The 121,896-nt window shown below is 35.2% G+C and overlaps 3 protein-coding genes across 5 annotated transcripts; 2 read left to right on the top strand and 1 right to left on the bottom strand.

Moving 5' to 3' along the window:
- Positions 1 to 6,309: 6,309 nt before the first annotated feature.
- On the bottom strand, positions 6,310 to 30,055 carry LOC123551222 (pre-mRNA-splicing regulator WTAP-like). Its single transcript, XM_045339984.2, has 8 exons — positions 29,967 to 30,055; positions 27,998 to 28,042; positions 27,649 to 27,704; positions 26,817 to 26,878; positions 26,114 to 26,232; positions 25,485 to 25,663; positions 16,580 to 16,734; positions 6,310 to 12,202 (listed from the first exon to the last, which is right to left on the bottom strand). Exons 2-8 carry the CDS (start codon positions 28,025 to 28,027, stop codon positions 11,067 to 11,069), a joined length of 1,737 nt encoding a protein of 578 aa, XP_045195919.2. The 5' UTR covers positions 28,028 to 28,042; positions 29,967 to 30,055; the 3' UTR covers positions 6,310 to 11,066.
- Positions 30,056 to 42,328: 12,273 nt separating this feature from the next.
- LOC123551223 (titin-like) lies at positions 42,329 to 79,949 on the top strand. 3 transcript variants are annotated; one of them, XM_045339985.2, is made up of 11 exons: positions 42,329 to 42,418; positions 53,533 to 53,788; positions 54,216 to 54,316; positions 55,163 to 57,380; positions 65,513 to 65,645; positions 66,093 to 66,266; positions 66,707 to 66,736; positions 71,011 to 71,199; positions 72,837 to 72,917; positions 74,261 to 74,470; positions 78,553 to 79,949. In XM_045339985.2, the coding sequence occupies exons 2-10, from the start codon at positions 53,568 to 53,570 to the stop codon at positions 74,459 to 74,461; spliced, it is 3,348 nt and encodes a 1,115-aa protein (XP_045195920.2). In that variant the 5' UTR covers positions 42,329 to 42,418; positions 53,533 to 53,567; the 3' UTR covers positions 74,462 to 74,470; positions 78,553 to 79,949. The 3 variants fall into 3 exon arrangements, with proteins under 3 accessions (XP_045195920.2, XP_045195923.2, XP_045195922.2); XM_045339987.2 differs by lacking the exon at positions 42,329 to 42,418 and adding an exon at positions 42,470 to 42,491; XM_045339988.2 differs by lacking the exon at positions 66,707 to 66,736.
- A 28,318-nt stretch (positions 79,950 to 108,267) lies between these two features.
- LOC123551228 (baculoviral IAP repeat-containing protein 3-like) lies at positions 108,268 to 114,012 on the top strand. Its single transcript, XM_045339994.2, has 6 exons — positions 108,268 to 108,447; positions 109,117 to 110,137; positions 110,382 to 110,575; positions 110,875 to 111,073; positions 111,603 to 111,830; positions 112,273 to 114,012. The coding sequence occupies exons 2-6, from the start codon at positions 109,150 to 109,152 to the stop codon at positions 112,467 to 112,469; spliced, it is 1,806 nt and encodes a 601-aa protein (XP_045195929.2). The 5' UTR covers positions 108,268 to 108,447; positions 109,117 to 109,149; the 3' UTR covers positions 112,470 to 114,012.
- Positions 114,013 to 121,896: the final 7,884 nt, after the last annotated feature.

Below are 121,896 nucleotides of genomic sequence, written 5' to 3'. Positions count from 1 at the left end.
TTATGAAGCTTAAAAATTGTCAAAATAAGCTAGTTTTATATTTCTTTTTAGATAATCTGAGTCAGCTCTGCAAAAGTTTAAGCATATCTATTTCATTTTCAAAATTCCTTATGTTTATTGAGATATATGAGTATAGATATTAAACATAAATTTTCTGACTTACCACAAAAAGGAATATATTCCTATCAACCTCTAAGAATCACTAATGAAAACTGTCTGTAATGCACACAGATTTCCTTCTAAACATGTCCAGAATATCTGGTTGTAATTAAATTATCAGACTCATACTGTGACCTTACAGATAATGTTACAAATAAATTGATCTGCAATTACCTGCTCTTATAAAAGCTCTTCATTAACAGTTTACCAAAAGATTATAATCTTCTAAGTTCTTCTCGCGAACATGCCGCGATCAAATAGTCTTCGTGCCAATATCCCGCGAACTAGTATCAAATCAATCGCGGCATGATCGCGGTAGCAGCGAATATCCCGCGAATACTTCCTGCGAATAGGTATGTTCGCGGCATGTTCGTGGCATGTTTTTTGACCATTTCGTAAGGGTTGAACGGTTATCAAGCTATGCTCTGGACACAAAATATAACGGACAAAACTGACCAGCCCTGGTTCATGTACTCTGCACATTGTCTCATTGTCACCTACCTATATGACAAGATTAAAGTCGAAACTTTGAATGGCTCTGCACACGAAAATTGAAGGACAAATTTGACATTCGAGCTCCATTTGTGGCATGATCTTTGACCTACTGGCCTAGTTTCTGCGCTCTGCCAATCGCAACCTACCTATATGCCAAATCTAAAGTCAATACATTGCACACAGACACGGAATATGAGTGTCAAATGTGACCTTTGAGCTTCATTTGTGACTTTCACTTTTGAACCTACCGACCTGGTGTGTGCCCCTACTGGTATATTTGTCAGAAATAAGGGGCAATAGTTCAGAGGTTTGAAGTCTAAAGTGGGTATAGCCTCAACAAACATTCTATATAAAAGATTCATTATTCTAGGCCATTACTTTTTGAGCTATGAGCATCACAAACAAGAAATCCACAATTTTGACTATTCAGGCCTTTCAGCATGGCCTTGCAAAAAAGTAGGTAAAAAGTAGGAGGTCCCTATACAAAAAAGTAGGAAAAATCAGGAGATTTGCGGACAAAAAAGTAGGAAAAGCAGGAGGTTATAAACATAAAATTTGCAATGCTTACCTTAATAGCCGTTAATACTACACATATACCAAAATCTTTGACTGGGGGCACCAGTCTAGAACGAAGATGTCACCGCCAAAGCGCATAGCGACCGCTGAGAGCAGGTAGGTATTGGAGGGGTTGTTTTGCCCATGTTAGGGGAGTCAGGGGGTCTCCCCTTGTATTTTTTTTAAATACAGATAAGAAATGGTGGCCTCTGGCACATTTACTGGTGGCTGTACTCCCTCATTTTAGTGGGGTCAGGGGACTCAGGGGGCTCTCCCCCTGGAAAATTTTGAAATACAGGCATGAAATGGTGGCCTCTGGTGCATTTCTGGGTCTAAATTATTCCTTTGCCAAAACAGTATGGTGCATCTTTGATGAGTATAGGTCACTTCTCAGCCAACTTGGGGACACAAGCCCCCGCTGCTGGCCCTGGATTCTGGCCTGCACACTGGCAACCAAATGATGAGCCAAGATGTCTTGACTGGCAGTTTCTGTCCTTGAATCAGTGTGCACATATGATTTGGTAGGATTATAGGTACCTTGAAATGAGGCATTTTATTGCAGGAGGCACCAAATGGCTCCAGAAACTGCCAGCAACACATCAAGAGTCCATCATCTGCAAATATAACTATGAAAAGACTGTTTATTTTTTTTCCTTTTTATGTCAAGCAAAAAAGTAGAAGAAGGAGGTTTTCATCAAAAAGTAGGAAAAATTAAACTAGAGGGCCATGAAGGTCCTGTATCGCTCACCTGACCTATTGACCTAAAGACCATCAAGATGAACATTCTGACCAAATTTCATTAAGATATGGTCATAAATGTGGCCTCTAAAGTGTAAACTAGCTTTTCTTTTAATTTAACCTAGTGACCTAGTTTTTGACCCGACATGACCCAGATTCAAACTGGACCTTGAGATCATCAAGATTACCATTCTCACCAAGTTTTATGAAGATAAGTCATAAATGTGGCCTCTACAGTGTTAACAAGCTTTTTCTTTGATTTGACCTAGTGACCTAGTTTTTGACCCCACCTGATCCAGATTTGAACTTGACCTATAGACCATCAAGATTAACATTCTGACCAAGTTCCATTAAGATACGGTCATAAATGTGGCCTCTACAGTGTAAACAAGCTTTTCTTTTGATTTGATTTGGTGATCTAGTTTTTGATCCTACATGACCCAGATTCAAACTGGACCTTGAGATCAAGATTACCATTCTGACTCAGTTTCATGAAGATACAGTCATAAATGTGGCCTCTACAGTGTTAACAAACTTTACCTTTGATTTGACCTGGTGACATAGTTCTTGACCTGACATGACCCAGGTTCGAACTTGACCTAAAGATTATCAAGATTAACATTCTAAGTTTCATGAAGATACAGTCTTAAATGTGGCCTCTACAGTGTTAACAAACTTTACCTTTGATTTGACCTGGTGACCTAGTTCTTGACCTGACATGACCCAGGTTCGAACTTGACCTAAAGATTATCAAGATTAACATTCTGACTAAGTTTCATGAAGATACAGTCATAAATGTGGCCTCTAGAGTGTTAACAAGCTTTTCCTTTGATTTGACCTAGTGATCTAGTTTTTGACCCACCTGGCCTCAAGACTAACATTCTGACCAAGTTTCATTAAGATTGGGCCAAAAATGTATCCTCTAGAGTGTTAACAAGCTTTTCCTTTGATTTGACCTGGTGACCTAGTTTTTGACCCGAGATGACCCAATACGAAACTCGTCCAAGATTTTATTGAGGGTAACATTCTGATCAAGTTTCATTAAGACTGGGCCAAAAATGTATCTTCTAGTGTTAACAAGTTTTTCCTTTGATTTGACCTGGTGACCTAGGTTTTGACCCCAGATGACCCAATATCGAACTCATCCAAGATTTTCTCAAATTTGTGACATCTCGAGTGTTAACAGTCAAAATTGTTGATGACGACGACGGACGACGGTAGGAAAAAGTAGGAACGCCTGACTATTTTAACGGCCGTAACTGTGTAATTAGCATTAAAATCTCAAGAATGCCAAGAGTGCAAGGTCATATCATGATAAAGACTCATGCAAGGTTTCTTGAATTTACATCGAATATTTTTTGAGCTAGGCACGTCATTAGGTGAAAATGTGCATTTTTGACTATTTCAGGGGTCATAACTTTGGAAACGGGATGGAGCCAAATGAAAAATAAGAAGTATTTAAGTTTAGATCATGATAAGTTTTAATCAATTTTTATCAAATACTTCACAAGGCGCATTTTTGACTATTTCTGGGGCCATAACCCTGGAAAAAGGGGGAGGAACAAAACAAATAATAGGAGGTGCACAAGTTCATATCATGATAAAGATTCATGCAAGGTTTGATCAATTTATTTGAAATACTTGAGCTAGGCGCATCACAAAGTAAAAAATATGCATTTTCGACTATTTCAGGGGCCATAACTCTGGAAGCAGGGGGCGGAGCCAGACGAAAATTCATGATAAAGACTCATACAAGGTTTCATCAATTTATATGAAATACTTTTTGAGCTAGGTGTGTCACAAGATGAAAATGTGCATTTTTGACTATTTCAGGGGCCGTAACTCTGGAAATAGGGGGTGGAGCAAAACGAAAAATAGGAGATGTGCAAGTTCATATTATGATTAAGACTCATACAAGGTTTCATCAATTTATATGAAATACTTTTTGAGCTAGGCACGTCACAAACTTCGGACAGACGAGCAGATGCATGGACAAGACCAAATCTATATGCCCCCTCCACTCTGTTGTGGGGGCACAATAAAAAAAGATATCGTTGTGTGCTGGATTTTTTTGCTAGACTGCTTTGAAAAACAAGAGCACCGCCTTGCGGGTGCTGACGCTCATCTGATTTTTTTTGTATAATAGAAATATTGTCCTACCCATGATTTTCTAAGTCTAAAAAGGGCCATCACTCTTGCAAAAAGCAGGATAGAGTTATGTTTCTTGATGTACAGTGTCCACTTATGATGGTGAAAAACTGTTGCAAGTTTTAAAGCAATAGCTTTGAAAGTTTATGAGAAAAGTTGTTTTAAACATAATATTCAACCAAGAAAATGATTTTTCTAAGTCAAAAGGGGCAATAATTATTGCAAAAAGCAGGATGGAGTTTGTTGCTTGCTGTACTGGGGTCAGCTTATGATGGTGAACAAGAGTTGCAAGTTTTAAGCAATAGCTTTGATAGTTTAAGAGAAAAAGTAGACCTAAACATAAAACTTAACCAAGAAATCTGATATTTTCTAAGTCCAAAAGGGGCCATAAATCTTGCAAAAAGCAGGATGGAGTTATGTTTCTTGCTGTACAGGGTCAGCTTATGATGGTGAACAAGTGTTGCAAGTTTTAAGGAATAGCTTGATAGTTTAGGATAAAAGCTGACCTAAACATAAAACTTAAACCAAGAAAACTGATTTCTAAGTCCAAAAGGGGCAATAATTCTTGCAAAAAGCAAGATGGAGTTATGTTTCTTGACGTAACAGGGTCCTGCTTAAGATGGTGAACAAGTATTCCAAGTTTCAAAGCAAAAGCTTTGATAGTTTAGGAGAAAAGTTGCCCTAAACATAAAACTTAACAAGAAATCTGATATTTTCTAAGTACAAAAGGGGCCATAAATCTTGCAAAAAGCAAGATGGAGTTATGTTTCTTGCTATACAGGGTCAGCTTATGATGGGAACAAGTATTCCAAGTTTCAAAGCATAGCTTTGATAGTTTAGGAGAAAAGTGACCTAAACATAAACTTAACAGGCAACGCCGACGCCGACGCCGACAACCGCTCAAGTGATGACAATAACTCATCATTTTTTTTCAAAAAATCAGATGAGCTAAAAATGACCTCACACGTACGAGTGTTAATGCTGGAATAACATTTTCGCTGGTACAATTTTTGTACAGTAGGTTTCAATAGGCTTCTCACAAAAGTAAACTAGAAGGAATGCATTTGTAGAAAGCGCATGTCTCCCTCAATGCTTAGTCATATAGGCAAGAAGTCAATAGGGACAGAAGTAAAAGTCAAAGAGACACTGATGGTTGGCTGAAATAGGTAAGTCCAATCATCCCACTAAGTTTCAACATTCTGGGTCTAGTGGTTCTCAAGTTATGACTTGAAATTGTTTTTCATGTTCAGGCCCCTGTGACCTTAACCTTTGATTGAGTGACCCCAAAATCAGTAGGGTCATCTACTCTGCAGGTCTAATCAGCCTTTAAAGTTTCAACATTCTGGGTAAAGTGGTTCTCAAATTATTGACCGTAAAGTGTTTTCCACGTTCAGCCCCCTGTGACCTTGACCTTTGATGGAGTGATCCCAAAAACAATAGGAGTCATCTACCCTGCATGACCAATCATCCTAAAAAGTTTCAACATTCTGGGTCAAGTAGTTCTCAAGTTATTGATCGGAAACGGTTTTCAATGTTCAGGCCCCTGTAACCTTTAGCTTTGATGGAGTGACCCCAAAAACAATAGGGGTTGTCTACTCCACAAGCCCAGTCACCCTATGAAATTTGAAGGTTCTAAGTAAAATGGCTTTCAGTTATTGATTGGAAATGAAGTATGACGGATGGACAGGACAAAAACATCGTCTCCCGCGTGCGCGCAGGGGGTAACAAAGATAGCCTATATGGTGAAATAAAATGTATAGGCTCATGTGACTGTTTTTGAGATATTTGAATATGATGAAGAGATCTGCACATCTGAGCTGATTTTAAGTCAAAAACGTGTCAGATGTTTAAATAAATATAATATTTCAATATTAGGAGACAGTGACTGCAATTTTAATATATTGTCTCACTGGTTGCCATTAGTTCATAAAATAATTTTCATTTCTATACACCGATTCCAGGCTTTATTTTATGTTTTCTGGATAAATGATGTTGTTACTTCCGGGTTATCAAACGTGCAGAACTACCTTAACCGTAACGCAGAAAGACAGTTTATGGAGTCAAGTTGTACACCGTTTTTCCTAAGTGTATCAGTTTCTTTAATCTTCAAATAATCTTTTGTTAGATTCACCATGTTATCTTCATCTTAAAAGCACGCAGCATACTTAATTTTTTTTCCGAAGGATATAAATACTACACAGTGAAAAAGTACCATTCATTTTTTTATTTATTTATTAGCAAGTAATGCACTGTTTAAATGACACATCTGCCGTCAATAGCCAATAACAGATACGACCACTAAAACAAATTACAATGAAATCATTGTTCAACCATACATTTACAATTCTCTCTTACTTTATACAATTTTTTGTATTAATTGAACATAGGCTAATTAATCATGTGTTTTAGCACAGCAGTTCTACAGAAAATATACTAGTTTAAGTCTTTACACAAAAAAAGAAATGATGCTGCTATATGGTTAATTATTTCAATAAAAAAATTTATTATGCTTATACTTCAAGGCGAGGAAAAAAACTCGAACCTAACTCTAAAAAAAAATATCTTTTTAAATTTTACTGCACAAGAACAAGCTGAAGAACAAGGCTTAACCTTTACCCTGTTCAAATTTCTAAAATGGACTGGTCCATCATTCAATTTGGGCAGCACCACTTATTATTCAAAGGGGTGTTCACTGAAAATCTACTGACTTAATAGCGAACAGTGCAGACCATGATCAGACTGCACGGATGTGCAGGCTGATCTTGGTCTGCACTGGTCGCAAAGGCAAAATCACTTGCCGCCAGCAGGCTAAAGGTTAAAGATGCTGTTATTTGCTATAAAAATAAAACTCTTATTGTATTTTTGCTGTTCAACTTAAGAGAACAAAGTCAAACATTTTGAGATTAAAAATAAGACTTCAAAGTGTAGAATTCCAGGTACTTTAAAACCCTAGGAATTATGTAATCTCATGTATCTAAAATACTGTGCCACTCTTCATAGATATAGTGAAAAGTTTACTATTTGATTTTGTCTACAATCAAAACCCTATCATAATTATACAGGCCATAGATTGTCTACAAAATCAAATTTCATCAAGTTTCAACTTTAAACAGTACGACCATATTAAACAAATAAATATCTATCTAAATCAAAATTATATACAGAAAACATTCTAAAACGCTCAACAATAACAATATGGCTTATTTTTGCACCATCAGATGGCCCTAATTTTAAAAATAATTGAAAATAACAAATGAAGTTTCTTCTCAACTGCAAGAAAAAATGTCACAAACTTCAAACACACTGAACTTCATTAATATTCAAAGATTGTGAGCTAAAATTCAAATATTTAGCAAAAGAACTGAGTTCTGAATATTCCTACTTGGCAAAAATAACTTTAGATGGATAAACCAAAGTATCTGAACACATCAAAACAATTTTTTACTACTTCTAGCCCAAAAAAACCCACAAAACTTCTTTACAAAAAGAGTAACCTGTATTTCACCCAGTTAAGATATGAATTAAAGCAGTTAGAAAAACAAGGAAAAGTAGTATCTGCTTGTGTAAACAAATACACATGTTCCCTACATAACACACATATCTTCTTACAACATTTCTACTGCACACTTTATTCATCTAATGTGCCAAATTAAATTTAAAAATGAAACAATTTTCCCCATAGACATACAAACTGTTCGCCTTTTTCTGTACTACTGCAGTTTATATATTTCACCAGCATTCAAAAAATGCATACATACAGAAAGCTATACAATTTGTATCTTTAGATTTCAATTAAATAAATTTGTACACAACATAAAAGTTTATCTATTGAATTTTCCAAAATACCATCAACTTTAATAAAATGGTATATAATTTTCAATTTTGGTAACATCTTAATTAAAGCACTGTGTTTTAAATATGAACAGCATATAATTTTGAGAAAAACATATAAAATGGTCCAATATACGACTGGTTTTTTAAAGGTGGCAATCAATGCAAGGTTATGGGACAGATTATTTTGTGAGCATTAATTTGGCACCGACCTGTAGATAGGAGGTAGAAGATATTTAGATATGTTTCTGTTGGGTCTGACATTACACCAACATAGATATAGGTCATATGGCAACATTACAGCTTTTCATGGCAGAGGGTGACCCCAGATGACGCTCCATTCTTTCAGACTCTGGTGAGCACCCAAGGTTGAACCACAGACCTGTAAGCCAGCTGGATGACATCCTCATATGAAAGAGTTTTACATCCCAAGCATGATTTCGAACCTACAGCAGTGAGCGGCAAGTAATCTGAAGTCAGGGACCATAACCACTAGGTCATGGAGGTTCCTACAAGGTATTCTAAAGAACAGCAATTGAACAAAGTCTGTAACAAACAAATTTTCAGAAAACCCACTCCCTCAATGCTTTAATTCACAAAACTTTTATGCAAAACTTCACAACTATGTAACACTGTTCTTTGAAAGATTCCATAATGTAAAGTTATTTAAGGGAGGTAATATTTCAAGTCAATATTGAACAAGGGGCTAATCTGAATAATATGCCTTTTTTTGTTTTTGGAAAATAATTATATTTAACAGTGTCTCTGAAAAGTGAGTGCCTTGAAATTGAAACAGTACTGAACCTAATAAATGCTTTAACTTTTTTTCGCTTTTCAGTAATAACACATTCATGTACTGTAATTGGTTTAAATACATTGCCTTCTACGAAAATCTGTATATATAAAATGTGCATAAAAATTATAACATGATAATGTGTGTTAACAATTAGTTTGCATATAAGAACATATAGGTTTATAAGGGCATGACAAAGTAAAGAATTCAGGTTTCTTACACGAGATACTGCTTGCTACGTCTAATGGGAAAACACAGATATTGATCAAATTTCCCTCATGTTTAATAAGAGAACTAAACAAGAGTTCTATTTATCTTCTTATGTTTAACATGCTTCTACATGAACCTTTAAAACACCAATAAAAGGTAAACAATAACTTAAGTAACCAGATTTTTTTTAAAAAGACAAATCAATCTGACCAACATTAAAAATAAAACTGACTTCTGATATTTAATTTTTGGGTTTAACATCACAATTACTGGTCATATGGTGCCCTTCCAGCTCCTGGTGGTGAAGAAAGACCCCTTTCATGCATTATTTCTGACATTTTAGGGCATCTGGTTAGAACAACCAACCTTCCACCATCCAGCTGAATGAAAAACTTGCATGAAAAAACTCGGTATCGTGAGTTTTTGAACTCACAGCAGAAATATGAACTGATGACTGGAGGTCTGATGATCTCAAAACTAGACTAAACCAACAGTCTCATGTCTTCTGGAGATATGCTAGTGTTGACAGTTGAAAAGCACAGAGACGATCTCAGCAACACTCAGTGATCTAATTGTTTAGTTTAGTTATTCCAATTTATTTTAGCTTGGTTGTGATGAAAGCTTAAAGCTTATTTGAACCACTTCTGAGTCCCCTTCCTGGAAAAACCAGTACTGGTGTCATATGAGAAGTAATCTTTACAAATACAAAGCAGAAAATGCAAAAGCTATCAATAGAGAAAAAATCCACAAAGATAACCCAGAACAATTTTACCTTTACATGAGAGAAGTGAGCCCCAAAATCATTTGGCAATATCAAAATTATAAAACTGATTTTGTTTCTACATTCCACTACTATCAGTCCCACAATGATATCTGAATACAAACTACACATATACACAGAACAGCACATTTCTAACAAACTGCATTTATCCAGTATTTTACTTACCTATAAAGATAAAGAGATCACCACTTTACAAGAAATAACAAGGTCAATGTGTACAATCAAACATACTGACACCTAGATGCAATAAAACAGACCTATCGGGTAATAAGACATTTATTTTTCAAAGTTTCTCAAACAAACAAGTGTCAAACTATTACAATGTACGTCTGCCACAGTAATTTACTTTTGATTTTTAAAGTACTTCACTAACTGAGCAGACTGGTTGTCAATTTGAACTTTTCAAGGGTCATAATTATAGAGCTACAAAGACTATGCCTTAAGTTATTTAACTTGGCCAAGATAATATGCCCATACACATTCTTAGTTTGGGGAACTTTGGATAACAGATGCTTAAGTTTTCAAGTAGGAGTCAATTTTTGTAATTTTAAGTAATTCAAGGGCAACAACTCAAAAAGTGACTGGGACTATTTTGCTCGTTACATAACTAATCCGAGATACTGTGTCCATAAACATCATGACCAGGTATGATGAACACAGGAGAGAAACTACTGAAGTGAAAAAGCAGACACTATCAACTTTGCAATCATGAAAACCTTGGAGGAACCAGCTACTTATTGATCTTTGCAAAGATATCACGACCAGAAACCTGTGACCAAGCTTGGTGAACTGCTTGAGAGCGAACTACTTTTGTGGATGTTGACCAGTCCTGTAGTTGCTCCAATAGTGAATACTATGTCCAATTTTCATAATGTCAACTATTCTGCATTACATTTAGAGTATTTTTTTATCTTATATTTCTATTTATCCTTACACAATATGAATTAGTAAAATTATGAAAACATTATTCACACCTACCTAAAAACGAAAAAAAAAAAAAAGGAACAAAAAGGTATTGCTATGTCTTCTCTTTTCCAATTAATGAAAAGATGATACTAATTCCAAAATAAATGACTATATACTTTGCCTTTTTTGAAGTTGGAAAATTGCTCAAAATAACTTTTTTTATCCTGAATTCAATATAACCTTCTGCTCTTTTAACTTGACAAGTTTTTCCTTTTATCTTTCTTATCAATAGCCTCTTGAACTACCTGATGCCGACAATGAAACTTGACCAAAACAGGAAACATTTCCCTAGGGTATGCATGACAATATATATGATTTCTAACCACAAATACTGTATTAAGCATCTAGATGACAATCAATTACTTGCTAACCATGATAAAAACGACAACATTATAAATCTTCAATATCGTCAACAGTCGAGGTGACCCCGTTCATAAATTTCTGTAACACTGGCTCCCGTTCTTTTAAACTTCCCGCAGAACCAGGACTTCTGTCATTCGGGGACCTACTTTGTGTATGTGAAACGTCTGTCCGTTCCTTAACATCGACTGTCAACTGCTTTGAATATTTACTATTAGGACTGTGGTCTTTAGGTGGGCTACCGTTTGTAGTCTCAGTCATATGATTACCTTCACTCCCTGAAGTCTTGGATTTTGAAGCAGCTTTTTTATTTGGACTAACTTTTGATGGCCTTGGACTCGGAATTCTTGATTTCTCAGGAGTTCTTTCTCTATCTGTTCTATTTCCTTTTCCACATTCTGTCCTTAAAGCATCTTTTCTGCCATTTTCAACGTCTCTCAAGTCTTGTTCGGTAACTGTTAATTTTTCTTGGAAATCTGCTGGTTTATCGTCTTTTAGCTGCCTAGCAGAGTCCGAGGACTTTGGCGATCTACTATGGGATGTATTTTGGACTGATGAATTTGTGACGTCTTGTGTAGTCTCATTTGACACAGACTGATTGTGTTGATTATTTGACTTATCACCGTCTGACGGTCGAGTCCTTTCTTTTGATATTTCTTGATGAGTATCGTCAGTTTCCATTGCTTCTTGCTCCGTTTCTGTTTCCATGTAGGAACTTTTATAATCTTGTGAATCATAGTCTTCATCGTAGTTTTTATAGCCATTTTCCTCGTATTCGTATTGCTCAGCTTCCACACTTTGTTGACGTTCTAGTTCTTCTTGGTATTTGTCGTCATTTTCATACATACCTTCATAATTATACTCTGCTTCGAGATCACTATCAGTCTTCTCTTGATAATACCTTGTTTCCATAGCAGTATAGTCTGTATCACTCGAATACGCATTCTGATTTGAATTCTCTATTTTCACTGGTCTTTCTTCTATTTTATCTGGTTTTTTAGGTAACGTCTTACTGACTGACATGTCGCCTGATCGGAGGCGTGCATTTTCCTCCTCGAGAGCAGTGATTTGTTCCTTAGACTCGCGTAGCTGTTGTTGTAGTACATAGATCATGGTTTGCATTCCTTCCACATCTTCCTCCAAATCACCCAAGAACTCGTCCAGCTCTGTAAAGCAGTGAACAAAATGTTGAAAAACAAGGACCTATGGAACAGCACTATTTTTTTTATGTTTCTTCACTTCTATTATATACTATTATACCTCTATTAAAGTTAATCCTTCCTAATGTTATTTACTTGGTGTTTTTTTTTTTTACAAGATAATTAAGTTTTAACATTTTTGCTCTTACGCTACTATTGCATACGTAATAGACACAAATACTGAAAATTTACAAAAGTAAACAAGAGGACCATGATGGTCCTGAATCGCTCACCTATCCCCACATGACCCAGTGTTGAACTGAGTATGACATCGTTATTTCTATTACTTGACAAAGTGACCTAGTTTTTCAGCACATGTGACATAGATATCATCAAGATAAAAAATTCTGACCAATTTTCATGAAGATCCATTGAAAAATATGGCCTCTAGAGAGGTCACAAGGTTTTTCTATTATTTGACCTAATGACCTAGTTTTTGAAGGCACGTGACCCACTTTTAAACTTGACCTAGATATCATCAAGGTGAACATTCTCACCAATTTTCATGAAGATCTCGTGAAAAATATGGCCTCCAGAGAGGTCACAAGGTTTTTCTATTTTTCGACCTACTGACCTAGTTTTTGACGGCAAATGAACCAGTTACGAACCTGACCTAGATATCATCAAGCTGAACAGTCTCACCAATTTTCATGAAGATCCATAGAGAAATATGGCCTCTAGAGAGGTCACAAGGTTTTTCTATTTTTAGACCTACTGACCTAGTTTTTGATCCCACATGACCCAGTATCGAACTTGACCTAGATATCATCAAGGTGAACATTCTGACCAATAATCATGAAGATCTCATGAAAAATATGGCCTCTAGAGAGGTCACAAGGTTTTTCTATTTTTAGATCTACTGACCTAGTTTTTACCCCCACGTGACCCAGTTTCGAACTTGACCTAGATATCATCAAGCTGAACATTCTGACCAATTTTCATGACGATCCATTGAGAAATATGGCCTCTAGAGAGGTCAAAAGGTTTTTCTATTTTTAGACCTAATGACCTAGTTTTTGATGGCACGTGACCCAGTTTCAAACTTTACCTAGATATCATCAAGGTGAACATTCTGACCAATATTCATGAAGATCTCATGAAAAATATGGCCTCTAGAGAGGTCACAAGGTTTTTCTATTTTTAGACCTACTGACCTAGTTTTTGACCCCACGTGACCCAGTTTCGAACTTGACCTAGATATCATCAAGATGAACATTCTGACCAATATTCATGAAGATCTCATGAAAAATATGGCCTCTAGAGAGGTCACAAGGTTTTTCTATTTTTAGACCTAATGACCTAGTTTTTGACCCCACATGACCCAGTTTCGAACTTGACCTAGATATCATCAAGGTGAACATTCTGACCAATTTTCATGAAGATCTTGTGAAATATATGGCCTCTAGAGAGGTCACAAGGTTTTTCTATTTTTAGACCTACTGACCTAGTTTTTGAAGGCACGTCACCCAGTTTCGAACTTGACCTAGATATCATCAAGGTGAACATTCTGACCAATTTTCATAAAGATCCCATGAAAAATGTGACCTCTAGAGTGGTCACAAGCAAAAGTTTACGGACGCACGCACGCACAGACGGACGACGGACGCCGCGCGATCACAAAAGCTCACCTTGTCACTTTGTGACAGGTGAGCTAAAAACACTTTAGAAACCTGTAATCAAATGATCTACCATCAAATATTAATTAATCTATCTGATGTTTTGTGCAACATCAAACACACCTGAAAATTAACATCAACCACATCCCAGAAACATTGATGAAACAAAGCTGTAAGTGTCCCCTCCCATTTGACACATTTGCGGCCACAGGAAACAACGGTTTTCAGACTGAACTTAAATGAACAATCTGCATACTCCCCAAATAACCTACCATCTGTAAGTCAGGTTTCATGACAAAAATTCCTTGTACTTCGAAGTTAAAAAAGGAGATTTATTTTGTTTTTGTTTTGGGTTTAACACCCTTTTTCAACAGTATTTCAGTCATGTAATGGCGGGCAGTTAACCTAACCAGTGTTCCTAGATTCTGTACCAGTACAAATATGTTCTCAGCATGTAACTGCCAATTTCTTCACATAAATCAGGGGTGGAGGACAAATGATTTGCCTTTTATCAAATCGTCACGGAGAACACGCCTCGCCCAGGGCTTAAGTAGCGACCCGGTGATCCATAGATCTGCGCTTTCCCTATTGAGCTAAGCAAGCTGCTTTATTTCTTTTGTGAAAGACTAACAGACCGATAAACCAATGGATGGCTAACAAGACCGACAAAATGACCTGAATATTCATGATACTATATCCTATCTATGTCCCAGGGTTCACAAAAAATTCTTAACTTTTGAAGTGAAGGAAGAATCCACCATTTGTGACTGTCAATAGGACAAATGCGTGAATGGATGGACAAATGTAAAAAATAAATTAATGTGTATGTTCTCCACACTGTCAAGTGTATTCAAAATTGCATGAAAAATCTCTTTTGCTTAATTGCTATTATAGTTATGGTAGAATCCACATTTTTTGTCTTATTCTTTTTTTATTTATTGCCATAGCATCCATTTTTTTTTTAACATAGCTACCAAATAAAATGACTTGCATACTCTCCATATTGCCATCTATTCATGTATCAAGTTGCATGAAAAAATATTTTGTTGTTTTAAAGTTATCACACAAGTAGACTTTGTGTGATGGACCGACAGATGGAATCAAACCAGGAGACAAAAAAGTCCTGTCTAACTTCAGTTTGAATATACCGATATTCAGAGTAACTCAGTCAGTCAACAAAGATACTATCAAACTGAAATGTCTGATCATTTAATTTTATTGGCAGTCATCTTTTAATTAAATTACATTGCAATAAAATAACTTCAGTACTCAGTATTGGTTGGTTCATGAAATTTCTGGCAACTTTTAAGCCTTACTATCTTACCTTACATTAAACTAGAGCTATCACTAAAGGTGATGAATGTACCCCCCGCATGCACGGACACAGTACATTGCAATTTGACGCACACAAGATTGCATAATTATGTGGACTGTATGTACATAGACTGTATGTATACGGAATAGTAACAAAAAACAAAGTCCCATAACTATGCAGAATATTTATCTAAAGGAAGGTAACATGCACCATGCACAACTAGGGTTGGTACTGATCACTTGTGTGAAGTTTCATTAAATTGTGTGCAAGGGTTCGGAAGATAAGGCGCGCACAAGATTGCATATGCAGACTGTATGTACATAGTATGTTAACAAGAAACAAAGTCCCATAACTCTGCAATTTTTGTCGTTGAAAGAACCTAACATGCCCCATGCACAACTACTGTTGTTACTGATCACTTGTGTGAAGTTTCATTAAATTGTGTCAAGGGGATGAGGAGAGATGGTGCGCACAAGATTGTTTCTATGTATATAGTATAGTAACAAAAAACAAAATCCCATAACTCTGCAAATTTTTTTCTGAAAGAACCTAACATGTCCCATGCACAACTACTGTTGTTACTGAACACTTGTGTGAAGTTTCATTAAATTGTGTCAAGGGGATGAGGAGAGATGGTGCGCACAAGATTGTGTCTATGTATATAGTATAGTAACAAAAAAACAAAGTCCCATAACTCTGCAAATTTTTTTCTGAAAGAACCTAACATGTCCCATGCACAACTACTGTTGTTACTGATCACTTGTGTAAAGTTTCATTAAATTGTGTCAAGGGGATGAGGAGAGATGGTGCGCACAAGATTGTGTCTATGTATATAGTATAGTAACAAAAAACAAAGTCCCATAACTCTGCAAAAATTTTTTCTGAAAGAACCTAACATGTCCCATGCACAACTACTGTTGTTACTGATCACTTGTGTAAAGTTTCATTAAATTGTGTCAAGGGAATGAGGAGAGATGGTGCGCACAAGATTGTGTCTATGTTTATAGTATAGTAACAAAAAACAAAGTCCCATAACTCTGCAAATTTTTTTTCTGAAAGAACCTAACATGTCCCATGCACAACTACTGTTCTTACTGATCACTTGTATAAAGTTTCATTAAATTGTGTCAAGGGAATGAGGAGAGATGGTGCGCACAAGATTGTGTCTACAGACGGACAGACAGACAGACAGACAACCTGAAACCAGTATACCCCCCTTACAACTTTGTTGTCGGGGGGTACAAAAATCTGCAGTTTTGTTGTTTTTAGTCATTAAGAAAGACCTGCTGGTAAGCTATCTTAAATTTTATCAAAAATTCTTCTCTCATTCAAGATTTAACTATATTGAGAAGTTGAAATGATTATGGCCTAAATATTATGTGGTACAAGATTTTAAAAAAACTGTTTCATTACCCGACTGGTTGTTCTTCATTTCTGTGACAAGTGTTTTCTGCAATGCAATCTCTCCCTCGAGTTTAGCTGTTTTACCAGAGGCAATAGTCTTACCCAATTCCTCATTCTCTTGTAGTAACATCTGACATCTTGCCATTAACCGTTTCCCAGTTTGGCTGTAAATATATTTTGAAGGCATGCATTTACATATTAAAAAACTTAAAACTGTACCTGCCTTTAGTCGACGAGAAAACTCTAGCCACTAGGCACCAAATCCCATCCAAGAAAGGTCGTCTCAAAGAGTCTTTCTTAATAATACATTAATGCATAAACTAAATTTACGAAAACCCCCATTCCCAAAGTTTTGGTGTTGTTCAGTCAAAAACGATACTACAAACCAGACTTATTTGAATAAGCACACCAAACTGGAAGTATGACACTCCTTTCTGCTGTTGAAAACCTGCCCTATTAAACTTCTTGTGAACTACTAGGTCTCCACAAATCCTAATCACTCTATTAGAAAGAACACTAAACCACTTTTTTGCACTCAAAACCAGACACAATGTGTGTAAAAGGCAAATTTCTCTGATGAACACAATTAAACTCCATCTTACATCTAGAAGAATGCAATACTGTGAAATCATTTAATTTTATGAGCATGGAATTTCATGGTTTTGGCCCAAACAGTTACTTCATGAAAGAATGAATTCAAGGATTTTCAAATTCTGAATGTAAAAGAATGGGAACAGTTCTTGTCTGGATTTGATTTCATGGATTCACCCAAGAAAAGTAGTTCCCCCATGTAAATTAATGATTTTACAGTAATCTAATTGGTGTTTATTCAAATAAATGAAGTACTGAGCCTGTTAGCATTAACCTTTAATATACCCACCCTCGACTCCCAACATTGCAGGGCTAAACATCCTTGGTTGTGTTTTTTTTTTCATTGTTGAGCTGGCCATGATTACTTAAGAATTTGAGTTAAGCGTGTGTACAACACCCAGGTAAAGTTACTCAGAACACAAAATTAAAAGACTGCCTTTCTTAAATGGGACCCTATGCATAGGTACATTCACAACAATGTTAAGGCATTTAAAATGTCAACATATCTCAATTCAGCATCCTTCTATCTTGTAAAAACACTTCCAAGGGTAAATGCAACCAGGAGCATACATTGGTTCAAGTTGAAACTAAACATTATGAATATTGCAAATCTTTGGTGAAGAATATCAAAATGAGAGGCCATCCAAAGCTCTATGCTACTCACCTTAATATAGCTATTTAGGTAATGTTAATAAAAGATTTACACAAGGATACAAGAATCTTACTTTTATGAAAATGTATACAGCCTATCAAATTTAATAAAGTTGTGCATCATAGTGCAGAATCATTTGAACAATTCTGTCATGGCGGCCCTATATTGTTCATTGGAATACAAGTTACTTCCTTAGATTTGTTTGCTTGTTTTGTGTTTAATGCCATCTTTCTACAGTATTTGAGCCGTGCCATGGGAAAACCAACATAGTGGGTATGCGACCAGCATGGATCCAGACCAGCCTGCGCATCCGCGCAGTCTGGTCTGGATCCATGCTGGTCGCATACCCACTATGTTGGTTTTCCCATGGCACGGCTCATTTCATTTATGTAACAGCGAGCAGTTAACCTAACCAGTGTTCTCGGATTCTGTACCAGTACAAACCTGTTCTCCTCAATTAACTGCCAATTTCCCCACATGAATATATTATGTACTCTGTGAAAGAGTAAAATGTAACTCTTTTTTTTTATCAAACCAAGGGCAATAACTCTTATGTTACTACAGTAATCCTGTCCATTACAGAGCATGTCTGTGACATGGCAGCAATATCCAATGTTCCAGTTTTTGGAAAATTGTTTACAAGCAGACTTTTTGTTTGTTATCAAACATCCATCCTTCCCTAGAACTTTTGAAGCAATACTTACTTACATCTCCACACAATCAGAAATGGAGGACAAACGACTTCAGACAGCATGTCTTTTGTTAAATCTATCAGATTACATGCCCTGCCAAAATATCTTACACACTATTTATTCCTGGCCCATTTTTTTTTTTTTGTTGGATTTAACGTCGCACATGATAGGTCATATGGTGACTTTCCAGCTTTAATAGTGGAGGAAGACCCCAGGTGCCCCTCCGTGCATTATTTCATCACGAGCGGGCACCTGGGTAGAACCACTGGCCCACAGTTCTACCTCCTTAGCCAACTTGGCAGGCAACACATGCTATCAATGATTTTAGTGATACACTAATGTTGATACAGGATATTAAAAGAGTGCTGGATTATACACATATACCGCAGCAATATCCCTTTTGTTTAAGCCAAGTAACATTGCAATTACTTACCCAGTGTTGAACCTTACAGAATTTCACATTTTTCAGTATTATGTCTTGGTAAAAATGTTTCCACACAAAAAGTACCAATATTTACACGTGATGACATTAAAACATGACTCTGACCAACTATATGAAGATGTTATTCGTGAGCAACTGAAGAGCATAACTGGATCATCTCTCACTGCTATCCCGTACCTGCAAGGCATCCTACTGAAGTTGTTTATATCCTGCTGAAAATGAAGATAACCTATCTACTGTTCAATGAACAGTAAGAGTATTTAATACTTGCATTCTCCAAAAATTTGGTGTTCAGATAAACAACGCATCAACAAGAGAAAATCAATATATGAGCCACACCATGAGTAAACCAACATAGTGTGTTTGTGACCAGCATGGATCCAGATAAGCCTGCACATCCGCGCAGTCTTGTCAGGATCCTTGCTGTTCGCTTTCAAGGCCTAGTGCAATTAGAGAATTAGCTGGTCTGGATCCATGCTGGTCTCAAACGCACTATGTTGGTTTTCTCATGGTGCGGCTCATATCCCGTCTCCTTTGTAGAGGAGCATAGATATGTATTTCCGCCATGAAAGTCTTGCTATTTAACTAGACATCTGGTTCCTGAATGGTAGTGTTTTTAACCAACCTATGAAATTTGTAAGTCACCAGAGACCTAGTGACTTGTTTGTTTTGGCTTTAGCACAGTTTTTAGAAAAGTATTTATGTTACAGTATGACCAATTTTGTACCAATAGTTATCTGTTTCCTCACAAGTAACCTCCAACTTCTCCACATAGATCAGAGGTGGAGGACAAAATAGAGGATAAAATGACCAATTACAATATCTCTTATCAAATACTCACTGTCACGGGCTTTCAACTTGGAACATAATCATTATCATTAATATTTTCTAATGTCTAGTTTTGGAAACATAAAAGATTACTCCACAGCATCTGGATGAATCAAAAACAACAGGTAACTTCCATCAAGAATATTTCTACAGGTATATATATGAACCTGTAGTGATCAACTGTTTTTCACTATCCTAGGGAAAATACGGCCAAAACTTCACAAATTTACGTAGAACTGCCCTTGTTTTCACAGAACAAATGGCTACAGCTCCTTCACAATTTTGGTAAAAAAGCCTTACAAGTGACTGAAGTATTGCCATGCAATACACAGTTCCCAAAGCATATTTTAAATGCTGGGCACTTGTCAAAAATGTATATAAATGTTATATACACAATAATTATGTTACTGGTTTGACTTTGCATAGCTGAAAATCTATACCTGTTAATGGCTTTTAAATAAATATCAATGTAAAAGTATATATAATAACATTACACTTTAAACTGGTGGAAAAATAGAGAAAATACATCTAAAAATTGGATGTACCATCCATGTTGTACCCCAGAAAAGTGGTCTCGGTTTTTCCCTACTGCCAATAATAAAGTTTCAAAATAAGCTATTTATAGTAACAAAAAAGGGAAGTAATCCAAAAAAAAAAAAAATTACTGTAACAGTGTACGAAATTCAGATTTGATTCCAATAGCCCGTTCGGGCTACCAGATTAAAAATTTTCCAAGCCCGACACCAATTTCACTAGCCCGAACTTTAACACCTTAAAATACATAATTTTTGCACCATATAACATTTTGTTTCACAGACATCTCTATGCATGTTTGAAGTAATAAAAAAGACATAAAGTACATGTTTGCCATGTTTTTAAAAAAATTTAACTCGAAATACTCCAGTCCAGATCAGCATCGTCAGAGTCCAAAAGCATCGGCCATGACACTCCTTGCCAAAACGAAATCTAAACTGTTATGCCCGATTTTTTAGGATCCGCACTCGCCAATTACTGCAACTCAGACTGTTGACAATTTCTAAGATGTGATATCGAGTGCTGAATACACATTACACACACGCTGATAGCATAATTTAAGCTCCACCTACTGCAGGTACTTGTGAGATTTTCGCGAGAAGTGTGAAAGCTAATCAAATTATCCGTTACGCTAGAGGTGATTGTATTCAGCCAATTAGAGCTGCGGTTACGTCTTTGACACTGTGTTTGATTGTCAACACGTAAGAGTGCAAAAACCAATAATTCCATAAGCGTTTCTCAGTCTGGAAAATCACGATGCAGTACTCGTTTAATTAGCATGTTTTTTTTTAAACAAATGAGGAAAATTCGGTAGCCCAGTCGGGCTTGTACCTGTGGAAAATCGGTAGCCCGAGCTGAAATTTGGTAGCCACGGGCTGTCGGACTACCGTGAATTTCAAACACTGCTGTAAGAGAACAAAAAGGGATCTGCCAAATAAAAACAAGAGCACTGCAATGCATAGCAATATACACAAAGCAGTCATATATGACCTTTGACCCCTAAGTGAGACCTTGACCTTGAAGCGAGTCATCCAAAACATGCGCTCTGCACATCGCCTCAGTGTGGTGAACAATTGTGCCAAGTTTCTTTGAAATCCTTCAAGCAGTTCAAGAGCTACAGAGCGGACATGAAACACACTCATATGACCTTTGACCCCTAAGTGTGACCTTGACCTTGAAATGAGACATCCAAAACATGCCCTCTGCACGTCATCTCAGTAGGATGAACATTTGTGCCAAGTTTCTTTGAAATCCTCCAAGCAGTTCAAGAGTTACAGAGCGGACACGAAACAAACTGACATGACCTTTGACCCCTAAGTGTGACCTTGACCTTGAAGGGAGACATCCAAAACATGCGCTCTGCATGTCGTCTTGGTGTGATGAACATTTGTGTCAACTTTCTTTGAAATCCTTCAAGGGGTTCAAGAGTTATAGAGAGGACACTAAATTGCTAACAGATGGACAGACGGACGGACACCAGGGGTATAACATAATACATTCCTTTTGGGCGTATAGAAAGTGTCATATTAAATTTTAACACAAGAGCACCGCCTTGCGGGTGCTGACGCTCATCTGATTTTTTTTGTATAATAGAAATATTGTCCTACCCATGATTTTCTAAGTCTAAAAAGGGCCATCATTCTTGCAAAAAGCAGGATAGAGTTATGTTTCTTGATGTACAGTGTCCACTTATGATGGTGAAAAACTGTTGCAAGTTTTAAAGCAATAGCTTTGATAGTTAATGAGAAAAGTTGACTTAAACATAATATTCAACCAAGAAAATGATTTTTCTAAGTCCAAAAGGGGCAATAATTATTGCAAAAAGCAGGATGGAGTTATGTTGCTTGCTTTACAGGGTCAGCTTATGATGGTGAACAACAGTTGCAAGTTTTAAAGCAATAGTTTTGATGGTTTAAGAGAAAAAGTTGACCTAAACATAAAACTTAACCAAGAAATCTGATATTTTCTAAGTCCAAAAGGGGCCATCATTCTTGCAAAAAAGCAGGATGGAGTTATGTTTCTTGCTGTACAGGGTCCACTTATGATGGTGAAAAACTGTTACAAGTTTTAAACCAATAGCTTTGATAGTTTAGGATAAAAGTTGACCTAAACATAAAATTTAACCAAGAAAACTGATTTTCTAAGTCCAAAAGGGGCAATAATTCTTGCAAAAAGCAAGATGGAGTTATGTTTCTTGATGTACAGGGTCTGCTTATGATGGTGAACAAGTATTCCAAGTTTCAAAGCAATAGCTTTGATAGTTTAGGAGAAAAGTTGACCTAAACATAAAACTTAACCAAGAAATCTGATATTTTCTAAGTACAAAAGGGGCCATAAATCTTGCAAAATGCAAGATGGAGTTATGTTTCTTGCTATACAGGGTCAGCTTATGATGGTGAACAAGTATTCCAAGTTTCAAAGCAAAAGCTTTGATAGTTTAAGAGAAAAGCTGACCTAAACATAAAACTTAACCAAGCAACGCCGACGCAGACGCCGACGCCGACGCCGACAACCGCTCAAGTGATGACAATAACTCATCTTTTTTTTTCAAAAAATCAGATGAGCTAAAAATAAAAGCTAAAGTTATGCAACTTGTCTTGTAGGGTAATCTCATAATGTCAAATACATATGTGAAGTTTGAGAGCAAAACATGCCAAACTTTTGAGATGCAGATGCTGACGAAAGGGTGACAACAATAGCATAACTACTTGAAAAATTTCAATTAGCTGGGCTAAAATGTATAATGTTTAAACACAGTAAACATGCATAAATAGATCATGTTGTGCTGACTGTGAATAAACAAAATTTAGAAGTCCCCCCCAATTCACCTATATACTTAGAACATAATTCTAGTAAGGTTACAAAAAAATTCTTTCACAAGTCCAAAATTAACTGCAATTTAACACTAGGCAGAAATTCACGCATGTAATCTGTGTGCACAATGTCTTGCTTTAAACCTGTAGAATAACTTTCTGTCTTATCTAAGATCATTACCTGTAAATTGTCGTTCAAATACACATCTAGTTCAAAACTTCATTTTCTTAATCATTCCTTTTGGGTCAACTTTTTATCGTAACAACTGTTTATTTTATATGCAGCCCATGTTTAAACTACACAAGGTGAGATGCTGCCTTTTAAGCACTGTACCTCATACAATTCCAGACTGTAGTTTGCTTCAACAACTTAAGTCCTTCACTCTGCATGTATATATATTTTCACATTATTTCGATGTTGATGATATCTTCTCGACTGCATGACATTCCCTCCATCATTGTCCATCTGTTATCAGTAGGCATTACAACAGGTATAACGCTTCCGCAACACACTTTTTTACACAGCTCTCCTTTAAACACCTTCACTTCGCAAATTCTCGATGTTGCTAAACTTTTCTCCACATTTTGGATTTCGTATGCAACATGTGTTAACTTTTTTTTGCACAAAACAAAAAGAGCATTTTCTGCTGAAATATTCTGCCAAACTTTTGTTCCAATTCTGACACAAACAAAAGGAACGATCTGAATGATCACTACACATACGAAAGTGGCTATTGTAAAATATTGTGTATAGTTGACTGAACATAACCTTCATGATCCTGGTTGCATTTACCCTCTGATACTATTAACTTACATTGTAAGACTTTGCTTCCTGTTTAAAAGGACATGTTCCAGACGTATATCAAACACAAATTTACTAAAACAGCAACACTAGTAAAATCATAAATCAGCATGATCAAAGCTGATAATTTACGAGTATACATTTATAATTCCTTTTAAGTTTACTACATGACTAATTTTCCAGTTTTTTTCCACAATTTTTAGCTATTATGTATATGAAATCTCACTTGTAACTTGTGACATAAATCTAGAGGCATGCCCCTTTAAAGTTAGAAACTCTGCATCAAGTTGAAGTATATATAACTGATAAGATGTGCATATATAATGACTGTAGAGCATTTTTTTCTTATCACCATCCTCAAAAATATCAAAATTATAGGTTTCCTCAAACTCTAACTGTGACATCATGAATATGCATTACAAACTTTATAGATGCACTTGTTCAGAGCTGCCACTGACTGAAACAATATTAATATCCTTAACACCTAGGACTCCACATGTAATTGTTGCCAATTTGTATCTGTGTACGTATATGTATGATAATCCTACAAAGCATATCCCACCTTTATTCATTCTTTACTTAGGTGTCAAAATTCAGAACATAACATTTTACACATAGATTCACATGTAGCTGGCAACTTAGGAAAATTTGTAGCACATGCTTACCAATATGTACTGTGTTACTTTATGTAATGAATTGATACATAGCTATAAATTATTCTTGAAAGGGGTTCATATCAACACAAGCTTCTCAATGACAGCTGAATTTCCTTATCTTGTTACCATATACTTCTATCTTGAAACTGATTCACTATGATAAAAGCATGTGATAGAAGAAATGTACAACATGAAAAAAGAACTTACAACTAATGAAATAAATACATTACCCCTTGCTTTCCTTCAAAGACATCCAGCCAAACTACTAAATGTCAAATGTCGCACTCTTCCATAGCAATTTTAAGAGTCAACTTACTGCGTAGGATTTTACAAATGTTTCAGTTTATATATATAATAAGTCTGATAAGCCGGAAAATATTTGGTGTAAAAGTTGTAAGCAGGAATTATATGTCAAGCTGGATTGGTGCTTTGCGATACGAGATATCTAAAGTATTGTCAAACCTTTTAATCAGGAAATGTTAAAGCATTTATGTGTCTGTAAGTAAGAGTATTTCAGGCAATTGCTGTTTTTTTTCAAAACTAGATTCGTAAAGTGACACATGAAGAAGTTAAAAATTGTTTCCTACTGCGAAAAAAGGGTCATCATCACAACAATGATAGTTTACCACCATGTTTTCCCCAGTGTTTGATAGTATTGTTACAGTTACCGAGCGACCAGGCTCACTTGTCTATAGAGGGGGATGGGCCTGCCATGAATACTGTGACGTGATTGGCCAGCAACTCGGGAAAGAGTCAGCTTGCGATTAACGCCACTTAGTGTTCAATGTCTGGCTGGCATACGCATCTTGTTCCCTTCAACTGACAACAAGCCGCCGATTTCAGTCATATTTCCCGTAGCGGTGATTCCTAAGTTACAAAAGTTACCATATCGAGAGATAAGCACCTGTCGGGTGTGAACTTCCAAGCACTTAGTTCGTTTTGGGTTTGTTTAAGTTTTTCTTGTGCTTCTTCCATCTCTTTAGCCATTCTCTGGAACACGATGTTGACTGCCGGATCGAGTAACATTGATTTCAGCTGTGTTGTTCCTTGCGTCTGTGCATGTTTCAATTCAGCTATCTGGTTCTGGGAAATAGAAACATGGTAATTTTTACACATTGTTACAGAACTTGAACATGTTTCTTTTGGGTAAAAATGGAGATTGATTAGAACTCGTAAATTAAGTACGACATTCAAAATGAAAACATTCCCAACTTTAAGACAAATTATAATCCAGTAGTCATAGTAGTAGTTATAAAGTTCCTCTAATGCTACCAGTCAGACTGAGTCTTTACTTGCACTCACTTCTATCAACAAAACTTAAAGAACTAGCTAATGACCGGTAATAAAAATCCCCTTCTAACAAGTATTTTGTTTACAGAAAAGCTTGGATGACAAGGACAAACTTTCCACATTTTCTGTTTCAGGAAAGTAAAACTTATGGAAACTGATTTTCCACCTTGCTTTGTCTTCAACTGTCAATATGAAATAAAATAATGCATGTGATCCCTCAAGTACAGGAAAATATAAACATACCACATAGTCCTGTAATTCCTGTTCCTTTGTAGTCAGTCTGTGTACGAGAGTGTTTTCACGACGAGCAGCATCTTTCTGTTGCTGCTTCAGGCGATCATTGACCTCGGGATCATCTTCCACTACAAAACATCAAATTTAGTTTTCATTGCAACGTTCCATAACTATGCTTGTTTTAACACCCTTAACAGACTTACATCATTTTTACTTGAGTAATATACTAAATCTTGTCTTAAAAACCTATCTTACCAACTGGTTGAAAATCTGAAAAATCGTTTGACAATGGCAAATATACATGTATGTACCATTAACAGCATTTGTATAATGTATATTGTCAAACATATCTACTAGTAATTTCAAAAGCATTTCCATATTTTTGAATTGAAAATGATCTTCAGAGAATTGTAAACACTTGTACATTTTCTTTATGAAGTTTTAAACTATATATTTTTTAAGCTTCCACCCTAGTATTCCTTGTACATTTAAATACATCAAAGCTAGACATCTTTTTTGTTAATTTATTGTTGGATGACTTAATATTTTAACCAGAAGCTGTATTTGGAAGACATGGATATTCCACACAGACAAAAAACAGGTTTTTCAGACATTCAGTATTAAACAGTACCCTTGACTCAACAATGACCTTGGCCATAGTCACTACAAAAAACATTCCTCCAACCTTTTGTAAAGTAAGAAACAAAAATACCTTTATCAAGCTTCATACGTTTTGACTCCAGCTGTTTGATATACTGCTCTTGCTCTTTCAGTCTGAAATATTTACAAAATACAATATTACACAAACTGTCCATAAGAAGATAATTCACAATATTAACCCTCACTCTGATAAAATTTCAATTTCTATAATGAACTTGTCCATCTTTCAATTTGGACAGTACCATTAACTGTTAAAAGGGGTGGATACCTAAAGATACTGACTGAATGGCAAACAGGGCAGATCATGATCAGGCTGCACAGATGTGTAGGCTGATCATGATCTACACTGGTTGCAAAGGCAGAATCAATGGTGTCCAGCATGGTAAGGGTTAACCAAATAACAGTAATTCAGATTTCAACACTGTTTCAGGGAACAGTATTAAAACAGTTTTACCTTTCAGACTGTTTCATATTACCTACACTGGGTTGTATTCCCATCTGTATCTAACTGAAATTTCTTAATAACCAATTTAAGTGTTAAAATTTTCTTATTTTAAAGGAAACCCAATCTGACTATTACTCAAATCATTAAAACATCACTAAAACCCCATCTCTACAGCGGCAAGGAACAGGAGAGAGAGAGAACTACAGAACCTCAGATGTAAAATGACTTTTGTCCCTGCTATTACTTAGAATCTTTTGAAACAGGCAATTCATCTGAAGTATCAATTCAGTTTAAAAGCATCTTGAAAGCCTTGAATAAACAGCATTATTATAACTCAATTTCCATCTGTTAAAAACATTTTTGTAACAAGGAAAAAAACAACTTCTGAATCAGTATTACATGCAATTTTCTACTATTTATATTTATTATATACATGTACCTGGCAATAAGATCCATCTTAGAAAGTCCCTCTAGGTCTTCAGCATCCGAATGCACCTGAAAGTGAAATATTTCAAACAATTAAAAACATACTCATGAATCTGAAAGTGGTGACATGTAAACAAGTGAAACACTGGTATCTAATACATACACTAATGTGCTATTTGTGGTAAGCTTTCCTTGGAATTATAGTCAATAATGTTCTTGATATACTTGAAACTTCCAAGGACTTGAAATTAATTTGTCAGTAAGAGTACTGTAAGACACTGATATAAAATCTAAGCAAATTAAATTAAAAATTGTATGTCATAAATTGTATATAACTAAACATAAACAATAAAGTAGTCAACCTTTTTTGGTGTTGGAGATCTGTCCGCCATGTCCTTATGTTTTACCTGTAAAAGAAATCATTCTAAACAAACAATAGTTCTCAAATTTGCATTCTTCTCTTATAACTAAATATAAAGCATTGATTACAGACTATCAATGAAGGAAGATTCAAATTCTTTTACTTTCCTACAAATGTTTCAACATAAATTCAAAGTTCATCTACAAACCAGTTTAATGTAGCTTCAAATTTAACCATTTATGAGACAATTAGATACTGAACTTTTTTTTGTGCAACGTATGTACTAATTTTAAACAACGTCTGTCTAATGACAGCATACTAAAATATTTGAAGCCCTTCCAACTAATACTTAAATCCTAAACCTGTGTCACAGGGTGAGAAAAATGTGCAGTTAGTCCGGGGCTCGATCTTACAGGCGATTGATCTACCGTCCGGGCTAACCGGCTGCCCGACACATATTCTCTCGTCATGTGACAAAGTCCGTACTGTGACATATATTCCCCCAAATTGGAAACTCGTCCTCGAGTTCCGGAGGTATATATATATTGCTTGTGTCGCAAGACTGACCAAACAAGCATGCCCCAGGCCCACGTTTGGCGCTAAATTACACAGTGATTGCTCTTTCGACCCAACTAACCGGCTGCCCGATACATAATCAGGTCGGTGATTTCCCCTGGATTGAGAGACGGTCTCTCAATCTAAACACTCTCTCGTTTGAAAGATAAAATGTCTTTCGATCAAAAGACTATATTTAGCTTAAGTGTTGAAAAAACATCGAATCATTATTAACACAATCATTTTTCATTACAGTCGCATTATTTATGTATTGAAACAACTTGTTACTTCAAGTAAACTTTAAAGAAACACATTGTCATAGTGTCACAGAAGTTTGCTTAAGCATTATAATGCTTAGACAAAATTCCTTGATTTTGAGAATGTGATAAAAGAAAGATTATTTTCTTTAATTATTTTCTTTATAAATTTATATAAATTTGCACATTATAAAGAGAGTTTTAATTACTGTTTCACTGATTTTCATTTTCCATTGCTTAAGCTAGTTCGAGTCTTTTCTTATCAGACAAGGATAAATACTGATCAGTACTCATTTTTCCCAAGGACAGTGATTAGTTGGAACCTCCTACCGATCTCCTGTGTTATTTCTTTTAGCCTGGAGGCATTTAAATCCTCCGTACAGCTTGTACCATTCTCAGTGTAAGGAAACTGAAAACTGTACAGTGTAAAAACAAGTTTGATCTTCAGATCGTCTTTTAAAGTGTAGTGTGAAAAGTTACTTTAAAGCAGATGCTGTCGTCGTACAACACAGAAATTAAATGTTTATAGTTTTATCTTCCGGAGCACTTTACACTGCACAACTGTAAAGTTACCCTTGGCGTAAATGTCTTTGTTGTGATGTTGCCAAGTACCACTGTTGAGGTTTAGACAATGTTTAGATCGAGAGAATGTCTCTCAATCCAGGGGAAATCTCCGACCTGATAATCTCTTCTTAAGTGACAAATCTCCCCTTAAACGACACCTGATAAAAGTGAAATGATTTGATCAGATTCAATACCCTACATCAAATTCCTGACAACTAAAACACAGGCTTGGCATGAGGTAACTAGACGCTGTCTGAGACAGCTAGCACTTCCTCAACAAGGCAGTGGGTGGGGTTAAAAAAGATTAAACTATTTTCCCCAAGATTTTGCTATAAAAGATGACACTTAATAATATTTATACATTTACACTTGACTAAGGATTAATCATAATACAAATGCCACAGTTTTAAAAGCAATTCAGTAGTTTCAAACAAGTGCAAACATTCAAAAACGAAAGGAGCTGTGGGAATAAAAATGGCGGACATATCACGGATCGATAAATGTAAACATTTTGTGATTTTCACTTGAAATACATCTGCATTTGAATAGCTTCATGGCTAGCAGTATATCCTGTTACTTCTATTTGCAATTTACCTTAATTATCTATGATTTAACAATATATATATTTGCATTTTAATTCAAACAACTTTTCGTTTCCAAATCGTGTGGGGGATTGTTTAGACTGGTTACTTTTCTACTCGAAGAGTCTGTAGAACCAGTCACTTAAAAATAGTTAAAATTTATGCCATGTATTGAAATTAATTACTTTATTAAAATAATTTGGTATAAAAGTCTTACCAAAGACTTCTTTCAAACAATGTTTAAAAAAAAAAGTGAATAAAAAAACACGTGGTTGATTTCGAGTGGCAACTCGAGAAATGTGGCGGTTGAACAGAACTAAATCGCAATACAATACAGTATCTAACGCTGATAAATGCGCAATGTGGGAATACGTTTACAATGGGTTGCACGACGTCTGGTGCTGGTGTAACTGTTGCGTGTCAGAAAGGACGAGAGTAAGGTAGACGTCTTTAGTTTTTGTTAATTATAACACATATAAGAATGTTATCGAAAAATGCTATTTAACAAAAATATGATTAAGGATTTTTATATAAAATATCTACTTTTTTTAAGATTCGACCATTTCACTGCAAAACCTCGACCGGCACAAAACGTCAACAAGTATGAAATGATTAAAAAAATGCCCATTTCTGATCACACGTGCATACTTTGAGGACATCTATCGCATCCAATGATAAAACGCATAGTGTAGTATACGGACAGATATCTTATTCTTTTAAGCCAAAATCGTTATCACTGATTTTTTTCTGTTAGGTGACGACACAACAGGTAATTTAATGAAATAACATCTCCCAAACACAAGTGTTGTCCACGACCCTCGAGATTTCTATGTGTTCTTTTCCTCGCACATCCATAAATCCATTTAAGATTTTTATAACATTTTAATATTTATATATAATACTGTAATCATATTTTTTCATATCCAGTTGCCTTTTTATCAATTACATGATTTACAAATGAGTAAAGTTGCAAGGAGAACATATATGTGTAGCCAGTTTCCAAAGCATTTAATGGTAAACAGCAGGCTGAAAGAACATTTAAGCACACTGAGGAATGGCAAAGGTGTTGATGCAATGTCTGCTTTGCTGGATTCTGCAACAAGACTCAATAAATCAGACATTGGTATGCTAACGTATGTGATACTTGCAGCAAATGCCTTACCCAACATAAGAGCATGCATCTTGATGCAGGTGTTTTATCAAAACAGATCAACAAAAACACATATTGATTCCTGCAACAATAAACAAGATAGTAGCAACACTTGTAATTATGGCCTACAAAACTTTAACTGACAGTCTTTTTTGACTTGTAATGATAATAGATAAACGTGCACTTGTGTACTCAATGCTGATTGAAAGATTAAAGTCTCTTAATTCATTTTAATTCATTGCTGATTTGTGTTTCAAGACGGATATTTTTAAGTCAGTTCGTATATTTTCTGATTAAAGAAATCTTTTAATGTTGTCTGAAGTATTCAAGCGATTAACTTATATTCAATTTATAATTTCCGTCCTATTCACTGAAAGGTGTAATTAAAAGTCAAGGTTTCTCGCCCGCTAAATCCAAAGTCAAATAAAAGAAGCTGAGATATGAATGAACACCACTGAAATAGTGCAGAGAAATACCACTTCGAGACAATGCAACTAAATGTCTTTTTTTTCTCTGCAATTACTTGACAGAAAGCGGTTTAAGGCAATTTGACCGGTAGAAAATAATATAAGCACTGTATAAGCTGCATACATTTTATCTTGAGACAAAATGACATGAAAGGAGATGTTGGTTTTGTTTCAGGCAGCCATTTTAGTTGTGATGTAATCAAGACAGGAAAACGATAGGACAATAAATTTTACACGACTAACTAAATTCCCGGGGTTGCAACTCCACTGCCAAGGATATTTTGTTACTTTTACCAGTCAGCAGCATATTGAAAATAATGCGAAACTTGTTACTCTATTACATGGGTTTTATCATTAGAAGCATTACATAATCACAAAGTTGTCACAACAGGACAAATAATGACATTGAGCCGTGCCATGAGAAAACCAACATAGTAGGTTTGCGACCAGCATGGATCCAGACCAGCCTGCGCATCTGCGCAATCTGGTCAGGATCCATGCTGTTTGCTTTCAAAGCCTATAGTAATTAGAGAAACTGTTAGCGAACAGCATGGATCCTGACCAGACTGCGCGGATGCGCAGGCTGGTCTGGATCCATGCTGGTCGCAAAGTCACTATGTTGGTTTTCTCATGGCATGGCTCACATTAATGATTTAGTACGTGCTTGACGTTTCGTGTTGGTCGAGTTTTTAGAACAGGGCCAACTTTTCAAAACAGAAAACAGATATTTCATACATATGATCTTTAACCATATTTGTGTCAATAGTGTTTTGCTTTCTTGATTACTTCCGTAATTGTGTCGTTATAAGCAGAAACAAAAATCCATCTACCTCCATGCCATCATTTCTCACGCGCAGTACCAGCATTAGACTTTGCGCAACCCATTTTAAGCGTATTCCCAGTGGGAATTGTATTGCACGTTTACCATACAAGTATTAAAAATACCGAAAGTCTTCATCTATATCTACACAATACCCTACACAATCAATGCTTGTTATATGACAGAAGCCCAAAAACGCAAAGACAAATATCAAACAGGGAATGCCACGTACCAAAAACGTTGCCTCCCCAAAACGAAATCCACAGCACGCAGACGTGCACACGCGCGCGCACACACACATGCACACGCACACACACACGCACACACACACGCACACACACACGCACACACACACTAGGACAAAAGGAACAAACAAAGGAACACAGTGGGGCATCGCCTTGGAACAGTCAGTGGCAAAAACTCCACTGGGGAGCTTTAACCGGTTTATGGTGCGCACCCAACCTCACTCTTACCCCCACCATGTTCCAAAGACACGGGACAGTGTAAATAAAAGTAATCCCTTCCAGGTGAATCTTTAACACACGTAATGGAAACAAAAAGGCATGGCAAGTAAAACACAAAAATGCTCGTGTATAAATATATAAAAAGCAAATCTTAAAAACCAAAAACGTATGTACTCAATGCTTTTGCAGAAGACAGACCAACAAGAAAAACACCCTTAAGAGCCCGACGAAACAGAGCAGAAGACAGATATCAAAATAGAGAAAAGCGGAAACTCCACAGGTCGCTCAACACGACAAAAACGAAAAAGTTGTAGGCTCGGTTTGATTGAGCCTGTTCATGGACGGTAGTGGAAATACATGCTACCGTCCACACCCTCTAGCCCCGGGTTGAGCAGAACTTAACATTTACACATGCTAAAAGTACAAAAAGCAATTTAGAGACATCCGCAGATGTATTCAAACGGCGGTGAACATGGAACCTGCAATGATACACGTGCTGAGGCGGGTAATTCCATGAAGAGCGGCGTTTGGTCCCCAGATAAAGTAAAGGGTTTGCCTCAAACGAGAAAACAATGGGCAGAACTAAACAAACTTGAATTTAGGAAGGGTATCTGAGGTTATGGAGCCTGCGTATCCCAGGAACTGTCAAAAGACAAAATTAAAAAGCAGGCACCACATCCAAGGGGTGATTAAACAATACCCAAGGCTATGAAAGCGGGAGTATTGGAACCACCCAGGCCGAAATGGTCATGTTGAGAAACTAAACAGTACCAATAACACGACATAAATGTCGTGCTGAACGATCCGAGAAGATCGAAGTTTAACAGCCCTGATTGAATGTACGGGAGACTTTTTACGGCCGCCACACGGCACAAACAACGCTGCTGTGATAATAAAATAGAGAAAAGTGGAAACTCTACAGGTCGCTCAACACGACAAAAACGAAAATGTTGCAGGCTCGGTTTGATTGAGCCTGTTCATGGACGGTAGTGGAAATGCATGCTACCGTCCACACCCTCTAGCCCCGGGTTGAGCAGAACTCAACATTTACACATGCTAAAAGTACAAAAAGCAATTTAGAGACATCCGAAGATGTATTCAAACGGCGGTGAACATGGAACCTTCAATGATACACGTGTTAAGGCGGGTAATGCCATGAAGAGCGGCGTTTGGTCCCCAGATAAAGTAAAGGGTTTGCCCCAAACGAGAAAACAATGGGCAGAACTAAACAAGCTTGAATTTAGGAAGGGGATCTGAGGTTTTGGAGCCTGCGTATCACAGGAACTGTCAAAAGACAAAATTAAAAAGCAGGCACCATATCCAAGGGGTGATTAAACAATACCCAAGGCTATGAAAGCGGGAGTATTGGAACCACCCAGGCCGAAATGGTTCAGTCCTGGTGGGATTTAAAAACTGCTTATGATAGAGTCCCCCACCCCCTCTTCCGTCAGACACAATCAAAGAGGGAAGCGTAGTGTCCAACTGTAAACTGGTTGAACACTAAACATGCGGTATGTCTCAAAACTGTTGGGTCGTAACCTCTTAATAAAACGTTTTATAATTTTACCAAATGCAGTTGGAAAATTACCATGACCAAAGATCTTACGAAGTTTGTAAAAAAACAAAGACAAATATCAAACAGGGAATGCCACGTACCAAAAACGCAGCCTCCCCTAAACGAAACCCATAACACGCAGACCACAAACACACACACACACACACACATACACGCACGCACACACAAAGCCAACACACTAGGACAAAACGAACAAACAAACACAGTGGGGCAACGCCTTGGAACAGTCAGTGGCAAAAACACCACTGGGGAGTTTAAACCGGTTTATGGTGCGCACCAAACCTTACTCTTACCCCCACCATGTTTCAAAGACACGGGACAGTGTAAATAAAAGTAATCCCCTCCAGGTGAATCTCTCACATACGTAATGGAAACAAAAAGGCATGGCATGTAAAACACAAAAATGCTCGTGTAAAAATATATAAAAAGCAAACCTTTAGAACCAAAAACGTATGTACTCAATGCCTTTTCAGAAGACAGAGCAACAAGAGAAACACCCTTAAGGGCCCGACGAAACAGGCCAGAAGACAGATATCAAAACAGTTCAGTCCTGGTAGGATTTAAAAACTGCTTATCATAGAGTCCTCCCCCTCTTCCGTCAGACACAATCAAAAAGGGAAGCGTAGTGTCCAACTGTAAACGGGTTGAACACTAAACATGCGATATGTCTCAAAACAGTTAGGCCGTAACCTTTTTTTATAAAACGTTTTATAATTTTACCAAATACATTTGGAAAATTACCATGACCCAAGATCTTACGAAGTTTGTAAACCACATCCCCATGAAAAACGGGTTTAGAAATACCTTCCCGCAGAAGTGTCTTTAAAATACTATTGAATTTTAAAACTAAATCAGAATTACGATAGTAAACTTTAGCAAAATATTTACGCAATTTGTAATAACGGTAGCCTTGCTGAAGAAGTTTACTTGTAATATATTGATTACGTTCATTGAAATGCTTGACGTGACTACACGCTCTGGCAAACCGAATTAATTGAGAAATATATATCCCATAAGATGTAGCCGGAGGTACATCCCCATCCAAATGGGGAAAATTTACAATACTAAAATTAAAATCATCCCTCTTGTCATAAATTTTGGTATGTATAATATTGTCATAAATAGAGAGATGTAAATCTAAAAATGAAGCATCAGTATCCGAATTGTTAGTTTTAATTAACTGAAGCTCCCTAGGATCAATAGTACCCACCAATTGACCAAAAAACGGATTATCCTTATTAAGAGTATCATCCAGATAGCGTGATGTATTATTAAATGCAGTTATAATATCTGCCTGCGTATCTTGAGAAAGGCTCAACATAAGTCTCTTTCATAACAATATAAAAACAAATCTGCGACAAGGGGTGCACAATTTGTTCCCATGGGAATACTAATTACTTGTCTAAAAACTGCATTCCCAAACCTGATGTAAATGTTGTTCAATAAAAAGGAAAGGGCTTTACAAACTTCGTCACAAGTCCACATTGTATCATGTTTAATAATATTGCTAGTAAAAAAAGCTTTATCAAAATTGCAAGCGAGAAATGTAGCATTCTCTCTGGCAAAAGTCTTTTGAATTAGGACAGTTAGTTTGTCATTTATCAAGTTATGTGGTAAAGTCGTATACAAAGTAGAAAAATCGTATGTACTGACTGTAGATACCTTGTAATTATTGATTTTAAACTTATTCAGGACTTCGCCAGAATTTTTAACCGACCAAAATAAGTGTTTACCAGTTTTTGTATACTTTATCGCAGTATCTTTCCACGTGGGCTTTCACAGCAGTTAGACATGATGTTAATAGTTTTGAAATATTTGTAGTTGTACAAGAGCTTGAACTAGCGATGAAGCGAGCTTTATATGGTTGTTTATACAATTTAGGAATCCAGTACATGGTTGGTAGTTTAATTTGTTGATCGTCTATACGAACTTTTAAATTAGAAACTTCAGTGATGTGATCAGTGACCAAATTATTTTCAACAGAAGGACTCAATGTATAAGTTTTAGTGCTATTTAGTTCGTTTTGTAAAACATTAATATAATGTAGGCGTCAAATGATGATAATATTGTTGGCCGCCTTGTCTGCTGGAACTAAGACATACTTAGAATGAAATTCTTGGATTTTCTTTTTCAAATGTCTTAAAGAAAACTTGGGTTTTGGTGGAAGTAGGTGTTCATTAGTTTGATAAAATTTTATTCGAGAATCAACAATGTTAAAAATATTTCGTTTCCAAGACGTTAATGCATTGGGATCAGCATTCTCACGGCGACACCATTTAACACAAAAAGTTTCAATGGATTTCGCATCAAAATCAATGGTTGAAGAAATTCTATATTTAGGTCCTTAAAAGAATAAATTACAAATACGTTTGTCTTTAATAATATCAAAATTACCAGTGATGACATGACCGGCATCTGAATAGCAAAATTTGGAAAATTACCATGACCCAAGATTTTACGAAGTTTGTAAACCACATCCCCATAAAAATGGGTTTTGAAATACCTTCTTGCAGAAGTGTCTTTAAATACTATTGAATTTTAAAACCAAATCAGAATTACGATAGTAACATTTAGCAAAATATTTAAGCAATTTGTAATAACGGTTGCCTTGCTGAAGAAGTTTACTTGTAAAACTGAAATCCAAGTCATGAGCACAGTTGTTAAAAGTAAGACATTTCTCACGAGTGGCAAGGTTATAACAATGGTACTGGGACAACCCGGACCAGACAACCGGACTAGTCTGTTACACTGATCGTCTTATCGAATACAGAGTCAGTTACAAGCCGATTAAAAACGTACAGATTTCTGTACGAATACCATAATCCACCGCGCGAATGCTAATCTAAAAATAGCCAGGCTTTCCCAAAGAGAAATGTGTAGCTCAGGTTAAACCTTGGTATTGAATGCATATAGTACATTGTCTTATTAATTCTGAAAGGATTGTTCAATCACATAACACAAAAAGTTAAACCTACAACTATGAAGGTTTAAACAATACACATTGCAATAAGCGCTTCCAGTCAGCTATATTGTCCATGTTGTAGAATAGGTATAGAAATCTAGATCTACTGGTAACTTACTATAAATCATTCTCTTTGTACGCAGGTATCTAGTATTGATAATAGAATTGTAATTAGGTATAACTAATTGAAATATTCTGCTGCAAAACTTCATAAATTAATGACTTTACATATCCAGTGGTCAAATTACTAATGTATCTCCATCATTTATTTTTTCTAACACATTCAACTTTTTGGGTTTAAGGATACTGAATTGTGTGTTACCTTCTTTATTTTTATTTATTTTTTAATTTTTTAAAGAAATATCTAATGTTTTTGTAAATTCCATCTAGCAGCCGACAAAAAAAGAGATCTAAAATAAAAGGGAGCTCTGCGTGACGTTTATATCGATATATACACTCAGCCAATCAGCGATTGCTATCTTCCACTAATTTTATATCTGGTGCGTCATAGTTCTTGGGTTGTAACAGTCGTTAATATGTAATATCTAACGCGTGGAAGTGTCTAACAACCGGACCATACTCGGGACAACCCGGAACACGTTTCAGAACGACTTGGACCATGTCACCTGTATTTTTTTATCAAATGATATTTCTTGATGTTTCAGAATAACTAATACAACCGAAGACGAATAATGCTCATTTGTAGTAAAACTTATGCCTAGGTTAATGTTTTGGACGACCCGAACCATATCACGGACGACCCAGACCATACTTAGGACGACCCGGACCAAGTTTTAGACAACCTGTTCAAGTTTCAGTATCTAATCTATATTGGATCTGTTGATTATAGTCTCTTGTTATTCCAAGACAGATAAATGAGATAATAAGGATTTGTTGTTTACTGAGGATGTGCTTTTTTATGTAAATGTGTATTCTTTAAAATTAGCCAAAGGCATAATTAAATGTGATTTGCTTGTTCGTTTTCTTAACAGGGTGAGAAAAATGTGCACCCAGATCGGAACTCGAACCCGAAGCGTTGGAATACCGTTCCGATGCTCTACCGACTGAGCTATCCGGCCGCCTACACATTTTCTCCCCGTTTTGATATTCGATTTCTATACCGTGACAAATATTAAGACTACCGTACTATGGTTAAAAACAGAAGAAATACATCATTAAAATTATGTATAATAAGGGGTACAGTAGGCAATCGCTCAGCAAATAGACCAAGGCTTGGTCTGGACTGTACATTTCTTTAGAGGGTATTCCATAGACAACTTGTTCTCGGAAAGAAAGAATTTGAGTAATACATTGTACTATGTTGGTGAATATGGAATTATGTAGCTGAGGTTCCTGAGAATCTTGGACGTTTCGACCCCAAGACATTTCGACCCCAAGACATTTCAACCCCAAAATTTAATTTTCTTGGACAATTCGACCCCAAAGACATTTCGACCCCAAGACATTTCGACCCCTCAGAAAAAGTTGTATGTTTTCATTTTATATTTCTTCCATTTTGCATATTTTAGAAAATATTAACATATAGATGTATAAACATTCTATTTTTAAATGAATCATACACAAAATACATGTCAGTGAATAAACTGCGCTGACCGGAAAGTTTATCATTGGAACTAATTCAATTATTTCTTCATGTTTAATTTGATAATTTAAGAAGAAAATTTATTATGAAAAATCAGTTTTTAAAAGAATTATATCATGTTTATATATGAATATAAAAACGTTTACTGCATTTATTGCCAAAGCACAATTAATGTCCTTTGAATATATGCGGCGTAACAAACACGTGCCTCTGATTAGTCCTGATAGAGTTTGATTGGATTATCACACCTATTGATTATATCAATTAATCAGTATATTTGTAAGCACACACAAGTGACATGGGACAAATAATGTCTTACAAGCTTAAGGTAAGTGCAGTTAAATATGATAAGCTTTTATTTAATTTAAAAGCTAACAAAATTACGGCGATTGTTGTTCATCCACGAGTGCGCAAATTTCCCGTGCGCTCAACAAATTTTCAACTTGGTGTAAAAACGTTTTGTGCATTTTATTTTCCTATTGTAAATTAATTATTTATTTGAGATATGATTGAACTCTATCATAAACCCTAAAAACACGATTTATTAAAGAAATACCTGTGTACATTACAGAATCTAGGACATGGAAATTCCGAATGCACAAATTTCCAGTGCGCACGCCGATTTTCAATCATGTACAAGACGTAACGCGCAAAAGTATTTAATTTCCTTTTGAAAAATAATAATTTATGATATATATGTTTGAATTCAGACATAAATCACTTCAAAAATACAATATGTTAAAAAAATACGGGTGTATTTCGGTTATGGTAATTTCCCGCGTGGTCGCCGAATTTCAATCTCTTATAAAATCGTTTTGCGTTAAAGAATTTTATTTATCCTTCTGAAACTTACTGCCAGTATTATTTATATTATACACGAATGATTTCTGCAATAAACCCTACAAAAATACCATTTATTAATAAAATAATGGTGTATTTCGGTAATGGAAATTTTGCGTGATCAAACGTATTTTATTTTCCTTTCGCATTTTATTCATTTATGATATATATGATTGAATTATTTCAAAAAAAATTCAAAAATACCTTTAACTTGCAAAATACAGGTGTATTCCGGTTATGGAAAATGTATTCCGGTGTATCCCGTTTTTTTAGGTGGATTCCGGTTTAATGTGTGACCGAAATCGCTTGAAGTTGCTAAAATTATACTTTTAAAATCATACTTTAAATCACGTGTATTTGCTAAAATATTTAATGTAGAAAAAAGTAATACGGCTGCCACATTTTCTTTACAGATATGAAATATGATAATAATTTTTTCCTCGTTTTTAACAGAACAGTACTCATATATTCTTATATTTTTCAGTAACGGTGATTTCGCGTTTGATATTTTACAACTGGAAGGAATGTCGTTTATAGAAAAGAAAAGAGCAGTTTGCAAATAACAAAAATCATATTCTGTATTTTGTAAAGCAAATACTTTATGTGTGCGTCAAAATCGCTTACGAAAATAACATTAAATGCGAAAATAAGCAATGTGTTGTTTAATTTCCTATTGTTTTCTTTATATTTTCGCCGAAATTAAAGATAATGTTGACACATGTTTATAAATATCCGATGTCACCACAATCGCTTAATTGATTGTTAATTGCAATGCGCACTGCAGATAATTATACACGTGCTTTTATGCTGTATACCAACAAACAATTAATCAAGGTGTGATAATCCAATCAAAAGATCACTTTTTTTCTGATTATGATTTTAAATATCAATGTAATGAAGATAGTGACATCTTAAACTTCTTTGAGTTACATTATAATTATTAATATTTGGCTGAAATAAATAAATAAAGAGGTATTAAAGATGTGACTTTATTAAAGTTATTTTCATAATTAAAATCAGCGAAATCGGCCCATGATTTAAAACTCTTGTTTTTTTTTAATATAGCCGTTTTAAGATGATCTGAAAATATAAATAAAAACCAAGTATGAAAATATGTTATATAAAGGTTATTTTAAGATAGATAATCAGAACGGTTTGTTCTTAAATTATTTACGTAATAAAAGCGGCTGATACATAAATCCCGTTATTTTCGTTAATATAAAAAATTATAAGTGATGATTATTTCGTTATTGTGAGATAAAAATCACTCATTTCTCATATGAAGGCAGGTACTAATAAAGTCTTTACGTAAAAAAATCTTATTTCCGCGAAAATAACCGTATTTTAACATTTTAATTGCTAATTAAGCATTATTACATTTTGAAATTGCTCAATTATCTATAGATTAAAGCTTAATTATAATAATGATGGCATTCAAAGATGTTTTCAGGCATATCATTGAATGGGGTCGAAATGTCCAAGGAGTTGGGGTTGAAATGTCTTGGGGTCGAATTGTCTCTTGGGGTTGAAATGTCTTGGGGTCGAAATGTCTTGCTACCGGTTCCTGATAGTGGTTAAGTGATTGTGATCTATATGGACTAGGTCATGTTTGATTTTGTAAAATAAATTCAGAGAGGTTTGTTTGTTTGTTTGTTTTGGGTTTAACGCCGTTTTCCAACAGTATTTCAGTCATGTAACGGCGGGCAGTTAACCTAACCAGTGTTCCTGGATTCTGTACCAGTACAAACCTGTTCTACATAAGTAACTGCCAACTTCCCCATATGAATCGGAGGTGGAGGACTAATGATTTTAGACACAATGTCGTTTATCAAATAGTCACGAAGAACATACGCCCCGCCTGAGCATCGAACTCACGACCCCTCGATCCGTAGACCAACGCTCTACCTACTGAGCTAAGCGGGCGGGCTCAGAGAGGTTTAAATCTGTTGCCGGCGTTGTTGTAGGATTTGCCAGTTTAGGGTTTTTGTCAAGTTGAAGACACTGCTTGAAAAGTCATAGTTATTAAGGACAGAGCATGCTGTGGCCTTGTTTTAAAATCATTTCGATTTTGCAAGTATATCGCCAAAAGTGCCAGCTAGCTGAAAAACATTCTAATTCGGGGCGGACATAGATGTTATAAGCCTTTGTATTCATTTATCCTGATTAAACGGAGAGTTATCTACATTAGTCTGTTAGTCGGAACGATACCTCTCCTACATCCAAATCCTACACCAAAATACTCTTTTCCATGAATTCCAAACAATATTCAAAAAGGCACAGCAAAACCTATAATGTAACCACAATGTGCATTTTGCAACAATTTAGTGGTTTATACCTAAAAAGTACTTTGACTACTTTGATAAAATCTTTTCATCTGTAAATAATTATGTTTTCAATATATTGAATTTCTTAGTAAATTTTGCATTATTTTTGAGCTTCAAAATCCATATAGGATCCAAAACTATATGAAATAAGAAAAAAGCAAACCACAGCGAACGCACCGGAAGTAGTTTTTCTGCGCATGATGGCGGCTTAGACAGAAAATCGTGTTGGGTGAATGTTAAAATTGAAGATTTCTTCAAGGTACTGAGAAAACAAAGAATAGAGTTTATGTATGCAGAAGCCAAAAATGAAAAACAAGTCAAATTCATTAATTGTATGATTTTTGTTTAGTTATTTATCGATGTTAGTCGCCTACATGACCGGCAATTTTTTGTTTTTCCTTGTTCTTTTCAGACGCTGGTTTGCGCGCTAAAACGTGCGTCGGGTGCATACATTAAAATTGCTGTTGTTACTAGCGTTTGTTGATGCAATTTCAGAAAGCATTAATATATTGCAATTCTGTGATGACAATGAACTTTTAAGTATCTACATAAAATTTTTTTATGTTATTATGGTAACAGCCTAACATGTCGGTGACTTCACATGAATTGGGAGACATTCTCATGATCAGCATGCCCACTCATTTTTAAAGTTAAAGTTGCTTTTGCAGAATAGGGGTACACTTCAAAATTTGGGGGTACACTACATCGCAGATCTGAAAATTTTCTATTTAACTACTGAAATTTGTATAGTATCCCGGTACAACCCGTTTTCGGACAGCTAACGCTATATCGCTACGGTTTCGCTACGTGGAAAATGTTCAACAATTATAAATGCTGGAGTTTTGTTCAACAATCATTTATCCTAAAAAAATACGCAAGTAAACAAACCTCATCCTGCAGCATGTTTTAGATATCCTTTCCAACATGGCTGACCCACTTTTCCATTAACCGGAAGTTGTACAACCCGTTTTCGGACACCTGCTTCAAAATATACTGTGCTCCAAAAGTTTACGTCACAAAAAGTCTGAAACAGTTTAAACAAATCTCGAACATCAAATGTAACTGTTAGTAACAAGAAAACTACCAAAACGTATTTACAAAGTATTTTCAGTGTTAGTTTATGGAGTTAGTTGGTGGGATCAGCACAAATGGGATACAGGAACGTGTCTCCTATTCTGATTACCCTCACTGTTACATACAAAATGATAAGTGTACCCATCCCTTACATATTATCAGCATAAGGTCTATATGACCCCCTAGTGGGCACATGCTTCTGAAAAGAAACAGAGAAAAAAAACTTTTCTACTACTATTTAAAATTTAATTAACCAATTGATTAAGAAAACCTCGTAAGGTACACTGGTCTGTAAGTGGTAGCTTTTTGTGTGAAGTATACTTTTGCAAAATTTGATAGTGGGGGCAGAGCCTGTAAAATAACCTAATCTGTCGGACGACCAGAGCTTTCAACATGAAAACATTGGATTTATTTCTAAAAACACATATTTTGGACGTGAAATTTTGGGAATAGTGAAAAAAATTAAAAATGTAACAGTATGTAAGTTTTTATCATTTGCTTACCCTTTTAATTTCAATTTTTCTTCAAAACTACCAGCGTGACATTTGTATGGTGTTTGTAAACAAAGCATGCGTGTGTGAAACCGGAAGAGGCGTGTTTTCCAGGAAAACTAAAACATTACCGGGGCCGGCCGAATACGGGTTGTGTCCGAAAATAGGTTGTCGCGGGATACATTGTTTTTTTATGCCCCCGAAGGGAGGCATATAGGCCTGGTGCACAGTAAAGTGCCCAATTCAGCAAAAAATCATGTACATAGCCCCATCTTTCAAACAATGCATGATAGAACTATGAAATAAAGTTTATAAGTAAGGTATGGAACAGATGTAGATGTGGACGTGAACATTTATCATGAAAATTTAAAAATAAAGTAGTACGACAAGTTTAAGTAGGCAAAAATTAGCCATTTTTGCATGTAACGGGTTAGCATCTAAAATTTCATCATTTTTGTAAGCTGTCTCACAGAAATTCTGTTCTTTTTTACATCTTCACTATTAAATTTTGTGAAAGAAAAATATCTTTGCTTTCATTTGATATATAACATCATGTTCTTCTGTAATTCTTGTTCTGAGAATCATGGTTTGAACCAAAGTTGTATGGATGTAACGCCCTAGAAATCTGAAAATGCTATACTTAAAAAAGTGAAGAAAAAAGTAGTATCTTTTGGTGCTAGAACATGTGAGATGGCCTTGAAAAGTTTGAAAAATATGTAAGTTGAAATAGTCAAAGTATCATATTTGTACATCAAGTCTATAAATAAATATAGCCGAATATCTCATAAAAAATTAGTTTGTGACAAAAAATCCGTAATGTCCGTCCCCCTAGCATAAACTTCATTAAGTGTTATAAAACTAGAAATTTGCAGCACATTTTTATTACATATGATGACATAAGTAACATTTCCAAAAATTGTTGAATTCCATCAAGAAGTTTTTTAGATATTGACAAAAGTGTAAAAGTTATCTGTAATGTCCGTCCCCGTAATGTCCGTCCCCACTTATCATTGATTTTGAATGTTGTAAATATATTACTATTTTCTCTCTAATTCAATTCCTTTTATTTCTGATTTACCAATAAGAACTGAAATTTAAAAAAAAATGCATTTAAAATCAGTAAAATACATTATTTTGTGATATTTTTTCTTAAAAACACAGTGTGTGTAAAAAAAAAATGTCAAAATTTGTTGAAATCTTCAGCAAAATGAATCAGTTTCATAATGAATTTTACTTTCATATAAAGAGCTCATGCAAAAACATGAAAAAAGACTAATGAGTATATACATAAAGTAAAACTTTGCCAAACATTATCTTTAAGCACATTTAAAGTGTTGGGGGACGGACATTACATTTTTGTACTAAAACTACATGTTGAAAAAAGTAAGTAGAGTTTTAGTCTTCTGTCTTCTTGAAATTTATAGTGTTGTAATTTAAAGGTTTAAACATCATATCCAGAAAACTATGCCCCTCTTTTGTCCCTTAGTAATTACAAAAACTTTTTGAATGCTACCATAAACACTTGATCCCCCTTCCCGACCCCTAGTGCCCTACTGTATATTTCTTATCTTTTTTATTTTCTCTTATATTTTCATCTACACAATAAAGGGTCATAAGATGCATCATAATCATTCCTTAATTAAAACAACATAATTAATTAGTGACCTACTGAGATGGCAACAACATGCCATAAAACACAGGTGGCCATAGAAGATCACAAAATCACACTTTCTCAACAGGGTGCCAATATACAAGGGACCATAAAACCCCTAAACTGGATCTTAATTGATCATTATGGAATCTTTACCTAAAACAACACTCTTTGATATAAGTGTTATAATCCAGTGTATTGTATAAAATTAAAACCCCTAGTAAGGATACATTTTGCCTTTTTTGCCAAGGACTTCCCCCTTTAAAAAAAGCATAATTATATTAAATTAAACCATGAAAAATAAAAGACTGGTACAAGTATACAAAAAAAAAAAAAATAAAAAAAATTGTTGAAGTGTAATATTTTTTCAATCATAGACAGAACATTATTATGTTATCATTATTTCATTTTGTACCATTAACACAGCACTGATAGAAAGCTAAACTGATTCAGTAATGTTATGGTCATCTACATTTAATATGCTTGTATTCTACTGGAAGGTTGTTAGATATGGATTAGTTTTATGGGAATGCTTGTACTGCATGTATGTTTTTTTCTTTGAAACAGAACAGTACTTGCATATATAAATTATGATAATATGCAGTGAAGAATTGATTGTAAAGCTGATTTTGACAAATACTGCTTAATACTAGTAGAATACTTTTTGCAAATTAGTAAAAATGAAATACTTCAATCTCGCTCGCTTTTTAACTGCTATTTAAATGAATGTCCGTAATGAATTTCCTTTATCATTTAGTAAAATCATTTACTATATTTATAGACATATTACCTATTGAAAAGATACAAATGTTCCCTTAGTTAAGAAATTTGAATTTCAGAGTAATTTATGTTCCAAAGTAGTTATAAAAGCTGAACCAGTCATTTTATGTAATGTCCGTCCCCCGTTTCCGGCACTATTTATTTATGATATTTTCTGCTTAAATGTAATATAAATAAGAGTATTTATGTTTCTACTTTGTGGTTTGTATTAATTAATTGCTTTAAAGGTGTTTTCCTGCTGTAAATGTTCCGTTTTCCAAATTTTATATTAAAGTGAATTTTACGATTAATAGAAAATAATCGTAATTTCAAAGAAATTAGCTATTTTTTAAAAAAAAATGGAAAAACAAAGAGTTAAGGCTTATATTTTCTTGATCTGTGACCTCAAACTATTAGAAAATACACATAAAAGAAGTGGCTTTGTATAAAACATTTACAGTAGGAATCTAATTTAAATGAAGGTGTAATGTCCGTCCCCAACCCGACATGGCAACTTAAATCCACTTTTTAGAAAAAAAATCCCAAAAAGTTATCTATTTGGGTACTGATCCTTGTGCACAACATGTTGAAGTGTTGAAAAAAGGCAGTTTTCAAGGCAAAGTATAAACTTTATTTTTTGACTTAGATGCTAACCCAATTGGGCACTTTACTGTGCACCAGGCCTATAGTTTTTGAACCGTCTGTCGGTCTGTCAGTCTGTCAGTCTGTCCGCATTTTTCGTGTCCGGTCCATATCTTTGTCATCGATGGATGGATTTTCAAATAACTTGGCATGAATGTGTACCACAGTAAGACGACGTGTCGCGCGCAAGACCCAGGTCCGTAGCTCAAAGGTCAAGGTCACACTTAGACATTAAAGGTTATTGCATTGATGGGCGTGTCCGGTCCATATCTTTGTCATCGATGGATGGATTTTCAAATAACTTGGCATGAATGTGTACCACTGTAAGATGATGTGTCGCGCGCAAGACCCAGGTCCTTTCCTCAAAGGTCAAGGTCACACTTAGACATTAAGGGATAGTGCATTGATGGGCGTGTCCGGTCCATATCTTTGTCATCGATGGATGGATTTTCAAATAACTTGGCATGAATGTGTACCACAGTAAGACGACGTGTCGTGCGCAAGACCCAGGTCCGTATCTCAAAGGTCAAGGTCACACTTAGACATTAAGGGATAGTGCATTGATGGGCGTGTCCGGTCCATATCTTTGTCATCGATGGATGGATTTTCAAATAACTTGGCATGAATGTGTACCACAGTAAGACGACGTGTCATGCGCAAGACCCAGATCCGTAGCTCAAAGGTCAAGGTAACACTTAGATGTTAAAGGTCTTTTTTCATGATAGTGCATTGATGGGCGTGTCCGGTCCATATCTTTGTCATTCATGCTTGCATTTTAAAATAACTACGCATAAATGTGTGACACAGTAAGACGACGTGTCACGCGCAAGACCCAGCTCTGTAGGTCAAAGGTCCTAAACTCGAACATCGGCCATAACTATTCATTTAAAGTGCCATCGGGGGCATGTGTCATCCTATGGAGACAGCTCTTGTTTTTGTTTTTTTTTTTTATATATATATACAGAACTCTCGTGGGTGGGGTATAACAGATGAGATAATTTTAGAAAATGTAAAATGTTTTTCCAAAGTTAAGATAGGAAATTCTGAATCAAAAGACCCCTCCCTATATTATACTAAATATAAATATGTTTTCAGCAAGGTTCATGTATTCCCAATTTCGTGAACGGAACACGATTCGTCCGAAATAACATACAGTCAACTGAAGACTGGTAAAATTCGTCCATCAATAATAAATGCCCAAACTATTACAGATATGCAATGTGTATCAAAATTGCAGTTAAATATCGAAAAAATAAAATACTGTTAACCTTTTGCTGAGTTTCTTAAAGCTAAAATGCCTTTTTGCGTTTCGTATCCATTCTTTTTTTGCACACGACCCGTGTGACGTCCGACTAAAACATTTACCAAACCCCTCCATACAGCTGACAATTACGCCGAGAATTCGGTGATGGAAACGAAATTATAACGTTCGTGGACCGGATCTGCGTTTTAGACCATACCAAACAATTGGCAAGTGTGCGATGAAATAAACAGCGATTTGGCAGCTGAACTGGAGTTCCGAATCTCTGCGTGCATGTACCCCCAACAAGTGATTTTTATGCGTGCATTTGATATTTTGTACGTGATTCACGTACTGCAGTGCGTGAATGGGCATGCTGCTTGATCTAAACAAAGAAGAATAAAATACACAGAATTGCAGCTGGTTGTAATCTTGCGTGATGTAGTGTCGGAGTGAATTGGCGATATCTTAGTAAAACCAAACATCGGCGAGCATGGAGTTACAATTAAATTGTACCTTAAAAACTACATTTAAAATACATGTTAGCTTCTAAAACAACATTAGTTTATTGTGAAATAGTCTTAAGACACAAAGTATACCATTCATCTGTATTGTCGTGGCACTTGACATTTGATGTAACGACATTAAACAAGAAACATGCATGTGTACTTCGAACAACAATAGTCGGCCATTGTCATCATGTGACGTCACATCACTAACGTCGCGGTATACAGGGCTTCCATTAAGCGGCGTCCCCACTGGCACCAGATCAGAAAGAAAATGCCTCCGTACGTGTTATACCCTACCCCTAGGTATTCTATAAGAACCATGGTCATGAACGGGAAAGTGCACTAACCCGTTTCAATCGTACATTTCTCAACTTAAACGCGCAGTTCGGTGAATGGGTACCTAGTATATTGAACAAGCGATAATTTATCTTCCATCGTGCACCAGTCACATTGTCTCAATATTCCATATTGCTGAGATTATAAAACTATTTTATGCTTTCGTCAACGTTACAGAAAAAACTTGCTTGAACTTCCCTAATGAACATCCGGTCTAGAGGTCACGGCTGTGCGCACATGTTTGGCGAAACGTAAACAAACAAAAACAGATTTTTCAAAAATCACAATTTTACACTAAAACTCGAAATGATGAATGAAATTCATCTTGTATATGATCTTTAATTTGAAATCGTACATTGGTCGGCATCTGCTCTGTAGATTTTATTAATTTTGCACATTTTGCTGCATTTTCACATTTTAGCGAACACGTGTAGTAAAATGACGATTGACATACATTTTTACAACAGCCAATCAGAATCGTTTTAGAATCTAGAACGGAACTTCACCAGGGAAGTTCAAGCAGGTTTTTTGTGTAATGTTGAAATTACTATAAACTACGCGTTGTTTTTCTAAGATAAAATGTATTGAAAAAATGTGACCGGTATACAATGGAAGATAAATTACCACTTGTTTGATATCCATAGTACACATTTACCCCACTGCGTGTTTAAGGTATGAAATGCGCGATTGAAACGGGTTAGTATATTTTTCCGTTCACGACCATGGTTCTTATAGAATACCTAGGGGTAGGGTATAACACGTACGGAGGCATTTTCTTTCTGATCTGGTGCCAGTGGGCGTCCCGGTGTAAAATACACCAAAAAATATAATCCGTACGCCAATACACAAAGTCAGTGGCGTACCAAGGACTTCCGATATTTTCAAAGGATGACAAAATCAATACACCGTGATGTAACTTCACTTGAATGACGTGATTAGCTCCGCCCCGAAATTAATCAAAGCGGTTTAACTCTTGACTGACAGCTTCGTAAAAACTGTTGGCAGTGTATGAAGTGTGAGACTAGTGTGAAAGCATCGTGTTTGATAGAAACTGTCTGTAAATGTAAACCGTTATCCAGATCAGTTGACATGTTTTGAAGGCGCTAATTGGCGACAGTAAAACATTACATGCATTCGGCTCGGATTAAGTTAGTGAACCAAGCTCCGAAGTCGGAAGACAAAGTAACTAATTGTGGAAAATATATTGATAGTTTCAGCACAGAAAACCTCAGCAAGTAACTATATTCTTCTAGCAAATGACATTTCACATCCTGTTTAATTTAAAACATTTTTATCTGATCGGTAATAAATTTGCTACTTACTTTGAATTTTCGTGAATGATAAATTAGCTCTGCCCCGAAATTAATCAAAGCGGTTTAACTCTGGACTGACAGCTTCGTAAAACTGCCGGCAGTGTTTGAAGTGTGAGACTAGTGTGAAAGCATCGTGTTTGATAGAGACTGTCTGTAAATGTATTTTTAGTGAAAAAAAAACAAAACAAAACAAAATCATTCAATTTTTCTTCTATTAAGAACTGATATCTTTGACACATTTGGATGACACCAGCACGTGGCTTCAAAGGGAGGTGTCGGCAAAATTTTCCTTTATTGATTTTCTTTGATGTGGGATGAAAGTTAACTGGTTGAGTATTGCCAGGTGAATGACGTAATTTGACATAATTCTACTCCAAGTGAAATGTACTTTAGATTTTTTAAAGTAGATTTTCGTTATGTAGCTGAACAACAGTAAGTCTGTTGATTTCAATAAAATGCTGACTGTTGCTATACGTATAATAAAACAATAAAATATTTTTTGTTAAATAAAATGTTCTTTAATCATTCTAGTGGTCCTTTTATTCTATTACTTTGCACATTGTTCTGAACCAATTAGATATGATGATGATAGTAATGATGATGATGATGATGATGATGATATTGAAGGTCATTGTACAAAGTGATACTACGTAGGACTCCAAGAAAATTTAAGAGGGACTCCAAAATCTGAATGTTAGGCAGTCCTGACTCCATGAAATTGAATTCTAATGGAAGCCCTGGGTATAGGCCAACAGTGGTGGCAATCAAATTATCATAGGTTAAAAAAACACTAAATATTATTCAAACATGAAAAGCTATCTAAGTTAAACTAACAGGAACACTTAGAAGTCATTAAACGATAATTTAAACGTTTCATATTATCTGTTTACATTGGCACTATCTAAAATATTCTGCTCTGGCCAGTAGGCACACCAGATATTTTGCAAGTAAATAACAAGTTCGCGGGCGTGGTTATAATGTAGCGAGGCCTAAGAGTTGTACTATTATTGACTATTTTCTATCTGATAGTTATCTAACATGTTCCAATTCACTGCTCAGTATCATGGTGTATTTTGAGGAGATGGTCGCGGGCCCCCATCCCCTCCTCCCCCTTAAAATCCGTCGAGTTGACGTTTTAATGTTTCGCCTAGGTCAAAACAAAAAGTTCTACTCATTTGTCAAATCGAATAGGACAGAAAATAGTGGTGTTGCTCCTCTCAAAAGTGAAGGTCAAATTTTTGTCGAACGACAGCAAAAGCAAACATACTCAATCGGCAATTTGAGTCAGTTTTCTCACGGCCTCAGCCCCTGAGCCTTGCCCAGTCATGCAAACAACTGCTAACCCCTGTAAATAAACCAGTCATGCCCAAGGTCAACATATCCCAGGAAGGTTTACAAAAGCTCCTTAAAAGCCTGGAACCAAGTAAAGCCTCTGGCCCAGATGAACTGCCACCTAGGTTATTGAAGGAGCTGTACTTAGAAATAGCCCAGGGCTGTCCTTACCTACATATTCCAAATCTCCCTCAATACTGGTATTGTCCCAAATGACTGGAAGCATGCAGTCATTGCCCCTGCATATAAAAAAGGCCCTAAGAGTAAACCCTCTAATTACCGCCCCATATCCCTCACATGTATTGCCTCTAAGTTAATGGAACACATTCTTGTTTCCAACATCATGTTCTTCTATGATCAGTTTAACATTCTCAGTCCCTACCAACATGGTTTCAGGTCAAAACACAGCTGTGAAACCCAGCTAATAAGTTTTTCCCAAGTCAGTGACAGCTTAGAACAAGGTCAACAAACAGATATCATAGTCATGGACTTCAGCAAAGCTTTCGATAAGGTAGATCATCACAAACTAGTCAACAAGTTACAAAGACTCGGTGTCAATCCACAGGTCATTTTTTGGGTCAAGTCCTTCCTTCAGGGTCGCACTCAGCAGGTTGTAGTCGAAGGTCACAATTCAGACAATCTCCCCGTTCTCTCTGGTTTCCCTCAAGGCTCGGTCCTCGGACCTTGCCTCTTCCTCTTGTACATAAATGATCTGCCTGAAAGTGTTAAAGGCAAGGTGAGGCTGTTCGCAGATGATACAATAATCTATGTTACGGTCAAATCAAACAGTGATGCCCAAGTCCTACAGCAAGACCTTTTCAGTCTCGAAACCTGGGAGTCTGATTGGTCCATGGAATTCAATCCAGATAAGTGCGAAGTCCTAAGAATCAGTCGCAAAAGAAACCCTGTAATATTCCCTTATAAGCTGCATGACATAGAGTTGAAATTGGCTGATTCTGCCAAATATTTAGGCGTAACCATTAGTAAAGACCTATCATGGACCAATCATATCAATAATGTAACATCAAAAACAAAAAATTCCCTAAGATTCCTCAAACGTAATGTCAAAACCCCAAATAAAAGAGTCAAAGAGGTTGCATATAAAACCTATGTTAGACCCAGTTAGAGTACTGTTCCACCATATGGCATCCATGGCAAAAATACCTAACCCATAAAATTGAGCAAGTTCAAAGATCTGCACCAAGATATGTCTATAACGACTACAGTTACACCAGTAGTGTCTCCAAAATGATAAATGAACTAAACTGGCAAACACTAGAACAACGCCGTAAGATCAGCTCAGTTACTATGCTATATAAGATCAAACAACACCTTGTTTTTGTTGACCACAGTCACCTTAGACCTACCAGAATCTTGAACTACTTGATACCGTATTCAAAGACACATTATCATGCAAACTCCTTTTTTCCCAGAAGCATACGTCTGTGGAACAGTCTCCCCGTGTCTTTGCAAGCTAGTCCCAACTTAGAAGTATTCGTTGGGCGGCTACCACCCTTCTGTCAGTTCTAATGCAACTTCCTGCTTTTACTTTTTAACCTGACCTGTATAATAGTTCTTTTACTTTATCTTTTAGATGCACATAATCTCTGTATTCTTATTATTTTTAACAGCTATCCCTGACAAAGTGCCTGCTAGTTATAATCGATAACAATTGTTAAGCGGTATAACATAGACCTAATACTGGTATTTCATTCATTTTTGTGTAGCTGGGGGATGTTACGTAAAATTTGGTGTCCTCTAACCTATAGGCGGGACTTAATTTGCATAATTAATGAGGACAAATGCCGATCAGCTGGTAGACGAACTTGTAAACATAGCAAATATTTGCTTAATTCATGGATTTTTTTTTTATTTTTGCATTACAAATTAGTCTGTTTCTTTTCCTTTGGTAAGTCAAGTGTTCATAACTGAAATTTCTTCATTACTTTTTTAACCAGCTTTATAAAAAAAATCACGGTGAATATGTGGAATATGACTGTCTCTCAGATTGTTTTTATTTCTTCAGATTTCAAGACATTTCAAATAGCAGAAACTTGAACAATGCCTGCAAAGCGGAAGGCATCTGCTGAGAAAAAGGGGGCAGCTAAGGAACCAGAAGTTGGGACCCGACGATCAACTCGGGGTGCTTCAGCTACCTCAGACAATAAATCAGCTGCTGGAACCAAGAGGAAGGCAAGTCCAAGCCCTACACCAGCTCCAAAGAAAGCAGCATCTGCAAAGAAAGGAAGGACAAAAAGCCCAAGTCCGGCACCAGAAATTAGGTAATAGTTTAATAAACAGTATTTATTTCAGTAAACTTGTACATGCACACACAAATTTAAACATTTCCAATTTTAATCAAAGAAACATTAATTAATAAGATGAATAAATGAAGCTATACTTAAGTGTAGAAAATTCTGACTAAATAAATAGACTTTGATTTTTAATCTGTGTTCTGTGTAAATCTTTATTGTTAATGTATTTTATGTATGTGCATAGCTGCTATTAGATAAAAGGGTGAATGATAATTGTGTAAAAATCATACAAATTTATTCAGTTCAGTAGATGGAGAACAGGACTTTTAAATTGACAGCTCTGCCTAGTGCCAAAAGTGCAGGGTGAACTTTGTTTGTCAGAAGTAAAAGACGTTTCAAGAAAGACTTTTTGCTCATATTTATCTAAGGTACATTAATGTTACTATTTGTACAGGCCATCAAGAAGTAGGTCGGTTAGTACCAAGAAACCAGAACCAAAGCAGGAAGTAAAACCAGCAGCAAAACCACCAAGTAGAAGTGCCAGTAACCAAAAAGGTATACCCATATTCTTTTTCCTCTCATATTTTTTATAATTTTTAACTACTATACAAAGTATATGAAGAACTACCAAGGGTCTGAGTCAGTGTCTACAGCTTGGTAGCATGTTCTGGTTCAATGGTTTTCAGTGGAGTTACTGTTGTTCATTTGTCAGATTTTATGATATTTAGGCAACCTCTTTGACACCATTGGGCAGATTTCCACCAAACCTTACAGGAGTTATCAGTGCCTAGCTTAGTTATGCATACCATTGGCATGTTTGGTTCAGTGACTTCTTGTTTTGCATATTGTTGTCACACTCTTATTTTATGTTATCAGCAGAGTCATGACCTTGATCTGTCAAATTCATTGACAGTGTGCTACTTCTCCACCAAACTTCATACTGTAACCACTGCCAACCCTAGTTTTTTTTATCAGAATTTTATTGTTCAGTGACTTTCTCAGGAGTTACAGCCCTTACTTTGTGGAAATTCACAATTTCTGTGTGTTAAATGATGGGTGACATACTTTTTTCGTGAAAAACAATCTATTTTAATTCATATCTATACTGGGTGTCATTCAGTGTTCAGTACATTTAACAATGTAAAGAAATTCAGTGTTCAGTACTTTTAACAATGTAAGCAAAGACAGATAAGATGGGTTGCAGAGAGCTTGTTGAATTATAATATAACTACTATTACGACTATGTATAAATTGAAACTTTGGTACTGAAATTAAAGAAGGCTGTGTAGAAAGTATAATGAAGTTTTATGTTCTTTTATACATGCTTTTCATAACTTCAGTAGTACAGGATGCTTTGATACGAATAAAATAAGGTTAATAAAACTGTTTTCTTTTGTCAAGGAAGAGTAACTAGAAATGTTGTGCAGGAAGTAGAGAAGAGACCAGCAGAAACAAAATCAAGAAGTTCGTCAAGAGGAGCAAAAGCACCTGCAACACCCAAGAACTCTGCAACTCCAAAAAGTAAAGCTGTGACACCAAGTCCAAAAGTTGCAACTCCAAAGAAAAAAGCTGAAACTCCTAAAGAAAAGGCTACACCACGTGGACGTTCTGCCACCCCAAAACAAGCTAAAGCAACTCCCAAGCAAGCTACAGTCACCCCTAAACAGAAGTCGACACCTAAGCAAAGGACCACTCCCAAACAACGGCAGCAAACCCCTAAAAAAAAGTCAGAACCAGCATCAAAGAAAGAAACACCAAAATCTACTTCAAAGAAGAAAAACAAGCCAGAGTCTCCCCCTAAAACCTCAAGGTCTAGGCGGTCAAAAAATGAAGAACCAGCTGAGAAAGAGGAAGAGGATGTTGAAGATAAACATGCTACAGTTGAAGATTCAGATCAAGCTGAAATGGAAGTTGAAGATAAACCATTAAAAGAGGAAAAGCCAGTTGAAGATGCAAAAGGAGTTGTTGAAGAAAGCACAACTTCTGAAGAAACAACAGTTGTAGCATCAAATGAACCTACTCTTAACACAGATCAAACTGAGGAAGAGAAAGGAACTGTTGAAAATAAGGAAGAGAAAAAAGAAGAGACAGAGACTGAGAAAGGAGCTGAAAAAGAGAGGACAGGAGATACTATTGAGCAAGAAGATAGAAATAAAGAAGACGACCAGGTCCAAGAGAAGGAACAACTGGAAATTGAAGAAGAAACTGAAGAAAATGCTGAAGCAAAAGAAGAAGAAAGTCCAGATGTGGTAGAAGAAGAAATGGAGACAGATGCTAAGGATGAAACGAAACAGTCTGCTGTAGAGGCAAATGAAATTGAAGAAAGTGAGGATGTAACAGCTGATGAACAGATTGATGACTCACATGCAGTAAAAGAGTCTGCAGATGATGTTAATTTAGTGACGGTTGAAAATGAAAATAAAGTAGAGGAGAGTGTTGAAAAACAGTCAACTGAGGTATCTGCCACTATGCAGCCAAGTAAGGAAAATTCAGTAGAGACAAATGAAGACATTGCTGAACAAACCTCAGTTGATTTAGTTGAAAGTGATTCTAGTGAAGGGGTTAAGGCAAATGAAGGCATTGCTAAAGAAACCACTGCAGATTTAGTTGAAAATGATTCTAGTGAAGGAGTTGAGGCAAATGAAGGTGTTGTTGAAGAGACCTCTGTCGATTTAGTTGAAAATGATTCTGATGAAGGAGCTGAAGCAAAAGAAGGAGTTACTGAGGAAACCTCTGTTGATTTAGTTGAAGATGTTTCTAATGAAGGAGTTGAGGCAAATAAAGGTGTTGTTGAAGAAAACCCTGTTGATTTGGTTGAAAGTGATTCTAATGAAGGAATTGAAATTATTAGTGAACCATCTGAAGAATTGTCTCAAAAAGTAACTGAATTAAATGAGGATTCTGGGGAAGCTATAATCACACAAGAAGAACCAGCTGTTGTTAATGATTTGACAAATGCTGATGTTGGGAATGGAAGTGGTGATCAAGAATTACCGAAAAAAGTTGCACTAGTTGAGGAAATTTCTGATGATGATATTGAAGAAATAGACACAAAACAGAATAATTTACAAGGTAATGGAGCAGCTAGTGATGAAATTGAAGTAATTGAATTTGTTGACCAAGAAGATAAATATGTTGAAAACTGTCCAACTAAAAGAAAAATTGATGAGGTTGAAAACCAAGAGGAGGATAACACTTCACCTCTAAAAAAAGCAAAAGTATCAACAGAGGAAGAAATTCAGGAAAATGGTTCTGGTTTACAGGAAGATGTGGCAAAAGAGTATGTTGTAATTGAAATGGGTGACGTCCCAGCACCTGATAGTACAGAAGTTCAGACCAGTCTTCCTAATCCTATATTTAACCGTTCATTCATCCCAAATCCAACATTTAGTGGTTCATCGGACAATTCAAAGCAGTTTTCTATTGTCAGTTATAATATATTAGCGGACTGCCATTTGTTTAGGAATGACTATAGTTTTACTGAAACAAAGTATTTACAGCCTGAGTACAGATTAAAGAATGTGATAGAGGAACTCAGACATCTTGATGCAGATGTGGTGTGTCTACAGGAAGTGGATCCCAAGTTCTTTGTTGATCAGTTGTTGCCTGCTATGAGAAGGTTAGATTTTTTACATATTTATTATTTCAGTACAGTAACAATGGATGGAGAAGTAATCTCTGTCGCAGTTATGGCCTAATATTTCAGTGGAACTTTAAAGGTATTAGTGCAGTTAATTAAAGTCCTACTTCAGTAATTCTAATTGTACATGCTTTCTCTCATGATTGAAGTGACACTGGTTTGTTGCATGAGAAATTCAAGTGTGTACAACACACTGGGCCAATTCGTTTCACTTTTGCGGCGTACGCCATTTCGTCGCGTGCGACCGGCTAGGCGTTCGTTTGGCTGCCCGGGTATATCCGGCGTACGCCGATGTGCGCCGGTGTTGTGAGATAGGCAAAGCGGCAAATCATACATTTTCGCGACATAAAATTGGGTAAACATTTGGAAATTTGGGTTAGTACCTTGAAATGTAGAAAGATACTGCAAGAACTTTTTGCTAACTTATTTGGAACAGGCCACAAGAGAAAATCATAATTAATTGGATTTTTTTTTTGTATTTGCAGCTCGCGTGGCCGGCGTACGCCAAAACGTTCGTTTATTAATAAACCGGCGAGAATTTTTTTCTTGCGGCTCACGTTACCGGCGTGCCCCGGCTTGAGTGAAACGAATTGGCCCACTGAGGCTCACAATTCAGTTTTTAGCTCGACTATCTGAAGAATAGTTAGGAGCTATTCTGCTCACCCTGGTGTCAGCGTCGCACCTTTGTTAAAAGTTTATATAGCTATCAGTTGAAGGCATGTAGCTTTGAAACTGTTTTTTTCTTTTTTATGGTCAATAATAAACCTCACTGGGTCAGGTTCCATAACTGTGAAATGTATTTTGGCCAAATTATGCCCCCTTTTGGACTTACAAAATCCTGATTCAAGTTGTGCATGCATGTTACTATCTCCAAAACTAATGCAGATATTGAATTGAAATTTCACATGTCTTCAGGGTTCTAAAAGTAGGTGATAGCTTCAAGGCCCCTAACTGTGACAGTTATTTTGGCCAAGTTATTCCCCCTTTTGGACTTAGAAACTTCTGGTTAAAGTTTTGCATGGAAGTACATATAACTATTATTTTAAGGCATATAGCTTTGAAACTTATTATTTTCATTTACTAGGTCAATATTCAACTTCACAGGATCAAGTCCCATAACTCTGACATGTATTTAATTTTTAGACAAAGTATGCCCCTTTTAGACTAAGTCCTGGTTAATGTTTTGCATGCAAGCTACTGTCGCCAAAACTAGTGCAAATATTGATTTGAAATTTCACATGCCTTTTCATGGCTATAAAACTAAGTGTAACTCTGACACGTATGCATTTTTGGCCAAATTATGTCCCCATTTGGTCTTAAAATAGTCTTGGTTAGTTTTGCATGCAAGTTACTATCTCAAAAACCAATGCAAATATTGAATTGAAACTTAACATGTTTCTTCGGGATTATAAAACAAGTTCATAGCATCAAGTCCCATAACTCGAACATGTATTTTGCAAAATTATGCCCCCTTTTGAACTTAAAAAAAAACTTATGGTAAAAGTTTTGCATGCAAGTTGCTATCTCCAAAACTAATGCAGATACTGGATTGAAACTCTTATATTTTAACATTTAGGGTAATCTTCCTGCTTTTTGGATAAGAATTCAAATTGTTTAGTATTGGCTGTGTTAGGACAGCTCTTGTTATATACGTGGTAAACCGTAACACAATATACAAGAGCATCTTTTTATCTTGGATTGTGTTAAGATCAATAGAATTTCAGTATACATATTTTGTTATGTATTAACCTTGTTTGAAAGGCTAACTGTAATGGTTGGCAGAACTTGGCACATGACAGAAGAATTTAGACCAGACTAAAGTAGCAGCTCCAAACACATTCTTTACTTTATATGGGTATAAATCATCATTTCATCAACGTCCAGTTTTCATGATCATGAGAATCGCTAAGGTAGTGAGGTCAGTAAGATTTGTAAGTAGTAGAGATGTCAGTGTTTGTTTCTTTAATACTTCAAATCTTCCATCTGGATAGAGTAAAATATATACTGCTCCTAATGACCTATTTCTCTCTGCAAAAATCCGCACTTTCTGCACAAATTTGACATAAAAATGTTTTACAATGGCTCTTGTTTAATTTTTAATGATTTGTTAGGCCAGAGTTTTTTTATCTTTCGTTTTACGGGAGATTTTTGAAAAATGAGCAGGGGGAGGAGGGAATAAAAATAAAAATAAAAAGCTTGAAAGTGAGCATCTCGGAAAAAAATAAAAATAAAATAGAATTTTTTAAGATTTTTTTTATTTTGATGAACTTCCGTTTCAAGTTTTGTTTACTTGTGTTTGTGTCCAGTATTTGATATTGTGATGTATTGTTATGTTTTAAGACTATAAAAGCCATTTATACAGGATGAACATTGAATAAAATTTTCATGCATGCTTGTGAATAAACTGCTTCAGGCACTGTAACTCACACTGGCAAGTCTTTAAAATTCAGAAAGCTTGTTTTACTTAATTTAAGTGGAAGACAAAAATTATTTTATCTGTTACAACAGCCACAGTAAATTTCAGTGACAGCAAGTAGAGACTAACATGGGTGAAAGTTTTCCGGAATACTCCGGAAGTTCCGGATTTTCCATCTCGGCCGGGATCGTTTTTCCAAATCGTCTAAATCCGGGTCGAAATTCGGGGGGGGGGGGGGGGGGGGGGGGTTGGTATTGTGTCATCAATCAACAAAGCTTATAAAATCAGTCGATCGGCGACAAACACAATCGACTCTGTTTATCACATTTGCCGTTTGCAGCGCATCTCGCATATTGTCAATATGTAACGACAATTTTGATTGGCCCGCATAGGCGCTGTACTTCAATGAAAACAACTGTTACGTTTTTCATAAATTTTACATGCGCCGAAAACTTCCCGCGCGTCAGAATTTGCACGGACTTTTGTCTGCAGCATGCATTTCTCGATTTCTTGCATGCAATTTTATCTTCAAACACCACGGACATGTAGCCGCCTCGTATATTGCGAGTTATGTCTTATACGAGTATTGATGGGTTAAAGTCTGGATAGGGACGAGTGGACCTCTCTGTATGCTCATCCGATCGGACGCGTGGATTTTACCTCGTAACTTTACCAAATGCAGAAATTACATCCCTAAAACTAACCTGGATTGACTGGAATTTACCCGCGAATCGTAAAGATATCAAAACGTCATACCAGTAATTTTCCATTCCACGAACACGTGCGACCAATCGTAATAATAATATCTAATTTAGGCTAGATCGCCGTTACTTTTGTTTATCGACACGTACACAAAAAACGCGCGTAGTGCATTCATTTTTTAATATAATCGCTTCAAATTTTCAACACCGCTTGAGAAGTAATACAGTTTGAATTCTATAACGATTTTAATAAGATATCGACAGAAATGTAGGCAAAAGTCTATAAAAACGATCGAATTTTCATACATTTATTTGTAAAATTTCAAACAGCGCCATCTTAAATATTTATTTATTTCTAAAAGTAAATAAATACTACATTCTATGGTCATAAAATTCAGACTTTTGACAAGAAAGTACAAAAAACAGAATTAAAAAATCTTAAATAATAAAAAAGCGGCAGCTATTTCAATACAGGCAAACAGATTTCTGTGTAATGCGGCAGAATAGGTTACGTGACCTCGTGAACGTAAATAGAAATATGGTTTTAAAATAAAGCAGTATGATGTCGCTGTGGTTTTAAATAAGTTTGATAAGTAAATGAATATTTGTAGATGTATTTTTGACACGACACTATGTGAGATATTCTTCTCAAACAATAATGTAAAAAAAAAAATAGGGCAAATAGGTCACTTATCGTTTGACACATTTACCTGTCAGTTTATACGGGATATTGCACATTCGCTTTTAAAAAAAATTAAAGAAGATACTTTTTTTACTGTTTTAAAGAACCGAGGCGGTACGATCAGACAGTGATGTGTCACATGGCGCGAAAACATGACGTAATGCCATGACAATCTCGGGCAACTTTGATCTCCACTTCAGATGCCATGATACCGACACACTTCTTTTAGTTCTTTAAGGGGGTTTTAACTGATGACGAAAACAAGGCCAGTACTTATTTTATCAACAGAATATTTACCGATAATTGTTAATGTTTTTTTCCGCTTTGAACAGGGGTGGGTTGATGATAATTATTTTCCGGGATTTTCGAATCCAAGGCAATCTAGATCAGATAGGATACAAGAAAAATAATTAACAGCTGCATACTGATAAAAGGAAGCAAGATTCCTGTTTGTTCTATACTTAATGTTCGTCCCGGCAGTGCAGGACCGAATGTCCGGCCATTTTTGGCAACTTCCGTGATGTCTGGATTTTATTATACACACCTTGTAAAGAGTTCCAATTATAAAACAAGCGTCAACCACGGAAAAGTCACTTTAATAAAAAAATATTGCAGTGATGATTACTCGATCCTGTTACGTACCGAAATTTACTTCAACTGTTTGTTTTAAAACATCATTCTAGACGACCGTTTATATAAACTATTCGCTCACGTTTTTCATGACTTTCACGTGCGCCTAAAAGTTGCCGCGTCAAAGTTTGCACGGACTTGCACACGCATGTCTTGATTTCTACGGTTTGCACGCTTTTATCTCCAAGTATCAATCTTTCTACGAGGAACAGGAGGAAGATCAAGATTTCTTTCGGGGATTAACACGCCGTAATTAGGGCTGCACGGGATAGTGCCTGAAAAATAATGTTTTTACCGCCAGCGTACAATACTTAGGACTTAGAAAGCAAACATGGTAACAAATGGAGATGGGCTTGGCTATCTGAATGTGACACTGATGGTGATCGATGGGGTCTTTGGCTACGAAAACCGGATATTGCAGGGTCTGCATTTTGTGAATGTGCCAGAACATTAAAATATGGTGTCATGAAAAAACAAAAATGTTGCTAGAATTTTCAGGTAGTTTCAGTCTGAATCTTACAAAAATATGTTGAGGGTATATTGTTGAAACAAGTCCTTGACTTAGAAAAGTTACTGTTAACTGAAAATCATGCATTTTGTGCAATATAATAAGTAAATTTTTGGCACACATATAAGAGTAGAATAGGGCTGTTCTAAGCGTTCAAAATCACTAATTCTCAGAAGCTTCCGGGGGGCCTTCGCCCCCCTGGCCCCCCTACCAGGGCTTTGCCCTGGACCCACCGGGGGCCCTAACGGCCCCCAAGCCCCCAGCAAATTTTTCAGGATTTTCAATATTCTATACTTTCACCCTTGGACTAAACACGTCCGGTATAAAGTGGCCTAGTAGTGTAGTAGTTTTGGTGGTTTGGTTTGCTTGCATCTTCTGCTGTGTAACCTCTGCTTTTTATACATAATATTTACTTATTGTATCTTTCACCAATATCATCTTTAACGAGCTAACTTTACAGTTTATGCCAGCTCATAATATACTGGATTTTATCAGCAAAATAAAGTATTTAATAACTTTGAATAACAGTCACAGTGCAGAGGGCAAGATTTTTTTTTTCAGTGATGAAAAACGAAAGATAATCTAGCAAAAAGTAATCTGAAAATTTACCTCATTTAACTCTGTAATTTGCACCTTTTTATAATACACTTAAATCAAGTACTGAAGTTGCTTCTGTAATTTGCACCTTTTTATACTACACTAAGTTCAAGTACTGAAGTTGCATCACTTTTTGTCAAAATATTGTCTCCAATAAAAAGTATTCTTTATTATTCTTTATACACTTATGAATTCTATTGAAGTTACAAAAGAAATGGACCATCTGTCTGAGATTTTGCCAACACTACCAGCTGCTTTATGCCAGACAGTCCCAAACCTGTGTAAAGTGTGAGGGGTCACCATTGAAATAAAAATGTAAAAAAGAATCTGCTGTTACAAACATTTGTTCTGCAAACAACTAATGTTTTGAATAAAATTTAATGTCAAAGCACCTATGATATTGTATTGCCTTTCTATGGCAAACTTGTAAGTTGAATCTATTGAAAACAAAATGTGAGTAAGACAATCTTTAGACAATTTAATACTTTTAATACTGTCACTTTTATTAAAGGAGTATTATGTACAATAGTATTATTTCCCGAAAAATATATATTTTGAAAAGTGTCTAAAAATATTTGGACATAATCATCGTCCATCCACCCGTGTAGAAAGAGAAAAAAAAACGTTAAAGATTATCGGTAATTATTCAGTGATAAACTAAGTAATGTTGACCTTGTTTTCATGATCAATTTACACCCCCTTAAGAGCTAAAAGAAGTGTGTCAGTATCTTGACATCTGAAGCGGAGATCAAAGCGGTATTTTTGCTCGAGATTGTCATAGCATTACGTCATGTTTTCGCGCCATGTGACATATCACTGTATGATCGTACCGCATCGGTTCTTAAAATTGCTGAGAAATAGAAATCAATAAAAAATTTCTTCTTTAATTTGTTATCAAAAGCGAGTGTGCTATATCCCGTATAAAAGGTAAATGTCTCAAACGATAGTTACTATAGTGGATATCCTACCTCTGTGACCTATTTGCCCTCAAGGAATTTACATTATTGTTTGACAAGAAAAACTTTTAAATTGTTGGTCAAAAAATACATGTACAAAGATTCATTTAAAACTTATTAAAAACCGCAGTGACATCACATTGCTTTATTTTAAAATCGCATTTCTACTTACGTTCACGAGGTCACGTAACCTATTCTGCCGCACTAGCCAAAACCCGTCTTACTCCATGTATTGTAATCGCAGCCGCTTTTTCATTATTTAAGATTTTTTTATTCTGTTTTTTGTACTTTCTGGTCAAAAGTCTGAATTTTAAGCCCATAGTATTCATCATGTATTTACTTTTAGAAAGAAATAAGTAACTAAGATCGCGCTGTTTGAATTTTTACAAATGATTATATGAACATTCGACCGTTTTTATAGAATTTTGCCTACATTTTTGTCGATATCTTATTAAAATCATTATAGAATTCAAAAAGTATTATTTCTCAAGGGGTGTTGAAAACTTGAAGCGAAAATATTAAAAAATGAATGCACTACGCACGGTTTTTGTGTACGTGTCGATGTAAATTAGATGTTACGATAGGTCACACGTGCTTGTGGAATGGAAAATTACCGGCATGACGTTTTGATATCTTTACGATTCACGGGTAAATTCCAGTCAATCCAGGTAGCGACTGAACCATCTCAAAGTTTGTTGACGTTTTGTAGATGTAATTTCTGAATTTTGGTAAAGTAAGGACGTAAAAAAAAACACTCGCCCGATCGGTCGAGTACACAGCGAGGTCCACTCGTCCTACTCAGACTTAACTCGCCAATGCGAGCAGGCGAGTGGAATTTTAAACCCTGTTAATGCCGATAGATGTACGGCAAAACACGATATTTTGCACGCGTTAAACTCCCTTCCTGTGAAATTACGTCCAGGTGAAAATACACTAATTTTATTTTCTTTGGGGCTGTAAACAACCGACCGGCGGAAAAAATAAAATAAAACTCGTAAAAAAGAATTTTAATTTTATTCCACTTTTGCAATATTTAGGACCGGCGCTCCCGTAAAACGAAAAATAAAAAAACTCTGGCCTTATGGTTGCGCACAATTTCTTATACAATTTTGGTCATTCCCGCCTATTTTCCAAAGTATAAACTTGTATCACAAAATGTCTTTGTGATATGACTGGATTTTGTATATCAATTCACCTTTCTGTTCAAATGAAGCAGAATGGGGAGACATGTTCTTTCACTAGTAGCAATCTCTAGTTCTCTATATTAGGAGTACTGTTTTACCTAGACACTGCTAATACTACACAATATGCTCACATTTCATTACTACTTCAGAAATAAATGTGTTATCTTGGTTCTGAAGCAAGGTCGCTTGGTCAGGTCTTAACATTGTAAACTTGGTCAACACTGAGTAATGTGGAGTACAAGCGAAATACTAGTAAAGAGCAATTTGAGGCCTCAGCACAAAACTAGTCTGCTTCTATTTCTACATACACATAAACTAGTTTCGCATTGAGCCCTCGAATTGCGAACTTGATAAAAAATGCCCATATGTTACATTGATTTTCATGAAAAAAGTCACCATTATCAAGTATAGTTCATTGCAAGATTATATAATTTTAGCCATGGGTATGAGGGAGTACACAAGCAACGAGAAGGGGAATACTTTAATGAAGGGGAGGCAACTTTCTTCAAGATTGACAGATTTACTGTTGTGGAGACCGAAGCATCAACTTTTTCACAGTTACTGGAAAAGGTAAGTTAGAATTTAAGGTAGATCTGCGCATTCGGATCGAAATTTTTTCTACAATGTAGATTTTGAGTTTGTGCTTTACGTTTTCCAGATAAATGACATTACACCATCACTTCCAGTTTGTCAAGCAGAACTACCTTAATAACTTTTATTATACAAGTTTGTTTTATTGAGATTACATATTATGTAATGTTCATATATGCTATAAATGTTATGAAAAGACCTGCAGTGTTGTGAAGTGATTTGTTGTTGTTGAAATGTGGCAGTTGTGTATGAAGATGGCAAGGTTACAGATTCATGATACAGAGAGGTTTAACAGTAGTCCAGTTTTAGTAGGAGTTAGGCAAAAGGTAGATGCACTGTGTTTGCATTTCATTTAGATGAAATAATGTTGTCCTATTTTTAAGAGATTTGAAACTAATGTTACATTTGGTAAATATTATCTTTAAGGAATTGGATGGAATAGACCCAGACATACAAGAAGCTGTGAGAAAGTATACAAATTTACCTGATGTTGTAATTGTAACCAAACTGCAGTGTAAAAATACTGGTCGTGAGGTGACAATTGGCAATGTTCATATACACTGGGGAGAAATGAAAATGCCAGACGCACAGTGTGTACAGGTATATATATTTTTATTTTGTCATAAAACTTTTTATAATATAAGAGATGTGGTATGTTCAAATGAGTTACAAGTTCAGGTTTGTTTTTACTTAGAAGAGCCTGGACATAGTATTTTGGAGAAAAAAAAGCTTTTGTTTTAGCTCAGAGGAAAAAATGCAGATATAGTCTTTTCTCAGGGAAAAATTGCCTGCTTTTAAAGAAATTTTCTCAGGGGAAATGACCAGTAAATGAATAGACTTCAATTAACTGCACTAATACCTTCAAAAAATATGTTTTTCTTAGTTGATTTGATAAATTTTTGCCATCTCATTTGAACTAGATCGACTCGTTGCATTTAAAACCACTCTTTATGTTTTTGTTAACTTTGAATTAGACTAGGTTGTTCAACTTTGCAGTTATTAGTTTGTTGATGGTAGTTATGTTGCATTTGGCTTTGTAGATAACTAGTGCTGTCAAAGAAGTTGATAGGGTATATGCATTGCTTTTTGTCATATTTTTCCTTTAAATACTAGTTAACTTGTTTCTTTGTATTTAAAGTTAATCTTGCTTTGTTTTAGCATGCTTTAAAGTAATAGTTCACTGTTAGAATCTTATACTTGTTTCATTTTGGGAAAATTGTTTCAATAGAGAAGCCTGCTAAAAATAGATCACTGCTAATACTTTTTATTTACAAGTACAAATGCATCTGTTCCGATAATTTTCGGCTGAAGGTCATTGTAATTATATAATACATGCTTTTTGTTTTCTAATAAATGTTGAAATAGTTGAATGTTTAGTAAAGGTTATCAAACTATTCAGTTTTCTATTATTAGTCTTGGCATTGTTATAATACGCAAAGTGCACCATTGGGATAATTGCGAACAAATTTATACTCCGTATCGACAAATTTTATCACGTGACCCGAAACAGGTAAACAGAGAGTTTCCCAGCCAGTGTGTTTATATACATACCGCATGTACACATTGCAAAGATTATCTAGTATTATCTTGAAATCATGGTGTTTTACTGCTGTGTTCCCAATTGTAAATCTTCAGGATTTGATGAACATGTATCAATGCATAAATTTCCAAATGATGAAAGGCAAATTAAGGTAAGAAAGGTATTTCATATTTTTTATTTATAAAAATAGTTCAGTGTTCAAAATATTAAGATAGAAATGTTGCTTGTTTAAAGAACATACAGAATTCATCAAAAAAAAAAATCCCAGCTGCTGTTACAAGGAAAAGTGAAGTATTGTTAAGAGTGTCTTCTGATAAATAGTGTTTTCTTTTTAATTTTAGGTGTGGAAAGACAGGATACGTAGGTCAGGGTCACTGGCTACAAAGGATGACTTTAGAGTAACAGCCAGCACCAGAGTCTGTTCAAAACATTTCCAATCTGTAGACTATGTTTGCCCAGATGCAGCAAAGAAACGTTTAAAGTGTGATGCAGTTCCATCTGTTTTCACATGGATTCACACACCAAAGCGGAAGTCACGAGAAAGAGAAAGTTTGAGGACAGCGATGAGACAGACACTGCATCAGAAGGCGAGGAGAGAGTGCATCAGGAAGTACAGGCTAATATAGTCATGCCGTGTACTCATAGATTCTCAATGAATAACATCGTACATTCAATCCTAAGCTGAATTTGTTACGTTTTTATACAGGCTTTGCAACTATTGCAGTTTTCAATACCGTTTTAGAACTGATTGTGCCAAAAAAGGACCGAAGTTCAATAACATACTGGGATCGACGCAAAAAGTAGTTCATACACATCTGGAGCTGAATATTTTGAAAGTGACTATGAAATGTCAGAAAAGTGAAAGCAGTGATGAAGAAGATTTTGATGCATCTCAAGCATCCAGGACTTACAAACTTTCTTTGGAGGATGAATTCTTACTGACTGTAATGAAACTTAGACTGGGGTTATTTAACAAGGACTTGGCAAACGTTTTCAAATTTCGTTATCAATGGTGTCAAGAATTTTCAATACATGGATAAATTTAATCTACATAAGACTAGGTTCTATGAAAGTTTTTCCTCATCGTGATATAATATCAAAAATATGACACATGATTTTAAAAAGCAGTATCCAAATGTAATGCTAATTATTGATTGCACTGAGTTAAAAATACAAATGCCTTCTTCGTTAGTACGAAAGTCACAAAACGTATTCTGACTACAAGTCGGCAAACACATATAAAGGCCTCGTTGGAGTAGACAGTCGTGGAGGAATAATGTTTGTGTCACATTTATACACTGGTGGAATTTCAGACAAAGTAATTTGTCAACGCAGTGGTCTCTTTGATTTGTTAAAACAAAAAATAGAGACTGGCGAATTAAAACGTGGAGACGGAATCATGGCAGATAAAGGATTTACAATTGCAAACGAATTGAACGAGATAGGTCTCTGTCTAAACATTCCTCCGTTCCTTGGAAAAGAAACGATTGTCTGCTGCAAATGTACAGGATACACTGTAATTAGCTCATCATCGGATACATGTTGAAAGGGCCATAGGAAAGTTAGAAACTTCCATATATTTGACAGAAGAGTTACCTATTAAATCTGCTGGTGTTGTAAACCAAATATGGACTGATTGTTGCCTTTTGTCAAATTTCCAGGACCCTCTTATTGCAAAACTTCAATGACGATGACTAAAGTACTCACTTAAACGTCCGTCTGCTTGTTTTTAAGATAAGGCACTGCTGAGTTGACGTAAAATTGAGCAAGCTTTGGGAAAATCTTGCCCACACGTTTTTGTCATAAAATATACGTTCTACAAATAGTCCTTTGTTCGTGAAAACAACAAAGTCGCACCAATTTACACGGCTATTGCATCTGTCCAGTCACTTGGTAGAAGTAACTATGTGACCTTTTTAAATGCAGTCCTCGTCCCTTATTTCAAGACAGAAGTCTGTATTTCTTGTGCTTCGCGGGTGTAGTATTTCTATATTTATATGGGCACTTAATTTCCAACAGCCCGAAGTGATCATAAGATGACTGTCTAAAACTTTGCCGTCTGGGGAAGCTCCAAGATAAGGACAGCTTGGATTTATTAGGAGTCCTGTGCGAAATACTGACACATTTGTTTACAATTGTTTTTCATTTTTTTTAGTGTACAATTTTCGTGCAGTATCTTCTTTATCTCTGCCATGTGAAATTGATTTTACACTTGATAAATCTTTGCATGTAAATAAATTTTGACAAAAGCTTCACTTGGTTCACTTTTTCTATTTATAACGTCGCCAAACGTTGATGCTGTAAGTCTATTTTTACGCATCTCATGCCATAGTTTATTCTGAGACTGATCGATAGTGATTTGTTCAATCTCCTCAGACCTGGCTTTAGTTACGTCCAGTGATTGCAAGAATGTTTTGCTTGTTTCATCAGTTGAGTTAAGTCTATGTTAAGACTTGAATTTGGTACAGGTATATCAGGGAAGCGAAGGTTGTCTTGCAAAACAATATCAACTTTGCTGGGAATGTACGCTGAAAATTCAGACTTAGAGCTGTGATAGTCTTGGAGTTGATAGCTGAGTGGGGAACCAGTAGGAATTCTCCAAATAATGTGTCAGTTGAGTGTGTTGTTGAGTGGTCTTTAGTTAAATACACTATAGGAATGTTACTGTTGCGTGCTCCAAACTATTTCTTGTATAGTAGCTACCTCCTCTTTTGATGGTGCCAAAGTTCCTTTACTTTTTTTTGCACGCCCGTCATACAAATAACATTTCACAGGTTCCCTTTTACGTAGCTGTCTGTCAGTTGCTGCTTTGGCAAAGGTGAGCTTCATTACTGGTTCTGGTTCAATTTTGTCCCCACGTGGCTTATGCCATATTTGGCTCACTTCTGTACATGACATATCTGCTGGGATCTCTGTCATTCTCTTGCTACTCCAGTGATTTACATTGTATAACAATGCAATTATATGGTTGCAAACTCCTCCGGTTCTGAAAGCATAAATGAAATCATATAATTAGAATTTATTTGATAATATTCATTATTCTTTTAGTGACATTTGTTTGAAAACTTCAGTATAGTTTTAATGGAATACAAGACAAAATAATTCATACACAAAAATCAAATTAAGTTTCAATCATTTAAAAAAGTACATAATTTTCACTCACCCAGCAATACAGCTGCATTGTCCATCAAGAACGTTTGATTCTTTTAAACATATCTCTGCCGATAAAATATGTGGCAATTCATTTTTCTTCTGACTTCGCCAACATTTTGCTTTGACAAGAAATTTACTGTCTGTTTTACAAACAAAAGCATCATGTACATAACTTTCAATAAAAAAATTGTATCCTTTTTCAAATGCCCTGTTTTTTCCTCTTACTTTTATATAATCAGCAATTTGTAAAATAGTAAATTTTGGAATTTCATTTAATTTTTTACTCAAATTCAAAGAACTACTAGAGGCCATTTCTGTAATTTTCTGTAGAATATTGTAAAGACTGAGATTAATTAGGATTCTGTGTAGGTTGAGGGTCTAATTGTTTATTTATTAGCAAGTGGTAAGAAATAGATTAACTGTGGTTATTAATCTGACATGGTTGTAAACTCATTGTAGAGGCATTCTCTCTGCAGTGTAGTGAGAATGTTTACCTGTTTCAGATCACGTGATAGGGCTGTCGATACGGAGTATAGAGTTCGCTTTCCTCAAGATATTGCCAGCTGCTTGAACAATTTTTGTTCCAATAGCTTATATAGGCAGACAGTCGGGTAATGATTAGATTCTACACATGTTTTTCATCTATTTTAGATTGCTAGTGCTGTCAAGGAGATAGTATCCAAGGCAAGTGGTGACAACTTTCCTCACATAATCTGCGGGGACTTTAACTCACCGCCAATGAGTGCTGGCTACCTGGTAGCAAGAGATGGTTATCCAAGTGGAGACGAAACTATAAATAACATGATGAAGATTGAAGGACTGGAAATGCCAGAGGGAAAGGTACTGAAAAATGTATTGCAGGGATATAAATTAGCAGGGGCCCAGTAGCCACCTGTCCCTTGATTTTGGGCTGGGCCAAAATGCCCATATACCTAATGTTAAAAAATTATATATTTTTGACAGTCTGGGCCCCTAAATAAAAATAGCTAGTTTACATCCCTGTATTGTATTTGTGTATTAAACAAGCTGAACATGTCATTTAGGTTTATTTGTTAGATGTTTAAATCAGAAAAAAAACAAGGAGACCTCTGTCCAAATTTGTGTTGTGCATATCTCAAAAGTGTTGACTTAGAGTCATCAGATCTCAAAATATTTTTATATAGCGTGTGGAGTTATGTACCTGGTGTTTTAATTGTGATTTCACACAGCCAGACCAGAGTTATGGCCCTTAAGTTGACAGTCAAAAATATGCATACAGTGACTGGAGTTGGGGCACCAGTGTCCAATTGAAATTTGAACAAGAAGCTAAAGCAAGATGGGAAATCTGTTTTTTAGCTTTAAAAGTTTCTGACAAGGCGTGCTTGGAAATAGGTCCTGAAATTTTTGAATGTATGTCTTAACTGACTTCACAAGTTTGCAATCCAGTACAGGGTTCGCACAGGCCTTGGAAAGTCCTTGAATTCAATGGTAGTCCTTGAAAACTCCTTGAAAATGACAAAAACCCTAAAAAACCCGGAGAAGTACTTGAATTTTGAAAAAAAAAACTGCTTGAATTTGACCTTTCACTCCTTGAAAACATTCTGTCCGTAACTTTTGCTCTGCAAAATGAATAAGGCTTAAAATAAATCGGACAAAATGAAAATAAATTCTTGAAATTGCCGGATCGGGTCACTCATTGATTTCCTCGTATGCTATGGTAGTGGTCTACGGCCGCATTTTATCGATATTTACACAGAGTGCTATTTCTACTGTATCACCGTTTGTATATTTCCGTTTCCTTTTAAATATTCCGGTGAATAATAACTCGCAAGTTTTTGCTGTTTACGAGTGTTTCCAGTGAATTTAAAATGAGTAAGAAAATAAACATGTTAGCTCAAGTAAGTGGGAGACAAAGGACGAATATAAACAGTGGCTGAAGCGCTATAAAGCAGACTGAACGAAGGGTATATGACGTCGTATGCCAAATTTCTTGACGTATCAACAGTGGGAGTGCGCTAAAAAGTCACAAGAAAAGCATTAAACATCAGCAAAATAGTGAATCACATCAATCTAACAATCCAATTACGTCATTTTCAAAGGTGTGAAAAGTGATGGTTGTTTTATTTTTGCATTACATGGTGAACACAATAAAAACTCGATAAAAGTTGTTCAGATTAGGTCATGGTTTTGAAAAAAAATAGTCCTTGAAAAGTACTTGAATTTTGTCTCTGATATTCTGTATGAACCATGCAGTAACTTCAAGTAAAAAAAGATGTGTTTATAATCGTACACGAAAAATTAAGTAATAACAAAATTGTTTTTGCTGGGGGATAAAACTTACCTGTTAGTCACTCTTAGTGGCTACTGATATTTATAAGAACTAACCCTGCATGTCAATTGATTATGCATTGAAATAGCTGATGGTGGATAAAGGTAGATTTTATAGACAAAATTATCAGTACCAAATTATTGAAAATATTTCTTGTTTTTGTCCACAGAAAGCATCGTTGGTGAACTCTTTATGGCCAGCCTTCCAGCATACATCATCCTCATTGAGAAGTGCATATAGTGAAGCCCAGGTAATACAGCAAAAGTATCTCGCTCGAAATTTGTGCATATAGTTTATGGATTGAAACTTTCCCAGCATATAGCCATTTGACAAAATACTGAATATTTGGCATGAGATGAAATTTTCTGCAGCTTTTTCACATGGTTTTCTGTGAACTAAAGGATGAAATGTGTCTAGTAACTTCACAGTGAACAATGTATTTGATATTTTTCAGAAATAGGGAACTACAAAATGAGTAAAATTATGGTAAAGCTATTGAAAAGACACAAAATAAGAGAAAATCTTTTTTGCTTATAAGACCAGAATATCAATTTTGAACACAAGGTCTTACTTTTTCACTTGTATGCGGCTATGCAACTAATGGAGATACTACATCTGATTTTCACTTTGTGAAGGATATTATAATTATGTCTCCCACCACACAGTGGTGTGGGAGACATATTGATTTACTCCAGTCTGTCTGTGTGTGTGTGTGTCACAAAGCTTGTCCGCACTCTAAGTCGAACATTTCTCATCGGATTTTCACCAAACTTGAACAAAATGTGTTTGACCATAAGACCTCGGCCAAGTTCGATAATAGCCAAATCGGTCCAGGCGTCTTGGAGTTATGGCCCTTGAATTACCAAAAATCGGTCTTTTTACTCATGTCCGCAGTCTTAATCGAACATTTCTCATCCGATCTTCACCAAACTTGAACAAAATGTGTTTGACCATGAGACCTCGGCCAAGTTCGATAATAGCCAAATCGGTCCAGGCATTTTGGAGTTACGGCCCTTGAATTATCGAAAAATCGGCCTTTTTACTCTTGTCCGCAGTCTTAATCGAACATTTCTCATCCGATCTTCACCAAACTTGAACAAAATGTGTTTGACCATGAGACCTCGGCCAAGTTCGATAACTAGTTAAATTGGTCCAAGCATTTTAGAGTTACGGCCCTTGAATTACTGAAAAAATCTGTCTGTTTACTCTTGTCCGCTCTCTAAGTCGAACATTTCTCATCCGATCTTCACCAAACTTGAACAAAATGTGTTTGGCCATAAGACCTTACCCAAGTTCGATAACTAGCCAGATCCGCCCAGGCACTTTTCATTTATGGCCCTTGAATGACTGATTGGATCCACTCATCCAGACCATCTAATTGGATCCACTCGTCTAAAACATCTAGAGAAACTAACATTTTTCATCATCTAAGGGGCAGTTGTGGGAGACATGCGCTTTTCTCAAAAGCATCTCTAGTTTTAAACTGATATGAACAAATACATTTATATTCTGTATCTATTTTAGAAGAAATGAAATAAAGTACAAATTGCAAAGAATCTTTATCAGTTATGTTATAATTCAATTATGTTTCAGGGTTATGAGCCAGAGATCTCGTCATATAATTGTGTGATGTGTGACACGGTTGATTACATCTTCTACAGCTCCATGTCTCTGGAGAATGTGGGTGTGCTCCAGACTGCCAGCAAGGAGAGAGTCATGGAGACGGGCGGTATACCAAACCAGAATTTCCCATCAGATCATGTATCCATCAAGGCTGTCCTCGCATTCAAATAATTGAACAAGGTACTTCAGTTGTATAATTATTATGTCTCCCTCACACTTCATTTCCGAGCAGTAACTGGAGAACCATTTGACCTAGAACCTTCAAACTTGATAGGATTGTAGGACTGCTGGAGTAGACGACCCCTATTGTTTTTGGGGTCACTCTGTCAAAGGTCAAGGTCACAGGGGCCTGAACAGTGAAAACCATTTCCGATCAATAACTAGAGAACCACTTGACCCAGAATGTTGAAACTTAATAGGATGATTGGTCATGAAGACTAGATGACCCCTATTGATTTTGGGGTCACTTGATCAAAGGTGAAGGTCACAGGGGCCTGAACATTGAAAACAATTTCCGATCAATAACTAGAGAACCACTTGACCCAGAATGTTGAAACTTCATAGAATAATTGGTCATGAAGAGTAGATGACCCTTATTGATTTTGGGGTCACTCAGTCAAAGGTCAAGGTCACAGGGGCCTGAACATTGAAAACCATTTCCGATCAATTACTAGAGAACCACTTGACCCAGAATGTTGAAACTTCATAGGATGATTGCTCATAAAGAGTAGATGACCCCTATTGTTTTGGGGTCAATCCGTTAAAGGTCAAGGTCACAGGGGCCTGAACATTAAAAACCATTTCCAATAAATAACTTGAGTACCACTTGACCCAGAATGTTGAAACTTCATAGGATGATTGTACATGCAAAATAGATGACCCCTATCAATTTTGGGGTCATTCTGTTAAAGGTCAAGGTCACAGGGGCCTGAACATTGAAAAACATTCCAGTCGGTAACTTGAGAACAACTTGACTTATAGGATAATTGGACATGCAGAGTAAATGACTGCAATTAATTTTGGGGTCACTCTATTAAAGGCCAAGGTCACAGGGGCCTGAACATGGAAAACAATTTCAGGTCAGTAACTTGAGAACCACTCAACCCAGAATGTTGAAACTTCAAAGGATGATTGCTCATGCAGAGTAGATGACCCCTATTGATTTTGGGTTCACTCCGTTAAAGGTCAAGGTCACAGGGGCCTGAACATTGATAACCAGTAACTTGAGAACCTCTTGATCCAGAATGTTGAAACTTCATAGGATAATTGAACATGCAGAGTAGATGACTCCTATTGAGTTTTGGGTCAGACTATTAAAGGTCAAGGTCACAGGGGCCTGGTCATGTGAAATCATTTCCGGAAAATAACTTGAGAACCACTTGACCTAGAATGTTGAAACTTAATAGGATGATTGGACATGCAGAGTAGATGACCCCTATTTATTTTGGGGTCACTTGATCAAAGGTCAAGATCACAGGAGCCTGAACAGTGACTTGAGAACCACTAGGCCATGAGTGTTGAAACTTAGCGGGATGACTGGACATGCCAAGTAGATGATCCCTATTGCAGCCAACCATCAGTGTCTCTTTGACTTTTGCTCCTGACCCCTACTGACTTCCTGCCTATACCACTTTGCATTGGGGGAGACATGCGCTTTTTTGCAAAAGCATCTTCTAGTACTTACTTACTTATATACTGGATTGTGAAGAAAGCTAGAAGTTTGGTGAGTTTGTTTTGTGGAAAAATTGGTACTGCTTCCATAGAAGCTGGAGAATTTGTCACCAAAAGTTTAGTTGATTTGTATTTCAAACATTCGTTTTTAAGTGGCCAAGTGGTTGAGGTCGCTGACTTCAAATCACTTACCCCTCACTGATGTAGGTTCGAGCCTCACTAGGGTCATTGAATTCTTAAGTGAAGAAGCCGTCCAGCTGGCTTACGGAAGGTCGGTGGTTCTACCCACGTGCCAGCTCGTCATTTTACAATGCATGAAGAGGCACCTGGGGTCTTCCTCCACCATCAAAGCTGGAAAGTTGCCATTTGACGTATGTGTAGGTGCGAAGCTAAACCCAACAAAAACAAAACGAGGGCCATGATGGCCCTATATCGCTCACCTGTTATCATTGCACTTGAGGACAAGAAGGTCCTCAGAAAAAATATCTAAATCCAAAGGACAGGAACAACAAAGGGAAGAAATTTAATCAAAAAGAAGAAAAAAATTCTTACAAGGTATAGATATGTCAAAAAACACCTAAAAATTGGAGGTACTATCCATGTTGTACCACAGAAAAGTGGTCTTGGTTTTTCCCTATGGCCAATAATAGAAAAGTTACTAAAAATAAGCTATTTATAGTAACGTAAAGGGAAGTAATTAAAAAAACATATTGTAAGTGAACAAAAGAAGGATCTGCCAAACAAATATGTTGGCATAAATGAAATTTCAGATCAGTGTCTTCATTAGTTACGGAGATATATCCATTTTAATTTGAAATAAAGGGGGGTAATTTGACATAAAATCAGTCCATAGTTATCTACCCTGATTGTCTTAGTCCAACTAATAACAGTAATGAAATTTCAAATAAGTCCTATAAGGACTTACTGATATAAATCCATTTTGATTACAATCAGGGGAGGTAATCAGATATAAAATAACTCTGGAACCTACGACTGGATCTGATTTGTCATGGAATCCAAGATTTATTGTTGTTGAAGATATTTTGGAAGTTTGTATCAAATAAAACGATAAATGAAGTCTCTATATGGCTGCAAAAGCCAAAATAGCCGATTTTGGACCTTTAAGGGGCCATAACTCTTGAACCCAAGAAGGAATCTGGCCAGTTCAAGAAAGGAAGCAAGATCTTGTGGTGATACAAGTTGTATGCAAGTTTGGATAAAATCAAATCGTAAATGAAGCTGCTATTGTACAGACAAGGTCAAAATAGCTAATTTTGGCCCATTCAGGGGCTATAACTCTGGACCCCATTATGGCATCTGGCCGGTTCAACAAAGGAATCGAGATCTTATGGTGACACAAGTTTTGTGCAAGTTTGATTAAATTCAAATCATAAATGAATCTGCTATTGTGCAGACAAGGTCAAAATAGCTAATTCTGGCCCTTTCAGGGGCCATAACTCTGGAACCAATAATGGAATCTCGCCAGTTCAAGAAAGGAACCAAGATCTTATGGTGATACAAGTTGTGTGCAAGTTTGGTTAAAATTAAAACATAAATGAAGCTGCTATTGTGCAGACAAGGTCAAAATAGCTAATTCTGGCCCTTTCAGGGGCCATAACTCTGAAACCCATAATGGGATCTGGCTAGTTCAAGAAAGGAACCAAGATCTTATGGTGACAAAAGTTTTGAGCAAGTTTGGCTAAAATCAAATTATAAATGAAGCTGCTATTATGCAGACAAGGTCAAAATAGCCATTTTTGGCCCTTTCAGGGGCTATAACTCTGGAACCCATAATGGGATCTGGCCAGTTCAAGAAAGGAACCGACATCTTATGGTGATACAAGTTGTGTGCAAGTTTGGTTAAAATTAAATCAATAATGAAACCACTATCGTGCAGACAAGAAATTGTTGACGCACGCACGCAAGCATGACAGACGACGGACGAAGGGTGATCACAAAAGCTCACCTTGTCACTATGTGACAGGTGAGCTAAAAAAACAACATTTGTTTATGTTTCTAGTATTGACATTTTTGATTGGCCATAACATTATGTATTAATAGGCCTGTCCACAGGTTAGTAAGGTAGAAGTCCTGTTTTTGCACACTAGATCATTTTCAGGTGGTTTCATTTTGTTAATATTTGATTACTGAGAAAGTAGGGACTAAAGAGACTATTAACAAACAGTATGTTTGGTAATATGAATAGTTTTTACCATAAAACAATTGTCTGGTGACTAAGCATTTGCTAAATGGAGCTGACATGAAAAACGCCATGCCTGCAGTACTTAACATGTTTGTTGAAGTATTTAGGACTGACCATGTGAGCAGGCTTGCTGACTTGCAAGTCAGTGGTTCCACTTAACATATACCTGACATGTCCAGTTGGAAACCTAGTGTCTGCCTCGATTATTTAAGCTGTAAAGTTGCCATAAAATTGTGTGTACCGGTATGTTACTTAAAATCCAGTAAAACTAGCAAACATTGACCAAGTGAGATGACAATACTTTGATTCCAATTCTGTTTTCCATTTTAAGTATGTTCTTAGTCAAACTGAATTGTATATGCTTTTATCTTTACATTTTTTTTTTCAGTTTGAAACATCAGAAGACTTCAGGAAAAAGCAACATAGTAAAAGGATCTCAGTCAGAATAAACTAAGTGTTGTATTACATGGTATTAACAGGCATGCGTTTACCACTTTTCTTCACATGTTTTTACAAGTGAAAAGCAGCAGGGTTTAGGTGTAGAAAAATATTCTTTGTGACATAGTGGTATTTTTCTAGCCATTAAAATGAACATTTGCTTTCCATATTCTGTTAATGTTGCATTGTTCATAATCATTTCTTTTGTCAGTTCATATGTTTTGAAAATATTTTGCCAGCATTTAAAATGAAAGATTCTTTGTGTGGAATCCATTTGGAAACTATTTTCACATTGTGAATACTGAAAGATGTTAATAGATGTTAATTAATGTGTACATGTACTTAAAATGGTCCACATGTTATTGTAAAAACTAATAATCTATATAAACAGAAGTTTCCTTCTATATTATTGACATACAGATTTAGTAGATTGGAGTGGGTGGGGGTCTCCGTGACTGAGTGGTTAAGGTCGCTGATTTCAAAACGCCCCTCATCGATGTGGGTCGAGCCACACTTTGGGCATATAATTCTTCGTGTGTGGAAGCAATCCGGCTGACTTTCAGAAGTTGGGTGGTTTTACCTAGAAGCCTGCCCATGATGAATAATGCCTGGACGGGCGCCTAAGATCTTATTCACTAAAAGCTGGAAAGTCGCCGTATGACCTATAATTGTGCCGGTGTGATGTAAGTCCAACAAAAACAAAAATTGGGTAAAATTCCTTAAACACATGCCATAGTTTTAGCAATAGAATAATGTTGAATCGATTAAAAAAATCTGCTTTCGATTTGTAAAAAATTCAGCAGATAGTGCTATATTCATATTGAAACACAGAGAGCAACCTCTTTGTGAAAGTCTTGCAGCTATACCTTATGTAATGAAATAATATACATGTATATAGTTAAATTAAATTCCATTTCATCTTGTACCTAAGATTCCTTCTTTGCCATATTTAGTCCTAGGTTTTTGTTTTGCTTTCACTGAAATATTTCTTGTGAGTAAATGTTGTATGTTGGTATATTTTAACTCTGCAAAATTAGTTTATTAGTTTCTTGTTCTCAATTTTTAACACACTGAGCCCATACAACATAAGGAAATGCTTGCTGTCATCCCATACATGTATATGCTGACAGTATGCCTGGTGGAATAAATTGTAAATAAGTAAAATTGTAGTACATCAAATATATGTACACTTCCTAGTTAAAAATTGACATTGTAGGAATAGAAAGGGCAATAGTTCATGTTTTAATTGTTAAATGAGCTGTTCCATGAGAAAACCAACATAGTGCGTTTGTGACCAGCATGGATCCAGACCAGCCTGCGCATCTGCGCAGTCTGTTCAGGATCCATGCTGTTGATCCATGCTGTTCGCTTTCAAAGCCTATTGCAATTAGAGAAGACGTTAGTGAACTGACTTTTCGGATGCGCAGGCTGGTCTGGATCCATGCTGTTCGCTTTCAAAGCCTATTGCAATTAGAGAAGCCGTTAGTGAACAGACTGTTCGGATGCGCAGGCTGGTCTGGATCCATGCTGTTCGCTTTCAAAGCCTATTGCAATTAGAGAAGCCGTTGGTGAACAGACTTCGGATGCGCAGGCTGGTCTGGATCCATGCTGTTCGCTTTCAAAGCCTATTGCAATTAGAGAAGCCGTTAGTGAACAGACTGTTTGGATGCGCAGGCTGGTCTGGATCCATGCTGTTCGCTTTCAAAGCCTATTGCAATTAGAGAAGCCGTTAGTGAACAGACTGTTTGGATGCGCAGTCTGTTCAGGATCCATGCTGTTCGCTTTCAAAGCCTATTGCAATTAGAGAAGCCGTTAGTGAACAGACTGTTTGGATGCGCAGTCTGTTCAGGATCCATGCTGTTCGCTTTCAAAGCCTATTGCAATAGAGAAGCCGTTAGTGAAAAGACTGTTTGGATGAGCAGGCTGGTCTGGATCCATGCTGGTCGCAAGGCCGCTATGTTGGTTTTCTCATGGCACGGCTCAAATGTTAATTGTTTGATGATTGATCAGTATTTTTGTGTATGTTTGTGCAATTCTGAATTAATTTTTAAGGCTATCAGATCACCAATGAATTATTTAGAATCATTTCATGTTAAGATTTCCAACTCCTAGAAAGTTAATTGTATGTCATACGGTTTGCAGTCCTTTTCTCTGAATTTATTTTACTGCTATTTTTTCTTTGTTATTTTATTGAGAGTTTAAATCTTAATCAGTGAAGTCTATAAGAAGTTCTTTTGGAATCATAGAATGCAGCTAAGCAAAATAAGTCCGCACCCTTGGTGGTATCAGGGAAATTAAGCTTTGAAAAAAACAAAAACATTTTCAGTCATGTCATCTAAATACATAATATTTTGCTAAATGTTTTCAGAATTGCTTTTGAAAGAGGGATCAACATTTCAAATCCCAACCTGGCTTATACCCCACCGAACTCAAGTGTTATATTTTCTGGTTCTTTGGTATCATGGAGTATATTCAATTTTGCTATAATAGAATTCAGATTACGAGGGTGCTAGGGAGTGAGGGATGTTCAACATTGCTTTGTCACTTGTGAATAGATTCAATCAAACAAATCTGCTATTATTTTGCTTATAGTTGCATTCTGTGATTTTATAGTTATGGAAAATACATTGTGCAAGTTAAATCTTAATAATTTGGTTGATATGACATTTTAAGACAAAGAAACTGGACCAAGGACTGATGGTTTTGCATAATCGATTTTTACTGGTCTACAAAATGATATTTTATGTATGTACTGATTTTATTAATTTTGCAAAGGTGTGAGTTGTAAATATAAATCAAAATGTATAATTAGTAGTTGTAATTAATTCATTGTACATATTTCATAATAAAGCTTTTAATATAAAACTTATAGTCATGCTTACTGCTATGGTCAATGGATTATCTTTGTACACTGATTTTCAATGATGTAAAGCACCACAGGGTGAATAGCATTTAGAAGGTTCATTGCTGACTGAACTTAAAGCTAGGTCACTTTGATATTTGACTGTCAGGGTGAGGGTTAGAATTTAATTTTTTTTTTGCACTTGCAAGTTTATGCTGATACACATGTACAAGGAATTTCAACATCTTGTTAAATATCAGCTTGCATTTTTGATCATGATTTTTATAGAACATTAGTGTCAGACAAAAAATTGAATATTAACTGCAGATAAAATTGAAGAAATATCAATTCAGATCCTATTTTTGCACTGGCAAAAAGAACTTTTCTGCAGGAAGATACATGTGTAGATGGTATGCAGGTGTTAAATTCGAGCACTGACGATAAGTTCTGAAATATATGAAATTTTCAAGTATTAATTTAAATGGACTGCATAAACCAAAGTATTCCGCCTGATTCTGTAGTAAGTAGTGACGATAAAGAGTAGACTTTTGTATGTGAAGTGAGTTTAAGAAGATTGTTCAGGTATTACAGTTAGATGGTGCTGAAATGTATAGCAGTTTATAGCTTTTCTGCGTATTGGAAACCATATGTGTGGTGTCGAGTATCCAGATGCACTGTAAAATTAGAATGCACTGGTTTAGCATTAAGTAGGGTTGGATATTGTGACTTATACTGCAGTATATCATACTACATAGAAAATAAACCTTAAGCTTGCTGGCGGCAAGTGAATCTGCCTTAGGGACCAGTGCAGGACCAGTGCAGACTGATCATGGTCTGCACTGTTTGCTATTCAGTCAGTAAATTTTTAGTGAACACCCCTTCGAATAACAAATGGTATTGCCCAGATTGATGGACCAGTCCATTTCAAATACTTAGCAGGCTAAAGGTTAAAGGCTTCATGCAAAATTGATCATATAAATTAATAATTATTTCAGAATCACTGTCTTTGTACAAATGTCATTCTTGCTTTTGTGCTATGGTCGTGGAGCAATTTCATCATAAAAACCAGATTTGTTATTATCAGAATAAAAGATTTTTCCCATACACTCAGTTGTCCAGTTAAAGAGTATTTGGTGAAAAGTTCTTGTGTATAAATTTTATATATTTTATAAGCATTGATTATGAAAAATGAAATCCCCATGTGTCATTAAGCAGCTGTTTTGAATTTCTAGTGGTTGCTATACTTATTCGTCACTTATTCGTCAGTATTTATACCAACATTGTTTATACTTGCTAAATAACAAATTTTCAATAAGTGTTGGTGCAGGTTAATAAGATGTATAAATTTCATATTTATGCGTATAATATATCCACATTGTGAGTTTTTAACTGCTCCCCAAGAACATTACCTTGTCCTGTCAAGCTATATACACATTTGTCTCAGCTGTTTTTAGCTCACCTGTCACATAGTGACAAGGTGAGCTTTTGTGATCACCCGTCGTCCGTCTGTGCGTCCGTCCGTCAACAATTTCTTGTCTGCACGACAGTGGTTTCATTTATGACTTTATTTCAACCAAACTTGCACACAACTTGTATCACCATAAGATCTCAGTTCCTTTCTTGAACTGGCCAGATCCCATGGGTTCCAGAGTTATGGCCCCTGAAAGGGCCAAAATCAGCTATTTTGACCTTGTCTGCACAATATCAGCTTTATTTATGAATTGATTTTTACCAAACTGGCACAAAACTTGTATCACCATAAGATCTTGGTTCCTTTCTTGAACTGGCAAGATCCCATTATGGGTTCCAGAGTTATGGCCCCTGAAAGGGCCAGAATTAGCTATTTTGACCTTGTCTGCACAATAGCATCTTCATTTATGATTTGATTTTAACCAAACTTGCACACAACTTGTACCACTATAAGATCTTGGTTCCTTTCTTGAACTGGCTAGATTCCATTATAGGTTCCAGAGTTATGGCCCCTGAAAGGGCCAGAATTAGCTATTTTGACCTTGTCTGCACAATAGCAGCTTCATTTATGATTTTAATTTAATCAAACTTGCACAAAACTTGTGTTGCCATAAGATCTCAGTTCCTTTGTTGAACCGGCCAGATCCCATAATGGGTTCCAGAGTTATGGTCCCTGAAAGGGCCAAAATTAGCTATTTTGACCTTGTCTGCACAATAGCAACTTCATTTATGATTTGATTTTAACCAAACTTGCACACAACTTGTATCACCACAAGATCTTGGTTCCTTTCTTGAACTGGCCAGATTCCATCGTAGATTCCAGAATAATGGCCCCTTAAAGGTCCAAAATTGGCTATTTTGGCTTTTGCAGCCATATAGAGACTTCATTTAAGGTTTTATTTGATACAAACTTCCAAAATATCTTCAACAACAATAAATCTTGGATTCCATGACAAATCAGATCCAATCGTAGGTTCCAGAGTTATTTTATATCTGATTACCTCCCCTGATTATAGTCAAAATGGATTTATATCAGTAAGTACTTGTAGGACTTATTTGAAATTTCATTATTGTCATTAGTTGGACTGAGCCAATCAGGGTAGATAACTATGGACTGATTTTATGTCAAGTTAACTCCCTTTATTTCAAATTAAAATGGGTATATTTCTGTAACTAATGAAGATACTGATCTGAAATTTCATTTATGTCAACAGATTTATTTGGCAGATCCTTCTTTTGTTCACTTACAATAGTTTTCTTTTTAATTACTTCCCTTTTACGTTAATATAAATAGCTTATTTTTAGTAACTTTTTTATTATTGGCCGTAGGGAAAAACGGAGACCACTTTTCTGTGGTACAACATGGATGGTACCTCCAATTTTTAGGTGTATTTCGACATATCTGTACCTTGTAAGAATTTTATTTTCTTTTTGGGTTTTAAATTTTTTTCCTTTGTTTTTCCCTTTTTTTTTGGGCCCTTAGATTTTTTTTCTGGGGGACCTTTTTGTCCTAAAGTGCAATGTAACAGGGGGAAGTGATTTTGGGGCCCTCAGGGCCCCTCTTTTTTTTTTTAAAGCGAACTAAAGGACCCCACAGTTTTGTTTTTTAAAATTGTTAAAACTTAGGGTTTTTTTTTTTTAAAAAAAAAAAAGTATGGTATTTTTTTAAATTTTCTGTTTTTAGAAAGGGAAGAAAAAAAACTTGTAGAAAACCCTTGTTATTGCAGTACCCAAAACCACATTAAAAAGGACCCCCTTTGAAACCAAACATTTCTAGTCAAAACCCATTTAATCATTCAGTTTTCACCCTTGGGAAATTGAAACCAAACATTTGCAAATATTTTTATGTTATTTCAAAAAAAATTCTCCCTTTTGGTTTTTTTGTTTTTTCTATTTTTTTAGTAGTTGGCATATAAAAGCGGGTGGTATTCAAGATATTTGTTTCTTTTTCTTTTGTTTCCCAAAAATTGTGTGCACTCCCTGTATATCTGTTATTTTTGTGGGGCTAAAAAGGTCGCTGTATTAGAAAATTAAAATGTGTGTTTGGGAAAAAATTTTTTGCAAAAAAGGGCCCCAACTTGAAATGTAATCACTGTTTTAAGATTACTTCCACTGTATTAATTTTTAAAGGGAACCCGCAAAAACCCCAGGTTCCGGGCCCAAAAAGTGGAAAAAGGTTTCCTTTTCTTCGGGGCTTGCCCCCAAACGATGTTTTTGAGCCTCACGGGGCATGAATTCTTCATGTGAGGAAGCCACCCGCAGGCTTAAGAGGGTCGGGGGTTATCCCCAGGTCCCCAACCCTTTTCTTGGGTTTTCCTCCCCATAAAAAGCTGGAAAAGTTGCCAAATGTATGTTTGTGCGGGATGAAACTTTTAACCCCAAAAAAAAACAAAAATTTGCAAGACCAGATTTTTCAGTATGGATTAGGTCGGGTTTCAAATTTTTCTTTTCTCATTGAAAGGGTTAAAAAGCTTTTTTAAACCTTTTTTGGGGAAATATCTTGAGACTATTTTTACATCTGTCGTGCAAAAAATATTTGATAGGGGTTTTATAAACAGCATTATGTTGACTAAAAACATTGGCCATTAAGTTAAACTTTAAAAAAATTGTTTACTTTACTACAGCGGGCTTTGGGCCTTATTATTAAATTTTGTTAGGGAAAAAGGTTGGTTTAAATTTTTTTTTTTTTCCCTCATTTTTTAAAAACTTTTTTTAATTCCACTAGTTAGCTTTTCACTTTTATATACTTTATGGAAAATTAAATGTATATGACAGCAGAATAAAAGGGAAAATTTTCTTCCATTGTGAAAAATCGCATTTAAAATTGCTGTTTATTTCCTAAATTAGAAAAGGACTTTTTGTTTAATTTGTTTAAACCAAAATTTTTTTTTTTGAAACCCCTTTGGGAGTTTAAATATGGTTTTTGTTTAAAAGAAATAAGTTTTTGTCCCCAAGAAAGTTTTTTTATTTGAAAAACAAAAAAAAAAAACAACAAAACCATCAAGTTTATGAGAGAAAATTTTTGTGTTTAAAAGGGCCCCGGCCCCAAAAAAGATTATGAAGAAAAACCCGTGAGTGATTTTCAAAAAATTGAAAAACTGACTTTGGGCCCCAGTGGTTTTCCCAAAAAATTTTGTTTGGGTTTGATTCTAGGCAAAAACCTTGTTTTTCTTTTTTTCCCATCATTTTTTTATCTCCATATTTTTCTACAAACTTGGCAGGAATACTTGAAAAATGTTAGAATGTGTTTCCATTCCAGAATAGCTTGGCCCGCAACTGTTACAATGCCCTTGTTGTTTTTCATCCATTAGAAAAATATGAATATTTTATTTTCTAGTTTTTATTTCCCGGTTTTAATTGTAATAAAGTCTGCTTTGTATATTTAACCAGAACAAAAATATTTTCCTCCTTTGATAAAATTTTTGAGCCGTGCCATGAAAAACCCAAAACCTTTGTGGTTTTGCAAAACCAGCATGGATCCCGCCAAGAGCACGATGCGGGATGCACAGGCTGGTTGGATCCATGGGGGTCGCAAAGCCACTATGTTGGTTTTCTCATACCCGGGGTTTTTTTGGGTTTTTCCCTCCCCCTTTGTATTTGTTCTCGGGGTTTTTTGGAAACTAAAATTGAGGCTGACCAGCAAGTTTTGGGACAAGAAATTATTTTGAAATAAGAAATTTGAGGTTCTGTTTTTAGTTATTTTTTTTAATTTTTTTTTAAAAGAAAACGGAAACATCACATTTTTATGAGCTTTTTATGAGAAAAAGTTTTAAAATATTCAGTTATTTCGGGTTACTTTTTTTTATAAAATTTTCTCAAAATGAAAAAAAAGTGTATTTGATAAAGTACATTGTTTCCCTTTTAAAGAACAAAATTTGGTGCATTTTCTGGGATTTTATTTCTGATTTTTTCTGTAGACAAAATTACTACCCCCCCCCTTCTTTGGGAAAGTCTTCTTTTACATTATTCATCCCAAAAACAAAAAAGTAAATGATCTTATTTTTTTTTATGGTTTAAAATAAATTGTGGATCAAATCTGGTTTTGTTTTTAAATTTAAAAAATTTTTACGGGTAGCCCAGAAACCTGAATGCAGCTTTGGGTTATAGTGAATCCTGTTTAACCTTTATGTGCAGGCTGATTCATGGTCTAACTGTTCCCCCTTTGCAGTCAGTAAATTTTCGGGTGAAAAAACCCCTTTGAAAATAAGTGGTACTGCACAAAATGAATGATGGACCAGTCCATTTTAGAAATATAGCAGGGTGAAGGTTAAGTACTTTGCCCTTTTGTTCGGCTTTTTATCCGCCGACGGTGGCGGAGGAATATTGTTTTTACATTGTCTGATCGTCGGTCCGAAATCGAAAAGGCTTATTAAAATTCAGAAAGTTTTTTTTGTTTGAATCACCAAACCTTTTTTAGCACAATTTTTTAAAATTACCGTTTGATTTTTTACGGTTCTGTGCATCTCTAAACTAAAAAAGGGTTTGGTCAATGTTTAAAAAGTTAAGTGCTTTACTGTAATGTTATACAAAAAAAATTTTCGTATTGAAACGTTTTAATGAAGAAAACCCACAATTATCAAACATTTTTAACCGTTCGAGGTTACCGTGGGGTTTTTATACGTTTGCACATTGTTTGTTTATACATTAGCCACGGGCGTTTTGTTTGTGATCTGCTTTGAGCTTGCCCTTTGGTATAAAGGGGGAGGAGTTGGACAAAAATTTACGAAAAAAAACTTCCCACCCCCCGTTTTTTGTTTAAATGTTTGTTTTAAAGTGCACAAGGGGCATCAAATAGTGAATAAAAAAAAATAAATAAAAAAACCGCCCCCATAATTTGAAATAATTAAAATGAATTTTTTTTTTTGAGAAGGCATCTACAGGTTCGTGCATTTTCCCCGAAGGTTTGGTCGTTTTCCCCATTTTATATATGTGGCGGAAACATTTAAATATTTCTTTTCACAAATATTTTGAGTAAATTAGTTTAAATTTTTTAAAATAATTAACCCGATTTATCCTGGGTGCCCCTTTTCTTTTTCCCAGTTTGTGAAAAAAAAAAAAAACGATTCCACGAGAGGCCCCTTGAGTGATTTTTTTCCTTTTTTAAAAAAAATGGGACAAGGCTTTAAATATTTCTCAAAACATGGTCAAAAAAATTGAACTATTGGGGCAAAACCTATTTTGAGTAACCCCCCCAAGTTTTTCTGATTTTTTGTTTTTTTCAAAAATCGCAAACTTTAGGTCGCTGGGGTGCTTGTACAAGTCCAGTAAAACCCCTGGGAAAAGGTACCCCAAGACAACTTCAGTATTGTAAAAAGTTTCTTTTTAAATTTGAAATGACTTGAAATAAAACCGCATGTTTTTGGGACCCCAAAGGTTCAGGCTATGTTGATATTTTTACCCGGGGGTTTCATTAAAGGGCCCCAATCCTCAGTTTTTGTTTTAAAACGGTCTTTCATCAAGTCGTCCCAAATTTTAACATTTTTTTCCAGTGTAGGTCACGTAAATAAATCCCGAGTCTGATTGCATTTTTCAACGGGGGGTAAAAACTCCCAATTTTGAAAACGTTGGGATTATCGGCCCTTTTATTTTTCTGCGAAGGGAAAAACCAAGGGTCTATGAGCATTTTTTGTTTTTTTCCTTATTTGTGTATTCCAAAAAAGATATGCATATCACGGAGTCGTGACTTCGATATCAAGACAATGCGAATGTAGATGCTGACAATTACTTGTGAACCGGTTAGTACTTGTACAAACAAGGAACACTGCCCAAGTGTAAAAAACAACCCCTAAAACCCCAAAAAACGGGAAAAAAAAGGGGATTGTTTTAAACCCGTTTGTCGAAATAGAAAAAACGTGGTCAAACTTTTCCGTTTAAAAAATTTGGATAATTCCCAAAGACACATTAATTTATTATTATAAATGAAAAGGGCAAAATAATTTTAGTTTTTTTTTCAAACCTGTAGTTTTTTTGGTAAATTTTATTGGATTAGTTCCCATTTATTCACAGTCCCGGGGGGTTTCCCTGACCAACTTTGGATGTGAATTAGGGTACACACTCCCAGTAGCCTTTAAAGGGGTGTTTTATAAATTAAAAGCTTGCTACCCATATGGTCTTACCGGTTTGGGCGAGGGAAAACCCAATTAAAACACACCCCAAAAAATTTACCAAATAAAGGTAGTTTTTTCAAAAGGGGTTGTTTAAGTGTTCCTAAATTCAATCTTAGGTACAGAATGATTTCATAAAGCGGTGGGTTTAAAGGGAAAATCAGTTGATTAAAATGGTAAAGGGTTTGATGATGCATAACAAAAAAAAAAGTTTTTTTTTTAAATTTTAAAAATATTTTAAATTTTTAAATTTGCATGTACAAAAAAATTTTTTAATTTTGGGTTTGTTTTTTCATAGATCACGTTTTAGTCTTAATTCAACCCTGTTTTCTTTTTTTAAAAAATTTTCAAATTCGCGGAGTTTGTATTTTTTTTCCGTACTAAAAGCCCTTTTAAAATTTTTTAGTGAACGGCTTATTCGATTTTTACAACTGTGTCATTTAAAACGGCATTTTGTCTTTACAAATTACGATTAATTCTGTTTTTTGGGTCTGTTTAGGTCATTTGAAGAAAACCGGAAATATAAACGAAACACACGGAAAGCCATTACAAATAAGACGGGTTTTGTTCACTAACCCCAAAAAGAAGTTAACAATAGAAATGGAATTTTTTTTTATCAATCAAACATATAAAAAAATTTCCGTTTAGTAAATTTGAAAAACCCCTTAAAAAACGCCCCCAAGTAAAAAGGGGTACTGGGGCAAATGAATAAAAGGACACTCAGGGGGGTTTTAAGAAATCTTTAATTATTTTGGCACCCCGAAAAAAAAAGAATTTTTTAAAAGCTGTTTTTTTTCATTCTTATCCTTCTCTATTCCCTTGTTAAAAAACTATTGTGTATTTTTTTTAAAATTTGTACATGTATTACGGGGGAAAAAAAAAATTGTTTAAACTTAATCAAAGTTAAAACAATAGGGCTTGGGAAATTTTAAAGCGCCCCAAATTGGGACACTCAAAAAAAATTAAAAACTGCAAAAATTATAACCTAAAAAAATAGAAAAAAAGTTTTATAGAAAATGATTTCAAATGACAAAAAATTTTTAAAAATGTTAACCATGATGTGTAGGAAATACCTTTTTTTTAAATTTAAAAGGGGCTCACGAAGATGAGGTGGAGCGGTTTTAAATTTACTTAATCAGTTAAAATTGTTTCTTTATATTTTAATTTTTTTTAATGTGGGTTTTACATTTTGTTTTTTGGGTACCTTTGTGGGTACTTTTTGGTTTTGGGGTTTACGTTTTTCTTTGCCCCCTTTGAATAATTTGCACAAAAACCCAAAAACATTCCCCAAATTACAAAATTGTACAACTTATTATTGTATGTGCATTAGTGTTTGATAAAATGATGAAAATTTTTAAAAATTTCTTTAGGCCCCATTACCATGGCGAGGGCAAAAAAATTCTGCCATTTCAACGAATTATAAAATCCCCCAAAGGGGAGTTATAAAAAAAAAATTATACTTTTTGCCCCATTTTAATCGCATGAAGTTTAAATAAAATCGCAACAAATCGTTCACATCATTAGGGGACATTTTTCAATGAATTTTTCCAATAGGGAAAATAAAAAACTTGACAAAGGATATGTTATATTTCTACAAAAAGGGATAAATACTTTGAAACGAAAGATTTTAAAGGGAAATTAGTTTATTGACAATGCAAACTTATCTAATTTAAAATCCTCACGTCCATTTTTTAACTGGAAGGGAAAACTCTGTTCATTCTTGTGACACTTTCTGATGTTTCAGCAGAATTGGTGATTGCTTTTGATTACGGTCCCATAAGGGGACGGTAAAACACGGGATATGTGTATGTCGCATAATAACATGCTATTTCCTTTTGGTTGTTCACTGATTTTCCCCCGTGAAGTCACCATGTGTGCCAAACCCTTGCTGGTCAGGTGGGGGAGTAAACCCAGCAATTTTTAGGGAAAGGACGGTGGTTCTACCAGTTTCCCTGCCGTAAATGAAATAATTCACGGGGGGGAACCTAAAAGTTTTCTCCTTTATAAAAGCGGGAAAAGTCGCCATATAAACCTAAAATCCGTGTCGGTGTCTGTGCGACTTTAAAACCCCAAAAAGAAAAAAAAAAAAATCTTTAATTTAATTGGTCATTTCACATCAATTAAACAATAATTCTGGCAGCCCGAGGGAAATTTGGGTTTATTTTAAACAAATACAAATACAAATACATGGAAATTTTTTTACAGCGTTAAAAAAATTATAAAATATTCAAAGGGGCTTTCCCAAATTTCCCTAACACCATTTAACACAATCCCATAAAAAAATTTAAAAACAGGATTCTAAAACTTAGTTTTAAAGGTTTTGGGATTTATATTTTTTATTTTTTTACACCACTTCTAAATTATTTTGTTTTTTAAACCCAAGATAAAACTCATTGTTCAAAAAAACTGCCAAAAATAAAGGTGTTTTCGTTTTGTTTCAAAAGTTTGGTTCGGGCCCTAAATGTTTTTAAAGTAGCTAGGCAGATTTTCCCAACCATTTGGGACCAAGGGACTGCCATAGATCGTCTGTTGTTTTGTTCCCCGTTTTGGGATGTTAAAGTTAGTGCCCATTTTGTGAGCGAATTTCTTTTTCGTTGCGAGTAGGTACAAAAAATTTCCCTCGGGATTTTAACTGGGCTGTCCCAATTGAGGGACAGGGGAAAGACAATTACTAAAACTTTGAACATGACTTACCCTTAACTGGAACCAGTGTAATTCTTTCAGAATTTTCGGTACTTGGTTTTTCATGGGAAAACCCCATTCTTGATACTCTAGCGGCTTGATTTTGGATCGCTGTAGTTTTTTGTTTTGGTGGGTGGATTTTTCCTGAAAAATAAATTTTGGGGAAGGGGTCAATGTGAGAATAAACCCAACCCATGCACTAATGATTCAGTTACTTTGTGTGGAGGTTTCCGTATGGGCCAAAGGGTTTTCGAAACTGTCCCTGGGGTTTATCTGACATTTTTTTCGGAATTGTGAGGGTTTAAAAGTTGGTGTTTTGGGTCTTGTTGCACCTAGGTCTCGACGTGATCGAGTTTTTTTCGTCACACCCCAAACGTTTACACTTGTGATTGTCCAATTTCGAAAATTTGTTGTCTTTTTTCCAAAATAATAATTTCAGTTTTAGATTGTTTCTTTTTCAGTTTGAAGGTTTTTCATCCATTTTATGATTTCATTTAGACAACTTTTCGATTTGTTGAAAAAACAGTTTTTCCCATTTTGAAAATTTTCCCCGCTTGATTTTTAACGCAATTTTGGTCGTCCGGAAATCCATAGGTTCAGCGGGATATTTCTGCACCCTCGGTTAAGGGGCCGATATTAAGGGTAAAGTAAGGCCCGGCACAAGAACCTGCGGACACCAAACCCTTAGTGGTCCGTGTCAGATGTAAACTGTTCGACTAAAACTTTCATTTTTCTGTTCGTGAGAAAAAGATTCTACCCAATTTAAGGGATTTTTTTATGTTTTCCCAAAGTCATTTTTGGGGGGATTTAAAATCCGTATGGGGAATGGATTTTATCGAACGTTTCACCCCGGGGTTCGATCATGCCCCGATTGTATTTGTTTTTTCCCATCTATGGTTTCCAAAAAAATCATTATACTTTTTGCCCTTTGTTTGTTTCAACCCTTGATATTTTTCCCTATAGGCATTTGGGTAAGTGGGGGGAAAGATTTTTAGCTTAAATTGCTTGTTGTTTGATTTAGTGCAGCTTTTTCAAAAATTTTTGGAGGGGAAATTTTAAAAATTTGGGGACATGGGCGTTTAGTTTTCCCGTTCAAGTGGGAGCCTTTCTTTTTCCCAAAAAAGGGTTTTTATCACAGCACTTTTCCATTATCGGGGAAAACACACCAGATAGCAGTGTTTCCGATTTACAATTTTTCACATCAAGTTCAAAAGTTGTAGTTTTGATGCATTTTACAAGTTTCAAAATTTTCGTTTTCGGAAAGGGGTTTTGGAACCAGAAAATTGTTTTCTTAGTCACAGGTGGATTTGAGTAGGAAAAATTTTTCCATTGGGTTTTTTCATTTGTATGTTGTAAGATCTTTCCAACTTGATTATTTTATCAGCAAGTATCGTAGAAAAGTTTTTTCCCAAAGGGTTTACTGACTTGTGTGAAATGGAAGGGGATTTCTTTCGCCCTTTTCCCATTTAAATCGGATGTTACGGCATACGTTTTTTGGGGGGTTTCCTTCTGCTTCCCCAATCTTGTTTTGGTAATACTCCCCCTTGGGCCCCTAGAAGCTCAGCGCTATATAATTTCTTACCCAAAAACCCCTTTCTTTGAAAGGTCAGATTTGTCATTCTTTAAGGATTTTTTCTTTGATCGTTTGTATTTTTTCCCGCTTTTTTTAGGTATCCAAAAGTCCCCAAGGAACTGTGGGTCTAAAGAGAATAGTTCCCCCCTTTAGGGGGGGCATGTTTCGGGAAAAATTTGTCGGACGGATTCTAGTAAAACTCGGGACACAAGTCTTTGGACATTGGAAGTGTTCATACAATTTCATTTAATTGTCATTAAAACAGTCTGACATGGGCATTCAATGCTTTTATAATTAAAGATACCACATATATTTTTACACATTTTGAAAAGAAATGTTAAACTTATTTATTAGCCAACTCGCCTTGGCATTGACCGGTGAAGCTATTTTTAAAAAATTTCGGTTTCCCTTTTACTTCTGGGGGGCCCTTAAGAATTTTTACTTTTGTTTTTTTCGTTGGCTAGTAAATCATTATTCCCAAAAGAATTTCGGATTGGGAACTTCTTTTTTGCTTGTACTTGTAATAGTTGCTGCAGTTTTTTTCAACTACAGATTTCTTTTTCCAAAAATATTGGGGGAAAAAAACCCAAAGGACCCTAAATTAAAGGTTTTCAAAAAAAGTACACTTGCCCGTAATATTACGTTTTATTCTGTTTTTATGCGTTTCAGTTCAAAAGTTCGACTAATGAGAGAAGAAAACTTCAAATTTAAAACATTTTTTATTTTCGGTGGGTTCCAAAAAAAAGGAAACATACAGGATATGTTGAAAATTAAAAGACCCTTTTAAAGTTTTTGGGGAAATTTCGGAAAACTGAAAAGCAAAAAACCCTTACAGAAATTTGTTTCCCGTTTGGCCGAAACAAGGGCAGAAATTTCATGGTCCCGCCTTGTCACTAGAAAAAGTACTTTCAGGAGCGGGACAGAAATGGCAATTTTGCTGGGTTGTGAAATATGATTTGGGGAAGATACCGAACTTCCGTTCCTTTTTAAAATTGGGTTCACCCGCAAACCCAAAACGTCTGGCTTCAAAGGATTTTAAAAATTGGGGCCGGATCCCTGCATTATTAAGTGTTTCTCTTGGAAAAATTTTTTTCCAGGGATGGAAGGGGGCGATCTGGTTTTTGGAACCCTAAAAACCAAGGAACTCGCCAAAATTTTCCCTTTTCCCCACAGGAGTTGATAAGTCTAATGTTGGGAATTTATACAGCGAAACACAGCGGCAACAGGCGCGGAAAAAAAAGGGAAAAAGTGGAGCCATCACCTGGAGGGCGTTACGTACGAAAAAAAGTTCACAATCCTCTGACAACCCATGCAAGCACCCAAGGAGGGCGCCCAAAATAAGTACCCCGATTTTTAAAAATTTCCATTTCGAATGGGGGCATTTTCAGGTTTGGGCAGTTCGGGAAATAAAAGAAACCCTGCGTTCTCGCTGTTTCGGGGTTCTTTTATGCAGGTAAAAACAAATTTTTCTTAAATCGGCACAAAGTTTTTTTGTATGGCATGCTTAAAAGTTTTTATTATTTTTTGGGAAAAGTACCCGTTTTTACTTTCTTGATTTTTTGCTTTTTCAAACATTTGGTTTTTTTCTTCGTATTTTCATTTTTAGAGACGGGATTTTTTAAAAAATTTAACTATATTTATTTTAAAAGGGTTTTAGCGATTGCGTTGTTTTTTCCTGCGGAGGGGGGGGGGCGTAACTGGGAATACGGGGGACGGGGCCATGGGGGGGAAAAACGCAAAATGGGGTTTTCCCGGTGTTTTGTTTCTGCCGCAACAAAAAGGGGCAAGGGTTTATCAGGGGCACAAGGAAGCGCAAGCGAATCGGGGAAACCCCCGGGCCCGTAAGCTTTGTTTTTTGTTCGGCAGTGAAAATTTTCCCAAATGTCGTTTTAAAACAGTTGATTAAAAAGGGGATGATTTTCTATAAAAAAAATTGGGTTATTTAGTTTTTCGTCGTACCCTTGGGGTTTTTGAGTGCGAATTTAAAAAGGGCACAAATAAGATACATCAAGCCCTAGATTTTTTTTTTTTTGGCACATTAGGTGCTTTCTCGCCCTTTATTCCAAAAAAAGAAGTGGGGAGGTGGAAAACCATCAAAATTATCCATTATTTTATTTCAGTCTGTTGGAAAATTTCGTCCCAAAGTTACATCAGTATATGATACGTTCAGAGTTGTTTACTTTAGACTACAGGAGAAGATTCCCAAAAGTGAACAGCTAGGCAAGTGGGAAAATTTTTTTAAGCCAAGGCAGAGGTTAAAAGTTGGCGGAAATGAGACGCAAATTTAACCCCCAAATTTAACCCGGGATGAAAGATGCAAAAAAAATGGCTTTAAATATTAAATGGTTTTTCCCAAAAATTTAGGCCCAAAAGTTTTAATTTGGGGCGTTAAAATGTAAAAACCCAAAAAACAAAGGGCCCAAAAAATTTATTCACCCCAGTTCGTTTTTTAAAACATCGTGTTTGTAAAAAATTAGGGGATTACGTTTTGTAACCTTAAAACCCGGGTTCCATAGTTTATTTGTGTGTCTTGTAAAGAAAAAACGTGAGCTCAAGCTAAAAAAAAACAAATAAAAAAAGAAAAAAAAGTCATTTTTCAAGTAGTGAAAAATTTTTGGGAAAAAAACCCTATGACCTAGTAAAACGAAATTTTAGATAGGGTAATACGGAAGCAGGAGGGGACATCCCGGTTTTTTTAAATTTTTAAATTTTTCCGTGGCCCCGGGGTTATAATAAGACAAAAAAAAAAAAAAATGTTATCTCGTGGCCGCTAGAATAATAAAAAACAACAACAAACAAAAAACAAAAAAAAAACCCGTTTTTTTAATTCGTGGCCGCGAAATATAAAATAAAAAAAAAAAAAAACGAATTTTTTCTATTTAATTTTTGGGCCCCAAAAATTTTTTCAAAAAAAAACCCAAAAAAAAAACGATTTTTTTATTTTGTGGGGGTTCGGAAAAAATAACTAAGAAAAAAAAAAAAAACAAAAAAAAAACCAAAAAAAAAAAAAAAACCCCATTTTTGCTTATTCATAGCCACAAAATAAAGTAAGGAAAAAAAAAAGAAAAACGATTTTTTTTTTTTTTTGACAGGGAAAAAAAAAAAAAAAAAAAGATTTTTGCTAAAAATTTATGATTTTTTTTTTTAGTCGCCACGAAAATTTGCAAAAAATTCCCCTTTTTTTCCCGTTTTCTTTTAAAAATATTTTATTTCGTGGACAGAAATTTGCCAAAAAAAAAGTTTTGGGTTTTTTTTTAGTTTTTATTTGTGGCCCCGAATTAAAAAATCGTTTCTTGTTTTTTCTTAGTTTTTTTTGTGGCCCCGAGATAAATTAAAAAAAAAAAAAACCCGAAGTTCCTCCCCTGCTTCCGTAGGTAATAGTCGCGTTTGGGTTTTTTTTTTCCAATGCCCTTTCGAATTTGGGGAAAAAAGCCCGAAAAAATTGATACTAAATATGAAATTTTTTGGGGTTTTTTTTTTTTGGGGGAAGCACATTACCTTTTAAAAAATTTAAAATAACTCCCTGTGATTTTTCGCTGAATAAATCACTGTTTGGAGTTCAGATGCGAAGGAAAATTTTATCACGGGGCCCTGCCGAGGAAAATTAATGCTAGCATCTGAAAGGGGAAACAGGGGGTTTTTTTCAAGAGCAAAAAACTAAATGAGTTTTATTATTTCGTTTTTAACCGTTATTTAAGGACTTTTAAAATTTCACTTTGGCGGGATGCATTAAAAAATTTTGGCAAATTTTTAATAGGGGGGTTTTTTCCCGCGCGCCCCTTCGCCGTTGCGCTATGACGTAATAGTTTGAGTCAGAAAAGTGAATTGTTTAAGAAATAAAATATCTATCCCGTGATTTGTCGTTGAATTAAAACAAATTTTCTTAGGGGTTTGATGCGAAGGAATTATTTACGAGGGCGTTTGCCCCAGTGATAAATAAAAAGCTTGAAAAGGGGCAAGCAATGAAATTTTTAAAAAGCAAATCACTTAAAAAGAGATTTTAAATTTTTTCCCAATTTAAAAAGTTATAAATGATTTTTAAAATACTTTCCTTTATGACATGAAAATTTAAAAAATTTTTCCCGTTTTCAACCCGGGTTTTTTTTCGTGCGCCCGCAAAGCCGCGGACGCCATGACGTAAAAATTGTGACGTTTAGAACAGTGTTTGTTGTATGAAATTCACGGTTTCTTTCCCTTTTTGGTTTAATGGGAAAAAAGAAATTTGGATCGGTTAGAATGTTTTAAAAAATTTACTTTTCTCCAGCCCTTTTTTGTTTTAAAAGGAAATGAAAAAGGATCGGGTTAGAATATTTTTTTTTGTTTTTTTCAGGAAGGGCGTGTGCATATCAATATACATGGTATAATTAAATTAAAAAAATCTTTTAAAAAAATTTTTTTTTTCAACTTTAAAAATTTCTAAATTTAAAATTTCCCCAATGGAACTTGATTTAAAAAATCCCCAATGGGGAAAAAAGAGGGTGTATATTTTGTGGAAAAAATCAAGAGAGAGAGAGAGAGGGAGAGAGGGAGAGAGAGAGAGAGCAATGACAATTTTAACTGCCACAGAAATCCAAAAAGTTGAATAAAAAATTACTTTTTAAAATTTGAAAAATAATTTTTTTAACGATAAGGAAAAATTTTGAAAAATATTCGGGTTACAATGATTTATCTTATTTAATGGGTACCATTTTGGTTTTTTTGCACCAAGCCCTTTTTAAATAACAAGTAAAAAAAAATCGCCTTTTTACCCTTTTTTAAGTTCAAGGTTTTCCCCGGTTTCCCCCGGGGTAGGGGAAAACCCCCCCCAGATTGTTTCCCCCCAACGAAAAAACATTTCCCCAGGTTTTTGCCAAAAAAATACATACAAGTAAATTTTTTTTTTGGCGACGGACGTTTAGAAAATATTCGCGGGGGATGTTTAATTTCGATTTTGTCCTTGTATGTGAAAAGACGTTTTGAAAAAAAGGGAAAAAAAATGTGAAATTTCTTTAAATCGTTAAAAATTTTTAAAACTGAAAAGCATTTGTTTTTTACTTTTTAGATACGAAGCGTTTTTAAAAGGAAGAAAATTTTCCAGGGGTTAAAACAACAGTAACCTGCAAAAAATTTTTATGGATAAAGAATCGAAACGGGTATTTATCCCATGCGGCCACATGGTGTGCTGCGAGACGTTTCGCACCCCATATCCCGGAAGTGTTGCCTTTTTCAGACGGCTGATAAAGGGCGCGTGAAAACCCTTCCCTGTCATGGGAAATTTGAAATGATGAAATAGGGGGTTTTACGTTTAAAAAACAACCAAAAAAGGGATTAAAAAGGAAAAAAAACCAGAAAATTTTGCTTGCAGTGGGGTTTTTGGGGCTGGGCCCCCCTTATATATAGCTAGTTTTAGCCGAGAAATGGAGAAAAGGGTCAATTTAAAACCCGAGTTAGTTGATTGCTAGCGTCTTTTTACCCTTGGGATCTCATTTTAACGGAAAGGGGGGGATAATTTTAAAAGGATGTGTTTTTTTTTAAAATTTTTCTAATCTGGGAAGGGGTTTTTTCTAAAGTTATTTCCCTTTTTTTTTTTTTGATTTTATGAATCATAATCTTTTTTATTCAGTTTCAGCCATCGTGATAATACAAATTGTATTATCTATTGTTAGTTATGTTGAATTTTTCAAGTGTTTCCCGTTTGATTTTTTCTTTGCAGTGTCGCTTTATTTTTTTTGTTTTGGGATTGTAGTACAAAAAAAAAAAACCCGGTGCTCCAAGTTTTTTAAAGTTTAAAATTAATCCGTTCTTGTAGTTATAAAAAGAGCAGCATTCTTTTTAAACCCAACCCGTACCCCTTCATCTCAATGGTTTTTAGTTTCCTGGTTTTTTTAGTATAGAAATTTTAATATTTTGTTAAGCCCCAAGTAAGTAAGATATAATGTGCCGACAAACTTTAATTTGGGGCTATGTCCTTGGGAGTTGATGGCTATTGTGAGAAAAAGCGAATGGGAAAAGAATGTTTTATGTGTTAAATATCCTCGTGTAAAAAAATATTTGTTTTTTTTCAACATGAATTTTTTTAAAATATTTAAATTATGTAAAAAAAAATCTCTTTGTAAATATCTTTCGAGGGCAGATATGGGAACAAAAAAATTCCTTTAAATTTTCTTTACCAACGGATTAAAATGGGGTTTAAAATGTTTTGTTTCTTGCACTTGATTTTAATTCAAAATGAAATTTTTCAGGGGGAAAATTTTTCAATTTTGACAACTTTTATCATTTGCGTCCCTTTAAAAATGAATTAAAATTTTGTAAATTTTTTATCACTTTTTCGACCCATTGGAAATAATGAAAAAATGGTATACCCCGTTTAAAATGTTGTTTCCCAATTTTCGGCTCCCTTTTTTAAATTTAGTAGGTTTTTGGGGAATATCCGTAGTAGTCTCCGCACAGTTGTCTCCCCCTTTTAGTGAAGGGGAATTTATTTTCGGGGAAAGGGAATAAATGCTTTTGCTCGTTTAGGTTTTTCTGGACAGGGCAATAGAACATTTTCTGCAAAAAAAATTTTCTTTTCCCTTGAACCCCCTCCCATCCCCCCTTTTGTATTTAAATTGCATAATGATCGCCGGTGTTCACATGTAATTATTAGAAAACGTTGTAGACCTAACTATTTACTACATTTTTTCAAATATTTAATAGCAAGTACTGATATGGAAAGTTAAAGTGACATTTATCCATTTTTCAGACAGTCGACAGAAGAAGATTTATATCTATTTGGTTATACCAGGCATTAAAAAATTACATGGGATTTAAAAAACATGATCAAAATAAAAATACAAGAAAATAATAAAATAAAAATTGGTGGGCTAAAACACAAAAATTGGGGAGACGAATCCATAATAAAAGTTTTAAAAAAATACAAATAAAAACATTTAGCCAGAATTTTTTGGAGATACACTTGTAATTTTTAAAAGAAATTTCGGGGGTTTAAAAGTATTAAAACGGGGAGTGCGAGGGTTTGGGAAATTTAATTTGGTTTATACGTCTTTTTTGGGACTGAGAAGAAAAAAAACACCCTTTCATTTGAAAAGTTTAAAAAAATTTATTTAGATGTTTGTTTATTTCCCAAATGGGCCCAATTTTTAGGGCTTTAAAAAATTTACTTTTAAAAAAAAACCCAAAAAAAAAAAACAACAAAAAAAAAAAAAACAAAAAACTCTTAAACCCTATGGGTTCTCAATGAAAATTTTCTTTTCCTAACTGCCCCGAAAATAAAAAACCTTAAAATTTTCTTGGGGTTTAAAAGCGAAAACACACCAAATTTCTTTTTTCTTTCATTTAAAATTTTTTAAAGATATCTGAGTAGCCCTCAAAAAGAAAGCTTGTTGGGAAAAACCCAAATTTTGAAAGGGTAACATGCCATTTTGTTTTGGAAAATTAAATTTTAAATTTTTTTATTTTTTCATAATTTAAAATTTTTTGTTTTGTTTTTTGTTGGGTTTTAAAAGCCGTTTTTCAAAAGTATTTCAGTAAAAAATTTCAGTTTTTATTTGGCAAATCAGCAAAACAATTTCCCCTTTTGGCCCATTAACAAAACAAATTTTAAATGGCCCAAGGGGCCTTTCATACACATACATAATCAGGATATTTTATTAAAATTCCAAAATAAAATGGAGTAGAGATATCGTTTATTAGGACATCGTTTTATTTGTCAAAAACATTTGTTTTACAAAATTAGAAATTAAGAAACGCTATGCGCTCAAGGGTTTCCTTTCTACGCCCTTTAACGGATCCTTTAAATATTTTGCAAAATTTTTTACATAGATTTTTTATATGTAGAAGAAAGTTTTTTTACAAATTTTTTTTTCGTTGGCCCAAAATTATTTTCCAAAAAAACTTTTACGTATATCGACATAAAGAGGGCAAACCCAAAAAGAAAAGGTATTCTGTTTTAATACAATTTAAAATTTCACATTTTAAAATTTTTTTCATTTCTTTAAAAGGTACCTACGAAACTACCAAATTCCCATTTCCAACTTGTGAGGTTAAAATTGGGAAAAAAATTTAAATTTTTTCCCTTTAAACCCTCAAATTTTTAAAAAATTTTTAAAAAATTTTTCAAAAACAAAAAATCTGTTTTTTAATTTAAATTTAATAATCTAACTTTTACATTGTTTTGGGCCAAAAAAACACGCCCGTTTTGGGTAAAAATGGTCGAAAAGCTTGTTTTAAAAAATTGGGGAAAAATTTTACCTTTTAATCCAAAAATTTTTCCAAATTCACTATAACCCCAAAATGTTAAAAACGCCCTTTACGGACTTTGCCCAAAAAGTTTTTCTTTTCTGTTATTACATGTTTATAAAAATTTCTTTTTTACTTGGAGAGTTTGGGGTTTTGGCATTTTGTTTTAACCAATTTTTTTAATGTTCTTTGTTTTTCAATTAAAATGATAAAGGGAAAACCCTTTCCCGTTTTCCCCTAAACGCCCAAATTTTGGGGGTTTTTGACGAAATCCAAGTACTGTTTTTTAAAAAATTTTTTGTGCAATTTCAATTTCTTTTTAAAAAATATTGCCCCACACCTCAGAACAGGATGTAAGAACTTGGTACAACCATGGTATCAAATAAAGGGAAAATTTAGTTTTCATATTTTATGTGTCCCCGATGAAAAAATGATAATAAAATAAATATGCCTTTAAAGGGCCCCGGGTTTTAGGCACTTTAAAAAGCATTTTTCATTCCCCCAGTATACAAAAAATAACTAAAAATAAAATGTCTACAAAATTCCCAAATTTTTTCCCTTGAAAAGGGCCAGTTAAAAAATTTTTGGGGACTTTTTTTTTTTCGAATACACATATTTTGGTTTTTTGAACGTTAATCTTGAGACCCCATTTTTCTGAATATGTATAAATAATATCTAACTGAGCTTGTAGGCTATTCGGATCAGTAGTAAACAATGCAATATCGTCAGCAAATAACAACATATACATAGATAACTGGTTCAAATCATTCTCTGTTAACTTATTAAAATCTAAAGTAGTGCTAGTAATAATAATGTTATACCATAATTTGTTAATTAATAAAATCTGCATTTTATTGAAGTGGCCAAATTGTGTGCTCTCTGAGTACCCAGGCAAAGTTAAAGATCATTTTCCAAAATGTTAACATTCTGCAAAGTTTTTTTTTTCTTAAAAAAAAAGGTTTATTGCATCTCTGTGAAAAAAAGTAGAAAATAAAACGTATGTAGACCGGAGTTCTGTCCTTACAACTCAGCAAGCATACATGTTTGGATGTCTAAAATTCTACACTTTTTAAATAAAAATAGTGTATATAATTGCTGATATAGATGGGCCAGAAGGCAGTTAAAATGCATCAAAGTGCTGAAAATTTGCACATCATGAAGATGCCTTTGTGTCAAATGTTTATGTTCAAATGAACGTCAGACTGCACCATTTCAAGTACATGTACTATGATACTTGCCACAATTTATGCACCCGGACTCGCGTAGAAATTCCATGCCCGCCAAACCAATACTAGTATCCCAGATTCACCCTGGACCTGGGTAGTATAATACTTGTATATTTATTGTAATGTGGATAGACTGAATATCAACAGAAACTGTCGTGGTATCTAAATCGAGGAGATGATCGAAGTACATTATAATTTAAGGATGTTTTCCGTCATTTTAAAGTTCCCAGAGGAAGTAGTGTTATTATCATTTTCATTTTACTACTAGAAGCCCTACTTCTACTGCTACCGCCACCGCCGTTACCAGCTCTACCAGTACTACCACGATGGCGACAGTTGCCTTTGCGACTTGCTCTGCCACTACCACTACCAGCAACACCACCACTACTACTGCTGCTACTGCTGCTGCTACAACTACTACTACTACTACTACTACCGTATTGCGACGACGACGACAACATTATCACGGCCACTACTAGTACTACCACTGCCTATACCACTGATATCAATAGTTAATAATAAAGTTGTGTTCTGTGCCATTAATTTAAGGTTAGAGACCACCAATTGTTTTCCCATAGACTTACATTGTAACATTATGGCGTGTACGGCCTTCCATACATCGAAACATGTATATCTAATTACAAGTTTTTCAAGAACTATCTTAGTTCTACCAAAATATCGGACGAAAAACATATGAATAGTGATACTTTATTTAAGTAATTTTCGTGTGAATGAGATGACCCCCTGTTTACATCATTGACATGGCGGGAGAAATTCGTTTGATAAAACTTTTTTTCAATACACATAAAATGTAGCAAATTTTGTCAAAATGTATAATAAAATACTGTAAATGCAGTGAAAAAATATCAATTTTGAAAAAATAATCACTTCCTGGGTTTGTTTACATGACTGACCAATCAGAACGCACAGACGTTACCTTATTCCCAGGTATACACTTAGCTCATTCCCAGTAAGTTCCCTGTACTTTTTTGAATTGGTGGTCTCTGACCTATAGATGAATGTTTCGTATCATATTTTCCAATTTTACAGTGATATTGTGAAACATGATCCAATACCAAATGTCTTACAAAGTTTCATCAAGAAATGTTCAGTTTTAAGAAAGATATGGACAGTTTACTGAGGTCACCCCCTGTCGATTTATATGCCCAGACTCAGTCCCTGTCGTCGTCAGATTGCAATTTTTCGTGAAAATTTCAGTTGTCTGCTTTTGATTTGACTTGGAAGCTGAAATACGATTCATTCCGTAAAAAATAGAAACAAGGTCTAATAATTTTGATCATTCTCTAACATTACAGAGATAGAAATGATCCTTTTTGTCCAAAAAGCTCAGATAAAAATGAGCACACCTGTTAAAAAAAGAGGCCAAATTAAAAAAAAAATCAACTTTCACGCTTATTTTTGCACGAAAACGTCTTTCTACATCATTTACAACAGATTTGTGGCCATTTACATTACCTGTGATGACTTCCGGCGAAAGTCATGTTTTAGCTCTATTATAGGTTAGAGACCATAAATTGTTTTCCCATAGACTTACATTGTAACATTATGGCGTGTACGGCCTTCCATACATCGAAACATGTATATCTAATTACAAGTTTTTCAAGAACTATCTTAGTTCTACCAAAATATCGGACGAAAAACATATGAATAGTGATACTTTATTTAAGTAATTTTCGTGTGAATGAGATGACCCCCTGTTTACATCATTGACATGGCGGGAGAAATTCGTTTGATAAAACTTTTTTTCAATACACATAAAATGTAGCAAATTTTGTCAAAATGTATAATAAAATACTGTAAATGCAGTGAAAAAATATCAATTTTGAAAAAATAATCACTTCCTGGGTTTGTTTACATGACTGACCAATCAGAACGCACAGACGTTACCTTATTCCCAGGTATACACTTAGCTCATTCCCAGTAAGTTCCCTGTACTTTTTTGAATTGGTGGTCTCTGACCTTAAGGCACACTAAAATATACCAGTCACCGGACAGAAATCGGAGTTTTATGAGAAATGAACACTGAAACATAAAATTTCCGTATAAAATTTCAGCTCATTTGTCACCCGAAAATGTAATAAACTCTGACTCAAACAATCGGACTTAAAACACTGGATATTTTGAGGCCCAAAAGGGGTAATGAAACGCACTTTATTATACAAAATGGTGGAACAGTCACCGGACAAATATTTGGAAGATATACGATGACAATTGTACCGTAAAAACGTTGACTATGTCCATCTGTCCTCTGCGTCTTCTAAAAGGGTTAAAGTATACTCGGGGTTGAACTATATAACAGCAATGTTTTGCCCGTGTTCCCATTTTAAACGATATATTTTCACGAGCTCGTACCAGAAATCTATAAATATATTTCAATACAAGCAGGTGATTTATACGTTTTGTTTTCCTTGAATTGGAAAACAAATGAGAAGCGTCAAATATTTGAAATTTTCTCACTTCTCAGTGAGATATATTCCATACTCACTCAAAATAAACAAATATCCTCTATATATTGGAGTCAGGTGTTGAGTGGCTACCATGTATTTTTCGGGCAGTTTGTCATTAAACCTTCAATATTTAAGAATCTTTAGTTCTTTTATGTTTTTTTAATCCTTTTTGATATGTTTTGGCAGTGCTTGTTGATTCTTGTGACAAGGTTTTTTTTTATTTTGAAAATTCTTCAACTTCAAATCGCTCCTCGCCTGCGAAATCCATAAAAAAACAAAAAAAAAAAAAAAAAAAAAAAAAAAAAAAAAACCTTTTTTATTTCTATTTCGCTCGCCCGCTCCTAAACATTCTGGAAAAAATCCATTGACCAAGAAATTAATTTGGAGTGGCCTTAGTAACCATTGCCGAATGATAAGGTAACTCTGCCGAATTTTAAAAACTAGGTAACTAGGTCAAATTATATTTTTGTAACACTCTAGAGGCCACAGTTTCTATCTGATTGTCAGAATGTTTTTATCTATGAAATCAGAAAAATCTTAACAGCACTCTAGCGAACACATTTTGTACAAGTTTGTCATATATTTTTTGTCAAAATGCTTTTCTCTATGAAACGTAGTTTAGATTTTAGATTTAAAACTTGGTTACCTGAGAGCATAAACTAGGTCAAATCATAGAAAACCATCTACGGGATACACAATTTTTGCCTGAATGTTTATGAAATTCAGATCAAGTTTACAATGACCGTCCTGTTTCAAGGACTTCATCAATGTCGGTTTTGCGAGACGGCAGTACCATTTTAAGACATTGTCATTTCCACAGGATTTATTATTTTTTCAAGGACTTTAACACTGTCGGTTTTGAGGCGGCAAAACCATCCCCGATGGCACAATATTGTTTCGTGAATGAACTCGTGGATTTCATCTTTCGAACATAAGATGAATGGGAATTTTACTTCTTCGTTGGGATTAAATTTCGTGGATTGACTCAACCACGAATTCCACGAAAATTAGTCCCCCACGAATACTAATGATTTCACAGTATTTGAAATAATTATTAAAGTTTTCTAATGACACTTTTGTGACTGACCGATTATGGCTAATATCACTTCGGTGTCTTTAGAGCTTATGGGTCTGAGTTATTTATAACACGCTTTCTATACAACTTCATATTTTAACTAGTCATACATCAAATCAGAAACCAGAGATTTTCAATTTTTGACACACTTTTTAGTTTATTATGCCATATTAGGTGAATCCATTATGTTTATCATTTAGAAACTGAAACTGAAACTGAATAATTTGATTAAACGCTTATTTTTATACAATGATAATTATATTCAATAGCGTTGTGCATAATGATAATAATAATAATGATAGTAATTATGGTAAGATTCAAGAGCAAAGAAAACACATCTGCCACATACGGCCACACAGTTTAGCTAGCAAATATGTGGGTTGTTATTGTTAGGACAATCTACGTTTTGAAACTATTTTTTTTGCAATTAATTTCATACTATTTACACTCAGTAAAAACGCTATTAATTTCATGTGTCCTTTTTCCGGATGAGCCTAGAAATAAATCATAACATTAAATAGATTGAACGCTTGTGTCGATTTTTCCACTATATTACATATGGTCATAAATGCAGTATTAGGGTCCAATCATTAGCACAAGCCCGGTAGTATTACTCTGTCTGTCTGTCTGTCTGTCCGTATTCGGACACGTTTTTGTCCTAGCCTTAACTTTAATTGTAACACCTATTCCGAGTTCATTTAAACACCATTGCATAATTCGTTGTATTATCTTATAATAATAATAATAACTTTATTTAAAGAAGGTAACACATAAAGATATGTAACAGTGTTAGAACATATTAAATATCTTAAATTTCAATGTGGCCTTCTGTAATATTACACACAAAAATAGATTAAAACTGATTATCTAATTATAATATAAGATAGAATTAGAATGATGAACATTTAAATACAGCATTCACTCTTGACAAACACTCCATTTAATTAGAAAAAAAATGTATACAATCATAAAAAGTAAAATCACTCAGATATGCATTCACCCATTAAAAGAAAATCAAATAAATAGCAATTCAAGATCAAGTTCGGAGGGTGGATGGGATCGGGCGGTGGCGGGTGTCTTAAAGGCGATAGAGCATTGCACTTACTTTTGCGGGTCATGACAACCTTATTACAATGTTATTTAATCTTGGTATCACTGTCGTGTAATCTTCAACATCAAATGGTCAGAAACGGTCATAACGGGATAACAATATGGCCCTTTTTCCCGAAACTGCAACTTTTCATGGATGGAATTCATTTACATGTAGGTGGGATTTTGGATTTTGACAATTTAGTAACAAAAAATAATCATTTCTGCATAAATAAAATTGAATTTTGCAAGCTTTGGTAGGATAACAGGACAATAATATAATCTGTTAGCAGATGCGTGGAAAGCACAAAATGCAAGCAAGCAAAATAATAGCAAACCGGTTTAACTGAGTCTGTTGAGCGTAGCACTCCTCAATCCCCTAGCACCGCCTTGCGAAGAATTCTATTAGTTTAAGAGTAAAATTGAATGGACTAAAAATCAGATAACATAACAGCACTAAGTCCGAGTATGGGTTCCCTTTTTTACAGCTGAAGACTGACGTGACTGTTAAATAAATCAAACGAAATCTTCAATGTTTATTGATGCTAAAAATAGATCTGAATGAAGTTTTTCTATGTCCGCTTTTTATAGAACTGTGTCAGGTTATGTTTACAGTTTACAATTTATTCAAATATATTTGACGTAGTCAGACAACATTTAATACGAAAGGCATAATACGGATTTTTTTTTCTGCCAGTTCATATTTGCTTGTGAAATACAAGCCGACAGTTTGACAGAATTTAAATAGGTATATAATAGTAATACTTGTCATATGTCATCACATGATATTATTAACAACTAACCGTATCATAACATAAGGAAAGAAATTGTTCTCTTTAGTGACACGTAACAGCATTTATTATGTTATTATAAACATATTCGGTATTACGTTATATATATGTTTGCAGCGATACACTAATTTAAGTGATCAGACAGACTACTATATTATTATAATAACATGAACTGATGAAGATAATTTTAACATACATGTAAATCTATTATGATAATGTTTTTGTAAGACGCGTAAGATTTTAATGTTCAACATGTCAGTATTCGGTATATTTTTATAGTAAATTTTATAGTAGAATGATTGAAACACGTAAGTTGTTACTTTATTTTTTCGAATATATTATACACGTTGCTACTCAATTTGCCATTTAGGTTGTGGCTCTTGCCAATCCTAGCACAGAGCACGCAGTTGTTTAAATTTGTTAATACGACATAACATCATTAATCATATAAAGAATATGCATTAGTGCTACCTTTTAGAAGTAAGCATGTTTATTCAACGTCCGCAAAATGTTATAATAATATCTCATTTATTAATCTTTTGGCATACGCAGTGGTTCAGTGGTTACTCTGTCTGACTACAAAGCCTGGGGTCTTGAGCTCAAGTCCCCGCTCGTCCAACTTAAAATTACTAACTTTGGGGTAAGAGTCCCGTGTACAGGTGTTTTACACCTGGCACGCTAAAGAACCAGGGGAGCTCTGTCACCAAAAGTCTTCTGGAGGAGTTGCTCCTACGGGTTACAGGTGGTAACTACAAACAAACAGTTTCTTTACTTTTGATATTGGCGATATCACCATTTAATATTCAGGGTAGAGGTTTAACATGAATTTATAATATATAAAAGTAGGCATATTCTTTATTTACCTCACACACACACACACACACATATATAGATAGATAGATAGATAGATAGACCTATTTAAACATTTATATGTTTAAACATCTATACAAGTCGGGTTTCCATTTTTTCCAAACCAGATAAAATTGAGATAAAAGTCATACTATCTTAAAATGCTACGAAGGATATTTGTTTTTCTTATTTGTGTCATTTTTGAGATCTTGTTACAAGGGAGAAAATCTACCAGTATTTTGATACTAGCATGCACCACATTTGAGAAAATGATTTCTTTCGAATCATTTGAATATAGCGAGAAAGTTCATCAGAAACAACAAATCAGCAATTCTTTAGAACGGGATAGAAAACAACCATTTTTAATCCTGAATATTCTCATAATTGTTGCTGTTTGTGTGGCTGTCGTATCAGTACAAACATCTGGGAAGTACTGGCTCGCAGAATTCAACATAAAAGACGACCTATACATGTCATGGAGCAGAGACAGAAGTATATCAAAGTTACCTTTATTTAGAGAGTTCGCCAGCATACCGGTACAGAAATGCTGGGCTTTACCTTTTTCACTTGGACAATACCTTAACAAATCTAAAAAAGGCAATAAAGTGGAATTCATGAATTATGAATGGGGAAGATATGAATCATTTAAAGACTTTCCTTTGGATTCACCAGCAAGACCGATGCGTCTGGCTTCTAATGGATTCTACTATACGGGCACTAAGGATACTGTCGAATGTTTTTCATGCAAATTGAAATACAGTGACTGGAAAGAAGGCGATGAACCAGATGCCCTTCATAAATTTTTGTCTCCGGACTGCAACTTTATAAAAGGTTTCGACTCTACAAATGTTCCAATACATTCAACATCCGAATCAATATCGAATGGCTCTGAATACTCTACGGAAGGAGCTGTGGGCGGTGCAAGTTATACAATAGAAAGTCACGAGAAAAGTTCCAGTTCTAATTTTCAAGTTCAACATCAGCCGAGACAATCACATGTAATTAATGATGCAATGTCTTCACGACACATTAAGCACAAATTTCCGGATTATGAAAATAGTCAACACAGAATGGATTCATTTAGTAATTGGCCTTGTGCCGATGTGATAGCTTCAAGGGTTCTAGTTGAAGCGGGATTCTTTTATGCTGGTACGAAGAAATATACATTTGTATTCCTTAATTTCAATTTTTCTTCAACTCATTTAACACAGAATCAATAAAATTCTGACAATCTTTTTTCTAAAGTTCAGGAAATGACTTCAGATCTTAGACATTTTAGTGATTTTTGATAAGAGTTTCCAGGTCTACACCATTGGCTTTATTGTATACCTGAAGTGATACTAGCCATAAATTAAAGAATAAAAATATTAAGGATTTACTGTTTATTTTTTAGGTTTCAGTGACTGCGTAAGATGTTTTTCCTGTGGAGGAGGATTACGTAACTGGGAGTATGGTGATGGTCCATGGGAAGAACATGCAAGATGGTTTCACGAGTGCAAATTCTTGATTGAACAAAAAGGACTAGAATTCGTTAGACGGTATCAAGAGACACATACGGATTCTGTTGACGAATTACCGGCGGAAGCGGTAACTGTGAAATGACTTAAGCTATTACCTCAGATTCTAAATACTAACCAGCTTATTACGACTCCAACTAAATTGTATGGAAACATACATTAATTTGAATTCCTACGATTTAAGGATAGGCTATATTGCGTAATTAAATCTGTAAAAAAAGATCCTTTGGAAGCATAGAACATAACCAATATGTAAGATACGTAAATATTTAAATATAATAAAAATGTAATCTATATTATTTAAAAATCGTACGTACTTTGGTATACCAAACAGTTACAAAAATAACGAAATATCTAAAAAAAATTCAGATTATGTCTGGAGATGAAGCCTTAAGAACACTTGGAGGAAATAGAAAGCAACATGAAGCTGAAAGTAATACATGCACCATAAATGAGAAAGAAGGTGAAAGAAAGATTGTATGCGATGTTAAAGGAAGGTTAAACGAAATGGGCTTTTTGTATTCTTTCCACCACATAAGAAACGCTATTCACAGATTGAAATGTAATGGTTAGTAACTTTCTAAAGATATCAATGCGGAACTATAATTAGATAAAGGTAGACTAAGTATATATTTATACTACGATTACAGTACGGCTTGTTTAACAGATGTAGATTTAGAGGGAAAGATGACACATTTTCTTTTTTCTTGGTGTCTTTTGATTTATGTTCTTGGGTACAAAAACGCGAGTATGAAGTCTTCATATGGTATTTATTTGATAGTCATTTTCAATTATTTATAATTCATAATCTCCCGCGTTAAGAGCATGTTCCTATCAGAGCTACTGTTATATTCGGTGATTACTAGATATTACCTACAATTATTAATAGACTGAAATACATGTATATGCAATAAAAATATCATTTAGCATGTTGTACAATTTTGATTTATATATAATCAGTTTCTTTGTGATTCAAATGCGCATTAAAACTCTGAGAAAAAAATCCTTCACGTATCCAACAAATTAAGAAATTGTTTGTTTTAGTCAAAATTATATTCATGCAGTGATATTCATGAATGTCTTCCTCTACATTTAAGGTGATCAAATTTCGACAGAATCAGTTATTACACATCTTATTGATAATTCTGAAGAATGCCCTGAACAAGTTGAAAGGAATAATTCAGAAGGAACAAATATATTACAACAGGAACCTGTTTTTGCCAACAGCATTCGTAGCAACAAGGAAGCTGAAAACAAAACTAGACACAATGCAAAGTCGAGCGGAGATATTTCATCTGATATATCCAATGCACTCACTGTTGCAGGTATGACATCAAAAATTGTGTCCACAAATTCGTTGTGGATTTATTTTCTTTAAAAATTGACATTCACACCTTCCGACCAATTTTTCCATATAATTGGTAACTGCAATGTGTCTCTCATAATAGGATTGTTAAAACACAAAGGTAGAGTCATCCTGGCTGGAGGTCTGACATGTGAAATTTTATCATCGGACATAGTGTAACATTAACCATTCAGCTACAGCGGTTTTTTCTTGTCATCAAATCTAATGAAACACACATAAATGTTTTTATGTTGCAAAATAAATACAACCACAACCGCGATCTCCCCATCACCTACCCCATTTTATAGGTCGGGCAGCCTGCAAACATACAATCTATTTTTACTGTCTCAGCAGTTATATAAGTTTTATACAATATAAGTAAATACATACAGGTTATTTTAATATGATTGTTCTGTTTCCAGATCCAGGTACATTACAAGAAGAAAACACAAAGTTACAAAACCAACTATTGTGCAAAATCTGCATGGACAGCGATTCAAATGTGGTGTTCATTCCCTGTGGACATATGGTTTCGTGTGAAAAATGTGCTCCACATATCCGGAAGTGTGCAGTTTGCAGGGTTCCTATAAAAGGGCGCGTAAAAGCATTCATGACTTAACGCAATGAGAAAAAGCCATCATTATTGTTGTTCTTGCGCTTTCTTTAAAATCAGTTAGCGTTTAGTTTAGCTTTTCAGTTTAGTTTATACTAATTTATTTTAGCTCGATTTTGATGGCAGCTTTAAGCTTATTTGAACCACACTCAGGTCCGCTTCCTAGAGAAAAACAGTACTGGTGTCATATGAGAGGGCGTAGTCGTGGACCCAGTGGGGCTCGAACCAACAACCCCTGGATTGAGTGGCTGGCACCTTAACCAGTTAACGTTTAAATGGCAAGATTACTGTCGTGTCAACATTTTTAGTTTTGTGGTCGTTCATAAGACAATGTCAGATACATTTTCTAAAATAAATAAGCCGGCTTAATTTGGTGTCAGAAAGTTTATACTACACCAGTACGCCGGGTTAATTTGTTTAATAAAGAAAAAATGTCCGATACAATTTCTTATGAGCGTCCACTTAAGTCTATTAATAGACGTAGACGTAATGTCTTGAAATATCAACCTTTCTATGTGAAATATTGTAGGCATCTGCAAAAAAAACCTTAACATAATTTTGAAGAATTAAAGTAGTCTTCCTTACCACAATATTATGAGCAGATGAGCTGCAAACACGTGGGTCTCAGACAGTAGAAATAACATACACAAACGTAAGCTGTAGCATTGGGCTGACAAGACTGTTTTGATAGATCAGGGACGACACAGTCGAAATGCAAGTGACATTCAAATTAATAAATTTTAATGAATACCTACTCTTACGGTTAAATAAGCTTTCTCAAGATACATGATAAATGTAACTATTGTTACAGTTTATTTGTATATCTATCATACGTTGATGAAACCAATGTTAACTAAAGCATCATATATAAATCCGATTTTTTTTTATTTATCGGAAGATGAAAAACTTGATTTTGTTCTCTTTAACAAAGATATGACAATTTTGATGCCAAAAACCTGCTACAGTATTTTTCAAGTTAGATTAAATATTTTGTATAAATAGGTTTCATATTTTTAACACCGTGATTTTTTTTATATGTTTAATCATTTTGATAGATGTCTAATATAACATTTTGTTTTACTCTGTAGTTTGATTTGAGAGCTTTATCTACTGAGAAGCAGTTGCTAATTAATACATTAGTTCATCCTTGATCTGATCCAGCTGATTTTTTAAAACCATTTCTTGATTGTATACTGTAGTGCCCCTATTACTTTTCAGGTTTTAATACCTTATCTTGGTTTTAAGACTTTTTGAAACTTCAGTTAGTGACTTCTCCTGTTTTATTATATTAATATGAGCTGGTGTAAAAAGACATGTGATTGTATAAATTATCTGTGGTACTAAAGTCTCCTATAGTTCAAAATTGCATATTGCATGTATTATTATAAATACGAATTCAACAAAATAGGACCAGAAAATAAAGGAATGAGAGCACATTTCCGCGTATTTATTGAACAGCCCTCGTATCTTATATATTTTTAAAGTTGTTTTTATGTTTTATATATTTATGAATGCTTGTAAATGAGACTTAAACAAACAAATAAACATATATATTTGTTGTATAATGATGCGACTATTTTTTTCAAAGTTATTTTGTTTTACCTCCCACAAGATTCTAGCCCTTTCATTGGTTGAGTAGTGTCACGTGGTTGCCCTCTATATTTCTATAGAGGGTCAGTGGGTAACCCTACATGGGAATTGCAATTCAAAATTGCCTGGTGTTGACCATGGAATTAACATTATCATTTTAAAAATTCAAAAGGATCCTACTACAACCTTCAAAGACCTTCCGAGAAGTAATTAAGTGGTCGATAAAACAAATCAATTATTGGGCTTGTTACTGACCCTCTACGGAAATATGTAGGGTCAGTATGCTTTATAGAAAGCTCGGCTTCGCCTCGCCCTCTATAACGCATACTGACCCAACATATTTCCGAGGGGGTCAGTAACAAACCCATTAATTAATAGTGTTTGTTGTAAAACTCTGAGCCAGAAAAGTAATGTGATTTGCTTATTGTCACGAATGAAAATGTTAATTAGTTTTTATCCGTTAAACTCTTCAGCCTGTTTGTTTGCTTAAAATAATTATTTTGCATAATATCAAAAAAGTTGCCTGTTTAATTTGAAATTCAATTTTGTTTCATATTTCTTTACATCATCTTTAAACCACTTATATCAGAGATTAGCATAGTGCAAAATACTTGTTCGACATGACTATGGAGATTTTCATGGGTATCATTTTTTTTATATAAACCAACTTATTTTTTTCACAAAAGGGGTTTCTGTAATTTCTTTTAAAAATATTTCTGGCCAAACTAAATTGATTGAGTAGACACCTTTTTACAACATGCGGCGCAAAGTTGAAAATACTATTTACTGGGTGAAAGAAAACAAAACTTCGTGCGCCAATTAACATTTCTACCAAGATACATGACTCTATATCACATATCTTTTCTTGAGACACGAGCTTGCAAACGGTTATTCAACGGCTAACTACTGCCAATTTCAGAATAGTGCGCCGATTCAGTGTTTGCACCATACACATGGAGTGACTGACTGATATCGATTTTCTTATCGTGAGTGGCTAATCTTGTAACAGTCATTTACATAAACTCCGCCCAAGACGGGAGACAAGTTATCTACATTTAAAATTCTGTGGGTTTTTCCCGTTAAATGTCTAACAACACATAAACTGAAGTCAGTTATGCAATGTGTTTACGGTTTTTAAAAACTGATGATATTGCCGTTTTTAGGCCGTGTCTCAGAATCAGCTTCAAGTCAAACATTTTTTTACAGAATAGACATCAACCACTCGCCCCGTTTACATTATGTGCGTAAAACTCACACCCGTTAACCGGTTCCGAGCAAAACAGTTCGTGGCGGACAAAACAGTTTACCGATATTTTTGCCGGCATCTGCATTGGGGTAAGTATTCTCCATCCAAGAATCGGTTGGTGCAAGATATGTTAAAGATTTTTGTTTCTGTAAAAAGTAGCATGAACGAAGAACATGCCGTGGGCTTCCCGTTTAAAAATAATCTATATTTAGTAAGTTATGGCGAGTTAAAAGTGTGATTTTGTTGAAAAACTGTGGAAATGAAAGTTTAACGCGGTATATTTAATTCACTTTTCAAAATAGGGCTATTGTATTAACATCAACCTGTAAAATAATGTTTGCTCTGAATATTGTCCAAGTTTTAAACGACAAAACCCAATATTCAACGAGTTATAGACATTCAAACATGACATGGTCGAAAAAAAGTGTGGCGGCATTGCACAGCTCAAACTTATTTGTGTGACGAGCAAGAGCAGTCCTGTGTCTTTTTTATTTTATTCTAATAATAAATGGTCTAAATAGTGATATCAAGCTCGTAACTCTTAAAACATAACGTTCTTAATTAGACAACAGCAATTTACACTAGCTTTTATTAACAAATAGATGTAAGTCAAAGCATAAGTAATCACACAACCGCCTAACAATGTAATATACATGTAACACCGCTCGCTCGAGGTCGCAAGGGGATGTGCAAAATGCTCGAGTTATCCATGGTTTCGAGCGACCCAAACATTGACCAACATACGAAGAAAGTTGAAGTTTGTTTTACCAATTGTCATCGAGACCATTTGCAGAGGAAACGGTGATGCGTAATAATAATACACTCGTGACATTTAAAAAAAAAAAACGTATAACAAACGTTATTTATGATAGATCGTAAATGGCACATGTGAAGAAACAGCTAAGACATTTTTTTATTTGAAATACTGTAATTGAATTCGCAATTTTCTTCTCCAGATTAAGATTTCATTTTATCGTCTCAATTTTATGAAAAGACTATCTTATTTCCTTTATTTGCATGCAAACAACTGTTGATTAAAATATTAAGATCTCATAATTATCTTCTCGATCCCGCAGAAAAAAGTAATAATTAATAACAATTTTGATCAATAAAATTTTTCTTCCACCTTTCATCAATAATTAATCTCATTATCAGATCAAATATACCGATAAACAAACATTTAAGATAGTCGGGGAATAGACCATGCAATTCTCACGACGTGCGAAAGTTTTAAATTAACCGATACATTCTGACCGCCGAAGGTGTGAAAAATTTTGACACCTCTGCTCGAGTTTATCATAAGCAACAAAGAGTAAATTAATACACAGGGACCAGGTGTCATGCTCGAGCGATCGAGTTATCGATGCTCGACCCAGCCATGGTAATTTCACATAGAAAATAGAAGGAAATCGGCCGGGACCACATGAATTGCTCGAGCGAGCCCGGGTGCTCGAGTCATCGATGCTCGAGCGAGCGGTGTTTCACTGTATCATCAACACTTCTTCCTACATTTTTGAATTATGGTTACAGTGGTACAGTAATTTGATGTGATGCATTCCCGTTTACGAACGTTCCATTTAAATTTCTTTCAGGATTACAATGCATATGTACCTGTGCTACTTATGCAATGCAACAGCTGACTTTTATAGGCACTTACTTCAGCACCTCTGTAATAGCCATAGGTTTGACACGTTAAAGTACAAGCAACTTGAGCTTGACTGACTGATAGGAAAGCCCGATTCAATAAGGAGTTTGAATTATGTCCAAAATATATGCACGTGTTGAAGAGATTGAAAAAGAACATGTACCGACAGAACCGAAAGATTTAAGAAATGAAGTATATGAAACTATCTGAGTAATAGGTGACAGAATAAAAGATTTGAGGGAGTCTATAAGGATCTTACATGCCTGCCTGTGTAAGACAGGGTTTTCCCTACCCGAGGGACAGTGTGGAATGGAAAACCGAGCGTTAGCGAGGTTTTTTATCCATGCTGTCCCGAGGGTAGGGAAAACAGCTGTCTTACACAGACAGACACGTTAGATCATTTTTCTTGCCTATCATGTTCAAAATAGATCGTGGAGACAAATAGGTTTTTGGTATTTCCTGACATTATTTATAAAGTTTATGACATCACAATGGTACCTGATTACTATGTGACGTCACCTTAAGTAGTGCACGCTATCGTAGACAAGGGTTTTCCCTAGGGAAAGACGGGAATATCTATCCCCGGCGTGTGCTCGGATGATTGTATACTTTCCCCGTTAGCCTAGGTAGGCAAGGATATTGTATCTTTAAATCGCGGCATTGAAAATTTAATAAACGGGGAAATATTGAGGGTAAACAGTGGACGAAATCAAGATTTGCACCAGTGATTGTTCGCTTGACTGAAATTTCTTGGCCTTAAAGTGCCTATAAACATCAGCTGTTGTATTGCAGTAGTAGCACAGGTACATATGCATTGTGATCCTCAAAGAAATATCACATACGATATGATAACTTTAGTGGAACGTTCCTAAACGGGAATGCATCACACCAAACTACTGTACCACTGTAACCATAATTCAAAAATGTAGGAAGAAGTGTTGATGATATATTACATTGTTAGGCGGTTGTGTGATTACTTATGCTGTTGTCTAATTAAAAACGTTATGTTTTAAGAGTAATGTTTTAACAGTTACGGGCTTAATATCACTATTTAGACCATTTATTATTAGAGTATAATAAAAAAGACACAGGACTGCTCTTGCTCGCCACACATATACGTTTGAGCTGTGCAATGCCGCCACACTTTTTTTCGACCATGTCATGTTTGAATGTCTATAACTCGTTGAATATTGCTTTTTGTCGCTTAAAAATTGGACAATATTCGGAGCAAACATTATTTTAAAGAGTGACGTTAACACAATAGCCCTAAGGTGAAAAATGAATTAAATGTATCGCGATAAACTTTCATTTCCACATTTTTTCAACAACATCACACTTTTAACTCGCCATAACTTACTAAATATAGGTTATTTTTAAACGGGAAGCACATGACACGTTCTTCGTTCATGCTAGTTTTTACAGAAACAAAAATATTTAACATATTTTGCACCAACCGACTCTTGGATGGAGAATACTTACCCCAATGCAGATGCCGGCAAAAATATCGGTGAACTGTTTTGTCCGCCACGAACTGTTTTGCTCGGAACCGGTTACCGGGTGTGTTTAAGATCAAAAGGTGTGTTTATACATGTAAAATTACACACGTCCTATCACATGTGAAATTTTTGTCACTAGGTCAGGGAATTTTCATGTTGAAAATACAATATTTGATTTAAACATAAATGCACGGTTTACATATGCAATTCAAGTTGTAAAGGTCTTTTCGTACATTGAACATGTATTTACACCTAATCATCGATTCAAATTTCGGTCCTGTAGCCGTTGTACATGAAATCAAACGCCTTGGGTGCTAGACTCGTCGAGAGGTCAAGGTCGCCAGCTTCAAATCACATTCCCCCTTATTAGCTACCCCTTATAGAAGTGGGTTCGAGTCTCACTCGTGGCTTTGAATTCTTCATGTGAGAAAGCCATCCAGATGACTTACGTACGGAAAGTGGGTGGTTCTACCCGTGTGTCCGCTCGTGACGAAATAACAGTGCACATTCAATGCGTGCATACACTCAATGCGGGAGATCTAATGCTGACCAAAACATACGGCCTTAGAATGGGCGTAGTGTTTGCTAAAACATAACTACCGTTTTCGGCCCAGAAATTGTAAATTAGCTATGTCCATTCCTTAACAAAACTGTCAAGTTGATTTGCAAGTTACATTTCCAGCGGGGTTTAAGTATATACTTTTTTGTGTAAAATATACGATTGAAAATTCTCATTATCATAGTTAAATGCAGAACTTGACTAAGGTTCAGTGACTACTTATCAAACTGTTGGTTTTTTATCTCAATACTATAAATAAACAAAATTTGACCTCACTTATTTCCCCTACGATGTCCTAATCTGTTGTTGGTCTTGCTTCCGATTGGTAGTTGGGTTTCGCGCACTTGCTAAATTGTCTCGTTTCGCGTTCCCCTGTATACTTTTTTGGGATCCCATGTTCAGTTTCTCTATACCCATTCTATTTTAAGAATAATTACTCTCAGTCGTGTTTTTCCCGATTACGACATGTTACTAAAAATTGCCACTGTTGAAGTTTTGTTTTTCCTATGAGCTTGTATTACTTTTTGGGCGTAGGATTTTACGTTGTGTCTCATGTAAGTTTTCGCTTCTTTTTTTTCTTCCGATACCGATTTAATATGTTTGTTTTTGTTTGTTAATCCAGGTTAATTTACATTTTGATGTTTTGACATTTCTGGCGCTGTCTGAGCTGTCACTGTCTCTCGCTCATAAAATACCGTACAGTCCACTCGGGTATTACGAATCAGCTTAAATGCGAGCCACTCTAAACGTTTTACACTAAACGTCAATAATTACTCCAGCAAAATTAAGAAAATGGTTATGTTTGTATTCTTTAAGCATCTGTGCATAATAAACAACCGTAGATTATATCATTTACATATTTTTCAAGCGATAAACATAGTTTAAGTATGTTGTATTAAGTTTATTGACTCGAGATGCTATTTTTTTACCGAGAAAATATAGAGCTGCTTGTTTTTGTTTGTTAATCCAGGTTAATTTACATTTTGATGTTTTGACATTTCTGGCGCTGTCTGAGCTGTCACTGTCTCTCGCTCATAAAATACCGTACAGTCCACTCGGGTATTACGAATCAGCTTAAATGCGAGCCACTCTAAACGTTTTACACTAAACGTCAATAATTACTCCAGCAAAATTAAGAAAATGGTTATGTTTGTATTCTTTAAGCATCTGTGCATAATAAACAACCGTAGGTTATATCATTTACATATTTTTCAAGCGATAAACATAGTTTAAGTATGTTGTATTAAGTATATTGACTCGAGATGCTATTTTTTACCGAGAAAATATAGAGCTGCTCTCTTCAAGAAACTCTTACGTAATTTTCATGTGATGTACATAGATAAATAATACATGGGCATGGTGTACAATATGTACCTATCACACTACAGATATGCGTATGAATATTTTAACAGTACATATAAAAATATGTTCATATGATTCAGAAACAAAAGTAATAAAATATGGGGTATTCCGAATAAATGTACGTGTGTCTGTTTTCTATTTTATACCAAATAGTTCTTTATATAACATATACCTCACTTCCCTTTCATCCCCGTTAAATATTTAATAGTATTCTATATTTGTTTTATTTATCCAGTCGTGAACGTTTATTTGACCGTACAATATATTACCATATTGAACGCAGGTGCGTACAAAAACAAGAGCACCGCCTTGCGGGTGCTGACGCTCATCTGATTTTTTTTTTTGTATAATAGAAATATTGTCCTACCCATGATTTTGTAAGTCTTGCAAAAAGCAGGATAGAGTTATGTTTCTTGATGTACAGCGTCCACTAATGATGGTGAAAAACTGTTGCAAGTTTTAAAGTAATAGTTTATGAAAAAGGCTGACTTAAACATAATACTCAACCAAGAAAACTGATTTTCTAAGTCCAAAAGGGGCAATAATTATTGAAAAAAGGAGGATGGAGTTATGTTTCTTGATTTACAGGGTCAGCTTATGATGGTGAACAAGTATTGCAAGTTTCAAAGCAATAGCTCTGATAGTTTAAGAGAAAAAGTTGACCTAAACATAAAACTTAACCAAGAAAACTGATTTTCTAATTCCAAAAGGGGCAATAAATCTTGCAAAAAGCAGGATGGAGTTATGTTTTTTGATGTACAGGGTTATCTTATGATGGTGAACAAATGTTTCAAGTTTTCAAGCAATAGCTTTGATAGTTCAGGAGAAAAGTTGACCTAAACATAAAACTTAACCAAGAAAACTGATTTTCTAAGTCCAAAAGGGGCAATAAATCTTGAAAAAAGCAGGATGGAGTTATGTTTCTTGCTGTACAGGGTCAGCTTATGATTGTAAACAAGTGTTGCAAGTTTTAAAGCAATAGCTTTGATAGTTTAGGAGAAAAGCTGACCTAAACATAAAACTTAACCAAGAAATCTGATATTTTCTAAGTACAAAAGGGGCCATAAATCTTGCAAAAAGCAGGATGGAGTTATGTTTCTTGCTGTACAGGGTAAGCTTATGATGGTGAACAAGTGTTCCAAGTTTGAAAGCAATAGCTTTGATAGTTTAGGAGAAAAGCTGACCTAAACATAAAACTTAACCAGGCAACGCCGACGCCGACGCCGATCAAGTGATGACAATAACTCATCTTTTATTTTCAAAAAATCAGATGAGCTGTATTGTTTTCCTTATTTGGACGGTTCAACAGTCCCATGTTAATCATGCAACGCGTGAAAATGTACCGAATGTAAATTATGTAAATATGGTTAAGTAGGCTCTTGAATCTAATAACGATGTTTCTCATTCGAGTTCCAAACCGTAAAACCCGATCTAGTGAATATGCCGTTGGTCTGCCGACGACAGTATACACATGTACCTATTTTGTGTGAACGGCAGTCAAGTGAAAAATACTAACTTTTCTCTTCAACGATTAA

This window comes from Mercenaria mercenaria, chromosome 4, assembly GCF_021730395.1.
Source record: "Mercenaria mercenaria strain notata chromosome 4, MADL_Memer_1, whole genome shotgun sequence".
NCBI classification, from domain to species: Eukaryota; Metazoa; Mollusca; class Bivalvia; order Venerida; family Veneridae; genus Mercenaria; species Mercenaria mercenaria.
This window is presented reverse-complemented; position numbering and strand designations above follow the sequence as displayed.

Excerpts from the sequence above, each read along its gene's own strand:
- LOC123551222 (XM_045339984.2), bottom strand. The coding sequence starts at position 28,027 with ATGGCGGACAGATCTCCAACACCAAAAAAG. Across the intron at positions 16,735-25,484 it reads TGGAAGTTCACACCCGACAG|CCAAACTGGGAAACGGTTAA; the intron begins GTGCTTATCTCT and ends ATATATTTACAG. Across the intron at positions 12,203-16,579 it reads AATGAAGAACAACCAGTCGG|AGCTGGACGAGTTCTTGGGT; the intron begins GTAATGAAACAG and ends ACTGCTTTACAG.
- LOC123551223 (XM_045339985.2), top strand. The coding sequence starts at position 53,568 with ATGCCTGCAAAGCGGAAGGCATCTGCTGAGAAAAAGGGGGCAGCTAAG. Across the intron at positions 54,317-55,162 it reads AAGTGCCAGTAACCAAAAAG|GAAGAGTAACTAGAAATGTT; the intron begins GTATACCCATAT and ends TCTTTTGTCAAG. Across the intron at positions 66,267-66,706 it reads CAGACGCACAGTGTGTACAG|ATAACTAGTGCTGTCAAAGA; the intron begins GTATATATATTT and ends TTGGCTTTGTAG.
- LOC123551228 (XM_045339994.2), top strand. The coding sequence starts at position 109,150 with ATGCTACGAAGGATATTTGTTTTTCTTATTTGTGTCATTTTTGAGATC. Across the intron at positions 110,138-110,381 it reads AGCGGGATTCTTTTATGCTG|GTTTCAGTGACTGCGTAAGA; the intron begins GTACGAAGAAAT and ends TTTATTTTTTAG. Across the intron at positions 111,074-111,602 it reads TCACAGATTGAAATGTAATG|GTGATCAAATTTCGACAGAA; the intron begins GTTAGTAACTTT and ends TCTACATTTAAG.